Consider the following 142,806-nt stretch of genomic DNA (forward strand, 5'->3'; position numbering starts at 1 on the left):
AAATTGTGTTTTGTTATTTAATATCTGCAGCATGTCATGATAGACTTTATATCTAGTTTTTAGATCAATAGGGTAGGCAAGTGAAGCTTTGAAAGTGCTTATCAATAAGTGAGGATCCGAAATAGAAAGTGCTAGGCTAAAGGTTTCACTGCAAGTGAGTGAAAAGCTAAGTAGAGGAGAAGGGGCAAGCACCACACTACTACCATGAAAAGTCGAAAGAGCCATGCCCCACTCAAATACATGGCCTCGAAGATATCCCCCTCTGTATTTCCATAGACTGAGCCACGCCATTACTCTCAAATAAGGTGGCTGGGCTGCATTAGTTCTTATATTTTCATAGTGAAATTTATTGTAAAAGAGAGGTATTTTTTTGTGTCCTTCTGTTAAGACAGTTGTCCTCCAAGTCAGAAACTAGTCTTGTGTTTTGTTTTTAGGAATCTTTATACCCCTAATTACATCTAATTATAATGAAGGTTATTTCCTTGTTAAAAAAAAAAATTAATGCAACTTAACCAAAACTATTCAATCTAATTGTTACTTACAAAAGTAAAAGATAAAAAAAATTGTTGAGGTATTTTAATTGTTGAGGACCTTAGGGTTGTATTTAAACTCTAGCTCGATTGAAGTTTTATAATATTTTTATTTCAAAAAAATATATTAAAATTCAGTACAATCTTAACTTTGATTTATAATTCACATTCTAAATGAAACGTTTGTAGTATTACATATATTATGTTTACTATGTTAATATTTATACTGTAATTATAGAATCTTATATTTATAAAACTTATTTTTATAGAAATAAATATGAGTGGTGTATATATATACACACACGAGCGAGCTAACAATTCGAGCTGAATAAGTCGAGTCAAATTTATATAAACCGAGCTTATTAGCTTTGTTTGAGCCGAACCGAATTTCTACAAGTACATCCCATTTGATATACGAATAGATTATTGTGTCATAAATGGCTCATTTATTTTTTAAATCAACACCAAATCAAATTTAAACAAACTGAGTTGAACAGAGTTGATAAGCAGTCGGGCTCTTCTAACTCCCTCTAGTTGAGGTCAACAAAACTTGATCACGTGATCCCATCCTTGTCCATTAAAAAAGAAAAAAGAAAAAAAGAAAAAAGAAAAAAACAGAAAGAAAAGAAGAAGAAGAAGAAGAAAGTAATGACTAAGACTGCCACTATAGCGATTAGCGCCATTGAAGTGACGACCAGACGACCGACTTTTATGGTAAGAGATCTTTCTGTGCATTAGACAACGAGATATCCCTTATCTGCATGTATATACCACCCACAATGTAATTAAATCATCAAATTTTCTTAAAAGCTTGACTTTATAAAAAAAATAATAAATTTAATTAGTATTTTAATTTTATTTATTTATTTATGTGTGAGTTTCAAACTTTTTCTTAGCAAATGATGCCTAATACATTAAGTATTTAATTGAAATAAAATATGAATTATGAAGTCAAAATTTAAACTAAAAAATTATTAAAAAAAAATTAAACTTTTGTAGTAAATGGTAGTTGAACGATTATTTTGTAAGTTATACCTAATTCAAGAATAATTCTACCTTAAACCTCTCCTCGGACGTTAATCAATTTATAAGTTTTTTCAAAACCATAACCCAACTTATTAAAAAAGAAAAAGAAAAAGAAAAAAAAAAAAAAGAATAGAGAAATAAAATAAACATAGATCTTCGTTGTAGAATGTAGATGCAGCTACAAAAGGACAAAAAGAAAAGCCAACTTCGCTCAACGACAAAAGTTTGTTGGTTGGTCTTTTTAAACTTCAAAATGCCAGCAATGACCAAAGCTAAATGACCCAAATGGTCACCGGTAAAGTTTTACCATATCACACTAAAAAGACTTGGTCTTTCGTTTTATTTTTTATTTTTAAATATATATATTTTCTTACGATTAAAAAATTTAAAAGACTTGACTTTGAAGGATGTATAATAGGACTGATATTTTTGACAAGATTCGCGAACGCAATGCAAAATTAAAGGGTTGAGGTACGGTTGAGGAGTCTGATCTATTTATTTAAATGGGTCGGCTTAGAATTGACCTATATAATTTTATACTCATATTTCGACACGACCCGAACCCGACAAACTACATAATGGCATGTAATTTTTGACATGATCAGTGAACCTGACATAAACCCAATACAAAATTAGAGAGTTAGGCTTCGTCTGATTCATGGAATAAGTCATTGGAATTGAATGACTATTCTATTAGAATAACTATTCATTTATTTGGTAGAGACCTAATCCTTAGAATAACTATTCTATGTGAATAACTATTCATTTTTTTTTTAAAGGAATAACTATTATTTTTTTTGAAAAAAAGAAGTGATCATCATATACACTTTAAAAAAAAAAAAAATTAAAAACAAAAAATGAAATTCTTGAATTTTCCCAAAATAAACTTAAAAAAAAAAATTAAATTTTTTTTTTTAAAAAAAAAAACTAAAAAACAAAGAATTTATATCAGATTTGTCACACATAGATCTAAGGTCCAATAATTTTATTTTATTTTATTTATTTATTTTTAGATTGAGTTTTTATTTTTTGAAAATAAGAAATTATGTGGGTTTTTTAGTAATTTTGGGTCAATTCCAATTGTGGTATATGTATTGTCACCAAACTAAAGAATTGGAATAATTATTCCATTCCACTCTTCCTCATTCCCAGTAATAACTATTCATTTTTCTAATAGAATATCCATTCCGCTAACCAAATGATGCCTTAGAGTTGAAGAATTTGATCCATTTAATAAGATGAATTGAGTTACAGTTAATATAAATAATTTTATATACATGCTTCGATAAGAGTCGAATCTAACACACAAAAACGATTTGTCTCTCCTAACGTGGGATAGTGTCTTAAAGAAAATTTATTGACGGTGACCAAATATAATACATAAGTGTAATAGTGTATCATTTATACAATTATCTTTACACTAAATGAGCAAAATTTGCACTCGATACATCAAGCAAAACATAATTCCAGGGCCACATTAATTTCCGTGTAACGAAATACATCATTGTAATAAACCTTTTATAATTTCTTTCCAGTTTCATCTGAACTTTTTTATTTTCTTCCTTTCGTTCGTGTCTAGAGATATTAATGAATAGAACGGCATGCGAACATATTTGGATTTACTCGAATTAGTTTATTTTGGACTTGGTTTATTTATTAAATAATAGAGTTTGAACCAAAATTTATGCTTGTTTATTAAATGAGCTGAACTTGTATAAGTTCTGCTCAACTCATATAGATTCATATAACTTATTTTTATTTTTATTTTTTTATATAAAGTTATTTTTAACTTTGTAAAGAGAACATGTTAAATATTAGAAAAATATAAAAGTAAAATTTGTTTGTACTGTAATAGATTTAACTTAAATTATTAAAATTGTGAGTCTAAATATAAATATATGTGTACTTATATGTATTAGTGTATATAAGATGGTTTATGTGAATTTATATATGTGTGTAATGAATTTATTTATATTTTATACGATAAATATACAAGTTTGAGATTAGAACGTATAAGATTTGATTTAATTTATCTAATTACTCAAATAATAAATCTTAACTATAATTAAATAATTAATATGAATTTACAAAAAATTAAAAATTAAACAATTGCAATATTTACTTTATATATGTAATAAATAAGTTAATTGCGTATTTCGTAGGCAAGCACAAACTCATCCAAAAAATAAATAAATTAAACTTGAACAAATTATTTAATTCGGTAATAAGTTTGAATTTGACTTTTTTTTTTTTTTAAACGAATGGAACTTAATCATTCAATCCTCAGCTAAGTTCGCTTAGTACTACACGTCTCCCAGATATTTTAAAATTATTTGTCTAAATTTGAGCAGGTGATTTTGAGAGATTACATATGAAATCTACATGACCGGATAAGTGATTGGACAATCTAATTTTTATTTAATCATATAAATTTTATAAATAATTTCTCACGATTACCTGTTAAAATTATTTTAAATTTAAATATATAATTTGAAAAAAATCTTAATCCCGTCTCTCGTTCCACGTTCCACATGTGACATGTCTGTTGCACGGAAAGAGAGACGAATGATGACCATGAAAAATTGCATGTGATGCGTGCAGAGTTGAAGGTCTGCATTGATTATTGTTCGTCTCATGCTTTTCGGAGCATCAATTTGTCAAGTTGCTCTTTTTCCTCTTCAACTTGAACATCCATCTTCCACTCCATAGCTTCCTCACACTTGTCTAATTTATTTTGAACACACACTCCCCTTTTTATGTTTCCATTCTTACAATCTTCGTGGCTTTTATTTGATTTGATTTAATAGTAATATCTAAAATTACGATAAAAAGTGAAAGTGTAAAAATGTGGATAACATTAATAATTTATTTTAAACTATTAGGTCTCGTTTGGTTTGCAGAATGACTATTTCTTTAAGAAAATGAATAGTCATTTCTAAGAATAGAAGGTGGCGGAATGGAATGGCTATTCCTAATATTTAGTTTGGTAAGAATACATATATTTTAATTGGAATTTAATCAAAATTACTAAAAAAAACCACACATTTTTCTTTAAAAAAAATTTTGAAAAGACAATCAAATTATTAAAAAAACAAAACAAAAATAAAGAAGAAGAAGAAGAAGAAGAAGAAAACCCATGGGTGGCTTGGCCACCTCCAAAATACTCGTCGGGAGTGGACGGCCACCCCCAAAAGTGCTGGGGGCGGTCGCACTACCCCTGACTCCAATGGGTGGCCGACTAGCCATTTAAGGGTTTGGTTTTTTAGTTTTTTTTTTTAAAATAAAATATAAAATAAATGGTTTTTTTTAAAAAAATATTGCATTTATCCCAAAGAATAGCTATTCCTCTCATTTTTTAGAAGAATAGATATTCCAATGGAAATACCTATTCCAAGAAATAAACCCATACGAAATGAAAGAATGGCTATTCCTATGGAATAACCATTCCATTTAAGAGGTCCATTCCGTGAACCAAATAAGGCCTTAGTTTCACTTTCGAGTTGTTAAGTAACCATAGACACGATATTATTTTTTTAGCATATAACTTTGAACTTTAACGCGGATTGAATTTGGTTTACGAAGAATTAGTTGGTCATGCACCGTACCCTAAGTCAGCGAAACTTGCAATAAGAAAAAACAAACACAGATGATCGATCTCATCGGGTATGCTCATGGAAGAACAATTTGATGAGCAAGTGTTTTTGCTTTGGGAAGATAAGTGAAAAACTTTTAAAATTGTTGTGTAGTGATAGAATGAATGAAATCTTTCTTACCTCTCAATAACTTATTTTCTCCATATCATCATGAGTTCTCTTCCTCTCTTCTTTCCATGAGCCCACCACAGTCCCCCCTAGTATTGGTTAGGTTAGTACTCTAAGTGGTTGTAATGTTTGGTCACTAATGTTGACGAATCACATCATCTCATGCTGTGTCGCCTTAATTTCGTCGTGAAGGGATTAATCTAAACCGTTTGTTATAAATGAATGGTTCAAACTATGCCACATTAGTAAAAAAAATAATCCTAAGTATCTCTTTTTACTAACGCTGTCACTCTTATAACTTTTCAGCATTACCACTTAGTAGAGACTGGCTAACCTTTTGGCTGTTTGGGCGGTTGTTTAGCCGTTCCTTAATTGGAAATGATTGTTGTATAATTTTGAACACAATTGTTGTTTAACTTTGCATACGTGACAGTTTATTTATTTGTTTTTGTTTTTAAAGAAAATGGCCTAGTATTTTTCCTAGCATTGGTTTCATCAATTGTTTTAAAAAAAATATAAAAATCATATTTCTGATAGCCAAGTCAATCCTTATCGAAAACTTATTTCTATTACTTATAATTACATGAGTAACCAAAAAAAGAAGAAGGAATGTTATTGGCACTTATTGTTTAGCCTTATTTTATATTGATTGACGTTAAGTGTTGATTTTTTTTTTTTTTTTGGAAATAATTAACATGAAAAGTCAGTAAATCAAGCCAAACTTATTTCTTAAATCTTCAATTATAACTAAAAAGAAAATCTTCAATTCTCTATTTTAATATTTATCACAACACCAGTATCTATCCATTTTAACTATTTAATATTTGTTGATGACAGTACCTATAATATTCTAAGAGTAATAAACATTGGTATAAAAAAATCTTAATAATTTAATTTCAAGTCAATTATTGGGACAGAGAACGAACACTGTGTGCTAGATTTATTACAAAAAGAGCTTCTCTTGTGAGACCGACGACACTTATTCCCAGAAAAAGAAAAAACATTAAAGAAATTGACAGGAAAGTTCCCTGGTAAAACCAATATATATAGAGGGCTTCATTGAACTACGAGACTCACTCACTGTCTCTGTCTCCGTCTCTCACCCGGGCAGAGTCTCCCATTTGACCCAGTCGATAATGGAGGTTCATACTCAGACCGTCTCATCCTTCGAGCTCCAGTCTAACCCTCCTCCATTCCCTTCTTACTCTCTCGACGAAATGAACATCTCCTCTTCCTCCTCCGACCTCTCTTCCCACGACGGCTTCCGGAGCCCCGACACGCCCCAATCACCCTCCACGGGCACTCCGAAACCCGACGGGTCGGACTCTCAGAACGACCTCGTAGAACCTCCGCCGCCGGTAGACGGTGCCCAAAAATACGATGGCTACAAAACGACAAATTTGACTCTGGAAGCAAACAACGTAGAGTCGCTGAAGTCGTGTGAGACGAACGCCCCGGGCCCGGGGGGCGCTTGGTCGGATAGAGCGGCGGTGAGGTTGCAGAAGGTGTACCGGAGTTATCGAACCCGGCGCAGGTTAGCGGACTCCGCGGTTGTCGCCGAAGAGCTCTGGTGGGTGCATCATATGATATCTCTGTGATATTTTCTTTTTGTTTTTCTATTTATTTATTTCTCGAAATTAATTGTGTAGGTGGCAAGCTATAGACTATGCTAGACTGAACCACAGTACGATCTCTTTCTTCAATTTCTTGAAGCCCGAGAGTGTGGCTTCCAAGTGGAGTCGTATTTGCCTGAATGCTTCTAAGGTATTTGTGTATTTTTTTTTCCCTTTCAAGTTTTCTTTTTGAATCTCAGAAAAGAACAAGTTCTAGTAGACTAGTAGTTAGTACGTATGACCGTCGGTAATTGTCGTATGCTTGATTGTTGTCTGGAAAATGACGATTTGTGTCCGATTAAAGTGAGATAAAGTCGTATAAATTTGGTGTCTTTTTGGGCAGGTGGGAAAGGGTTTGTCCAAAGACGCCAAAGCGCAACAACTGGCTTTTCAGCATTGGATTGAAGCTGTAACTACCTTGTTACTTTTAACTTGATGAAATGAGCAATTTTTATTATTATTATTTTTTTTCTGATAAATTTGGATTTTTTACCTGTATTTTAATACTGATATTTATTTTTCTTTGCTTCTGTTTATGCTATTGAATCTGTTAGATTGATCCCCGGCATCGATATGGACATAGCTTGCATGTATACTACGAAGAGTGGTGCAAAGCGGATGCTGGTCAGCCATTTTTCTTCTGGTAAGCAAATATTTTGCTCCAAAAAAAATGGTTACCTGCAGGAAAAAGTTATTGTTCTGAGTTCATGGTATTGGCTCTATTTAAATTTCCTCAAGGTGAAATTGTTTGAGAAAAGAATGTTGGGGGAAACGAATAGAAGAGAAAGTGTATCAATGGGTAATTAATTCTTGCTTCTTTGACTTGTTAATACAGATTCTATATTGCAATTGTTATTACTTTCTGCAGGTTGGATGTAGGAGATGGCAAAGACCTCGATCTCAAACAATGCCCAAGACTGAAGCTGCGACAACAAAGCATCAAGTATCTTGGACCTGTATGTATTTGAACGAATCAGATTTTCAATTCAATCATCAACTGAAATTAAGTGTTGATTGCAATGCAATTTGCTGTACAATAGATGAAATTTTCAAGGATCTACGAGTTTTTGCCAACCTGACATTCTATTTTTCTCCTCCTCCCTCCCATTATAATTTTCCTGTAATTAGCAAGAGAGGAAACAATATGAATATGAAGTTATCGAAGGGAAAGTAATTCACAAACAAACCGGAGATCCCCTTGATACAATCAGAGGGTCAGAAGGGGTGAAGTGGATATTTGTTATGAGTACCTCCAAGAAACTCTATGCTGGTCGGGTAAGAGAAAAAAAAAAGCTGAAGAACAATTTCTTTTTTAAAAGTTCTTCATATTTCCAGTCTTTTGACATGACTAATATATTGTTAACTCCTTCCAGAAAAAGAAAGGAGTGTTCCATCATTCTAGCTTCTTGGCTGGAGGAGCCACAGTAGCTGCTGGAAGGCTAGTGGCAGAGGATGGGGTTCTTAAGGTACAGTTCATAGGGATTTTTACATGGAAAAGTTGGGAGGCACTGGCATGGGGACTGATTTTCACAACAAAAACTCTATTTAAATTAGTAATGTTGTCTATGGGATACCCATGGATGCATGACCTCTTCTGAGTCCATTTTTAGAGTTTATTCATGGCTCATTCTTCATTGAACCAATGCTATGATAATCAGAAATTTATGACCAAAGTACTCTTGTTTGTTGGTTATTCCTGAAGGGTTAAGTTATTAATGAATACTTGCATAGTCGGTGTCCATTTCTTCCATTCCCACACTTTCTTTGTTTTTTTATTCAAGTACTTTCCTACACACACATGCATGCGCGCGCACGCACACGAGCATGTTGGCGATGCCAAATCAAATTATGTATAATGTGCTTATATTGCATCTGCTCATTTTTTGGTCTAATTTTGCAGTCCATCTCTCCGTATAGTGGGCATTATCGGCCAACAGACGATAGGCTTGACAGCTTTTTATCCCTTCTCAAGGAAAATGGAGTGAACCTTAATGAAGTTCAGGTAATTTTTCTGTCTGACCACATCGTGTCTATATCGTGTTATTACAAAAAGCTTGATGGCTACTTGGCAAAGCAGAATTTGGATAGTGGAAAATAATTCAGGCTATCCCTAGAAAGGTGATTGGTTCAAACTCCATAGTGGAACACGTTGGGTTTTCAACTGGCCAGGAGTTGTTTTTTTGTCAAACACTCTGGTCAGATGTGTCCTCGAACCTCGGTTCCTTGTCTTTGCTAGCGTAATTCGAAGTTACAATGCCATCTCCTGCAATATCCTAACAATATGTTTTGCATCATTGTTTTCAGATATACAAAGCGAATGAAGATTCTGATTGCTATGATGAGAGCAAACTGAATGGAGGTGGGGGTTCAGCTGAACGTTTGACAAACTCAGAAACTAAGGAACTTGAAGAAATTCCAGATAAAGAGGAGAAAACTCCATCCTCAGAATCAACTGAAGCCCCTCAAACTGAAGCCAAAAACAATTACAAGAGGACTTTATCAGGTGGTCTTCAGAGCCCGAGAGCTGAGGTGCCAAAGAGTGCAATATTGCAACGAATCAATTCCAAGAAGGCATTAAAATCTTACCAATTAGGTAATCAGCTCTCACTCAAGTGGTCAACTGGAGCTGGACCAAGAATTGGTTGTGTTGCTGACTACCCTGTGGAGGTGAGAGTACAAGCCTTGGAGTTGACTAACCTGTCTCCAAGATTTCCACCCACACCATCATCCTTTAGACGAATGGCTGGTCTTGCATCACCAACAGCATCACCTACCACACACCCTGCACCGGATATCAGTAAGGGTGATGGGACTTCTGGTGTCTGAATTCATATATCACCAAGTTTATGCTTCCTTCCTAATGGAAATGCTTTGCTGAATGTACATATCTCATATGTTCTTTATGTCACCTCAAAACCCCTTTTGGAATGGTCAGACCATTAGCTTGTTTTCATAATCGGCTCATTCTCTGTTTTACCCACTACATTGAAAAGTCAAATTTCAACAATTGCCAATTTGAGGCAAATATTTCTACAATAGAAGTTGTCTGTGTTCTGTTATATTCAACTACTACCATATTGTAGAGTTTGCCGCCCATGTAAAAACCGTGCCCTTTGCAGGCAATTGAGAGAGGGTTTTGACTTTTGATTGGGGGGGGGCTTCAGTAGTGTGTGTGTGTGGCAACCATTTCATCTCCTCTTCCCTTTCTTTCTTTTTTTTTTTAATTAATTAATTATTATTTTTTTTTTAATTTTTTTTATCACATCAATTACTTCTTGTTACTATTCAAATAAAAATTTTACAACTCAACCATTTACCAAACAATGGTAGGATTGTTAGTATTCAAACAAAAGTTTCACAACTCAACCATTTACCAAACAATGGTAGGAATTCGTAGGGGCTTCAAGAAATCTACCATTTTTATTTATTTATTTTCTCTTTTGAGTGGTGGAAGACCACCCCATGAGCCCTAAGAGGGTGGTGTAATTGCCTACCAAGCAGAACCAACTCTACCCGTAGGTGACTTAGGTGGTCGCCTGAGCCCCCCAGGGAAGAAGGCCCCAATAATAAGATTTATATTAGTATAAATAAAAAATAAAAAAAGAACAAGGTAGTATTTGCAATGAGGAGAGGGAGAGGAAAAAGAAAAAAGGCCCAATTACAATACACAAACGATTTTGTAAAAAAAAAAAAAGAAAGTGCTTTATTTCTCCACGGAAAAACCAACGGTCAAGGCTCATAAACACGATTTTGCAAAAAAAAAAAAAAGTTATTTACCTTTGTGCAGACTCTATAACTCCCACATAGAAAAACCAATCATTACATGTTTGGGAACACAACGATTTTGTAAAAAAAATAAAATAAAATCATTGCCCATTTAGTGACTCTATAACTCCTACATAGAAACAAAATCAACTGTTACAATCCATGAACACAAATATATATATATATATATATATATATATATATATATATATATATATATATATTTAAAAAAGACAAACACACAAATCAACAGTCTCTCTTTAGCAAATTACCAAAATAACTCTCTAAAATGCATTGCAATTTTCCCCAACAGCTAGAAAGTAGGAGACTTATAACCACCGCTACGAGCTCACCCCCTTGACTACAGCCAGCTCTCGCGTCAGCCTCTCCACCTGGACCACCTCCCCTTTTGAAAATTTCTTGCACCGTAAGCTTTCATTTTTGTAAGAGGAAGAAAGTAGTCTAGCGTCGAGCGGTGTGTGAAGTGGATTGAAGTGATGGAAACAATAGAAAGCTGACAAGGAATAAGGATCTGGAGGCTTAAGGCAATACAATCATTTCAAAATGGTATTAGTTTTATTAAATTGTGCTCTCTTTTTTTTTTAGTAACTTTTCAATGTCATTCGTGGATGTGTTAATAGCCACACTTTATTTACTTATTTTTATTTTTTATAAAATAGTATTATATTATTTTTGTCGATAAAACTTAAATTAACAAATTAATATTAAAGATGTAATTACGTAAAAGGGATTATTGAAGTGCTATTATTCATAAACAAAAACAATACATTTTACATTTTTATATTTTTATAAAACAGTATTATGTTATATTTTTGTCAATAAAAAATTAAATTCCTAAATTAATATTAGGCAGTTAAAATGATTCTAGTTAATTATTAGTAAACGGATTACTAATTATTAGGCAGGTCAAAAGTGTTATATTATCTTGTTATGAAATTAAGCTGATAAATCAGGTTCAATTATTCTCTAGGGTAAAATTTTTATTTATAAATGTTAACTAAAAATATGCATTAGATATGAAAAACGTTAAAAATAAAATAATAAAAAAATTAATTGAATCTAAAAAAGAATTTCTAACAAATTTATTACAATCAATATGATAAAGTTGTATCTAAAAATTGAAAACAAATTAAATTTTATATATAAATATAATATAAAAATTAAAAAAAAAACTTATTAAATATAAAAATGTCTCATCTAAAATGGTCGCCTTAGGCTTCATAATATATCAAGCCGGCACTGCTACCAAGGGTTTAAGGGTGATATTCAAGGGCTCAAGGTGATTACGACACTTGTAGTAAGACTGACCATCTCAACTATACATTTAAGTAACCAACCACTCCATTGAAGTGAGAGAGGTGGTTTGGTTACTGTTAACTTATTTTGATTTATTATTATTATTATTATTATTAAGTTATTGCTGACGTGGCTCAATCAAGACTGTTTGTTTTGGACGAACGTTCTGGATACAAAGAATTGCAGAGGACCTCAATTCCTTCTTGGAGCTATATATCAAAGGGTTTCACATCTTGACTTCGTACAATGTGTAAAGATATCAAACATCTTGAGCAAATAATGCATAAAAATGATGATGATGAATCGATGATGATTTTCTTTAATATTCTTTGAAATCAAAATAAACGGGAATAAATTGCTCTTTATGTATCAAAATAAACGGGTTGAAATGATTTGTAATTGGTGGATCCTTGGCCCAAGGCCCAACCATCGGAGAGCCCATTGGGATATAGGAGCGTCTTGCTCCCACCACAGAAATCCTTCCCTCCCCCACCTCAGCAACAAGAATAGGTAAATCACTTAATTAATTAAAATTTATGTTAAATTGAAATCATAAGATTTTTATAGCTTATTGTCCTATATGCCATGTATCATGAATTAAAACATTAAATTATGTCCATCATTAGGGATTGTAGAAATAAATATTAAATAGAAAATTATATTATGCGAAAGAAAAAGAAAAAGAGAATGAAAGCAGAGAGAGATGTATAAGCTACATCTTGTCTATTCACTATATTAAACATTATTACATAAATCTCAAATTATAGAGAGATAATGATTAGTGAGCAATAAACCTAGACTTAATAAGGTAAATATTAATAAACTTAATTTAGAGAATATAAATATTCTAATATAATGAGAATAAACCCTACAAGTAAAGCAAACCTAAATAGAAAATATTATTATAAGAAAATACTCTAACATAATATGAAAAATATATTCTATCAAGAATGAGACTATGCCATGAATCATACCATTAATTATGAAATTAATTATCTCTTTTAGAGGCTTCGATCCAATTTTCACTAACCTCGTTAGGTCCAATGTCAATGGTTTACACATCTAAACCCAAGAATTTGGTCTAATTTTCGTACTATTTTGAAGGAGGAAGTCTTATGTTGTGTTTGGATACGAAATTTTGAAAACAAAATATGATTTTGATTTTACTTTTTTAAAAAAATAAATCATATTTTATTTAACTTTTTCTAAACAAATCATATTATATTCTAACTTTTTTTAAAAAATCAAACCTCAAAATTTACAAACAGAATAAAAATCCAATTCTAATTTAAAAAATTTAACAACCAAATGCACCATTAACATTTAAATTCTTACTTTTACATTTCGTCTCCAAATCAAATTAGATAAGCTTTTAGATACTACTCAATTTACACGCTATATATATATATATATATATATATATATATATATATATATATATCTCGCTGACATTACCATTATTTTAAAAATATAGTCTTCAAATATATTAAAATGCAGAAATTATAATTCTATTTCGTTTTTCCCCACTTGTGTAATCGTGTTCTTGACGCGTTAAGCCCCCAAACACTTCCTCTAGATTAACGCGAAAATTCGACGTGAGTTCCCCGGCGGCAAAACCCATATTTAGCACTCCAACTCCAAAACGCACACAGCCACACACTCTCATTTGGTCCTCCATTTGACTGAGTCCTGAAATGCTGGCTGAGACGACTCCGACCGTCTCAACCTTGGAGCTCCAGTCTGCGCCTCCATTCCCTTTCGATGAAATGGTCATGTCGTCCTTCTCGGACCTCGCTTCCCACGACGGACTCCTGAGCCCCGACACACCCGAACCCCAGCCCCCGCCTCGGCCTCCTGTAAACGGTGCTCAAGAATGCGACAGCTACGGACCAATTATCAGCGTGCCCGTAGAAGGAAACAGCAGGGAGACGGACGTGGAATTAAAGGTTCCAACGGGTCCCACCGGGAACTTGTGTGAGACCGACGCGCCTGGGGGTGCATTTCCGGAGATAGCGGCGGTGAATGTGCAGAAGGTGTACCGGAGTTATCGAACCCGGCGGAGGTTAGCGGACTCCGCGATTGACGCCGAAGAGCTCTGGTGCGTGCTGGGTGCACTACATCTCCGTGCTACTTGTTTCTATCTATTTATTTATCGAAATTAATTGTGTAGGTGGCAAGCTATACGCTATGCGAGACTGACCCGCAGCACGATCCCTTTCTTCAATTTCTTGGAGCCCGAAAGTTTGGCTTCCAAGTGGACTCGTGTCAGCTTCAATGCCTCGACGGTAGATCCTCCGTTGTTTATTATTATTTTTTTTTTTTGTTTTTATTATTTTTATTTTTATTTAAATTCTTTTTTTTTTTTTGGATCCTTGTCGTGTATTTGATCCTAGTTTGGGAAAACAAGATTATGGGCCTTATTCTAGTGAACAAAAGAATTAGGAAAAAATTCACTTGTCATTTTTGGTTTTTATCATTTTTACAATAATATTCATAAACTTTAAAAAATGCCAATTTAATGTATTAATTTTTTTAATTTTCTTCAAATTCACCATTTTGCTCAAATTTTTTATTAAAATTCTAAAATACCTATAATTTTTTTATATAAAAAAAAAAGAGAATAATTGCAAAGATTTAAGCGGTGGTTAGGATTTAATGGAATTTATAAAAAATACTCATACTTGAATCCTTGAAATTATTTTATATTTTGTTTATTTTATTTTATTTTTAAAAAATGAGTATTTCAAAAAAATCGACAGGTTTCAATGAAAAATCCTATCGAAGTAGTGAAATTGAAAGATAAATACACTAAATTGACAAATTTTAAATTATAAGAAAATGATTACAAAAATGATGAAAGATAAAATATAATAAGTGACGTTTTCTAAAAAAAAAATATATATATTTTGGCGTTGACCTTTTTTTTTTTAATTTTTAGAAAAATCGAGATAGATGCAAGTTGTAAACAGCTCCAAGATTTTGGGCATGATTAAACTGAGTTAAAGTTGAACAAATTTGTACTTTTATTTTGGGCAGGTGGGCAAGGGTTTGACCGAAGACGCCACAGCACAACAACTCGCTGTTGAGCATTGGATTGAAGCTGTAATTGCCTCTTGTTACTTTTTTGTTTTGTTTTTGTTTTTTTTGTTTTTTTGTTTTGTTTTTTTTTTCCCTCTATGACTGCATTTAACGTAAAAGAACAATTATACAAGGAGGGAAAAAGGCCCTAATTCAAGGCCCTATACAACCACCCCCATACAGTCAAAGCAATGTCTTAAAAAAAAAAAATACTAAATATTATATTTTTTTATCTTATAATTGTTTAACAACGATGATGAGGCACTCTAAATTAACAATTAGAATCCTTTTTTTTTATTATTTAACAAAAATTAATTCAAGAGTTAGTTAGAAGTCTTATTAGATGAATGTTGGATAGAATTATAATATCTAGCATTACTCAAAAAACATTAAAAAAAAAAGGTACGATCTAATACTTTCTTAACACGTAGGGCTAAAAAAGAGCGGCATAAAATGATTGTTTTTTAGGCATCTAAAATATGGGCTTCATGGAAAAGCACCTATTGTGGCAACAATAAAGCTTGGCAGCCTTATAGTAAGAAGAGAAATGTTATATACACTTTCATTCCCACACTAGCTTCTAAGTTAACATTCTCTGACGTGGTAGTGAAAATCATCATTGAATCTAAAATCAAATAATGATTCATGAAATAATTAATTGTAATTTTCACTGTTACATCAAGAAGTATGCATTTGAGAGTGTGTGTAGCATTTCTCTAGTATAAAAAAGGTTGCATTGATTGACTAGACCGAAGCGCTGCTAAAGAAGAGTTCCCCTAGGTCATAGGCCAAAAGGGGGCATCGACTATGGAGAGACAGAGGAAGCCTTGTCACTTATAAATTACAAATGACAAATTTGATATGATAAATTGATTTTTTTTCGTTAGGTTTTTCCTGTATTTATTTGTGTTAATATTATTAATTCTGTTAGATTGATCCACGGCATCGATATGGACATAACTTGCATATGTACTACGAAGAGTGGTGCAAAGCGGATACTGGTCAACTATTTTTCTTCTGGTAAGCAAATATGTTGCTCCAGAAAAAATTGATGGTATTGGCATGCACTCTAATAGTTTGGAATTTCTAAATGACTTATTATTCGAACTTAGCATAATAATTCTTCTGTGGGAAATGCTGTGTCAAAATGTATGAATGGGTAATTAGTTTTTGCTGCTTGTTGACTGATTGATACAGTTTTCATATTGCAAAAAGGCAATTGATTGTGCAAAGTTTTGTTCTTACCAATTTCTACAGGTTGGATGTAGGAGATGGCAAAGACCTTGATCTCAAACAATGCTCAAGATCAAAGCTGCAACAGCAATGCATCAAGTATCTTGGACCTGTATGTATTGAGTGCAGTGCCATTTGTTGCATAATCGATGAAATAGTTAAGGATCCATGAGCTTTCACCAGCCTGACATTCAATTCTATTCTACTTTTTCTGGAATTAGCAAGAGAGGGAGCATTATGAATACGAAATTGTCCGAGGGGAAATAATTCACAAACAAACCAGAGATCCCCTAGATACAATCGGATGGTCAGAAGGGACCATGGGGATATTTGTTTGGAGTACCTCCAAGAAAGTCTATATTGGTCAGGTAAGAGATCAAAAAAGCCTAAGTTTAATTGCTTTCTGACAAGTTCCTCATATTTCCAGTCTTTTGATATGACTAATATATTGTCAACTCCTTGCAGAAAAAGAAAGGAGTGTTCCATCATTCTAGCTTCTTGGCTGGGGGAGCCACATTGGCTGCTGGAAGGCTAGTGGTAGAGCATGGAATTCTTAAGGTACAGATCATAGGGATATTTATAAAAGTTGGAGGCATTGGCATGGGGACTGGATTTTCACAGCAAAAACTCTGAACAAATTTAAACTAGTGTTTTGTATCTTTTGAGCCACCGCAAATGATGTTCAGAAATTCTTGACCAAGTACTCTTATTTGTTGTTTATTCCTGAAGGGTTAAGTACTTTCCTATACAACACACACACACAGAGGCACACACGCACGCACAGAGGAGCAACGTCTTGGCAATTCCAAATCAAGTTATGGTATAATGTACATATATTGCATCTGCTGATCAGTTTTTGGTCTAATTTTTCAGTCCATCTCTCGGCATAGTGGACATTATAAGCCAACAGATAACAGGCTTGACAACTTTTTATCCTTTCTCAAGGAAAATGGGGTCAACATTGATGAAGTTGAGGTAATTGTTCTGTCTGACCACATTGTGTCTAAATTCTGTCCTCATAAAATGCTTGATGACTACTTGGTAAAGGGAATCTGGATTGTGAAAAAGAAAAAAAATAATTCGGGCTATTCCCTAATCCCTAGAATGGTGATTGGTTAAATCTCGCTGGCCAGGAGTTGTTTTTTATCAAACACTCAGGTTACATGGGCTGTGAAATGGATTTGTATCCTTTCTGCTGGCATGCTTGTCTTTGGTTGGGGTAGTTGGAAGTTAAAAATGTCATCTCCTGCAATTGCCTCACAATATGTTTTGCCATCTTTGTTTTTAGATAAAGCTGAATGAAGATTCTGATGGCTCTGATGACAACGAACTGAATGGAGGTGGCGCTTCAGTTGAAGTTTCGACAAATTCAGAAGCTAACGAAGTTGAAATTCCAGATAAAAAGAGAAAAACCCCATCCCCAGAATCAACTGAAATCCCTCAAACTGAAAGCAAAAACAAATGCCAAAGGACTTTATCAGGTGGCCTTCGGAGCCCGAGAGCTGAGGTGCCAAAGAGTGCAATATTGGAACGAATCAATTCCAAGAAGGCAGTAAAATCTTACCAATTAGGGCGTCAGCTCTCACTCAAGTGGTCAACTGGAGCTGGACCAAGAATTGGTTGTGTTGCTGACTACCCTGAAGAGGTGAGGGTAATGGCATTGGCTGGTATTGCATCACCAACCGCATCACCTACAACTCATCCTGCACCGGATATCGGTAATGGTGATGGGACCAATGGCGACTGAATTCATATATCACCAAGTTTATGCTTCCTCCTAATGGAATTTGCTTTACTGAATGTACATATCTCATATGTTCTTTAATCTTTATGTCACCTCAAACCCCTTTTGGATTGGTCATTGGTCAGAGCATTATCTGGTCTACATCTAATATTGTTTCCATAATTGGCTTTTTGTCGTTTCTCTGTTTTGCCTTTAATGCCACAATAATAGGTAAATTTAATTATTTAATGAGTACTTTAACGCTTTTTATCACGTGTTGGTTCAAACTCCATTTTAATTGGTGTGGCCCAATATGTAAAATATTTAATTGAAATGTGAGGTAAAAATGAAGGAGACAAGGTTCAAATTTAGAACTTATGCTTCGATTAAAAAAAAAAAAAAAAAAAAAAAAAAAAAAACCACTACTTATCCCAAAAACTTAAGCTGATAAGAAGAAGTAAATTTAACAATTTAATCAATACTTCAACCCTATACTCAACTACTGTCATATTTGGATATGCAAGAATAATAACAGAGAACTGTGAGAGATGGGTCTCTTACCCGAATAAGACTCTCCTGCCCAAGGGAAAAAACTTCACCTTTTCTAGGAGCCATATATCCGGGGGTTTCCCTCTGGTGCTTCTCCATCACGTGAATCATCTAGCTTGGTCTATTTTGTTTCACATCTTTGACTTCTTAGATGGTGTATTCGGACATGTATAGCAAATAAAGCATAAAAATGATTATGATGATTTTGTTTAGTATTCTCTAAAATCAAGGTGAAGAATTTGTGGCCGATAATATATATTTTTTTTCTTTTTCATTTGAAAAAAATATGAAATATGACCAGAAGAGTATTTTGAAAAAAAATTAGAGAAAGTGAAAAGACAAGATTTGAAGTGGTTTAGTTTTAGGGTTTTTGATTTGTTGTTCGTAATGTTCGGTCTGCATTTAGTTCATTGTGCCCAATCCATATCTTGGTTCTATAGGCAGGCTCGGCTCTACCTTTAGGTGACTTAGGCGGTCACCTAAGGCCCCCAAGGAAAGAAGGCCCCAATAATAAGATTTATATTAGTATAAATAAAAAAAAAAAAAAAAACAAGGCAGTAAAAAAAATTAAAAATGGCCCCTTTTTTTTTTAGCAATGAGGATTGGGAGAGGAAAAAGAAAAAGGCCCAATTACAATACACAAACGATTTTGTAAAAAAAAAAAAAGTGCTTTATTTCTCCACGGAAAAACCAACAGTTAAGGCTCATAAACACGATTTTGCAAAAAGAGAAAGAAAAAATGATTTATCTCTCTGCAGACTCTATAACTCCCACATAGAAAAACCAACTATTACATGTTTGGGAACATAACGATTTTGTGAAAAAAAAAAGAAATCATTGCCCATTTGGCGACTCTATAACTCACACATAGAAAAAATCAACCGTTAGAATCCAAGAACACAAATATATATATATTTTTTAAAAAAAGACAAACACACAAATCAACAGACTCTCTCTAGAAAATTACCAAAATAACTCTCTAAAATGCATTGCAATTTTCCCCGACAGTTAGAAAGTAGGAGACGTATGACCACCGCTATGAGCTCGCCCGCTTAACCACAGCTAGCTCTGGCGTCAGCCTCTTCGCCTCCCCTTTCGAAAATCTCTTGCACCGTAAGCTTTCATTTTTGTAAGAAAAAAAAGAAGACGAATAAAAAGAAAGATAAGATTATAAGAAGAAGAGAGTAGCAGGTGGACGTTAAAAATATGAAAAACGTTAAAAGTAAAATAATAATAAAAATTAATAGAATCTAAAAAATAATTTCTAACAAATTTATTACTATCAATATGATAAAGTTGTATCTAAAAATTGAAAACAAATTAAATTTTAGGGTTAAGTACATTTTAGCCTCCCAAGCTACCACACTTTCTCCGGATGGCCCCCCAAACTACCAATGCTTAGTTTCTGGCCACCCAAACTACCACTTTCTGATTTTTTAGCTTCATTCGTCTATTTATGTCGTCAATTCTAACAGAAATTAGGTCATGTGCACGGCACGTAACCCTTTTAGCCCAAAAAACTCGAAAATACCCCTCATACACTTTGAAATTCTCACGGTTAAGGGATGGGTATTTTCAGGTTTTTAGGTTTCTATTAGAATTGACGGCATAAATGGACGGATGATGCCAAAAAAAATAAAAAAATGGTAGTTTGGAGGGCCATTCGAAGAAAGGGTGGTAGTTTGGGGGGCTAAAATGTATTTAACCCTAAATTTTATATATAAATATCATATAAAAATTTAAAAAACTTATTAAATACAAAAAGGCATCATCTAAAATTGTTGCCTTAGACCTCATAATATATCGAGCCGGTGCTGCTACCAAGGGTTTAAGGGTGATATTCAAGGGCTCAAGGTGATGTACAACACTTGTAGTAGGGCTGACCATCTCAACCATACATTTGAGTAACCAACCACTCCCTTGAAGTGGGAAAGGTGGTTTGGTTTTTATTAACTAATTTTGATTTTTTTTTTATTATTAGTTTATTGCTGACGTGGCTCAATCAAGACAGCTTGTTTTGGACGAACGTTCTGGATTCAAAGAATTGCAGAGGACTTCAATTCCTTCTTGGAGCTATATATCCAAGGGTTTCACATCTTGACTTCGTACACTGTGTATAGATATCAAACATCTTGAGCAAATAATGCATAAAAATGATGATGATGATGATTTTCTTTAATATTCTTTGAAATCAAAATAAACGGGATTAAATTGCTCTTTATGTATCATAATAAACGGGTTGAAATGATTTGTAATTGGTGGATCCTTGGCCCAAGGCCCAACCATCGGAGAGCCCATTGGGATATATATAGGAGCGTCTTGCTCCCGCCACACAAATCCTTCCCTCCCCCACCTCAGCAACAAGAATAGGTAATTAAATCACTTAATTAATTAAAATTTATGTTAAATTGAAATCATGAGATTTTTATAGCTTCTTGTCCTATATGCCATGTATCAAATTATGTCTATGATTAGGGATGAGACCATGCCATAAATCATATCATTAATTATGAAATTAATTATCTCTTATGATCTCTTTTAGGGGCTTTGATCCAATTTTCACTAAGCTCATTAGGTCCAATGTCAATGGTGTCCATGTCTAAGCCAAAGAATTTGCGCTAATTTTCGTATATATATATATATCGGTGACATTACTCTTAAATGCAAAATATTGTCTTTAAATATATTAAAATGCAGAAATGTTAATTCTATTTCGTTTTTAATTTTTTTTTTCTTTATTTTTTAATGCTAACGTTCCGATAATCCTATTTGTGCAATCGTTTTCCCACCACTTGTATAATTGTGTTCCTGCCGCGTTAAGCCCCCAAACACTTCCAGATTACCGCGTAAATTCGATGCAAGTTCCCCGGAAAACCGATATTTAGCATTCCAGCTCCATCGAACTCCAAAACGCACACACTCTCATTTGGTCCTCCATTTGACTCAGTCCGAAATGGTGGCCGAGACTGTTTACAGTCTGAAGAAGCCTGTAGAAGACACCGCAAGTCGCGCACAACAGCAGCTACAATTGTTCCAGAAATCAAGTATGCAGCAGCCATTCAAATCAGCAGCTAGCCACCCAGTTTCTCATTTCAAGCTTACACTTTCTGGTCCTTGTCTCACAACAACCAACTGCTGAGCAGCCACGCTAGTTCCTGACAGCATGCAGTAGAACCTTGGAGCTCCAGCCTACGCCTCCACTCCCTTTCGACGAAATGGTCACGTCGTCCTTCTCGGACCTCGCTTCCAACGACGGACTCCTGAGCCCCGACACACCCGAAATTCCAGTGCGTCCCACCGGGAACTCGTGTGAGACCGACGCGCATGGGGGCACGTGTCCGGAGATGGCGGCGGTGAAGGTGCAGAAGGTGTACCGGAGTTATCGAACCCGGCGGAGGTTGGCGGACTCGGCGATTCACGCGGAAGAGCTCTGGTGCGTGCTGGGTGCACTACATCTCCGTGTTACTTGTTTCTATCTATCTATTTATTTATCGAAATTAATTGTGTAGGTGGCAAGCTATTCACTATGCGAGACTGACCCGCAGCACGATCTCTTTCTTCAATTTCTTGGAGCCCGAAAGTCTGGCTTCCAAGTGGACTCGTGTCAGCTTCAATGCCTCAACGGTAGATCTTGTTTGTTTTTCTTATTTTCGTTTATTATTATTTTTTTTCAAAAAAATTATTGCTGTTTTGTTTTGTTTTTTTTTTTTTTTTTATTATTATTTTTTAAAATTCTTCATTTTGGATTCTTGTCATGTGCTTGATCCTAGTTTGGAAAAACGAGATTTTGGGCTTGATTCAAGTGAAAAAAATTATGAAAAATTTTACTTACCATTTACGTTGTTTTATCACTTTCACAATTATACTCATAAATTTTTAAAAATGTCAATTTAATGTATTAGTCTTTTAATTTGTTTTAAATTCACATCTTCGTTTGAATTTTCTATTAAATCATAACGGATTGATGTTGAAATTTCTAAAATACTCACATATTTTTAGGAAAAAAAAAAAAGAGAAAAATTGTAAAGATTTAGGCGTTGATTAGGATTTAACAGAATTTGTATAAAATGCCTATCCCTAAATCTTTGAAATTTTTTTATAAAAATATTATATAAAAAAGATAGACAATCAAACCAAATTGCTGCTCTAAGAACAGAAGACGGTGTTGATTGTTTTTATATTTTGCTTTAAAAGAATTAGGTATTTTAAGAAATTTGATAGGACTTAACGAAAAAATTCAATAAATGGATGAAATTGAAAGATAATACACTAAATTGACAAATTTTAAAGTTTAAGAATATGATTTTAAAAATAATAAAAAATCAGAGATGGTAATTGAAGTTTTTTTTTTTTAAAATAAATAAATTAAATTGATATATTTTGAAGTTCACTTATTTAAAAAAAAATCTAGATTGAGGCAAGTGGTTAATCAAACTCGATTTTGGGCATGATTAAACTGAATTAAAGTTGTACAAATTTGTACTTTTATTTTGGGCAGGTGGGCAAGGGTTTGACCGAAGACGCCACAGCACAACAACTCGCTGTTGATCACTGGATTGAAGCTGTAATTGCCTCTTGTTACTATTTATTTATTTATTTTTATTTTTTTTATGATTGCATTTATCGTAAAAGAACAATTATACAAGGAGGGAAAAAGGCCCTAACAAAGTAACAATTAAAGCCTTTTTATTTTATTTTTTGTTTAACAAGAATTAATTCAAAGGATAGTTAGAAGTATCGTCGGATGAATATTGGATATAATTATAATATATAACATTACTCAAAAAACATTAAAAAAAAAAATTTGATACAATCTAATGTTTTCTTAACACGTGGAGCTAAAAAAGAGTGGAATAAAATGATTGTTTTTTAAGCATCTTAAATATGGGGATTTATGGAAAAACTCATATTGTGACAACAATAAAACTTGAAAGCCTTACAGTAAGAAAATAAATACTACACATACACACTCATTCCTACACTTTTGAGTTCACATTCTCTGATGTGGTAGTGAAAATCACTATTTAATTTAAAATCAAAATAATGATTCATCCAAGAACTAATGATAATTTTTACAATCACGTCATAAAGTATGCATTTGAGAGTGTGTAGCATTTCTTTAGTATAAAAAACCGAAGTGCCCTAAAGAAGAGTTTCCCTAAGCGATAGGCCAAGAGGGGGCATCAACTATGGAGAGACAGAGGAAGCCTTGTCACTTACAAATTACAAATGACAAATTTGATATGATAAATTGATTTTTTTTCGTTGGGTTTTACCTGTATTTATTTGTGTTCATATTATTAATTCTGTTAGATTGATCCACGGCATCGATACGGACATAACTTGCATATGTACTATGAAGAGTGGAGCAAAGCGGATACTGGTCAGCTATTTTTCTTATGGTAAGCAAATATGTTGCTCTAGAAAAAAGTTGATGGTATTGGCATGCACTCTGATAGTGTTAAATTTTTAAAGTTTTTTTTTTTTTTTTTTTTTTTCACAATTATTAATTTTCTTATTTTGAGTGATGTAGTGAAGAATTAATGTAATTTTCAATGTGGAGGGACTCACTTGCACATGATGGATGACACATGTCATTCTCTCATTCTTAGGCTTTCCACCCTACCATCTTTTACCTTGGTCATCTAACCATCACTACCCTTATTCAACCCACTTCATCTTTTAATATAACCTTATACCTTCCCAAGGAACATTATTATCATTTCTTGTACAAATTTGTTGTTCTTCCTTGGTCACATGAAAAATCATGCTTATCTTCTTTTTTTTGTTGTTGTAAATTTGCTTATCTTTTTAGTTAAGTGTGGGAATACTCTAGAACCCTTCCCTAACCCTTATGTATACCCTAGGCATGCTTCCAAGTTTCTCTTTCCATCATATCTCACAAAAACCTTCTTGTATCTTGTGCAAGTGTTGTCCAACCCAAGTTTTTTCTATTGTTGTATTATTTCATAAATAAGAAGTACATTTTCCCATATAGTTTTGATCTTTCTTCTACTTTTGGTTGTGATTCCTTGGGCTAGTGTAACTTTGTTGCACTACTTGAGAATCGGTTGTTCATAATATTTGAACACCGTATTTCTCTACAGATAGTTTGGAATTTCAATGACTTATTATTCGAACTTAGCATTATAATTCTTCTGTGGGAAATGCTGTGTCAAAATGTATAAATGGGTAATTAGTTTTTGCTGCTTGTTAACTGATTGATACAGTTTTCATATTGCAAAAAGGCAATTCATTACGCAAAGTTTTGTTATTACCACTTTCTACAGGTTAGATGTAGGAGATGGCAAAGACCTTGATCTCAAACAATGCTCAAGATCAAAGCTGCAACAGCAATGCATCAAGTATCTTGGACCTGTATGTATTGATTGCAATGCCATTTGTTGCATAATCGATGAAATAGTTAAGGATCCATGAGTTTTCACCAGTCTGACATTCTATTCTACTTTTCCTGGAATTAGCAAGAGAGGGAGCATTATGAATACGAAATTGTCCGAGGGGAAATAATTCACAAACAAACCAGAGATTCCCTTGATACAACCGGATGGTCAGAACGGACCATGTGGATATTTGTTTGGAGTACCTCAAAGAAAGTCTATGTTGGTCAGGTAAGAAATAAAAAAAAGCCTAAGATTAATTGCTTTCTGATAAGTTCCTCATATTTCCAGTCTTTTGATATGACTAATATATTGTCAACTCCTTGCAGAAAAAGAAAGGAGTGTTCCATCATTCTAGCTTCTTGGCTGGGGGAGCCACATTGGCTGCTGGAAGGCTAGTGGTAGAGCATGGAATTCTTAAGGTACAGATCATAGGGATATTTATAAAAGTTGGAGGCATTGGCATGGGGACTGGATTTTCACAGATCTTTTGAGCCACCGCAAATGATGTTCAGAAATTCTTGACCAAGTACTCTTATTTGTTGTTTATTCCTGAAGGGTTAAGTACTTTCCTATACAACACACACACACAGAGGCACACACGCACGCACAGAGGAGCAACGTCTTGGCAATTCCAAATCAAGTTATGGTATAATGTACATATATTGCATCTGCTGATCAGTTTTTGGTCTAATTTTTCAGTCCATCTCTCCGCATAGTGGACATTATAAGTCAACAGATGACAGGCTTGACAGCTTTTTATCCTTTCTCAAGGAAAATGGGGTGAACATTGATGAAGTTGAGGTAATTGTTCTGTCTGACCACATTGTGTCTAAATTCGGTCCTCATAAAATGCTTGATGGCTACTTGCTAAAGGGAATCTGGATTGTGAAAAAGAAAAAAACAATTCGGGGTATTCCCTAATCCCTAGAAAGGTGATTGGTTAAATCTCGCTGGCCAGGAGTTGTTTTTTTTCAAACACTCAGGTTACATGGGCTGTCAATTGGATTTGTATCCTTTCTGCTGACATGCTTTTAGTTGGAAGTTAAAAATGTCATCTCCTGCAATTGCCTCACAATATGTTTTGCCATCTTTGTTTCCAGATAAAGCTGAATGAAGATTCTGATGGCTCTGATGACAACGAACTGAATGGAGGTGGCGCTTCAGTAGAAGTTTCGACAAATTCAGAAGCTAACGAAGTTGAAATTCCAGATAAAAAGAGAAAAACCCCATCCTCAGAATCAACTGAAATCCCTCAAACTAAAAGCAAAAACAAATGCCAAAGGACTTTATCAGGTGGCCTTCGGAGCCCGACAGCTGAGGTGCCGAAGAGTGCAATATTGGAACGAATCAATTCCAAGAAGGCAGTAAAATCTTACCAATTAGGGCGTCAGCTCTCACTCAAGTGGTCAACTGGAGCTGGACCAAGAATTGGTTGTGTTGCTGACTACCCTGCAGAGGTGAGAGTAATGGCATTGGCTGGTATTGCATCACCAACCGCATCACCTACAACTCATCCTGCACCGGATATCGGTAATGGTGATGGGGCCAATGGCGACTGAATTCATATATCAGTATATCACCAAGTTTATGCTTCCTCCTAATGGTAATGGAATTTGCTTTACTAAATGTACATATCTGATATGTTCTTTATGTCACCTCAAACCCCTTTTGGATTGGTCATTGGTCAGAGCATTATCTGGTCTACATCTAATATTGTTTCCATAATCGGCCCATTCTCTTTTTTGCCCTGCCCCGTGGTGAATAGGTAAATTTAATCATCTAATCAATACTTTAACACTCTTTCTCACGTATTGGTTCAAACTTCGTTTTAATTGGTGTGGCCCAATACGTGGAATATTTAATTGAAATGAGAGGTAAAAATGTCAAATGAAGGAGACAAGGTTCAAACTCAGAACCTATTCTTTGATACTATGTTAAACCATCACTTATCCCAAAAACTTAAGCTGATAGGAAGAGGTAAATTTAACTATTTAATCAAGACTTAAACCCTATACTCAACTACTACCATATTTGGAGATGTAAGAATAATAACAGAGAACTGTGAGATGGGTCTCCTACCCGAATAAGACTATCCTGCCCAAGAGATTTCTCTGCCGAATGGGTTCTTTCTTGAATAGGAGAGCATCCTCTCGCATACTCTTATCAAAAAAGAAAAAAGAAAAAAGAAAAGAAGAGAAAAGAAAAAGGCATGGATAATAACAGGATCCCCAATTTGAGTGAATACTTTGCTGCCCATGTAAAAAACTTTCCCTTTTCTAGGAGCCATGTATCCAAGGGTTTCCCTCTGGCGCTTCTCATCACGTGAATCATCTAGCTTGGTCTATTTTGTTTCACATCTTTGACTTCTTAGATGGTGTATTCTGACATGTCTAGCAAATAAAGCATAAAAATGATTATGATGATTTTCTTTAGTATTCTCTAAAATCAAGGTAAAGAATTTGTGGCCGATAATTTTTTTCTTTTTTCATTTGAAAAAATATGAAATATGACCAGACGAGTATTTTGAAAAAAAAATAGAGAAAGTGAAAAGACAAGATATGAAGTGGTTTCGTTTTAGGGTTTTTGATCTGCTGTCCCTAATCTTGGTTCTAGATGTTTTATTTGTATCCATTGTGGTAATTAGAAAAGTATGGAAATTTCTTGAAATTGAAAATTATTCCATAAAGAACTAGGGGTAGCTAATCCAACCCAAAAAACTAACCAATCCATTATCTTGTTTAGTCAACCTTAACATGATCATGCATTATATTTGAGGATTGGTTAAGATTGAAAGTAGATGATCACGTTAATTTGATTCAATTAGTCTAACTTAAAAGGGATTTTTAATAATTAAAAATATTTTCTGAATAATGGATTAAACTAATTTGAAAAATGTATTTAAACTCATGAATAATCCTTCCTTACTCTGATCCTTGTTTCTCTCTCTCTCTCTCTGAGTGAGAAGCACGAGTTCCACGACGAAAGGGTAATGAATTGATCACTTCCACAAGGACTTGAACACAAAGACGACTTTGAAGGAGGAAGTCTATATGCTTTTTCAAAAGTCTCGTTTTACTCCCTTTTCTTGGAAGTTGCAGTCATCTCCAGTCAAATTGGATAAGCTTTTAAATATAAACGTGCCAATCCAAAAAAGTACTCTCACACTCAAAACATGAATTCTCCATATTAGATAAATAGATTATAAAAGTCTTCTAGGGTATTATTATGTCTTATAAATTTCTTACAAAGTGAGTGGTAAGAATTTTTCTAATTGAGATTCTAAAAGTGTGATATATTTTTTAAGCATGTGAGGAATATATTTATTTATTAATATTATTATAAAAATATATTATTTTACATGTTAACTGTTAAAGGACACATGACATTTTTAAAGACTCAATTTATAAAAAATTTGTCCTTATGTCCTAAATTAGTTCATTTTTAGGCAAATTTGGGCTTTTATAAATGATTTTAAAGAATTCTAATTATAACTTAATTAGTTTTTTAGGATAATAACCCAAATGTGATTGACATTTTCCCTGCTATTACCATTTATTATAATTATTATTATTTTTTTTAATTTTTATCTTATAAGTTTTACATCTATTACGTTTCTATTTTTTTTTTTCTTTAGCTATCTATTAATGATCCAAACAATGGTTTTTTTTAGTGCTAATAGCATTCACAAATGATTCAGATGTTCTTCATTTTTGTTTTTTCTTTCAAAATTTGAATAACAACCCCACTATTATGAAGAATAACTTTTTAAAAATGCTTTACATCTTATTCTTTATTCTTTATTTCGCTGAATATTTTATTACTGTGACGACCCCCTTTTTTTTTTTTTTTTTTTTTAAACAGCAGAGCGCCTCTGCTTTGGAAAGGCCATTTGGCCTTTCCATTAATTGAGACGTGCACCTCCCATCAATATATATATATATATATATATATATATTTTTTTTTTCCTTTTACTTTTACTTTTCTTTTATATTTTATTTTATTTAGACTTTAAAAATGTTCTCTTGCATTTTTAATAGCACTAAATTTCTTTAATCAATTAATTACTCAAATTTTATACTTTAATTATTAAATAATGTCCCGGACATTACAATAACAATCCCATTTTTTGAAGCTTTTGGAGAGAAGTGAGAGTTAGAAGAGATTTTTTTTTTTTTTTTTTTTTTTTTTTTTTTTTTTTTAAAAAAAAATATATAGATAAATAAAATAAAAGACCAAGGATCACTGCAATATTTTCTATTTTTTTTTGGATGAATTAATGCTTTTATAGCCCAAACTCAAGAATACAACTCTCCAGTAACCACCGGATCCAACAACCTAGTTAGGGACAAACCCCCCAAACAAGGCTCAACACAATTTCTATTAGAAAAACCAGCAACTGAACATACTAAACAAACAAAACCTTACAAACATAAAGACACAAAGCCTCCAAGAGAACAATCCGAGACTGCAACTTTGCAGAAAGCAGCCTCCCAAATCCAAACCATCAACACAAACAGACCAGAACCCCATCCCAACATCCAAACACAACCCCCGACCTCTCAGCAATTTTGAGGAAACTTGTAAAGAATCATCGATTTAACTTCCCATCTAATTTTAGAAAGAAGAGCTTCTTCCGTCTTGGGATTTCTACCATGAACAAGACAATTTCTTTGCATCCACAAATTATAAACCGTAGCAGTAAAGCAGAGTTTACGGGCTGTAGAGTGTAAATTCTTCCCTTTCATACCAGCCGAGCTCCATTTCACAATCAAATCCCAATCATCTGGAGGATCCAGCACCTTACAGTCAGCCATGATGGATCTCCATATCTTCCTACTAAAGTTACACTGAAAGAAAAGGTGAGTTAAACTTTCCTGTTTAAACCTACAGAAAAGGCAGAGAATATCACCCGTGTAACCCCATCTACACATCTTCTCTCTAGTAGTAATAGCATCTTGGAAAGCAAGCCAAAGGAAAAAAGCATGCTTAGGAATAGTCGCAGAGAACCAGACTACCCCATACCATTCCACTTCAGGCTTTTTTTCTCTTAACTCTTCCCAGGTTTCAGCACTAGAGAAAACCCCACTTCTAGTGCCCCAAACCGGCTGATCCACCTCACCAATACTGACCTCAAGCAGCCGGCTTTGAATCTCCACAAGGACCTCAGATCGTGCATTCGGCCAAAACCAAGAACCACCTCTAATGATTGAAGATAGTTTAGGGCCAACAAAATGTCCTGCATCATGCAAAAGCCTATAACCAAATTTGTCATACAAACAACCAAAGCATAACACACATTTCACATAGCACTACACGTCACTTCACTTTCACGTACACAGTGCCCATCCAAAGCATAACACACATTTCACATTATCATCTTCGATCTTACAACAACACTAGTCTCTCTCACTTCATTACAACTTTTTATTTATCCACAATCCCCAAATACAACAGAATAATAACACAACTAAAATTAACAAAACTCTATAAATTTTCTGGATGAACCAGATGTGGGAAGTTTGCTGAGGCGGGGAACTCCTCTAACCACTGTGCAAAAGGGGAATTTCAAGGTTTTACCCGGTGCTGAAGATGTGGAGGGGGGAAAACGATATGCCATCGGGTAGGTTGAGCTTCCCCACCACGCGTCATACATTGCCACTACCATCACCATATCTCTCTCTCTCTCTCTCTCTGGGTGGTGCACGACAACTATGGCTTGCCAACACTAAAGTTGGCAATGTCTTGCGCGCTAGGGGTGACAAATAATGCTTATGTATTAGGTTCAAGTCGTGTTAAGATATGAATATAAAATTATATAGGTTAAATATAACACATATCATTTAATTAAACGGATCATACCATAAACTTTAATTCGTTATTTTCGTGTTGGGTTCACAAATCATGTAAAAAATTATAAGCATTAAATGTCGCGTATCAGATTCGAGTCGTGCCTAAGCATGAGTATAAGGCTATATAAATCAACACCAATCTAATTCATTTAATTAAACCGATCAGACCCCTCAATTATAACCCGTTAAATTTATATTGAGTTCACGTTAAATTCGCGAGTTTCGTAAACAATTGCCGGACTTAGTGCGCACTACCCCCTCTCTCCGTTCAACTCTCTCACCCTCTTTCCCTCTTTGTCACCGTCTTTCTGTCCCGGCCTGTTCATTTTTCTGTCCCTCGAGCTCTTACTCATTCCCTCATATTCCCTCTCTCGACGAGGAAGAAAAAGACTTACAATGAAAACACGGACGGTTGGTGGCATGTACTTGTTTTGGAAGGCATCGTACTTGACCTACTGATCACACGTGGCTATTTTTTATTGGGTCTGTTCGATCCGTCACTTCCACATTTATTTTTCAAAGCAAAAGGTGACTAGATTTCTTGCAAAGCTTTTGCAAGAGTTTTTTATACGAGTAATGCTTGAAAATACAATTTTTATTTCATCATTATTTTACGTGTAATTACAATATTACTTATTTGATATTAAATCAACATTTAATTTGCACTAGAATATAATTTTCTTCAAATTTGAGTCTGATAAAACTAACATGACGAGTTAATAAACTGAATTAAAAAAAAAAAAAAAAAACTTTGTCATTCCAAGTATACGATAGTTAATATAATATACTCATGACATGCATACTTTTGGTTAACTGAAAAAAATAATGGATTGACGTAGAAAAATGAAGAGTTTAACTTCCATACTCAGTAAGATTGTTTTCCTAGACTAGAAAAGCCAAATCATATATATATATAAAACGGTTTTATATAGTAATCCTTGATCGTTGGAAGGGTCGGAATTGGTTTGGTAACACGTACCGGTACATCCGCATATGAGCCTATGAGGCAATATGTTTGACTCATGACTACGTATTTCTTCAATTTTCTATTCGATTTTCTTAATATTTCGAGTGCTAAATAAATCTTTGTAAGAATCGATAAAAAAAAAAAAAAAATGACTTACAATGAAAACACGGACAGTAACTGAAAATTATTTTTTGAAACATGTATAAGTCGTTGTTTCCAAATTTTAGTTTTAGTTTTTGTTTTGTTTTTGTTTTTGTTTTTTGTTTTGTTTTGTTTTTTTGTTTTTGTTTTTGTTTTTTTGTGTGTGTTTTCATTTTGTTGTTTTGGAAACAAAACATCATGTTTTCAAAACAGATACCAAATAAGCTAATTAATAATTTTGAGGCGTGGTTCTTTAAAATCTAAGAAAAAAGGGGTTTGAAAAACGGAATGTACGTGGATGCACTGACATTCTTCTTGTGTCTCATCATCAACCCACTTTGTGCTCTTTCCGCATTAAGCGGCCGGCAAAACTTCCACAAATACGTCGAAAGTGGAGTGAAAATTACGGAAGTAATAAAAAAAAATTAAATTTGCCTATAAATATTGACAGGTAGATTTCCCGCTAGCTAAAGCTCTTGTCCGAAACTCCAAAAAAACCACCAAGTAACTCCCTCATCACAGCTCTATCTAGCTCAACGACAAAATGGACCATATTCAGGCCGCTGTGAAGTTGCAGAAAATGTACAGGAGTTTTCGCCAGCGGCGCATGTTAGCGGACACCATTATAATGGAGCTCTGGTACTGTATTTCTTGAAATATATCTCTCTTTATACATGCAGTTTCTCTTTCTTTTTGTTTATTTGTTTCTGTGAATGGTTAACTGAAAGAAAAAAAAACTGGTGATTTTGAAGGGGGCACGCGATAGACTTTGCTCGACTGAATATCAGTACGACTTTCTTCTTCCAGTGCGTGAATGAGAAATGTTCGAATACTCGGTGGACTCGTATTGGCTTTAATGCTTCTCTGGTTTGACAACTACTCTTGTAACTTTTATTTGTTTATTTATGAATTATTTTCCTTTTGCCTTTTTGATTAGTGCCAGTAAAGTCAACGCATGCGGTTCCCTAAAGAGAATACGAGCATCTTCAATCCATTCTCTGCTTTAAATTTTTTTCCAAAATTTGATGAAAGTTGTCGGAACATCCCATCCATCAAACTCTTTAAATTTTCTTTAAAATGGTGAATGGATATATGACAAAAATTGTCTTTATATTTAACCTCCAAATCATTTCTCTATTCATTTTTTTAATTATTTTTTTTCAATTTTCTGTCAAATCCTTGCAAGGAAAATCAATCCCCTTCAATTTTTTTATGTTTAAATAGTTAAAGTAGTTGCTCCAAAACCAATAAAAAAATAATATTTAGCTAAAATAGAAAAATGGTTAGAGAGTTTGATGTAAAAAACTTTTTAAAAGTGATAGTTAAACACAAAAAGAGTGGATTCATTCACTAAAATTTAGTGAAATTTTAAAGAGTCCATTGTGGATGCTCTAAGAGGGGTTGGTAGGGGTTTGATTCGGCCAGTGAGACCACTCTGACGCTCAAGTCGGAATACAGAGAAAATTTGAACAGTCATGTTAAGGCAAAATAAGGAGTTGTTGGCGTTACATCTTGACAAGGGTGCGCTCAAATCCTTGTTGGTTGTTTGGGCTGTGGGCTCTTCAGTGAGTGGCCACAAGAAGACCGTTGGTGTTGCCCGGTGCAATTGGGTCCTGCACCCTGTCTTTGGGATTGTAATTGGACAAATCACACTAGTAAAATTATTAATATAGAGTAATGCAATATATATAAAGATTAATTTTGAATTTTAGACTAGTAGTTAGATAATTAAATTTATTTTTTCGAAAATTGATAGTTTTTGTCAGTCTCATAGCAGCTCTTTTTGGGCAGGTGGGCAGAGGCTTGTCTGAGAATGAGGAAGCACAAATGTTGGCTTTTGACCATTGGATTGAAGCTGTACTAGTTTCTTCTCTAAGCACTCTTTGCCTTCTTCATCTCGATAATTCGAATTTATGCTGATTTTAGATCCAGACCATCAATAATTTTTGTTGTATCCTATTTTCTGATACCATATGTCTTCAAATATACTCATCTCTGTGTTTTGAACTGCCTAGATTGATCCACGACATCGTTATGGGCATCACTTACGCCTGTACTACAACCAGTGGTGCAGTTCTAATGCTGGTCAACCTTTTTTTTATTGGTAAGCAAATTCTGCTGAAAGGAAAGATCGAGATCCCTATTATAATCTTGTGTTCAAAGTGCAGGGGATTGTAGTGCTCGGGCAGGGGGCCCATTGGGGCTTCTCAGTTCTCACAACCCCTGCTCGATTGCCGATCCTGAAAGGAATTGTTAGCACTAAACATGCAAGAAAAAGTTCTGAGTTTATAATATTGGGAGTAGTTTGAGAAAATGTTCAAGCTTTATATCTAATCCTTCTATTTCTCTCTTTCTATTTCTTTGAGATGAAATTAGAACTCTCTGTTTCTCAAACAGATGTTTATGAGACAATTCTTGTCTTATTCCTTAATCCTTTGTCTTAAATGGTTGAACTGTAAGTATGTCTATCTAATTAATGGGGATTGAACAGTGGTTCATCACTTTTAATAGTTGCACCCAATTGGTTGGCATAATTAGTGATGTTTCATTAGTTTTAGGTCAAAGTGGCAATAGATCAAATAACAAGAGATTCCCATGCTTGATAATATATATAACACTTAATGGGATAATAGATCAAATCAATCAACTATGTTGGGTAAAGCATTTTTAGGACAAGGGTTTTTGAGAGGGATTCTTCTATTTAAGTAGAGAAGCTTTACCCTAGCGGGAGCCAACCGTCTGCGTTGGGCTCCCCTATTTAGACAGGAGAGCTCTTCTACTTCTACTATTCTCCTCTATATTATTCTTTGTGCTCTCTCTTATTTGGCTAGAGAATAATAATAAGTGATCTAAATCTACGTTTTTAATAGTTGCACCCATCCTATTTATGAAAGTCATAAATTAACTTTCTTAGAACTGTTTAGTAAACAAAAGAGATCATGAATGGGGATTGTTTGGGCGGTCCGAGACCTGCTCAGGTAAGTGGGCTCTATCGAAGGAGTAATGCTACTCCTATCGAAGCCCTCTTTCAATTGACTGTCCAAATTACATGTAGCTATTTCGAGCAATTAGCAATTACAGGAATCCTATCTAAATAGGGGAGCCCAATGCAGAGTGTGCTACATATCACTCTTGTGTCCTCTCAAAATTGATATAGCTCTTAAAATCACCATTGAATTTATGATAGATTACTATTGAATTTTGATTCAATGGTGATTTTAAGACCCACATTAATTTTGGGGAGACAAAAAGATGACACAAGGGTGATACGTAGCATTACTCCGATTGAGTCTATTTGGTGTAATTAATTTTGCTACTAGTTGTTTAATTTACAGCCATAACACTACATATAACAGTGAGGATTGAGTCTGTTTTTGCTATTTTTCCTGTGCAGGTTGGATCTAGGTGCTGGCAAGGAGATAGATCTCGCAGAATGCCCAAGATCAATCCTTCAAGAACGTCGCGTTAAGTATCTTGGACCTGTATGTGCTTTCATAAATCAGATTTAATACTTTAATTAATTAATATATATATATATTGAGTATTGATCGATCGAGTTTCTATATATCCATTTTGTTCATATATTAAAAATGAAATTGCAATTAAATTGCTTATTTTGTGAAATTAGCTAGAGAGGAACCAATATGAATATATCGTTTCTGAAGGGAAATTTATTCACAAACGAAGTGGACATGACCTTCATACAATTCAAGGATCACAAGCAGCCAAGTGGATATTCGTGTTCAGCACCTCCAGGAGACTCTACGTCGGTAAGGTAATTAAGAGATTGAACAATTAACCAAATTAAAGAATTCTTCTTTTCTCCAAGTTTATCATATTTCTATGTTCATCCTAGGTAGTTTTTTTTTAATTACATATATATATAGTTCAATTTGAACAATCCTTTTCTCTAAATTGGATTGGATGTGAGAAAATCTATTAAATTAATATATGTTCTTAAAACATGTAATTCTTAGGTAAACATTAAATAGAGAAATTAATAAAACTTTGTCCATCCAGTTTTAACACATGCATATATAGTACTGTTTTTAACACGCGTGTCAAGGGTGCATGGATGTCTTTTAACAACTAAGACGTACACATTATTGTTCTTCGCAGAAAGAGAAAGGGAGGTTCCATCATTCTAGCTTCTTGGCCGGAGGAGCTACCCTAGCTGCCGGAAGCTTAGTGGCAGAACATGGAATTCTCAAGGTACGGTTCATAGAGATCCGTACATGGGAAAATAGTTGCCTTGTTGGGATCGAACAGTTACCAGATCGATATTGCTGCTTTTCTGTGGTTTCTGATAATTGCTTTGTCGTTTCAGTCCATCTCTCGATGTAGTGGACACTACCGGCCAAGAGACGACAGCCTGAAGCGCTTTTTATCCTTCCTCGCTGAATACGGAGTGAACCTTAATGGAGTTCAGGTAACTCTTCTCACTCATCACGAGTGAAGGAAAAATTACTTATAAAATTCAATTCCTATTAATATTTAGTTAATACGAGACTTAACACTTATGTCTATTTTTATAAATCATTCACTTTATGTGCGTGAATTACTTCTCATTTTTTCAATGTGGAGCAGATGTATAGAGCTGCCTTTTATAATGAATGACCCGAGTGGAGTTGAGATGTCCTCTTATTCGTATTGCCTGTCCTTTCTGAAGAAGAAGCTCATGTGAAAATACATTATAGTCTCACCTGGTCGAATAAGCAGGTGTCTTTTCACACTAACATGTCCATTACATATATAAAATACGGGCAGCTCATTATACCCGTTCCGGGTTTAGGATTTTGTACTCAGTAACTCGCCTTAAGTTGTTTCTCCTCAACTGCACTGGCTAGTTGTGTCCTTGATTTCCTGCTCACATAGACAGTCACATGAAATTTATTCATTTTTTATGTCTGTTCACGTGCATATAACTTGTTTGTGGTCTGGTTCTTGGTAGTTTAAATTCCATAACCTGTAATTGCTTGACGGTATGGTTTCCATCGCTTGTTTTCAGATAGAACCAACACAAAGTTGCGCCTGTAAGATTGCCTGATCGAGCAATGGCTTGCATCGTTTGAGAAGTATGGTCGATCAAGACGATAAAGGTTCAGATCGATGTACGTGAGAGTACTTTTGTGTGATGGTACTTTTGACTAATGACATTGAGTAGTTAATAAAATCATTTTTGGATCCAAATTAAACCACTTATAGTCTCTATTACGTTTATCTCTTGCCTTTCCTATTTTGTTCCACGTCCTACTTTGGCTGTGTATTGGGTATGGCTGCAAACCTACTAAGCAAGAATTAGGGATACGATAGAATGAGTACTCGGGTTCTATTGAGTTTTATCTAGCTGTTCGGATTGTTTGGACACCTATCTAAACAAGTGTAATTCATGTTTCCTCTTATATAAAATTACCGATTGCACGAGATTTTAATTTAGAATTAATTTTTTTTGCAATTGAAATGTCCTAATTGCAGTCCACGTAGAGGGAATTGCAGGCTGCTCATATGCCCCAAACAATATAAAATGTGGAGTACAGTCCGTACATAAATTGATATTCATCCACATAATTATTAAAGAAAATTCATGTTATGGGAAACCACTTGCAATTTGTTTGGGGGAATAGAAAAAGTTGGCGTTTGCCAACGGTCACATACAGGGCAGGCCAGTGGACACGTCTACAAGTCAAAGTAGTGAAAGTACAATCTAAATTCGTTTACAAAAAAATATATTATACCTTCGTCTTATTTCAATTTCTTTCGCACAATATGTGAGTACCCACAACTTTTGATTTCATAAATACTTATTCTCGATCTCTACTTCTGTGCTTATCTGATGTTTGAAGATATAAAAAAAGAAAAAAAGGTGAAGTACGTATTTTTTTTCTTCTTTTTTTTTCAAAGCAGATCCGCCTTCAATTCATTATAAAATTAGTAATTTAACCATAACGTTCTACATGAAAAATACCATTAAAACAGTAAGGAAATTCCTTAAAAAAAAACCTATTTTTCACTAAGAATGAGTGCTTCATTCGCTAGACTGTAGGCATCCCTATTGGTAATTCTTCAGATATGAGAAATCTTCCACTGACAGATCTAGACCATTTAATACTCCACGAGCCTCCTCAATAATATGACTATATTTACTCAAATTATAACATTCTTTTTGCAGGGCTTGTACCATATGGAGAGTATCTCCTTCCAGCTCCACCCATTGATATATACTCCAATTCCCTATAGAATAAAGCGGCTCGCCAAACTGCAGTGGCTTTTGCAATAATTGGGTCAGTAATATAATCTTTCGAAGCTGATAAGGTAGCCATGACCCCACCCTCATATCAAATAGACTTTTTAGTTTTAAAAACTATCACATATGACACTTGTATATATATATATATATATATATATATATATATATATATATATATATATATATATATATATATATATATATATATATATATATATATATATATATATATATATATATATATATATATATCCAATAAATGTAGATATTTTCGTATAATATTTTAATGGTGTGTCACATCAAACTAATCAGCAACTGCCACATATCGCATATATCTTATTAATATTATTTAAAAAATTTAAAATTTATAATAATAAAAAAAAAATCGGGCCAGGGGTGGTCGAACCACTCCCTAAGCCAAAAGAGGTATCTCAAATGGCCAGGAGGTAGCTTCGGTTACCCCTATTTGACCATTTTGGGATAGTCAAATCACCCCTATGTTGACCTGTGTTCTACCACCCACCCACAGGCCAATCATAGAGCCACTCCAAATGGCCAGAAAATAGCTTTGGTTACTCCTAATTTAGCCATTTTGGGATGATCAAACCATCATCTATGGCTAATTAGCATGCGGCCAACCACCCACTCACATGCCAGCCATAGGGGGTGGTTCGGCCATCACCTAGTTGGCCAAATATATTTCCCCCTTCCAACTCCCTCGATTGGGCTAAGCTAATTAATGAGATCCGGGCTCAGCCCATTTGTAGTAAACGCAGCTTAAACACTATCACTATTCCAAAATATTTATTTTTCAATAAAAATATATACTAGTTATTCCCACCCTCCCAACTCCCAATGAGGGGCACTTGATTGATCAGAAGAAACGTCCGCTTTTTCCCCCTTAATGCTATGGGGTCGTTAGCGCTACCAGTGCATTTGTTCCTCGATCAGCTTGTCTGCTGGCCTTAATAATGCCCTCCGTCATGATGAGTGAGCCTCTTTTCCAGCTCCCGGTCTTTCTAAACAATAATGGGTTCTAATAAATTCAGCCTTGTCATACCTTGTTGGGATTAGAATTCATAAAAGTGCGTGTATATATAGATGTATATTTGTATCATAATTTTCTTTTAGGAACTGCATATAGGTCAAAGATGCCATGACTTTTCTTAGTTTTTAATTTTTTTTTTATTAAGTTATATATATATATATATATATTTAAAAATTAGACTTAACACCTGTCAAAAATGGACGCATCTATCTACGTACAATCAAATTGCACGAGCATGGAAAATACGTATGAAAAATGCTATATGTATTTACTATTAGTTTAAATATCTCTTACAATTTTCTGACACGTGTCAATATGTGATTGGAAGTGTTAATATTTTTTTTAATGGCTGATATAACTCCAACACTCGTCAACAAATTATACACCAATTGTAGATTTAATGGATATTAATTTTTGATATCTGTATCTGTATGTGCGGATACTAGATAATTGCGAATAGCAGATGTGAACAGTTAGTATCGAATATTATAATCTAATTGATTTTGGTAAAATCTATCTATTGAATTAAAATAATAATAATAATAATAAAACTTGACTCTTGAAATTAAAGGAAACATAAAATTAACTAATAAAACTAAAATTAAACTATAGGACCCAATTAATTGTTAGGTCTTGTCCCGCATCATGTACGTTCCTCCCCGCCGGTCGTCTCTCGATCACCACCCTGCGTGTGTCTCGCCACGAAAAGGCACGTACGAGAATGCATGAACCTCGCAACTTCCACAAAGTCAAAAGTGGACGAGATGAAAAAGGAAAAGAATTTATGCATAACAAAAAAATGAGAATAAATTTGGTACGTAGATTAATTTCCCGCTAAAGCCAGGAGCTGAAACTCCAAAAAAACCAAGTACTCCCTTTTAGCTCTCTCTCTCAACAACAAAAATGGACGAGTCTCAAGCTGCTGTGAAGTTGCAGAGCACGTTCCGGAGCTTTAGCCACCGGCGCATGTTAGCGGACGCCATTATAATGAAGCTATATCTGCAGGTATATATTATATATATTTGCTCCAAGTCTCTATTATTTATTTTTATCTCTTGAATGTTTAACTGAAAAAATGATGATGATGATGATTATTATTATGAATTAGGCGGCACGTGATACACTTTGTATCACAGAACAGCAGTACGACTTTTTTTTTTTTTTTTGACATGCAGCAGTACGACTTTCTTGAATGAGAGTTCGAATACTCGGTGGACTCGGATCGGCTTTAATGCTTCTCTGGTTTGACTATTCTTGGAATTTTTATTTTTATTTTGCTTTTTATTTTTTATTTTTAAAATTAGGATCAGATAAAGAAGAAGGTGTGGTTACTGTTGGGGTTTGATGAATTTTCTTTAGTTTTTAGTTTTTCCTGGTACTGTTGAGATTTGATTTTCTTAGCTTATTATATATACATATAATCTTAGATTTTGTATATCAGTAAAAGAGTACCTCCTATCATATCAAATAGTTTGGGTTTGTCCCCGAGGGGTAGTTCAATCGGCTGGGGACCACGCCTCATGAAGCGAAGGTCACTAGTTCGAATCTCTCTCTCCCCTTCTTGTATAGACATGTCAAAAAAAAAAAAAAGTTTGGGTTTAGTTGTAGTGTAATTATAAGAAACATTTTTTTTATTACCGACAATCCATATAAGAACAGAACTAAAAAATAAGAATTTACAGGATTAGCAAAACAGGTTATTGTGTTGGGTTCGGGCTAATTCGGTTGACTCGCAAACTCGTTTAAGCCAATTAACCCAATGTCATCCCGTTTAGCTAATAGTGTCATAGTCAATCCGTTTATTACCCGAACCCGTTTAGCATAAGTTCAAACCCTATAACTTCGTGTCGTATTCGTATCAGATTCGCAGGTCGTGTCAAAAATTGTCAACCCTAAATTTACTTTTCGGAGATCAGATTTATTGAATATATATATATATATATATATATATATATATATATATATTATGTATTTTTTTTTTTTCAAAGGAGCCATCATTAATAGTCACCAAAAAAAAAAGAAAAAATCTTAATATTTTTTAAACAAATTTGGAGGCTTCTCGGTATGTCGACCCTGAATCCATAAATATAGAGTAATTTTAGAAGTCTCTCTTGTATTCTTTCAAAAATGAAGTAGCTTTTAAATTACAATTTGACCAAGATTCAATATTGATCAATCACAAGTTTAATGATGATTTTAAAACCCACATCATTATTGGAAGGATCCAAAAGAGACTTTTAACTTTACTCATAAATATATGAGCCTTTGTTGTTATCTTCACAATTAATAATTTGCCATCGTATCATATCAGGTAATATAACTTCTATTTGTATGAGCTATAATGTCTGTTTGTAAAAAAATGGTTGTAAAATATATTGGTTTTTCAGCATTGGATTGAAGCTATAATATTTTCTTCCATCTCTAACTCCAAGCCCTCTTTGCTTAATTTATTTTCTCAATTCAAGTTTATGTAAATTTTAATTTATCTGTAATATATACATATATTTTCTGAAGATTGATCCACGGCATCGTTATGGGCATTGCTTACATTTGTACTTCCACTACAAAAAAATCACCTTTTCTTGACGGTTTTTTTAAAAACCGTCTACAAATTTACAGACGGCTTTAATATAACCGTCTGAAAATTAAAATATACAGACGGTTTTATTAAAACCGTCTGTAAATTTATAGATGATTTTATAAAACCGTCTAGAAATTAATATTCAAACTAATTTCAAAACGGTTTTTTTAAAAGCCGTCTGCAAATTTAGAATATATTTTAATTTTCAGACTGTTTTATTAAAACAATCTGTAAATTTACAAACGGTTTTAATAAAACCGTCTAGAAATTAATATTCAAATTAATTTAGAGACGGTTTTTTTCTCAAACCGTCTGTAAGTCAACAGTTTACAGACGGTTTCAAAAGAAACCATCTGTAACATTTTTCTTTTTTCTTTTTCTGTTTTCTTTTTATTTCTTTTCTTTTCTTTTCCTGTTTTTTTTCTTTTTAAAACCCATCGTTCTTTATTTTCCCGTTGTTTCTTTCTTCCTCTTCATGTCCAAAACCCATCTCTCTCTCAGAGCCTCTTCGTTCTTCTTCCTCTCTCCGGCCTTCGATTGAAGATGGACGTCGACGGCATCTGGACGGTCGGCATGAACGGGACTCGCGACGGGATCTGGACGATCGGCTGGAACGAGATGCGCGACGGGTTCTCTCGACGGTTTTCGGCCGGATCCGGCCGAATCTGTTGAACGTACGCCGGTGTACGTGCGTGGGTTTGACAGATCCAGCCGAAACCCACGCTCGGCCTGATCTGTGGCCGGAATACAAAGAGAGATCCAACCCTTCCTCTCTCTTTCTATCCCCCCTCCAGCCCTCCTCGTCACCACTATCTTCCAAACCACCGGACGGATCTAACCGTGCTCATAACAATCTTTGGTTTTTTTTTGGGTTTGGATTGTGTTTGTTTATTTTGTATTTGTTTTTGGTTTGGAGTTAATGTTTGATGGGTAGTGTGAGAGGTGCGGTGGAGAAGAAGCTGATGGAGATGGAGAACGTGCGCATACGTGCGACTGTGACGACTTTTCGGTGGTTCCTTTAGCCGGCGAGATGGTGGAGATATTGAAATGGACAACCTTCCGGTGGTCCTTCAGCCGAATGGACAAAAATAATTATAATTATATTAGAAAATAATAATGATTATAATTTTTTTTTTTTTAAAAAAAAAAAACAAATTGTGAACGGTTTTGGACAAAACCGTCCATAACCCGGATTAGTGACCCAAATTCATGGACGGTTTGAAACCGTCTAGGAAAAACCGTCTGGACCTTTTTCCAGACGGTTTTTTGTAATTTCTAGACGGTTTCAAACCGTCCAGAATTGCCAAATTTTTTGTAGTATTCAACCATTGGTTGAGATCCAATCTTGCTGGTAAAGGTATTCTTGGACAGCTATTTTTTTTCGATACAATATTTTAGAATATTAATTAAATGATTAAATTTATTTATTTTTGATTACTCTAACGCATGGTTGGATCATGGAGCTGACAAAAAGATGGATATAAATGAATGTTCAAGATCAAAGCTCCGAGAACAATGCGTTAAGCACCTTTAATTGGACCTGTATGTGCTTCCATCATTCCATGTAACAAATTTAACGCTTCTATTTAATTGAAATTGGGTATATCTTTTGAAATGCATTTTGTTGCATGATAAAATGAATTTTCAAAGGCGCCATGATTGTTTTAGAGTTGATTTTTTATTTAATGGAAATAGGTAGAGAGGATCCAACATGAATATATACATCGTTGCTGAGGGGAGAATTATTCACAGCCAAAGTGGACATGACCTTCATACACTTAGCCACTTAGGGGAGAAGTGGATATTCGTTTTGTGCACCATGCCAGGGGGAGATCACTCAACGTAGGTAACTAGTAAGGTAAGTGATTGAAAAAGCACAAAAAATGTAATTTTTTTTTTTTTTTTTTGAAAACTTCACTTATAACCCCAAATGATTCATCACTTTTGCAATGAAGTAGTCAAATTTTAAAAAGTATCAATTTTTTTTCAACTTCAACCATCCGTTAGAATTTTCCGTAAAATCCTGTCAAAATTCTCAAAATATCCCTAATTGTTTTTAGGGAAAAAAAAATTGTAAGGATTTAGGTGTCGGTCAGAATTTAACGAAATTTGTTAAGATACCCATGCTTGAATATTTGAAAAAATTTATAAATTATTATTTTTTTTTTTTGAAAAAAAATGGGGTACGTACTTTTAGAATTTTGACAGGATTTAACGAAAAATTCTAACGGATGGTTGAAATAATTGAAAACATTAAAAGATGAATACCCTCAATTGACACTTTTTAAAGTTTGAGTACTTAATTGCAAAAGTGATGAACGATCAGGAGTTATAAGTGAAGTTTTTTTTTTTTTTTTTGACAAGTTTCTCATATTCCTATGCTCGGGTCTATCTTGGGTCCAGTTTTAGTTGAAATTAGAACTGCTAAAATTGAGATATGTGTCTCATAAGAGGATACATAAAAGTAATAAAAGACATGTCCCAATTATCTCATCAGGTCTAGCTAGTTTGGACTAAAAGTAAATCCAAGCCGAATCGGTTTTCTTGATAACTTATAGAAAGAGAAAGGAAGGTTCCATCATTCTAGCTTCTTGGCGGGAGGTGCTACGACAGCTGCCGGAAGCCTGGTGGCAGAGCATGGCATCTCCAGGTACAGTTGGTAGGGAATTCATGCATGAGAAAGTTGTTGGCACTGGCAATAACATGTTTGTTGCCCTTGCAAAATCAATGATCTGCTATGTAATCTATGGCATCTGATCCTCGATTGCTTTGACGTTTCAGTCCATCTCTGCTAATAGTGGTGGACATTACCGGCCTGGAGAAGAAACCCTCGACCGTTTCTTATCATTTCTAGTAGAAGATGGAGGAAACCTTCACGGAGTTCAGGTAACCGTTCCCTCTCATCACATTGTCTTGGAATTATATTTTCCTGAAAACAGTGTGAAATGCAGGATTTTGTACTGGCCATTAATTTATTTTTTCCCTAAAAAATACTGACCAGTTGTGTCCTCGATCTTCAGGTTATATTGTCAGTAAATTGATTTTTGGGTAGGTTTGGCACATTGGAACGATGGTTACCTAAAAACCAAAATGAACATTACCAACAGCAGAACCACAATGGATGTTCCCATATATTTTTTTTAAATAAAAATATGTATATAAATTCTTTTAAAATTAACTTTTTACCCTACTGCCTCATTTATTTTTTTTTATTTTTTTTTTTTTAGCTTTGTCCTCCCCGAACCTAAAATTATAGTTCCGCCCTGGAACATTATAGCGAATACAAGAAATAGAAATGAAATGATTGTTTGATGACAATACATGAATGACAAAATTTCCTAATTGAAATATAATTGGATTTCAACCATATTTCTTAAAATACCCTTATAAAAATACTATCCCAAAACTTTTTTTTTTTTTGAAAAATTATTCGTATTCGTCGTCTTTCACATGGGTCGCCGACCACCGCCTTGTGGGGGAGACAGACACCTGGAATGGTTTTTATAGAAGAATCACTATTCTTCTTCTTAGGAGATCGAATAGCTATTCTTAGCAATGGTGGCATAATCAAATGACAGAATAGCTATTCCATTTATGGATTTACTCTTCTATACCAAAACCTGCCCTTTATCTTTTCTATTCGCATTAATTGTTTGTGGTCTTGGTAGTTTAATTGTCATCACAGATGATTGTCTGACGGTATTGTTTGCGTTGCTTGTTTTCAGATAGATAGGGTTGAACCTGCAATTACTTGACGGTATGGTCTGCATTGCTCGAGGGGGAAAACGGTCGGTTGTTAATTTGTTGTAGAGATTCACAGATGAGGAGGAGATTGTCGGAGTTTCACCTGTGATGGATTTTCACGTTGAAATATATATATAACGTTGTTAGGCTCAAACCACTCTGAAGACTCACCAGATATTTATCTTCAATAATCACCTCCTGCTTTTCCTACTTGGAATGTTTGGGGGGAATAGAAAATCTGACCGTTTGTCAGTGAAAGTATAATCTGACTGCATCTGCATGATTAGCAAAATTGCCTCTAAAGACAATTTCTAATGTTGACATGTTGTCATGTCACGTCTGCATTGAACATGTTTTTATTAACAAATATTCTCTAGTTTTGTACTTCTGACGTTCAAAGATACTGTAAACAAAATGGAGAGGAGGGTTCATCTACTTCCTAGGCACTTGCTGTGAAAAGAAGTCAAGAATGTAAGAACCATACACTTCTTCACACATAAAAGATCGATGATGATAACCATTAATACTCAGAAACGTCATGCTGACCCATCAACATACTTGCTATCCAGTAATTGCCGGTTGGTCGCAATGGCAGAGATCGTCTTCTCCAGCTGCCCACCAAAAAAGCCAAAAAGGAAACAAATTTAAAACAAATTTGAAATGCCAAAAAGAAATCTGAAACTAAAAGTAAGAGGAAAATAAGGCTGGAACATGGAGTTGCTGGAATTGATTTGTGTTAGGTGCGTGTAGTCCTTTGTTAGGTATTAAGTCTGTTAGGAAAAATAATCTTTATTGCTTTATTAGTTGTTAAGTTCATTAGTTGTTTTTATTAGTTTACTATTGTTGTGTGAGTAGATGTCTCATGCATGTTTATCTTTTTAGGTTGTGATTTAGATATGATTAGGTTTTATCTCTTTTATCTTTTTAAGTTAGGTTGTTGAGTTATGAGTCAAATAGAAGTTCTATTTCACGTGGGACTCCATTTTCTATTGTATTCCATTCTTTTAAATACTGCATTGTTATTGAATAAAAGTAATCAATTAAGTAAATTATCAAACTTTGTGTTTGTGAATTTACAGCACCTCTAATTGCTCATAAGAAGTTTAGGATTCCTCAAAAATCCTATCATATCTATCGTTCTTATTAAGTTCTCACGTAAGAGTTTGTGCCTTAAACAGGAGTAAAAGGAAGAAATATTATGTGGCATCAATCTTCTTCATGATAAACAATCAGCAAAATGGGGCATGTATAAAGCTTAAGTGTTTTTTTTTTTTTTTTTTTTTTTTTTTTTTTTTTTTTTTTTTAAGATGAGATACAAATACAAGCGAAGGAAGCCAAAACCAAAACACAATTACAAGGGAGATCCTTTCCTACTATCGAGGGAAAGGTCTAATAGAGGAGAAGCAGAGGTGGCAGAATAGAAAGAGGTGTTCAGAAGTTTATTGGGGCTGAATTGCAAACGGGGCAGAGGATTTCTTGATGCGGAGGAAAAAATCTAGACAGATTCTTGCGGGAGGGAATGGCATTCCAATCAACTTCCACAAAAATAGTTTGTCTTTGGAGGATTTGGTAGAATGAGAATTTAACAAGAACGATAGATATGGTAAGATTTTTGAGGAATCTTAGACCTCTTATGAGCAATTAGAGGTGCTCTGATGTTCTGAACTTACAAAAACAAGGTTTGATAATTTACTTGATTGATTATTTTTATTCAATAACAAAGCAATATTTAAAAGAACGGAATACAATGGAAAATAGAGTTGAACTTTCATTTGACTCATAACTCAACAATCTAACCTGCTGTCAACAAGACTCCTAGATAAAAGAGATAGACCTAATCATATATATCTAAATAACAACATAAAAAGATAAACATGAGACGTCTACTCACACAACAATAATTAACTAATAAAACAACTAGTAAGACAATAAAACACTACTAAACTGAATAACCTAATAGATAATACTTTTTAACGGACCCAATACATAACAAGGACTACATACGTAACAATTTGAAGTTTCTATAAATTCTTCCTGTCCTAAACAGAGAGAGGATATTTGTCTGAGGGAGGACGCTGGAGAGACTTGCAGACTAAACAAGCTGAAAAATCCCCCATTTCTCAAGGTAAATTTCTATTCAAAATAATCTCAAATAATGATAATAACAACTATAAAGGAACATTAAAAAAATAAAAATACTTGTCTCAGGGGATGAATGGTCATTTTGAATGTTAGAGAAGTTGACATAGTTGTTCACCCATAGAGGCCTATGTCCATGATGGCTCAAACACCTACATCTTTCTTATACACATCAATTCATTATATATTTACAAGCTACCCACTGAAGGGTTTATATAGAAAATTATATGGTGATATAAAAGTACAAGCTAGTACAATACATAACTCTAACATTGAAAATAGGATGCAAATCTCTAATAGTTCCCTAAATCTCAAGGAGGATAAGTGTAATTTACCCAATTACAAAATTCCACATATTACATTTATTATTCTACCTACTTGGCAAGAAACAAAGCTACAAAGAGTTTTTATCCCACTAAATGAGAATCATATAAGTGACATATACAAGGTTAATTAAGGAATATACAAAAAAGAAGCTCTTTTCTTCATACCATTAAGTTAAATCATAATATATAAAAAAAATAATAATAATTACATCTTATGGATTACCTGTATTAGGGTTTGAAATTTGCTTCGCAGAAGACAATATTTGTGTGCGATTCTATTTAAGGCTTGTTGGCACCTGTATGGATAAAAATTATTGAAAAGTATAGCCAAAAATATATACTTTGTCATGAAGTACAAAAGAGCACTTGTGACATCACATATTCTGAAAGTATTGTGTTAAGTCTCACATTGGTTCGAAGGATTATAAAGGCGTTTTGCATGGATATATACTAATTAAATCTCACATTTCTAGAGACTTTCAATAGTGATTAGTCATTTTGGAGTATAATACAATCGTGAAAAATAGTATTAGAGTTAACCTTTCTTTGTTTTTGTCCTCAGAAGCTTGATGTAGATCATTACAAGCCAGTTTCAAGTGCTGCGCACCAATGCTGGGAGACGAAGTGCAGCAAAATGAGTAAGATTTATTAGATAATTAATCAAGTCATCATAATACTGAGGAAAGTTTATTCAAACTTTATATATTAATAGGTAAAATATAACTGATCAGCAAGATCGATATTCTTATGATATAATCAGGGGCGGAGCCACCTTGAGGCTTGGGGGGGCCTGGCCCCCCCCAAGCCCCAAGGTTCTCCCCAAAAAAAAAAAAAAAAATTTAAAAAAATTTAAAAAAAATTAAAATTTTACCCCACAATTTATTATTTCTTCTAATTTTGGCCCCCCCCAATTTTTTTTTTCAATTTGGCCCCCCCAACTTGGGAGGGCTGGCTCCGCCCCTGGATATAATCATTTCCTTTTGAAGAACAGTATGTGAATCTAAAAGAAGAGAACTTGGTGATTCTGATCTTCTTTCAAACTCCTTCACATGAATTTTCTCCTACTCATTTGCAGAATACGTTTACATATACAGATTGTGAAGCAAAAAAATAAAATAAAATGAATAATCTTGAATATTTAGCCAAATCTACATTAAAAGTGAAAAAAATTTAAAGGATGTCTAATCTAATTAACATTCATAGGGTGGACCTCATGAACAAGGTTGCTAGTAGCAATTATGTAAGCAGAGTACGAAGAATATAAATTAAATTATTAAATTAATAATTTCTCATCCGCTTAAGCTTTTAGGATAAGTAAATGATAATTCAACATGGTAGTAGATCAGTAAAAATCGTTCAAGCCTTGTCTCCGTGATTCACCTCACATTTCAATTAAATATTCCACGTGTTTAGTCTTACTAATTAAAGGAGAGTTTGAACCCACGTGTGAGAGTGAGAGTGAGAGTGTTAGAATATAAATTAAATGAATAAATTAACTATTTTTCGCTATCGAATTAAAGTTATAGTGATATATTGAAGCAGCATATTACCTTGAGCTACTTCCTTTTAGTTGATGCACAAAACTATTTAGCTTGCTAAAATCCACATCTTGCTGAGCCCTGCAAGTAGATCGATCATAATCTCAAAATACAAAAATTATACCCAAAATGCATGGATCAATTAATTAGTAGATATAAAATGGCAAAAGCGTCTCAAAGATTACAGATAATTGTTCATTTCCAATATGATCCTTTCCGCGTCTTTACAAAATATCATGATCACTTCTGCGACAAAATTGGGATTGCTTGCATCTTGCAGAACTTGAATTTGAGCAAACTGGCTGTCCAACATACCCTGCAAAATGCAAATCATATGTTTGAGACAGTTTCTCTAACAAAGCTCGGCAAAAACATGTTGAAAATGTCAATTTTTTTTTAATGTTTAAAATCCGGGAAGTTATTTGAAAAAGAAAATGTGAAAATTGGCCTAACAATTTACTAAGTTGACAATACTTGGTCAGTAGTCCAATACTTGCCGGTCAGTACGTGAAAATTAAGAATCAACCAAAACGAAAAATTTGATAAACTATAAGATAACCACAATTGACCAAAAATGAAAAACCCAAATAAGATATATGCTGTTGGAGGGAGGGAGAAGCATATATATGCAATTACCTCGTAAAACATGGATTGGATCAAGTTATTGTGCTGTGCTTTAAGCCCATGTAAGTCCATGTTGGCCGGTATAGTACTCAAGGAGTTTGAAGAGCAGTATGAAAATGAGAGAGAGAGAGAGAGAGAGAGAGAGAGAGGGCTGATCGGTGAGGGGCTGCGACGAGCAGGGAATTTTTTTTTTATATATTTTCTGACTATTTAGTTGCATGGCACATATGGCAAGTCTAGAAAAAGTCAAGTATTTTTGAAGATATTCCAGTTTTTGAATCCCTATAAAGATTTGGTGGTACTCCGTGCCCTAGTTTATGTCATAGACTCATAGTACGCCCTTTTTTTTAGTCTACATGGTCAATATCTTGTTCAAATAACGAGTAGCCACTCTAGTTTCTCCTTTTGCCTTTTCTTTCTTTTTTTTTTTAAAAAAAAGAAGTGATAATTTACGTGTCTTTCCCGGTTTCCCCTCTCCCCTTCCCTTGTTGTAGCTCAAAGAAAAAAAAAAAAAAACTAATTTACGTGGCCCAACCTCGAAAACTTTATATTATACATGGTAAAATCCTGGGCCTTGTGGGATCAGGTTCTCTACATAGAATGGACTTACACAAGAGGCCCAATACAAAAAGTAAGCCCAAACTTGAATCCTCAAACGGCCAAGCCCAAGGTTCAAGTCCTATACCAATATTGGATGATGACCTTGAAAAAGGTCGTCAGAGAAAGTGGCCCAATAGCGAGCCAGTTCGGAGCAAGTGGGCACAAGCTGTAACCGATAACCACGGTTGCACTTTTGGAAGTGTGTTCCAGTACGAGATAAGGAAATCCCAGCCTTTTCCCATAGGCCATAGTAGAGAGTCTAGAGTAGAGACAGTCAGACAGACACAGACCGAGATAAATGGATGAGGACCTGGTGCAATGGACAAGCTTGGTCTTTTCCACTACACGACAATAAATATAATTTCTCATTTTATTTTTATAAAATTTACTTGTCCAAACAGAATTTTTAATCATAAATATTAATATGAAAAAACTTGATCACTTAATTGAAAAATAATAATTAAGATATTTTTTTGATAAATAAAAGAATAATGTTACTTTTTACGCCTATTTCACATTGATTAAGGTAGTATATTTTAAATAGTTTTTCATGTCATTCATTTAAAATATGCTACATTAACCAATATAAAATTATTATAATAAATTGGTTTGATTTTTTTTTTTTTTTTTTTTTTTTAAGAATATCATTACTCTAAAGCTTGTTTGTTTCGACCTAAATTGTTTGATGTTAGAATTTTGGCCAACGACATCTCATGCGTCGAAGAATGACCTGCGACTCCGCGAGCGAGTGTGCGAGTGAGAATAAGAAATTTAAATGCAAAAAATAGTTTACAAAAATATAAAGAGAAATCATTTTACGCAGCGGTTTTAACCAAAACTTTCAATAGTACCAAATAAAACAATAATAATAATAATAAAAAAACGGAAAAATATTCTACAAAATGTAAGAAAAGGTCTTTCTGGTCCTCCCCCAACCACGTATCCACTCGCACCTAAAAAAAACCCGGCAAAAACGCTGTGGAACTGAAACGCACACAATCACTAAAACACACTTGGCTGTTAAATGAACAGCCCACGTGTCCTTCAACTCCACACCGACTGTTTACGTGCGAGGATTAGCACGTGCGAAATCGCCTACGTGGGCACGACTGAGACGTGGCGATTATGGATCCCTCAGCCCGAGTAGCAAAGATGTCTAGCCGTGAGCTGGCGTGACAAGTGGCGACCCGATACATTCTGTGGGCTTTAGCTAACTAGCCTAACTAGTTTCGGCACCCACAAAAACAGACTCTCTCTCTCTCTCTGTAGTCTGTACGATACCTTGCTGTTCTCTGAAGGAACACTAGTAGCTCTTTCTCTCTCTCTCTCCGTGTCTTAGCTATGGGTTCCGAGAGATGTTATGTGTGGAGCTCGTTGTCGTGCTCGTCTGTTTCCACGACGTCGTCTTCGGTGTCGGCGGCGGTTGACGTGGCGGATCGGATGGTGAGGATAGAGCTGGAGGCGGCGGAGGCTCTGGCGGACTTGGCTCATTTGGCGGTGCGAGTGAGTGGTGGAAGGGAATGGGGGAGCAAAGGGAAACGCGCCAGGAAGCGAGTCAAGAGCGAGTCGCCGCCGGGTGACTCGGCGTTGAAGCTGAACCGGGTGGTGGACTCGGTGCCTAGCTCTTCGGATCTCGCTGAGGTTAGTTCGTTTAGATTACTAGGAACTGTCACTTTCTCATTTTTATTTTTATTTTTATTTTTTTTATTTTTTATTTTTATTTTTTTTTATGTTTGCACTAAAAGTCTTGGGTTTTTGTATTAAAAGATTCTGCTTGTCCAAAAGTAGTAAATTTAATCTCTTTACTGACTAGAGGAATAAGAGAGAGAGAGAGTTCAGAGACTGAGGTAGCTTATTGGGTATGCTATATTTGTGTTTGTGATATGGGAGTCTGACTGTCTATTGTGGGTGAGGATCCTAACTTGGTTCTTGTCTCAATTAAACTCTGCAGCTTAAAATAGTACGCATATAAAATGGACCATGAATTAATACATATTCTTACCTGTCTCTTTGAGTTGATGAATGTTAAATTAACACCGATTCCAAAGTTTTATCTATCCTTTAATTTATATTCTAACACGTGTTAATTAAGTGAGTCGCTGGTAAAATGTAGAGTTCGGTTTGAAAACAGGACTTCTGCATTAATATCACGTTAAATTATCGGTTATTTCAAAAGCTTAAGCTGACATGATGTGAGAACACTTTATATAATACACCTTCAATGTGACAAAAAAGCTTTAGAGGAAGTGGAAATGAGAATGTGGTGATTCTGTGTGGAATTTTATTGTAATGAAGGTAGAGATACACCATACCTCGAACGAACTGATTTTTTTTTTTTTATAGAAGTATAAAGGGCTACAAGACCAAAGCCAATAGATATAAGAGATGGAATATTGAAATTGAGCTGATAAGACATACAAAGTTAGTGACTGTTGTTGAAATTTCTTCCGAATATTTTCAGAAATATTGTGCTTGACACGACAAATATAGAATGTGGAAGGAGTCCCATGAGTTGAGTGCATCACTCAAAACACTACTTTGAATTTCTCCTTCGCTTCTCCCTTTTGTTTTCATTTAGGTTCCTAGATTTATATATGTCTCTATTTGGTTAGACAACCAAATGACATTTGAATTTAAACATTTTTGGGTCACCAAGTCGCACTATTTTGTGCAGGACTTGAGAAATATTTTTGTTTATAGCAGGATCAAGCAGTAGTAAGTCAGCAGCAATGTGAAAAGAGGTGCACAACTGTATTGTTAGAATCCGAAAAGACTGAGCAGAACCCCAGAAAAACAGAATTGAAGGCTGAGCAGGATTCTGAATGGCCTTTTCCAACTCGTAACTGCACCACAAGTTACACGTCATTTGGTTTCCGCAAATCAAGACGAAATTTAACTGAGGTACTGAAGCTCTCAAATGTTGTTTCTCTGGAATGCCGTTCTATTACAGCTTTTCTAATTGAAACTTTCCTGTTTAGACTGAAAAGGAAGAACGGAGAATACGCAGGGTATTAGCAAACAGAGAGTCAGCTAGGCAGACAATTCGCCGCAGGCAGGTAAGCTACTAACCGTAAAGAATGATTATCTTGAAGGTTGCCAGCCTCATACTTAGTATAGGTGAAGAACAGTTGTTAAGTATTGCTGCAGGCAGGTGATCAAATTGAGCTTGGGGTGTTAAAAACATATGGGAGTGGGAAAATTCACTATAATTATACTCCAAGCAGCACCTCTTACTGGGAATTTACTTTACCTTGTTAAACAACTCTAGCAACAGTAGTGGATCTGCCACTGTCACTGTTTTCACTGTTCTCAGTATGCCTTAGTAGTAATCTAGATGCTGACTAATTTATTAAGTCTTATGTTTCAGTTATTTAACATGGACACTTCAAAGTACCTGAAGTGCCTGTGTTGGACATTTGATAACATGAGTAAGGGATTTTATGCTATTCGGAAAACATTTCTTAGCGTGTAGAAGTTCCTTGAGACTTTCTTCCTAATCTGTCCCTTGGTTTGCATGGATCTTTTGGTTTAGTAAAAAGATCTAAATTCAATAGAAGTCAACCAAGATAACTTTTTAGTTTTAATGATTTAGCTGTGTCTTTGCGTCCTAAAATCTGGGGATTACACAAATCTGATACCAAGATAAGCACCTGCATCCAGCACCCAATACGGTCACCCAAGTCAATGTAAAATGGGCTTTCTTAAGTTCTGCTCTTTAGCAACATATGTTTTAGTTTTTCATTTTGGGATAACTGCCCAAATGTAATTACTTGTTTATCTCAATGAAAAGTGGTTTATAGAAAATAGATGTCGTCATACAAATCAATGGGCTCTTCACGTTTAACAGCTACAGAGAAAGTAAGTTATTCTGATGTGTTTGAGTGCCTAAAATAGGTGAACCATAAATTGGTTTTTTTTGTTAGTCAAGTCAAAGTGTTGTAGCCATAAAGTAAAAGTATAACTATTGTTATTGTTAATTTGTAAAAAAATTATTAAACGATTAGAGAAAACATTTTATCTACATTTTACTTTTCAAAATAATTAACTAACCATTATAAATGAATTTAAAGAACTGTTCACTCCATGGCACGAAGAAATAATTTACTTGCCTTTACTTGACACAATTTTTGTAGTATATATATGTCAAAAATTAATTATCAAAAAAAATATATGTCAAAAAACTTCAATGTATCCATATTCTTTATTTTCCATGCAAGTAGCATTGTCTGCAGTGACAAGTTAAACGAATTACAAGTCTTGAATACAATGCAATTACAACATAGATGCATTCACGACATTCTAAAAAAATTGTTAGTTTACTTAAATTAGATTTTCTTCTTCCTTTTTCTTCTGGTGTCCAGGCTCTATGTGAGGATTTAACCAGAAAAGCTGCCGATCTGGCATGGGAGAATGAAAGTTTGAAAAGGGTAGGGAATAGTCCCCTATTATCAGTATCTTCTTATACAGCTTATTCTCTCTCTCTCTCTCTCTCTCTCTCTCTCTCTCTCTCTCTCTCTCTCTCTCTCTCCCTCTCTCTCTAATGGACAAGGGCATGTAGTATGGAAGTGGTATAAAAAAATGTTCTTGTAGTATTTATAGTAGTTGTAATCTTTTTTCCACCCCTTGAAATCATTTAAACATCATCTCATTAATTTGTTCCCATATCGTGACATTTCTAATGAGAAGGAAAAGGAGCTGGCTTTGAAAGAGTATCAGTCCTTGGAAACCACAAATAAACACTTGAAGGAACAGGTAAGTTGAAGTTCACATTTTGGAGATGTTTGATATTAAAAGAATTTTCACTTGTTTTGACATGCTCTACGATTTAAGCAGATGGCAAAGGCAATAAAGGCTGAGATCGAGGAAACTCCATGGGAGCAAAAGTCAGCTGATGTTGCAGAATTCTCTTCATCTACAAATTTCCCATTGCTCTGGTATAACCATCCTCTATTTACGCCTGATTTCTGGCCTTCTATCATTCAATCTTCAAATCATGTTCAATCACTGCATGGGAGACAAAGTGCTACTTGTAGGCCTGGTACTTCTCAAGAACAAGAAAACCGCATGGATGTCAATGGGCCAAGAACCCCATTATATGTACTCCCATATCCTTGGTTCTTCCCTCTTCCTGATCTTGGGAATGGAGTCCAACCTCAGCCCTACATTGGTGTGAAAAACAAAGAAGATGAAACTTCTGATAGTAACCAATATGATGCTAGTTCATCTTCAAAAATTGTTTCAGATGAAGAGAACCCCTATTGCTTTTTCCCCATTAAAGTAAAGACAGAAGCTTCTGGCTCAACAGAAGTCAGACCTCCTAATGATCTAAGTGAGACCCCAGTTGGATTCCCTCCGGATGGAGGCGGTCAGCATACAGGAGCTCACTCCAAGGAAATGCTCTTTACACCACCACTAAATTGTGCCCAACCTGAATCTACTGTCAAGCACGAGAGCAGGCCCCTATCAGATGACCCTCCCAATATTGCAACACCTTCAACTGCTTGTCATATTGTCAATGCTATGCCAGAAAAGAAGCAGGAATCAGTCGGTTACCCAAGTACGAAGCTAATTGATGTGGTTTCTGCAGCCGAAGCGAGAAAGAGGAGAAAGGAACTGACAAAGCTAAAGAATCTCCATGGCCGTCAATGTCGGATGCGCTGTTGAGTTGTATAGCCAAGAGTTGGGTGAAGAAATCAAAAGAACCGTTTGTCCCTAGTTTTTGCATGGGCTTAGTGCTTAGTTATAAAGAAATCGTTGAGAATTTGCCAGGTGTAGTACAATTGATCGTAACCATAAAAGGCCTTTGAAAGAACAGAGGCCATCTTTAAGACTGACCGAGTTTCAAGACTTTGTCTTCTAGGATTCTTCGATGTGATGCGAGTGAAAACACTTAAAGGAAGAGATGAGAGGGATTCTTCAAGAGTGTTATTTTCTGAGTGCTTTATTCTAGGAAGTTTTGTGAGTAAATGAGCACGTTCTTAATCATACAAAGCTGCCATTTGATGGGCTTTAAGTTGGAGAAGGGCAGCGAAGGAAAAGCAGAGTGCTGACCTCTTGTAACCACACGTAATGACTTATAGTCCTTTTTGCAGCGAGAACAGTTTATCAATAAGGTTGAGCTTACGTTATTGAGTCATACTGTTTTCAGGGTTATTGTCATATCTGCAGGATTCTGCATTGCATTTTTTAACAAGGCATTCTCTTTGAAATCTATCCTCTCACGTTACAGACACTCTGGGTTGTATTTGTTGCACCAACAGGTATGTGGATCAAGTTTTGTCCATTGCACTGCTTGGATAAAAACATAAGCCTCAATCCTTCTATATGTAGCTTTGAGCTTTCTGTCAAGCAACTTTGCTGACACCCCTTATAGATATCTGTTTGACAAAAAAAAGAAAAAAAGAAAAAAAAAAAAGGATCTTGGAGTTGAATGGAAAAGACAGGTTGAGTTGAAATAAGTGGTTCTTTTTCTTTATTTGATCCTGAACCGCACAACAAAGATTGAACCACTTGGAAAACTACCAAGCAACTGACAATAGAAGGTGAAGAAATTGGCTACAAGCCTACAAGAAGCATGAATAGAACCGAAGTAGACCTACTCTAATGGCCTATAAATAAGGATATGGCTCTTCACACTATGCTTGAAGTCTTTCCACTCTAGTAAAGCCGATATTATTTGAGTCTCATTCCGCTTTAAACCGCCCTTCACCACAACCTTGAAAGACATCTTTTGGTGCAAGCTGTTGAACTTCAAAGTTTCTGGGAAAACCCTGATAGAAAGACTTCTTGGTGATGTCACCTTCACCTTGTACACCGACTTATCGTGCCCTACGTTGGTCACAGTCCGGTGGAAGGTGGCGAGAATTCTGGAACTGTTTTTCTTGAGCTGGGTATGCAGATTAGGGTAATTGAGGCCATCAGTGCCTTGTGCAGGCTGAAACTTGGAGCAGTCATATTTCTTGTGGCCCCCAGCAATTAGCCCAATGGACGTGCCGTTGTAGCCTTGTTTGCATAGGAATCTGATATAGGAGCTGATGGAAATGTCATAGACTAGTCCAGGGTGTGCTGCCTTTATTGGGTTTATCTGTCCTGATCCAGAGCCCAGCTCGGCCTCCACTTCTTTGATTTTCATAGGTGTGGCTAAATCAAGGAGTTGACAAAAATATAGATTTAGAAACTGATTTTAGTCTAGGTATGAGCAAGAATTTCATCAATATTTTTAAATGGATTTAGAAACTTAATTCACTGTATGTAGCTTAGGAGGCCTCACCAGTAGTCATGATAGCAGACTTGATTGCAGCAGGTGACCAGTCAGGGTGGAAGGACTTGACATAGGCAGCAGCTGCTGCAGCATGAGGGCAAGCCATAGATGTTCCTGATATTATGTTGAATAAAGCATGCCGCTTATCAGTTGGATCCCCTGTTATTGTTGCCAGTCTTGAATAAGCAGCTAATATGTCTAGCCCTGGTGCAGCGATATCAGGCTGTCCATTGACAATTAGTACATGAGAGAGAGGGGGGGCTGCAGCAACCTTAGCCTGTCCGGGATTCCCTATAATTGACTACTTGAATTGCACGTAATTTGAGCAATTCCACAAAGAGAGGGGCTGCAAAACTCTAGGCTGCAGTACTCATCTTTGTGAGCCCGGGTTGCATGTAATTCAAGCAGCTCAATTGCTGGGATCCCTATTAGAGAGAGATTTTACCTTAAGGATGTTGAGGGCGATTGATGGAGGACCTCTGGACGAGAAAGAAGCCACAAAGGGAGCACTAATGTTATAAGTTTTGGTCTTTTCTATTACAGCCTGAGGGTTTCTGCAATTAATTCATCCCAAAACAGAGCTCAGTGGTAAATACATGCAGTGGAAACGCTTTTTTTGACATTTATAATCAAACCTACTTGGTAGAATTAATGTAGTGTTCAATCCTTATGCCATCGATGGGGAGGACAAAGGTCCCGGGGACAAGAGTGGTGAAAGCTATATCTGTCCGTTCATCAAGTGCCATGATTGCCCCAGCACCACCCAACTCTTTGATGGTGTAATCCTGGCCGCTGTTTCCCATGCAGAACACGATATTTCCCTTCACCTTATCCATGCTTATAGTCCCATAGTCACAAGCACTATCATCACCCCGAACACTCATGTTAATCGATCAGAATTCAAGAAAGTAGATAACTTTTAAACTTCAGTACCAAAAATCAAGCTTAAAATCATACCTGGCATTCCCAAAGGTATCTCCACTACTGTTAGCTGCAAGGGTTCCACTGGTTAAAGGGTACATCTTTCTCTTCGGTGAAAATGTGTTAATCGCAATTCCCTACCAACCAATGGAGAAAACAATACAATATTAGTGTGTTAAAGTTACTAGTTTTATTTATTAAGTGTAGAGTGTAGGTTCAAAATCATATATTTGCATTTATGATATTATATTAGATTATGAAAATTTTGATTAAAACTCCATGAGTTTTTGCTCGATTTGAATTTACTCCTTTGAATTTTTAATTTGACTTTTAACTCAAATTTTTTCATCGATCACGTCGTTCAAAAGTTCAGTAGTTTAAAGGTCGATTGAAAAATTGAGGGAGTATATTATTCGAATTGAATGAGTTCTCTAAGTTTTTTTTTTTAAATAAAAAAATTCTCAATTATCTAAAAAATTAAATGGAAAATAATGAATTAGACTTACAAAAAATCTCTTGCCGGAACCGAGAGTGGCCACCGTCCTGAACTGCCTATCAATGCCACTGGCAGCAACGGTCATGATCCACGGAGCAATATTTTGGACCGTTGAAGTGTAGGGCCCATCATTTCCAGCAGAGCATGAAGTCAGAATCCCCTTCTTCATGGCATGAAAAGCTCCAATGGCAATCGGGTCCTCAAAAAGGTTCCTGGAGGGGCCACCTATAGAGACCGATATCAAGTCGACCCCATCAGCAATGGCATCATCAAACCCTGCCAAGAGATCCATGTCGCTGCAACCCATGGTCCAGCATACTTTGTACATAGCAATGCGCGCCGATGGTACGCCACCACGTGCCGTGCCTTTAGCTATGCCGTAGAGGCTGGCTCCCCTAACATGTACTCCGGCTAAAGTGGAGGAAGTGTGAGTGCCATGGCCATCGTCATCGGCTGGACTAAGATTCACCGTACCAGGATCTTGGTTCTCTAGATTGGAGTACCTTGCACCTATCACCTTTCTGCCCATGTTTCATGATCAAAAGAATGAGAAAAATTCTAAATTCTACACCTACTGTATAGAAAAATTTCCAGTATTCACTAATTTTAAACTTGAATGACAACATATTTACATCCCTGCATGTACATATGCACAAGCTAGGAACGCATAATCATATATTAGATTTAATTTAGTTACAAAAACTAGGTTTAATTTAGAAATTAATTATTAACATGGCATTACTACAAGTAGTCTACAACCATAATATCCAATATTAAAATATTAATTAAATAGTTAAATTTTTTATTTTCTATGGCCTTTAAGCTTTTAAAATAACTAATTATTTAACACATGAGATCGCTGTAAATGCATATCTTGAATTTGAATATTATTTTCGGACTTTTGCTCCAACCCAGTTTATAAACCCAATATAAAAAAAAATTATATCATTTCAATTAAATAGTTCATGTGTTAAAATATTCATTCGAACATTTTTCCTATCATTTCCTCCTGGAAGTTTACCTGTTGCAGCCAGTGAAGTTGCCACCCGTAACACATTTTCCCTTCCATTTAGCTGGAACAGGCCCATAGCCTTTGTCGCTGAAACTGGGAGCACCTACCCAAATTCCTACATATATAATAATAAATATTGATTCATATTTCTCAATTCATTTGAGAAATTAAGAAACTTTTGTATATATATGTCAGGGATGGGTAGGGGAAAAAGAAGAAGTTTATCAACCTGTATCCAAGAGGCCAACAATGATATCGCTCTCTACTTTGCGGTTTCCTCCTCTAAATGTTTTTCGCATTCCTAAGAAATCCCATGATCTTGTCGTATGAAGCTTGAGCAATGTGTTTGGAAACACCGATACCACTCCCTCTTCATCTGGCAGTCAATGCAAGCGTATATATATAATATGAGAGGAAATTATAATATCACATCAATCTTGAGAGTCATAATCTCACCTGATATTCTCTTTACTTCGTGGGGCAATAGCCTGGCTGCGAACCCATTGAAGCTCTTTTTGTAGCTATATATTTTGGATTCTCTAGCTACTTTCTGACTGCAAACATTAAATATTAATGCTAGTACATGAGATGATGATCATTAATAATTGGTCACTGGAAAAAAAAAAAAAAACAATCTAACAGTATTGATATGACAGAAGATTAAGGTTTTGACTAGTACTCTCCAATTGCCGTCAAAAGCAGGTTGTGGTGGTCGTCCATGACAGAAGTTTCCGCCTCCGGCAGCTCTCCCATGTAGACAATGTATGCCTTTTTGTTCGTCACGAATTAGCATACACCCATGTTAGTTCATCAATCACTGGTGCCTCAACAGAATACAAACCCCCCAGAATGATTGGATGTACGTACATACCTTTCTTTCATGGGCATTTGATCCATGCACTGTCGTTGTTACGAGAAGGAGAATCAGCACAAGCATTTGTTGTAGAGTTTGGAACATCTTCGTTGTATTCATTAATCTCTTTCTCGATCTCTCTCTATCTCAAAACTGAAACTTGTGGGTGGCTTAATTGGTATTGATAGAGAGAAGAGAGCTTATATATATGTATATATATATAGGTATCTCTGCTTCTGTACGTGATGATGCTACGTATTTACCCCTCTCTCTCTCTCTCTGTGTGCGCGAAAGGTACGCTGAAGAATGAGATTTATTGACTGATCATGAGCAAAGGGGGAGAGGAGATAGTAATCTGTTTAAGATTTTGAGGATATGGTGGCTTAGATTTTGGATCTTTTAAGTCCGGTGATGACCAGCTAGATTCATTCCATGTGTGAAGGGAAATGTGAGAAATGAAGTAATTAATCAAGCAAGAGACTTGTTCATCAATGCTTACTACTCCCTAAACTAGTGCCACTCATCCAGATCGATCTGCTAGTCCTGTTCAACATGAATTAATTACACAGCGTTTGTCTGCCAACGTTAAAACAGTTTCATCGGAGGGTTTAAACTGTAAATATATGTTTGGTCTATATAAGGTTGCGAAGTGAGCCGGATAAATTTACATGCCCAAGTATTACGAACAAAAAGATGACGAAACACTCCCTAAAAAAAAAAAAAAAAAACAAAACAAAACAAAACAAAACAAAAACAAAAAAACAAAACAAAACCAAAACAAAACAAAACCAAAACAAAACAAAACAAAAACAAAAACAAAATTAAAAGAAAAATAAAAAATAAAAAACAAAAGAAGAAGATTAAAAAAAGAAAAAAAAGAGAGGACCTCCTCTGTTTTAATATATATATGTAATATGTATGTATATGTATATGTTTATATTTGTTTTTAACTATTTTTTATTTTTTATAATAAGTGACACTTATCACGATATGATGGGTGTTGATGTGGCACATAATGGATTTTATCAACTTTTTTTAATGGTAAAAACCATTTTATTTATTTATTTATTTACTTACCTCGTAGAGTGTTTTGTCACTTTTTGAACCTTATAGGGCTATTTGTAACAACTCCAAACAACATGGATCAATTTTTCATTTTTCCCTTAATTGTAAAACATTATTAACATTACTCGACACGCATATTGATATACACGTATATATGTTTGTATATATTCGTTTATATGTATATAAATTCCAATAAAGTCCTGTTAGCAAGGGTATTACAAGACTCTTACAGACTGATACGAGGTCGGTCTATAAAACATTTACTATTTTTACAAATTAAACTACCTTGTCATGGTTTATGTGGCACTTATCGCATTAGTCACTCAAAATGTAAATTGTCATGTAAAAATCTGTGTTAACACTACTTTTCAATTAATGTAAACTAGCACGTGAATATGTAAGAGTATTGCAGCAAAAGTTAAACTACCCCAAGAATTTTCCTTTACTTTTGGCCGTTCTTGATATTTCTTATCAGAGTTCATTTATTACAAAAAAAAAAAAAAAAAAAAAAAAAAAAAAAAAAAAAAAAAAAAAAAAAAAAAAAGGTAAAAGGTGGTATAGGAGCCAAGATGATGAATCTTGTTTATCGCCCAACTCGCCACAAAGGAGCCTGCGTTTTCTACATTTCATTATTTGACTACCTCCAGACGAACACTAAAGACACCATTAAACAATGGAAACCCGAAGTCAATAAAAGTGGAAAAACACACCTTTCTCGACTGCGCTTGTGATAATATTTTCTATCTACATTGATTTCCTTTCTCTAAAATTTTATACAAAGATGTGATCTTCTGATTTTCGAGATCATTAATTATGATTAGACAAGGAAGAACAAGAACCTCATCAATTTAACTGGTTGAAGTCATAATCAACTAATCTGGTAGAGCTTCAAATAATTCCAGCAAATAGATGATGCTGCCGACGACAACTTCTATATTAATAACACTAGCTCGTAACCTGTATTATGCGCGGTTTCTTCCTTATAGTTCAATTTCATAAAATAATAAAAAAAAAAAAGGAAGAAGAGAAGCATATAAAATATAGATAAAAAATGAAAACTGAAAAACACTAATATAATATAATAGGGACAAAAATTTCTTATAAATTGGTTTATAGGAAATTTTCTACAACTCACATTTAAAAAAGACATGTATCATTTAAACATGTGAGAAACATATGTTTTTTAATTAATGCTATTAAAAAAGCATTTACGAAGTACATGCTATTTAAATAACATATGCTTCTCACATTTCAAATGACACATGTCAATCTTATATGTGGATTATAAGAAATTTCCTACAAACCGGTTTATAGGAAATTTTTGTCCATATAATAGTGTTATCTTTTTTGTATTACACAAAGTAATAAAAAAACTACTCAATAAACATAATACGCTAAAAAATCATCATGCTCCGTACAAAAAACAACCATAGGAAACTCTCTCTCACCATCATTTTCTTGAATTTAGTGTAAAATTTACAAAAGATAAAATAAGTAATTTGAATGAAAAATAATATATTAATTACATAAAAAATAAAGAAAAAAAGAAGAAGAAAAATAATATATTATTCCATATACATTTCCGGTTCATATGAAATCAACTAATCAACTAATCTGGTTGAGCTTCAAATAATTCCAGCAAATAGATGATGATGCCGACTACGACTTCTATATTAATAACATACAAATTACAATTTAGATACTTCCTAAGCTGGATACGATTCTAATTACAAAAGCCCTCTTCATGCTTCCATTGCTGGTCCGGTCACCGCCGTTGCTGCAGAGCATGTAAGCAACAAATGAAGCCCATGCATGCATGCATACACATACACTGACGCAGAATAAATTTGGGCAATTACATTAGATAGCCAGTAAATAACATGATTATATATATACATACATTAGGGACCCGTCTCATCTCTTCATGGCCAATTTCTTATCGAAATCAGACAATACAATCTCCTGACAACGTACAAGTCCAGCGGCTCCACCATAGCACAACCATCTCTCACTACCCTTGTTCATGTTCCACCTCACCCTATGCATCGCTACAGCTTTTGTGGGGAAAACTTCAATAGTCCGCTCTTCATCTTTTCTATCTTCTTTCCCCTGTGTTTTTAGTGGCTCTTCATCTCTGCATACCAAGGCTAGGTCATCTCCTGAATTTTTCTTACCGCTACTTTTATTTGGTTTCTTTTCGCTCTTGGGATATGCTTCCTCAGGTCCCGATTCCGCACCTGGGTCATTGCCGTAACAAAGGGCTGTAACAAGATTGACAATTTGCTCAATCTTAGTGGATAAAGAAAAAGTTAGGGCTTACAAAATGCATGCGGTAATGTAATTGCCAAAACTTACCTACAGTTTGAGCATCTGTACTAGGACTTTTTGCCATCTTATCACTTGCTTTTTTAACCTGTCGTGACCCCAGTGAGAACTCCCGCAAGGATACAGAGGTGTCCACACTTTTGTTAAGTGACTTCTTTAATGGGAAAGGCGTATTTGGTACTGGAGTATTGATTGCGACAGTTGATTCCTCTTCTGTTAGTGACCCACAAAGAAAATGCGGGGTCCGATTTCGCAAATGATCTTTGTCCACTGCTTTCCTAGTAAGCTGATTATAGACACAACACAATCATATCTAAGAAAAGCATAGCAGCAGCTTGGAACAGCAAACAATTATTATATCATTCCTTCTAAAACTCTTTATGATAGAGGATATTAATTAGCAATTGGTCCCTTTTTGGCAACCACCAGACCAAAGCATGCGCTCTTCAGCAGAATAAACAGAATTGTGGATATTTACAGTACTACAAGACCCCCCCCAGTACATGAGCCTCACTCAAAAAAATCGTTGATTTGAATTATCATCACAGTCAGAAAATGTTGGACCTTCCAACTTGACAAGTTTTACTGATACATTCCACTAATTTCTCCACCCTCCACTATCAAGTATAACTAATCAGTTGGTTCAAGACATACATAAATGTAATATTTTAACATGTTAATCATTTAGGAAGGAAATTTTATTTTTGTTGCACATACCTACAATGTCCAATCCATGAATGTGCAAAAAGGTACCAAGCGAAACAAATACCAAAACTCATAAAGTGCAGAGTTCTCTCCAGAAATGGAAAATAATTAAGCATACATGACAACAAAGATGAGAAGAAAGATCTTAGCTAGTGAGACCTGTAAGGGAACAATAACTCACCTGGAAACGGAGAACTGTACCATCCGCACTGCAATATGCAGCCATGCCTAAGATTTAAAATAAAAAATTCAAAATTGGTGGATAATTGATAAAAGAAATTTGGATTATTAGGAAGGCTGACGGAGTTTTGCTTTGAGCATGAAAACTAGGTTTCCCAAGGTATCACCATATCTATTATTTACTGTGATACAGGAAAACCAAATGCACTTTTTACATAAGCTGAAATTCTATCACTTATTACGAAAGTCATATAAAGGCATAGGAGAGATACTTGTTAGATTGGGGTGAGGTTATGGAAAAATATTAGAAGGGGCTGGGGGAGTTCACTAGTCATACTAGATTTGAGGTGGGAGATGGCTCTAATATTACACTTTGGAATGACACGTCGTGTGGAGATCAGGCCCTCAAGGGAGCTTATCTAATTTTGTATAGTATAGCTCACATCAAGGATGCGTCTGTGGCGGATCATTTGAAGGTTTTTAGTGGCTCCCATCAGTAGAACATAAGCTTTATCAGAGCAGCTCATGATTGGGATGTCGAAGTCTTTGCTTCATTCTCAATTTGTTGTATTACTGTAGACCGGGCCAGGGAGGTGAAGATAAGCTTTGTTGGGTCCCTTCCAAGAGAGGATTGTTTGAGGTTAGATCGTTCAATAACATTCTTGTCCCTCGTGATGGTAATCATTTCCCTTGGAAGTGTATTCGGCGGAATAAGGTCTCTTTGAGAGTGGCATTATTTGCTTGGTCAACAGTCTTAGGAAAAATTCGCACCACGTATAACCTTAAGAAGTGACATGTCATTATGGTGGACTGGTGTTGAGAGGGTTGAGTGGCAATCCCCATACTGCACTAGTGTGGAGGATGATTTCATCCTGTCTTTTGTGGTATATTTGAAGGAAAATAAATAATATAAGTGTTGAAGACCGCGAGAGAACATTGACAGATTTAAAGTCCTTTTTCAATACTCTTTTCCACTGGGCAGCTACTTTAGACTATTCTTTTGTGTTTTATTTTTATGATTTTTTTACCCTTTCTTTCTTTCTAGTTAAGTGTTCATCATGTATACTTCTTGTGTACCTGAGTATTTAAAGATATTTCGATTACTTATAAAAAAAAATATTAATAATAATAATTAAAAAAAACAAAGATACCTGTTAGTCGTGACACTTGTACATTCCAAATAGCAAATGATGAACAGTAATAACTGTGCAGCCCTTGTTGTTTTGTCCCACCAAAGGGTTTTCCAGTGACAGGAGCATCATAGGCAGCCTTAACCAAGCTGAGGATTCTCATTGTTCCATCATCAAAGGATAGAATAACACATCTAAAAACATGAAGAATGAATGCTTCCAAAGTGAGGAGAAAAATCAATTTTGACATAAGGAGCCTAATATTTGTTGAATCAATCATACAATACCTTGGATCTGGCAGCCAATCCAGACTATATATGATCCTTGGCACAGGGTGGAGGTCCCACAAAGGACGGAATGGATCACTGCAAACAATTTAAGTTTATAGCTCTTGAATATGGGATGCAATTAAACCACTACCCATGAATCAAACATATCAAAAAAAATTTTAAAAAAAAAATATTAATCCCACCATACTTACCGTAGGTCCCAAAACTTTAGGCCTCCGTGTCCAGCAGTAAGTATAACATTTGCACTCTCTGGATCACTGATAATCATAAACAACAACAAGAAACAATATTCCATCAAGCCAAATAACAGTAACAACAATAACTTTGGTTACATCAGAAATTTAGCCCCTTCTACACAATGCAACCTGTCCCCATTAAGAGGAGGATTTTAATTGTATATAATCTTATCAGCAGGAATGGGATTCTAGTGAATTGGTGCTGAATAATCTACAAAATGACTAAAACGATAATTTAATGAACATCGGTCTTCTGGCATAACTTACCTTTCATGTGGAGCCCAGGCAAGTGCTCTAATAGGAACTGTATCTGCACTGAAGCAAAGCAATGGCCTCGTATCTGCAGAGCAACAAGTTTCATTTAACTTATATTGTGCCATAATTCAAAGCCTTTGAATTAACCATATTTAGATATTCCCCATTACCTTTCGAGGAACTGCTTGCTGAGAACTTCCATAAAGCAACCTGAATATAAGGCAAACTTCTTTAGTTCTGATACCACAAATGAATTCAAAGTCACAAAGTAGCAGGATCTTTCAAAGTCGACAATGAAAAAAATGAAGCTGAAAAAACTAGCATCGATTTAATCAACAGTTGTTAATTGCAACCATACTAAACTAAGAATGTCTAAAGCAAACTATTTCCTAAATCCCAATCATGCAAAAGCTTGATAGCTGATAACCATCCCCCATATTGACTAGGAGACAATTTGAAGAAAAGAAGAAAAGGCAGAGTAAATAAATAATAAAAAGAACAAAATAATGAAATATTACTGTTCCATCGTGGCATCCAGCAAGCAGGTAATCATGAGGGGGTGAAGCCGACCATTCCACTGTTAGAGGGATGCTACATAACAGATGATGAAGTGCAGATTAGCTTTTAATTAAGATAAAGAAAATCAAATAACAATGTCAACAAAGACAGCTGCCTATAGTGATAATTGGAAATCATTACATTCTACATTAGTTAGATATGTCCAGCTAAAATCCTAAGCCCTCCATAATGATGGAAGTGGAGACCATGACCCCCAGAAAATCTCCTTTAAGGAACGCTTGTTGAAAGTCAAGCAACTCAGCATGCATTCCACACCATTAGGAAGACCTTTTTTTGGTAAGTATAGTAAAAGGAGAACATTCAACACCGTATGGAAAACCTGAAATCTATACACTAAACAATACATAACATACAGACAAGATCCCCAAAGTAATCTAATCTAGGGGGCAGGTGTTTGTGTACATGTTAGACATGTCAGATTTCCAGATATAAAATAATGGGACAAGGATGTGCATGTTCTTCAACTCCTTTTATTCTTCCCTTTTCTGCTGCAGCAGGAACATTCCCTCAAGCTAAGATGCTGGCACGTATCTTGCACCAATACTTGTGCCATACCATGCCAAACAGAGCACTTTAAAGTTAATAGAAACTTCACTTAATCCCCTTGAATTTCCATCGGTTTTGCAATCAACCCCTAAAGCTAAAAAAACTTTCAATTAGTGTATCCAAATTAAAAAAAAATTGAAATGTCACCACTCCCATTAGGATTTTGGGGGTAAATCAGATGGAGTAGAGGTGAAATGTCCCCTATACCCATGTATTTAAAAATTATTTAATTTTTACATAATTAAAAACTCTCTTAAAAAAAAAAAAAAAAACCATAGAACCCATGGCTTGGCCATGGGTCAACCCAGCAACAATTATTTTATTTTATTTTTATTTTTTAAAATTTTTAAACATGGGTATTTTGGCATGCTCCTTTAGCATTTAACAGAATGGTGACATTGCAAATTTTTTAAAGTTTGATACACTAAATTGAGAGTTTTTTAACTTTAGGAGGGTGATTGCAAAATTGATGAAAGTTCTAAGGGGGTTAATTGAAGTTTTCCCTTAAAGTTAAGTGATCATATATACAGAGGCAGGGATACTGCAAACAGCTTTGCCTACTGTGCAACAAAGTGAACTTCAAGTAACCACGTGCTCATATATTTAAACAGTACATAGACATTGAATTCTAAGCAATATGTTTCTTAAATTTTTTTACCAACTCATATATCTATAGAAAGAATGGCTACCTCCCAATTCACCCAGGCTAGAATGGATAAACAAGTTTTCCAATCTTTCACTTAAAGAACATGATTTGCAGTGGAGACTACAGGAGCGAGTATGTTTTTATATTCTTTTGATCTGGAAATTCTAACCAATGAGTGCAACAAGCTAGGGACATTTGATTACAGCATTGCCAACAGAAAATGTGTCTACTTGTAAAGCCTGGTCCAAATGACAAAAGAGAACTTTTTGTTTCACTCCGGTAAACGTCCAAATTAATTATCAAAAAGGTATAACGGAACTACCTCTGTATGCCACCACATTTCAACATTGAGCATCTGAATACAGGTTCCAGTTTTGCAAAACGAGGATCAGTTCCCTCCTGAAGAGAAGAAGAATAGATAACTTTCATTGTACGAGGACGAGGAACCTCCCACCTGTTGATAAGTATGATGTTGGCATAAGAAGATACAAATTACAGTTTGTAATAAATAATATAGAACCATACAAGCAAGTAATTGGTGCAGAAAGAATGATGTAATATGTGATCAAGAATCACAAAAGGATACTGGTCAACACATAATTTATAAGTTTGATTTGTTGCAACACGCCAGTTGTACTATGTCAAAGAGTAGTTTAATATTCAAACTAGGATAACATTTTCATATTGAAACTATTTCCATACCAAGTACAGTATTTGTGATTGGAGAAATGGTACATGCCAAAATCTAATGGTGGTTTTCACTATCATGTCAGGGATTGTGCACTTGGGAGTGCATGTAGCATTTCTCTTGTGCTTGTGTGTGTGTGCAAAATTTTTTGAAACCTCGATATGACACACAATGTTAATATATGCACCCTTCATCCATAATGTATTATCCCAGTATAAAACATAGATCATTAATTAAAAGGTCATCATGAATGTTCCCTTAATAGAACCAAAAAGAAGAAATTGCAAAACCATCTACAAAGAGAATTGACAGATATAGACAAGAGAAGTGGAAACGTAATATTTACGAGAACATAGAAACAACTGAAGCAGATGTCTTACACTTCCAGAGATCCGTTTCCCAGCAAGACAGCAAGATAGCCCATTCGATGCTTGCATTTGGAATCACATGCATTAGAAGGCCGCCATTTCACATCCCATGCAACCTTTCCATTGTGAGCTAGGCATAATACAACTCTTGGCAGAGCAACATCCTTTGAAATCAAGCAACTAGCTGAGCTAATTCCCAGGGAACCATTGTGTGAGAAATTATCACTTGCTGCAGTTTCCTGTCCAGAGTTATGTTGTATTCGATGATCTGTAACAGAAGATCCCATGTCTTCGTTTTGTGCCAATAATTCTGGACTTATATTATCACCGCAACTCCTTGCCCTCTTTTTACTTTTCAATCTTCTGCCCTGCATAGGAGTCTCAACTGCTGGATTACATGCAGATGCCGCTTGCTCGTAACTTTTTTGTTTTTTACCATTCTCTTCTTGTACAGCGTGTTCTTGGGCATTCCCAGAAACCCAATCTATAGCAAGCAATTCTGATGAATCTTCTGGGATTTGAACAGCAAGATCTCGAGCATACGGGTCATTGCAATCCAAATCATCAACATATTTTTCTATCTGGATCTTTCTCGGTCTTCCTTTAGGCCTCTTTGATTGAGTTGTTATGGCCCTGTCATCTTCTTTTGGCTTCTTTCTAGGTCTTCCTCTAGGCCCCTTCACTAAAGTTGAATTTTCTTTCATGTCCCGATTGTTTTTAGGTCCCTGTTTTTGCTTTTTTGTTAGAGGTGGCACCTCTTCCTCATTCACACTGATGTTTAGAAGACACCATATCTGAACGACACCTCTACCAGTAAGTGAGGCACCTATCTTGTGATATGAAGATCCAGGAGGATGAGCAGCAACAGCAATAAACTGGAAATCAAGAAAAAAAAATAAGGCAGTCACAAAAAAATGATTTAATATGAATAATCTAAATAAATTGTCACAAATTTTCTACATAAAATCACACTAGACAACATCTAAAAGCTGTAATAAAGGAATATATCTACTTCTCCTTTCATGTAAACAAAACTGAGAAAGTGCACACAAACACAGGGGCACAACCCTGATGATTATCTATTCCAATATCAACCTTTTCAGAACGTACCATTACAAATGAAGATAAGCTACCTCGATGTAGAATCCCAAAGACCCTTTTGAAAAGTATCAATTACAACGCGCAACACGCAAAAAAACTGCAATAAATTAACTTTTACACGTACGCATAAAGGAAAATAAAGAAAAAGAATTACCTCACATTTGATATGATCCTCAGGCCTTTCATGAACTCTAGGGCACCAATCCAACGCCCAGACATGCCCTCCAACATACAGAACAAAGTCTTTGCTGCAGCAAGATCAATGTTTTTATTTATAATTGCAATATTACAATTGCACCAGCAAGTTTAAACTTGCATTTATTTATAAAAATTGCTAAATGTGAAAAAATGAGCAATAACATCATTAGCTAAAAAATAAGAAAAGCTAGAAGTCCCCATCCTTCTACTTGAGTTACATGTTGTGAAATAAAATATGTAATTGTATTACAGTATTCCATTGGAAGCAGCACTTAACATAGATAAAAGAACAAGTACTGAAACAAAAGAAACTCTTCAAACTTGCTACAAGAAGCCACAGCCCCAAAGAATTCTATTTACAAGAAAAGGAACCAACACAAAAATCTACAATTACGATAGAGCAAGCCCCCCCATAACTGTGTGCAATACAAATACATGATTAAGGAAAGAAATAAGTATCAAGCATGAGCAATATCATATGATTAGAAAAAATTATATCCAGTAAGTCAATAGAGCGCCAAAAGATATTTTTAATTCTTCAACATCATACAACCAAAAAGAACTATCATCCTAAATCTGTTGACATAAGCAGTGGGGTAGTTACTTTTTGTGCCTGCACATAATTTACAAGAGGGTGACATATGCAATGCATTTGCTGACATTTTATATTCCTTTTTTGTGCCTGAAAAAAAGACCGGCACCATTTGAATAATCTGTAAGTACCTTTTTACACATGAACACATAAATTTTTTTTTTTTTTGATAAGTTATACATGAACACATAAATCATGAAGGACGCTTAAGTAATTCAAAGAATCATCATACAAGATGGACACAACTTGACCACCATTCAACATGAATAGAGAGAGAAAATTTCAACATCACGATCATTATCAAACTAGATGTTCATCGACAATTGTCTAAAGCAACCATCATTCGTAAGATTTGTATAACACACTTTCCAGCCATTCTCACAATCTGTTCGACAATCAAACATGCAGAGAATTTTATGTTGCACACGAGTTTAAGGAGATACACAGGAATGTTAAGATAGTTTCCTCCGAGTGTCAGACATAAAAAAAATATCACAGGAATTTTATATTCCTTTTTTGTGCCTGAAAAAAAGACCGGCACCATTTGAATAATCTGTAAGTACCTTTTTACACATGAACACATAAATTTTTTTTTTTTTTGATAAGTTATACATGAACACATAAATCATGAAGGACGCTTAAGTAATTCAAAGAATCATCATACAAGATGGACACAACTTGACCACCATTCAACATGAATAGAGAGAGAAAATTTCAACATCACGATCATTATCAAACTAGATGTTCATCGACAATTGTCTAAAGCAACCATCATTCGTAAGATTTGTATAACACACTTTCCAGCCATTCTCACAATCTGTTCGACAATCAAACATGCAGAGAATTTTATGTTGCACACGAGTTTAAGGAGATACACAGGAATGTTAAGATAGTTTCCTCCGAGTGTCAGACATAAAAAAAATATCACCATCTAAAAAGAAAAGTTCATTAAAACAACTTAAAAGTTTCACAGTTTATCCCTAAATCAGTGTCAACCCCATATTGTCCCCAGAGCTAAGTCCAAAAATAGTACCTGGATTCCGCAGATGTAGCATCCCCAGATGGTCCCTCCTTCTACAACAGTTTGCGAGCCAAATGATCATAAGAAAGGCTAATGGTACACACATACACACATAAATGTACGTATAAAAACAACTACTATAATTCCTTTCCTGATTGAAGTCACAAGTATTTGTTTGTATAAAAAGAATCCCAAGGAAAAAAAGAACAGAAGATAACTTGTATAAAAAGAACAGAATCACCGCCCACCCCTTCCCCTATACCCCAAACTCCAAGGGGGAGAAAAAAAAATCTCATGTACCTTCGGAACAGTTGCAGAAGAGAATTGAGGTAATTTAATTCCACTAACAACATCTTTCCCTTCAAGGCTTCCCACTTCACAAGCAAACCTAACGGCTCTGGGTTCGTAATTAAAATACTTCCATTCTCTGCATAAATGCAATTCTAATTTACAAGTGAACATAACAAAACATTCATAATAATACTAAACATGACAGGTTAAACATTGAATAATAATAATAATAATAAATACCTAAAAAGGAAAAAAGAACAAGAAACTTCAAAAGAAGAAGAAGAAGAAGAAGAAGAAGAGACCAACCACGGAATAGGATTTTAGTGATGTAGACTGAATTGTATCGTCTTTTGCGAAAAAAAAAAAAAAAAAAAAAAAAAAAAAAAAAAAGAAAGAAGAAATTTATATCTCACCATAGAAAGTTCCCTATCACTTTTTCAACAAAAATTATTAACACAGATTTTCCCCACAAGCAACAACCGATAATCTGCTAACAGTCAATAACGTAATAACACCACAATCAAACCCCGAGCTAGTGTGGTATGGTGAATAATCAAACACTCCGAAAAGCACCGTTAGCGCGAACGGACACACTAGTGCTTCTTAACTAAATTCAAGCAAATAAAAGCTAGATAACTTTAACAAACAAAATCGCTGAGCTTGATAAACAAGCACAATCTAAGCTTTGGTTAAACTCATTAACACCCAACTTTGTTTAATTAACCGCGTGGATTTACTATTTACCATGTGTTAAACCAAGGAAATAGACAATAACAGCTAGAGAAAAACCATGACAAGCAATGCCAAGCTCCGCATAGGTTACCTTAAGAAAGTAACTGAGGAGGCCAATCGCTGAACTTCGCTCTCTTCAAGACCACCATCATCGGCCTCTCCACAGAGTTGAGAGATCGTGTCCACGGCTCTGAAGTGATTCTCCACCGAATAATCGAACGCCGAGACCGTGACCCTGGGGCCATTGCTGCAATCCTCAGCAGAGCCCGTTGGATTTTCCACTGCGACGTCGACACCCTCCTCCTTCTTCGCTGTCTTTCCGATCTTCTTCTTTGTCTTCTTCCCGCGCTTTTTGATACCCAATAGCTCGGCGATTGGAGGCTCCTCAAAGGCCTCGTTTGGTTTTTCCATTATGATTTTTTGGGTTTTGGGGGAGTTTGGGATTCGAACCCTACACCGATCGCACTGAAAGAGGCAAAATTCGTAAAGAAAGGGTATTGATTGGGACGCTACAGTTTAGTTGCTTCAGCGCACCGTTTTGAGATTATCCACCAAAACGCACCGCCTTACAGACGTAAATTATTAAAACGGTGACGCCGTCAGATCTAACGCACGCCTTTCGGGATGCGTGCCCGTTTCACAACCGTTCCTAAAACGAAGCGGTATCTTCCCTTTCCATTAAAACGCACCGTTCTTATAATTTTTGCAGTTTTTTTTCCTCTTTTTGTGTTTTTTGATAATATTACGGGTATAATTATAATTTTATCTGGTTCTTGTTAGGAAATTAATTCATGCTATAAACTAAATTTTTATTTGACAATTATCTTACAATGTGAAATAAGGCAGTCTCAACCAACCGTTATATGAATCCTTAGTTAAAAAATAAATAAATCTAACAATCAATTGAAACTGATACATTAAGGGTGCGTTTAGGATTGCGATTTCGTAGAAAATAAATGCAATTTTAAACTAAATCGCAGAACATTAATCGTTTAGAAACTGCGTTTTTAAAAATTACGATTTGAAAACGCTGAAAATCTGTTTTTTCAAATCGAAGGTAAGATGGTGCTTTTTTGAAAACGCAGAATTTTGAAGGCTAATTTGCAATTTTAAAGGCTAAACTGCGATTTTGCCAAACGCTTAACTGCGTTTTTAAAAATTACTTTTTCCAAATCGTACATTTTAAAATCGTGATTTTAAATCGCATTTTTTAAAATCGCAAACCCAAACGGACCCTAACATTATGTGATATTTATGAAATAAAACTGTAGTATATAGCATTAATTCGATGGAGGAAAATAATAATAATAAAAAAAGTGTTTTTGGGTCCTTATTATGGATCATTTTCCCCCTATTTTGAGAAAGTTTCATCCGGTTCTTTTCTAGTTCCTTAAGTTCTTCTCTTGTTTTATCTGTACTTAAAAAAATAAAAATAAAAAAATAAAAAAAAAATAAAAAAAAAAGTTTCTATGCTGGTGAGGTACGGTCCTGGTAGCATAGTGGTGAATTTCGTGCTTGTTGGCACGATGCGACCATTATCAAGTGTCGCGTAATGCTATGTGACCAAGGACCTATTGTCGAGAATAAAGGGATAGTTGGAATATGGTAACATAGAAATAATCCTATGCACCGTGCCTCCCATTGTTGTATGACCAATTGGCTAGTTGGTTCGTTTGGCCCATTCAAGGTTCATGGTTTGGACCCAACTACTCAATTCAGTTCGCATTTTCACCTTACGACCCTCTCCTGTGTTATACTCTCGGACTGGGCCTCAGCCCCAATCATTTCGAACATACGTCAACAGCTTCTTGTAATTATAACATGGGGACAACTTTGATCTTCAAGATGCATGTGCAACTTTTTGTGCACACTGATTAACCAATGAATTGCTTTACACTTAATTGTTTAGAAGGATTTTCACTTTTTCTTAATTCATCGTATTCAAAGCGGAAAGGACCCCACGTAATCTCGATCCCCTGGCCTTTTCCCCTTTTAATAGGGAAAAAAAAATACATTCATTATTTTGTTGCAGGAAGATAGAGTACGTTGTAGCTCAAGAAAAACAATAAGAAAACACGAACAAATGCTCTTTATGTTCAAGAAACACATGGATCCAGGTCGGTCAGAGACTCTTTACCCCCTTTTTTTTGTGCTTTTCAATCTATTTTATTATCATTATTTTATTTCTTTCTTTCTTTCTTTTATCATAGCAGATCTGTTTTTCCACCCAATATTTATTAAAAAAAAAAAAAAAAAATCCATGCGCCGAGCGGCTACTTTCATGAATAGAAAGAAGAATGTATGTCGCACGTACTATAGTAAGGTGGACACCAAACAGGCCCTTGTCCAACCCGTTTCAATGAAGCTTAAGACCACCTTACAACTCGAAAACGACATAATAGAACGAAGATAAATGATTTTATAGTTCAGATTTTATTTTGTTTTATTTAATTGTATATATAGTATTATGTTATTAAGTGAAATGAAGAAGATTCAAATCCAAAAAAGATCTGGAATATATAATGAAGTGAATGATGCATAGTTAATTCCTATTTAGGTGGGATTGGGTGGGGTTGTTAGATATCATGAGCAAACATGTCGACCCACAAAAAATTGAAGAATTCGGAGTAGTGTTGGTGACAACATCAACATGGTGCATATATGCTACCCACTCAGATAGTGATAAAACGTCTGCAACGCATGGAGTTCTCATGAACAGTTGAGATTTCGAGTCATCTCTCGAGGTGGGTGTCCGATTGGGTGTTATATATGCTCTATTTTTTTTTTTATTTAGATTGGGAGTTTGCGAGAGGGGCTCTTCGGTCCGATCGATCGAGCAAGGGGCTCATTAATTAGGGCAGGACCCCTCGCTTGGCCCCTACAATTTTCTTTGCCCCCTAGCTTCTCTTTGAACATAAAATTGTAGGGAGATTCAAATTCGGAGTCAAAAGCTTGCTTGTCCAAATAGAAAATGGGTTGTTCAAGACCTGTTTAAGCAGTACTATAGAGAGTAGATACTCTCTCATTTATGAATTATATTAGCCATCCAAACAGTAATTTATGGGACAAGCATATATAGTAGGTGCTGTTTCTCATTCTATGGTCCCCTAGAAATTGAATACCATTTATTAATGTAATAGATAATTCCGAAGCAACTCCCCCCACCCTAATGAGGGGAGAGTTGGGAGAGAGAGAGAGACTACTCGGCCACAAGGAATGAAGCCAAACAATGTAGGTAGAACATCAACGACGGCCGCGCGCAATCCACCCACAGGAGCTCATGGCTCAAGTTTGAACCTACCAAACATTTGTGTCGATTAGTATTAATAATCTAGACCACTTAAGAAAACCCTAGCCTTTCTTAGTCTCTCTCCTTGTTTTCGAGAGACATCAATGTGTTTGGTAACTGATGAGGAAAAACTAATTCTCTGTACAAAAAAACATGAAAATATGTTTGGTCTCATACTGATTTCTCCATAATTAAGTTGTGTTTTGAATTTCAGATATATTTTTGAAAACTGGTTCCCAAAAAGTTATTTTTCGGAATTTCAGTGTGTGGCACTGGCACCTAATTTTGAGCATCCTAGTAGTACATCATTACAAAACTATCACAAAGTATGTTAGATACGAATTATAAGTTAGTAAACTCATGGAATAACTAGTCTATATATGTATAGTTTGGTAAGATTTTTAATGCCTATTTTCTTCCTCTTAAAAAAGGAGAGGAATATATAAGTATTCCTTTAGGAATATGTCAACTCTATTTTTTATAGAAAAAATAATCACAATTGTTTTTTTTGGAATGTGTGCGGCCAACCATTAGAGTTCCACGTCCACCAGCCTTCTTAAACAAATGGATAATAAAATATAGGTATTTTAGTAATTTTAATTTAATTCCAGTGAAAACATACTTGTTGTCACAAAATTGAGAAATATGAATAAATATTCATTTTCTTAGTAAAATTGTCATTCCGCATGCCAAACGATTCATAAATCATGTTTTGTTTCTGGATATATTTAAAAAAGCCGAACGAAATCCAAAGACTAGAAAATTAACCTAATTTTCTCAGTAAATCTGGAAGACGTACTCAAGGGATAGCTAGGGTTAGATATTATTTGGAATAACTACGTGCGGCTAATAGCTTTGAATGGCAGCATGCATGAGTTGCCATAAACTAATTGCAGCGTATCTAACAGAATAGATAATCTCCATTTCAAATGAAATGGATATTAACTATTTTATTATCAATATTTAATGTTATTGCATTTAACGGTATACATAATACCATGTAATAGATATGTTGGCACGTCATTTAATTGTATTTGTCAGCTTAGTTTATAAGTGAGGCATAAATCATTAATTCAAAACATATATGACACTCTCAAATCCTAATTCTAAATATCATTTTCATCATATAACTGCAAATACTTATTCTTTGGTAACGGAAATGATTTGTAGGAGACGGGAGCACACTCTCTGTATTAAAAAAAATTGATCTTAATTAAAAAATTATCTCTGATGTATTTTTTAATTAAAATCAATTTTTTAATTGAAAAAAGACTGTTAGGGGAGGGTCCCGTGTATCAGGTCCCCTCTGGTAATTTCATTACATTTGTCATCCTGTTTTATAAATAATACCACACGCAAATTAATACCAAAGCATGAGAGCCACTTTACAGTAGTGCATATCATGGAAACTGTAGTCCTTGCCATAACAGTACACACGTGAACACATCCTGACAAGAGATTTTTACCTCCTTACCTTCCAATTTAGGCATCCCAACCACCTTTCTAAGTACAGCCCAATTTTTTATTTTTTGTTCTTTTGTGTTGAAGAAATGAAACGCCAATTAAATTCAGGAAGACGTTGGTTCTATGGTTATAAATATGTGTGTTTATATATATATATATATATATATATTGGATATGACATAAATGTAAAAGTAATTTTTAAATACTGTGTTTTGAATTGTTTGTTTAATATTTTTGTTTTGAAAAAAAAAATATTATCAAAACAAATTAAGCCAATTACATACATTAGATTGATCAAGGCTTCTGAGATCGATCTACCGCAGTTAATTTAAATTAGGTTGTAAACCCACGTGTTCTCTTGGTGAGAGGCAGAAGCTTTTATATAAAAGAAAACGTTTAAGGTACTGAACTTTTATATTGGAAGCTGTTTACAAATTGATACGGTAATTCATGATTAAGAATATATACATAATTGTAATGAATTAAAACCATTTCAAGCCCACCTTTGTTAGGGGTTTTAGTAAGTCTTGGTGTACGTTGTGAATATATATAACCCAAGAATTAATAAAGCTCAAAACAACAGAGTCATTGGTCAATACTAGAATCATAGAAGTACTATATATATATATATATTTACAATAGCTTTAATACACGACCATCATGCTCATCTTCCTCAAAACCTTGTATAAGTCAAATTTTGTAGCTTATAATGGAGTAGTAAACAAAACTGGCGGAAGGTCTAAATTAACATTAAAATTCCACGAAGGAATGTCTATCCGCACAGTCAAAAACACCAGCTACATAATCAAGATAAAAAAGAAAGCTACCGACACCAACCAGACATACTGGTATTTGCAAGTGCCCTATGTAGACATCACAGCGAACGTCACATTCCTCTGCATCAGTACAACCTGCAATCTCATTTGTGCACGTACGGCTAGGCATGATGATGAAACTAAATATGCATCATAATAGTTGCAATGTTGAAGAATCATTCAAACTTTATCCAGATATATATATATATATATATATATATATATATGTGATGATGATTATATGAATTATAAAGCAGTTTCTGATCTTTCTCGTACCAAAACCGGCAGTCCGCCGCTGAAAGAGGCGGTGAGCCCGGGGGAGAACCGCGGCGAGCGGCTCGGTGTCGCCAAGTCGATGTGGAATCGACGAAGCAATGAAAGAGCGACAGTCTTGAGCTCCACTAGAGCCATTTCTTTGCCCAAACAGACCCTAAGCCCAGCTTGGAAAACAGGGTACTTGAAGGGGTTTTCCGGGAAGAACACACCATCCTTCAACCACCTTTCTGGCTTGAATTCCAAGCAATCCGAACCCCATATTTCTTCGACCCGACCCATTGCGTAGGGATGGTAAGTAACCCTAGTGCCTTTCCTCACAAAAGTCCCGTCGGGAAGGACATCGTCTTCTTGACAAAACTTTGAATCGAATTGTATTGGTGGATACAGTCTCATGCTCTCGTACACTGCAGCTTGAAAATAATGAAGCTCCCGGAGTTGTTCGAAGCTTGTGAGCTCCCGGTTTTCTCCGATGACTCGATCGGCCTCTTGCCGGAGTGCTGACCCGACGTCCGGGTGGTTAGCCAACAGCCAGAAGAAGCTAGTCAAGGCTGAAGCAACCGTGTCGCGGCCAGCTAAGAGGAAGCTTATGATGATGTCTCTCAAATATATTTCGTCGTTTACAAAGCTCATGAACCGGGATAAGAGATCTTTGTGAGTGGAAAATCCCACTTTACGCTTCTGCCTAATGACTTCTTGTGCCAAAACGTTGATCACGCTAATAGCTTTTTTTAATTTCTTCTCGCTACCTAGATTGAGCATCCGCTTGATTTTCCAAACAAGCGGAGAGACGGTCATGGCTCTCTCGGCCGACAATTTCGAAGCTAGGTCAAAGGAAACAGCGAATTCCGACATGGGTAGTGACAACTCCAGGCACCTGGAGTCCAGACCGAACGAGAATCGGCATATGCAATCGAAGGAAAATCTTCGAAACACGTCCTGTAAATCCAAAACCCCATCTTTTTTGGATAAAAGCGGGAGAAGCCGGCTCTTAATCTCGTCATTGACAATCTCCAACGCGTACGATCTTAGGGAGTACCTGTTGAGCTCTAGACTCGCCATCTTTTTCTGGAATCTCCATAACTCCCCGTCCACGTTGAATATACCCCGACCCAGAAAATCACCCAAGATGACAGAGAAGGATTTGCCTTTAGGGTAATTCTCAAATCTTGTTTTGAGCATGTACTCCACGTTATCCGGGTTGGCGGTGATCGTGTTTCCAAGAACATGTATGTGGATGGTTCTACCCGGAGATTTTTTCAGAAGATGAGCATACCAATCACAAAGATTGTCAAACTTTTTCGACCAGCTCGACGTGAGATAAGCGTTGCAAATTTCACAGTTGCACCAAGGCTTCTTCAGTCTTAGTAAGCAGAGCAGCAGCAGAGAAAAGACGAGGAAAGAGAATAAAAGAAAGCAAAAGCAGGGGTCTTGAAGAAAATGCAAGAACCAGGAAGCTTGGAGCTCCATTGATGGATAAAGATAAAAAAGAGGAAAGAGTGATGAGAAACCAATGAAAGATTGACAAAAGAGGGACTGGATGCTCGAGTTTTATATTTCTATGTAGACTGCTGATTGAGTTCAGTGGTATTCTCTGATCCCACTGACAAAGAAAATTATAGAAAAATAAATAAATATATATAAAAAGCAAACAAAAATAAGAGCACGTAAAACTCGTGCGCTAAAACAACCCCCCCAATAAAATTACAAGAGGCATCTTCTGTGTCCACCCACGTGCTTTGGTTCCTATCCGTACCAACTGCTCTCTTCTTTATCAACACTTCACATCGATTTTTACGCATATGTCATTCCAATTGACATTATTTGTTTTAACTTTTTTTTAAAAAAAATAATAATTACCACGACATTTAAAATTAGATATTTTTATATTTATCTTTCCAAATTATTTTTAAATTTATTAAAAAATATTATTTTAAAAAAGTATATTGCCAAAAGGGTGGCCCTCTCATATCATCTTTTTTTTTTTTTTTTTTCTTTTTCAAATAGTTATTTTTTAGTTTTTTATTTTATTTTTAATAACTTGAATGTCACTTTCAAAGACAGAGTCAAAAGTTTTTATGGCCGAGATCGGTGACCAAAAATATTTCTTTTAGTAGAAGCTAATAGACTAAATTTTTAGTTTTTTACTTTACATATATATATATAAATTTTATTTTCAACCTTCTATTTTTTTTTTTTTTTTTAAGAAATTGGAGGGCGGGGAACCGTGGCCCCAGCCAGCCCCCCTCTCTCTATCTCTGGTCACTTTGACGCAATGGCAGTATGTGAGGACCTGATGACACGTTTTAAAGCTCGGAAGCATAAATGAAAATATGATATAATTCAAATGGTTAAAGTATATTTTTTTTTTCCTTTTTAAGTGATTAATATTGTAAGTTACTTAAAGTAAGTCATGACAATCCGTATGACAAGAGTGCAATAAATGAATATGAAAAATATCATTATTATCTAAAAATATAAAAATGTAACTAGCACCTACTCGTATTATCTATAATTTTTTTATTCATTAATGATTAAATTTTAATTAATTGTTTGTTTTTAAAGTGTGATTCTTTATCCAATACGTAATGATGAGGGAAATTACACTTACCCTTGTAACTACTATTTTATTTGTTCTAAAACTTCAAAATGTTGCAATTTGGAGTACTGCTATTCTACCAATCTCAGCCTTTCAGTTATATACCCTCTACCATTATTTATTTTTATTTTTTTGTTAACTTAGAAGACTAATGCTTGACATGATGTAAAATATCCCATTACACCCTATAAAAATGTTTGAAAATACAACTATACCCTTAAGTATTTTTTTTCTTTTAAAAAAATAAAAGAAAGAAACAAAGAAGAAAGAAAAGAAACAAAGAAAATTGGCTTGACCATGGCTCTTGAGTTCAAGGAAACAAGGGTGCGTTTAGGATTGTGATTTTAAGCTAAATTGCAGAACATAAATAGTTTGAAAACTGTGTTTTTAAAAATTGTGATTCGAAAATATAGAAAATTCGTTTTTTCAAATCGTATGTAAGATAGTGCTTTTTTAAAAAAGTAAAATTTTAAAGGTTAATTTGTAATTTTAAATACTAAACTGCGAATTTGCCTAAACGCTTAACTCCATTTTTAAAAATCACCTTTTCAAATCACACAATTTAAAATAGTTATTTTAAATCAAATTTTTTAAAATGGCAAAGTCAAACAGATTCTAAGTGCATGCAGTTTCTCCTTAACAATATCTTGTAAGTAATCGGTATTGAAAATAAAATATTACTTGAAGTATTTTAAAGAGACTATAAGTTTCGTACATTTGAATGGCCCACTTTTGACACACTATCAGATAATTTTCATACTTGCAATTATAATAACCACTCCTTATATATATATCATTAAAACTTCAATACTTATCTATTCGATTCTTTTTTTTTTTTTTTTTTTTTATTTTTTTAAGAACAAATAAATAACCTTTATTATAATCTGAGACTCAAATGGCCAAAAGCTGTAATTAAGAATAGAAATATTCCTAAAAACAAAGCACATGACTAATTCATAACTTGGAGTGTAGTTGTCTTAACAGAATAACACAGAAAACAACTATCTTTTACGATAAATTTCATTATAAGAAAATAAGATAGCAAAATCTAATCTAAAAACTAGATTTAAAGTCTGCCATAATAGGCTGCAGAGATTAATCAACAGAACACAATCTAGAGAAGTCAAAAACATTAAACTAAATAACATAGGTCGGCATAGAGCATAGGAAGTCACTGGTGAATCTGTATAATGCTTAATTTAAAAGAAAAAAACATATTCTGGAATAAGCTTATCAGCGTACTAAAATAAAACCCCACTAAAACCTGCTTAAAAATAAGCCTATTCCCTTGCTGGAATAGAAGTAACCCAATTTGTGCACCCAAACATTAGTTTTCTTCTTCATCAAAATGCTGTCAACATCCTAAAAAATAAATACCACGGGTTGTGCAATCCATCATAATTCATTCCTCCTAAAACGTTGCCAACAACTCCTGAAACAGCACAGAAAGTGCAAATCCAAGAGAGAAAACCCTTATTTATCCTCCACGCTCCCTACACCAGTCCAAGCCTCACCAGAAACAGAAAACCGATATTTGCTCCTAACTTTGAACATCTCAACCATAGAGCACAACCCACCAACTCTAAATCCTCAAAAGAATTAAAGGAAAACACCTTCATCTCTTGTTTTTTTAAAGAGCCACATAAAGAGAAGAAAAACCAACAGCCTATGGCTCAGTGTCGGGCCGAAAACAAAACCATAACAAAAAACAAGTAATCAAGACGGAAAAAGCAAAGAATAGAGGATCATGAGCAACGCCCTTTCCCCTGTCAACCAAGATCGGTCTGAAGAGAAACTCGACGGCTAGGGTTTGAAATTGCCTTAGCACTTTATTCGATTCAAATCAGCAATGCTAAACATAATTGATCTTTTAAATGGCAATTATCTCTATTATATAGATTCATTAATTTCCATCAAAAAATATCTAGCTCTAATATTTAGAACTACAAAACAATACCATCATCAAAATAAAAACACCACATTACTAAAGAATCTCTCATTTCGATTTTAAGCCTTAAAAATATCACTTAATTTATTTACCTTATTGCCATATATTCCATGGTATACTTAATATAATGGGATCGGATTTTATCATCCAAATTATATTTCACATAGAATAAAAAATTTCTACAAACCGATTTTCAGAAAATTGTCTACAACCCACATATAAAGTGACATGTGTTCATTAGGCATGTGAATAAACAGGCCAAGGAACACATATCAATTTTAAGTATGGTTTGTATGAAATTTTCTACAAACCAATTTGTAATAAATTTATGTCCTTTCACGTGTCTAAATGGTGTAAACAAAGAGGCCACTAAGACCCACCAAACAGAAAAGCAAAGCTAGCTACAACACAAGACCAAAAAGAGAAGACCAACAAACTCAGCAATCGGAATTACTCATGAACACAACAACACTCAGCCAAGAAGCAGCAGCCAATTAACTCGAAGCCAATCAACACAAGATTTGTTGATGAATACCCCAAATAAAAGAGCTACAACCTAAACTTCCAAATGTTGTACACCTAGGCTCCCCAAGCAAGCCAAAACTTCAACCCCGGACTAACAATGGAATTCCGATAAGTAGGAATATCTTTTTATAAGCACTCAGGTGAAGTTTGGTATGTAAAATGGTTATTTCATTAGAAAAATAAATAGTTTTTTATTAAAAATTAAAGAATGTTAAATGAAATAGCATTTAAATAACCATTCTCATAATAAATGAAAAATGATTATTTCGAGTGTTAGATCATTATCATATACTTTAACACAAATGCTGTTTTATTTCACATTCATCAATTTCTAATAAAAAATTAATATTTTTTCTAATGGAATAACCATTTTACCTACCAAATATAACCTTAGTATAACCGGTTATCCACACGTCAAAGCCTCTTACTAGGACCACGCTCAAAATATAGGTGGCCTCTAGTTTCAATGAAATTCCCCAAAAACAGACATTTAAACTCACCATAAACGCCCCCATTTAATTTCATCATTTTATCACCAGTAGTATAACCAGTTATCCACACGTCAAAATTTTTACTAGGACCACGCTCAAAATATAGGTGGCCTCTAGTTTCAATGAAATTCCTCAAAAACAGACATTTAAACTCACCGTAAACGCCCCCATTTAATTTCATCATTTTATCACCAGTAGTCAGACTATCTTTTATTCTTCCCGAGGCTGCTTCCTACAAATGGTTTGAATTATCAATGCAACTAATTTGAGCATTCAATGTGGAAGCTATAAGATAAATTCTTTTTTTATTTTTTTTTAACAAGGTAAATCTTTATTTGTAGGAGACCCTAAGGTCAAAAATTAAGGACGTATGGGCTCTCAAAAACAACGATAGATACATGAGGTGGAATTTCTTCTAATCATATTGAATTCATGACCTGAGCTACAGCGACTTTAACTATAACATGGGCAGCTAATTTGCTTTAGCTGAATTTGAACAAGATAAAATATTGATTATATGGTATAAAAAATAAAATAAATAAATAAATAAAGGTTGCTTGATACCCAAAGAAAAAAAAAAAAAAATTCTGTTGAATGAGAGAGCCCTATGAATTCTTGGAACAAAAGCCAAGAAAACTCATCGACAATTAAAAGGCGCTTAAAGGTTGCACAAGGTGTGACTCCGAAAGGGTACCACTGCAGCATTGCACCGCGATGAGAAACACAATTGTTCTTAGGGCACCAAGGGGTGATAAAAACAAAACGACCTCGGTCCTCCACCAATTGGATAAACCAAACACGTACAGAAAGACAAACAACCACAAAAGATAACAGTAATATAAAAGTCAGAGGAATACATAAAACAAAAAACCGACAAAACAACAGTGTCAACAGATGGCGGGCTCTGACTAGCGCGTGGACGTCAAAAGGAAGAGCGGTTGGTGGCAATGGGAAGTTGGGGCTAAACTTATATTTGTAAATAAAAAATATTTAATTGATATAAATAAAAATAAAAATAAAAAATTATTATGAAGTGCATTTAGAGAAGAAAACAAAAAGTAATTTTATTCTATAAATTAAAAAAAGAAAAGAAAAGAAAAAACTGTTGTGAATTGAAAGCTCTAAGAGAGAGGGAGTTGTTTTTGTCTTCCAACTTGAGTGAAGGGTACTTAATCCTTAAAAATAAGTTATTTACTTCTTCTTTTATTTATTTACTTTTATTTTTATAAATACCAATTTTCAGAAAGTGCATGCAAATTTAATACTATCTTTTAAATCACTTTCGTGAATAAAGTAAGTTTCAAGTCTTTGTTTAACGAGAAATGCTAGACACTTAAATATATATTTTTTTAAATTTGATTTTAATATAATGTGTCATAATTTTATAAAATTTATCATTTTAAAAAGTGTATCACATCAAATTGAAATTAAATTCTAAAAATAAAATGGTGAAATATTTAGCATCTCTTCTTCTTGTTTAACATATATATATATATATATATATATACACGTGCTGCAAAAGGATCATCAAAATTATTTGTGGCAGTGGCAGGGGCAGGGGCAGGGGCAGTGACAGCACTTGTGAGGTCGATGGCCATACGTACATGCAAGATACTGAAGATACGCAGGCCTGGCCTCTTTGGAGAAATGATGGGTCATGATTTAACAAAACTACAAAAGAAAAAAGATGTCAAGTAGTCGTCCCCTGGCCTGCTCTTCATTGCGACGGCTATATAATTGTAAAGTTGGTCCTTAGAGTTTGAAGATGCCACAAATAACCACCCAAAGGTTTTATAAATTACAAATAACTTCTTTCTTGTGGTATATCTTCGTAATAAATCACTTTTTTTAAAAAAAAAATTTGGTAATTTTTCTTTATCAGAATCATTATGAAATTGTATATTTGGTTCAACCATCCTTTTCGGCCGACAGCTCAGCGCCTCTTCTTTTTTTTTTTTTTTTTCTTGAGAAATGATCCCTACACTCATTTCTCACAACAGCCTCACAACAAGCTGATGTGGCTGGTAATATTTTATTACTTTTTTTGTTTTGTTTTGTTTTGTTTTCTTTTTGTAAAAAAATAATAAAATACTACCAGCCACGTCAACTTGTTGCGGGGCTGTTGTGAAAAATGAGTGTAGGGATCATTTCTCTTTTTTCTTTTATAATTTTTTATAATAAATGTGTGATTCCAACCAAAAAAAAAAAAAAAGGGTCGAAATTTATACAGTAAATTATTTATTATACAGGCATATAACATTTAGATTATTTATCACTTTTAAAAAATCCTAAAAGACTTGTTTGTTAATAACTCAAATTTGAGAGACCAATTTTAGAATATTACGTGGTTTTAAAGTTTGACGCGTACGTTAATGACAGGCCATTGGTGTAATCTGGCCAATCAGCAATCCATGGGGCATGTCCCCCGGTCTCTTCGAATAGTGACGGAGACAATTAAAAATGGACGTTGATGCTGTTTTGACCATATATATATATATATATATACACACACACACACGTGGGTGTATCAAGTATTCAAGTTGAGCATTCCTAGAACTAGAAGGGAGCCGGGCCAATTGATTTTGAGATTTAAGCCAACAAATTTAGGTTGAACTTTTTTATCTATATAAATATTTAATTTTTTATGAACGACTTGCAAAATTTATTTTTGGTAAAATATATATATTTTTTACATGTCCACATAAAAAAGAGATAAGATTTGAACTAGTGACATCTATTTTATGAGGTGTGATCTCCAGTTAATTGAGCTACTCTTTGAAGACTTGTTCAAAGATATTTAATTTCAAATGTCATATTTTGTATTGAGCTACATGTAATTTTTTTTTTTATGTATAATTTAATTTACTTCATTTTAAAAATTATTTTAATGGACAACTTAGTCTTAGTTTTAAGTTAATGTAAAATTATGAGTTTAGTAACTATTGTAGGGGTACAATTATGCAACATTCCATTTTTCTTTACTTTCCTCCTTAATATCTTGGAATCTAATTATTTGTATTTATTTTTTATAGTAATTGAGGGCTTAATTAAAGAGCATTAACTAACTTTTTTGTTATAATAATATTTTGTGCCATAATTAGGGCCTTAATTAAAGAGCATTGACTAACTTGTTTAATTGGGGGCTTTAGGTGATTGCCTAGCCATTCAGCCAGCCCTGCCTAACAGTCTCATCAAAATAACTTTTTAGCTACTTTAGTGATGTAATTTGGTGAAAACACACAACACCAGTTCCAGCAGCCTCATTACGATAGCAAAAATAAAATAAAATTAGAGAGTGAACAGACTCACCAACAATAATGGGTATTGTTCACTCCCCAACTCATTAAAAAACTACAAATATTTGGCCAGTTCTCTCGTCTATATATATATATATATTTCACACATAGATTTGTTTTGTTCTGCAATGTTTTAGGCTAAAAGTGTATTTTTATTCTCTCTTAAACTATAATATTTCCACACTTTAGAGTTTAGACATCCAATGCCATACAAATTTATTGTTCACATATTCCAACAGGTTTTGTGGACTTGAAGGGGCATGTTTGGGTAGAATTTTATTTTTGATTATTTTTTAAAAACATGTTTGTGTAGGTTTTTTAAATTCAAATTCTACTCAAGTTTTATTAAACTTTTTTCAATTTTGTCTCGGGTTCTTTAAACCATCCAAACATAATTTTAAAAAACAATTTTTCTTATTTCCAATTTTAAATATAGTAAAGAATAATATAATATAATACAATTTTTTAAAAAATATGACCATTATAATAAAATAAGACAAATATTCAAAAAAGATTAAATAGAGAACGAATAAAGAAATATGAAGAATAAAAAAATGATTTAAATAGAATAGTGATAGTAAATAGTTAAAATGGTAAGGTTGTTGTGGTGCATTAAAAAAGTGGCTGGCTCACCAAAATAGAGAAAAATAATTTTTAATTATTTTGGTTAGTAAAATTTGGTGAAACTACTATGAATATTCTAAAATTGAATATAATGAACAAATTAAACCATTAAAGAACGCTGAATTGACAACAAAATTTTTTGAAATGTTTTTTTTTTTTTAACGAAAATAATGTGCTTTTCTTTCCTGAACGGAAAAGGATTGTTTTTACCACCACATAATAATTGAGCTAATTTTCAAATCCCTACTTTTGAAAAAAATAAAGCTAGGTTTGTTAACGTGTTTTGACGAATATTTAATTAATATTTTACACTTCTCTAGGGACCTAATTAATTAGGATTTCTTATTGGAAAGAGGCTAAGTCTAATTTTGATAGGGCCAACTTAATTTGTTGGTTGAAAGACACACACATATATAAATATTTAGCCATGTTTTCAAGAGGTAGCTCAATTGGTTGGGGACCACGCCTTATTCGAATTCTCCCTTCCCCTCTTGTGTGGACATGTAAAAAAAAAAAAAAAAAAAAATTTAGCCACAAATATTTAAATATTTTAATTATATACAAATTTGTAACTATTAGGGGGGAGGGGGGCCATGGTCCTTACCGGACCTCCTATAGTTACGTCCCCACTTCCTTACGACTTTACGTGTAGGCTCAACACCTAAAATATTTAATTGAAATAGAAATAAATTATAGAGTCAAGTTTTGAACTCATGATCTTTATTCTAATATCATATTAAATCATCACTTATCTAAAAAAATTATAACAATAAAACAAAAAAAAAAAAAAAATCAATATTTCGACGCAAAAACTTATATATAAAAGATTGAATAGGAAGCACCGACTGTACCATAGAAAAAATTTAGGACAACGCCTAAGGTCCCCCAATTAATGAACGTTATAAGATTTTTTTTATAAAAAAATATTTGAAGGCTTGATTATAGTTAATATTCTTTAATTAAGGCCTGTAATTATAGTAACAAGTAATTAAAAATGCATTAATATCATTTTATTCTCCAACATTTAATTCTTCAAATAAGTCATAAATTCTTTTTAATATTAAATAAGAGAGTCAAATAATATTAAAGACATTCCAAATAAAACTTATTTTTCAACTTTAAACATTCTATTCTCGAAAATAATAGAAAGAATGAAAATAATAATAATATTCAGTTACGTTATGGAGAGAAATATTTTTTGGGACTTGTGATGAGCATTGAACAACCAAAATTCTAATCAAAATTTAAAGGGACAATAATAAATTTTGATCTCAAGCGCTAATTAGATCATTTGTAATTTTGCATCATAAAAATGAGAAAAATAATTTTTAAATAAAAATAAAAATATAATATTAATATTAAAATAAATATTATTTCTGCATGTTGGTGGTCCTTTGTCGAAAATTTTACTGTACTTTACTATCTCTAATTCCTCTTGCAACCTCTTGCTAGGTAGCTCCTAGTTCCTAGTGCAATTAGGTGGCTATATGCTTGAATCTTGATATAGGTGTTAGCTAAGGGAAATGTTTTATACTTCAACATTTTTACACAACAATTATGCTGTCTTTCACATGAACCCATGTGATACTAGGCCATATCCTATATGAAAGGAGTTTTGTAAAAATATTATATTTGTATCATTACTCGTTAGCTAATTAGGTATTATTTGCTTTAAATGAGAGAATGAGGAAAGGAATCGGACACTTTAGAGCATCTCTAGCAAAATAGACAAACTAATCATTTTTGTTCTTTTAGTATGAACGGTATGTAAGCAATGTTTATTTACTGTTCATACTACATCTTTTATTTTAATTTAATTTAATTATTATTATTATTTTTGTCATTCTCTGTCACTCACACGCATTCTAGCTTCTTTCTCAAGTTCAGAACCCATCCTTCTCTCTCCCGCCATCTCTCTCTCTCTCTCTCTCTCCGATACCAACCCGGCTCTTTTGCAAGGATTGAGTGTAAGCCCAGATTCTAGGTAAGCCCAGAACTCGCCAATTTCTGCCTCAAATGCCAGTGCTCCACCCTTTGTATGCATATATCCTGGGAGCAAGGTGGGTGATGGCCAAATAGGTACTGTTCTTGAAAAGATTTTGTGGCTTGATGTTGATTTATAGTTGATTGTGGTGTTTGATGATCAAGTTTTTTTGTTGAAATTTTGGATTTGGGTTTCGTAGGTTGTGTTTGAGTGTGGGTTTCGGACTCCAGGTTTAGGTGCAGACAGTTGGCTAGAGTTAGAGAGAGGTTGAAAAAAATAAAATAAATGAATAATAATATTTTTAAAAAAATAAAAATAAAAATAATAATAATCTATTAGAGTTTGTATTAAAAATATAGTAGTTAATATAGAAACACGTTATTTCTAAATAGCTATGGTGCGTTTGGGTATCGAATATTTCGAATATGAATAATATTCAGAATCTGATCACGGATTTCAAAGCAATGAAAATGTGTTTGGATGTTGAATATAATTTAGATTCTTTTGAATATGTGTTTGGGTGTTGAATTTGGAAGATTGAAAAAAAGTGTTTTATAATAGTATAAAGTGATTGGAAATGATTGGATTGTATGAAAAGTTGTGTATAATGATTGGTATGATAAAAAATAATAATAAAAAATATATGATGGGTTTTAAAAAAGTGTTTTATAATAGTATAAAATGATTGGAAATGATTGGATTGTATGAAAAGTTGTGTATAATGATTGGTATGATAAAAAATAATTAAAAAAAATATATAATGGGTTTATTCAAACTATTCAAGTGACCCATGGGTTTTATTCAACTTGGATACGAGTATAGGTTTTTGAATAAAAATCTGGTTCGAATATTGAATATCACTACGAACCAAACGCACCAATATATACTTATCGGAACTGCTCTAAAGTCTAAACACCTTAATGAGCTACCTAAGCGGCACCCTTAAAATAAAGTGGACCGGCTAAACAGGCAATTCTAGGCTTGAACATCAAAGATGCCTATTAACTTATCGGTAAGGGTGCCGCTTAGGTAGCTCATTAAGCCAATAAAAGTTGTATACAATTAGTACGTTCTTTTTGTTCTTAATTGGGAAACATTTAAGTCCTACATAGGGAGGGCGGCACCTAATGGCTAATGCTGACGATGGATTTCAATATTAGGCTAATGCTAAGAGGGAAAAAGAAAGTACTAGATCGATTAGATAGATTTGGCTTAGACCATTACGAACAGTCTTTTTTTTTTTAAAAAGGAAAAATTCAAGAAACTAAATTACTTTTCTTTCGTATTTAAATAAATTTCACAATAAATTCATTTATAACTTTTTATATTAATAAATATTAAGAAAAATAAAAAGACTGTTTATATTAAAATAATTTAAAAGAAACAAAAATGATGCCTTTGATTCAAGGAACAAAAAGAGAGCATGTTGTAATAATTTTTTTAAAAAAATTTCGTACATTTAAAAAATAAAATAAGATTTAGATAAGTTGTTACTAGTGCTTTTAGCTACTATGTAAAATGGGTGCATGAATATGGTTAGGGTGACGGCCGACCCTCCCTTAACCATTTCGGAGTTGAGTATCAGGATTTTCTCATATTATTTATTGAAATTTGAAAGAATTCAGACAAGTAATTATGAAAGATTACTTCTGAGACTCATATGATCAAATAATTGCCTAAACAACCTAATTTTTATTTGATTAAAAGTAAATCTCAAAAATCGCCTCTCAAAACTACCAATTCATTTTTAAAAAAAAATTAAATAAATGATTTGATAATATCCTACTACGTCGAGCAATCACGCAAGCACCATGATACGCCTGTTTGTGACGAATAGGCAAACGGCACTGCAGCTTGAAAACCTATCGACTATGCAGTTTTCATTTCAATGTCTCGAAGTATTCGCAGCCATCTCTTTCGTGGATCACCACAAGTACTTTCAATTTTGGTAAGGTGCAATAATTAAATAGCTCCGGAATATAAGTTGCAGAGCCGACCCTAGCTATAAAATGATCAGAAGAATGAGGAACTCAAAGAGGGATGGTAAGAAAAGTAGGAGCAAGGTCATAATTAGCTGTTCACTAATATTATCCATCAAATTTTTGTTTTCATTCTTATTTTCACTTTCACTCTTCTAGCACGTACAGCATTCACATCCAGCTGATCAGTCTTTTAATTTTACTTAAAAAATATATATATTTTTTTAGAAAAAACTTCACTTATTATTTTATTTTTTTTTATCACTTTTATAATCATATTCGTATTTTTTTTAAAAAAAAAAATTATAAAGATTTTCAAAGATTCAGGCACGGACATTTTTGTAAATTGCGTTAAATCATTAAAAAAATTTCTTTCTTTTTTTTCCCCTAAAATAGAGAAAGTGTATTTTAGGAAATTTTGACACTACTATGTTTCGATTTAACATAAACTTCTAACATACGGTTAAAATTGAAAAAAATTAAAAAATTGATACATTAAATTGATACTTTTTAAAGTTTAAGAGTATGATCGATTGTAATAAAAAATCAAGGGTAGTATATATATAAGTGAAGTTTATTTTTTATTTTTTATTTTTTTTAATCTATTCACTTTTTAAAAGTACCTACATCATATTTTCTATTTTAACTACCCACTTTTTCTATTTTATTTAAATATTATTTCTCAAAATTTTTATTATTTTTTATTGAGTGTGACTGTGCGAGGGACCTGCCGAACAAACGGGTGATGACAAGCCCGCCAGCTGAACTACCACGCTTCCAAAAACTTTGAATATGTGGTAGGGGTGCGTTTGTGTCTTTTGATGAACTCCTGCTGTATTTTCCTTTTGTGTTCCGCTTAAACCCATAACTCCTGTCTCCTGACAATGGCATGACGTTTGTTTGATTGGTTGGCACTTAGCAGATAAGAAGCATGTTCTGAGACAAAGGAGATCGATATCTGCTCAGGAAAATTTTTTTAAAAAAAAAAAAAAAAAAGAAAAAAAAAAGGAGAAAAAAGACATTAGATATCTCTTTTCGGATAAGATCAAATATTCAAAGCTTGTACGTAGTGTGTGTGTCCGTGCATGCATGCCTGCTCGAAAGAAAGGAGATAGACATGGCTCATGAAAGTTGAAACACACATTATTTAGCGGCCGGCCTTTGGCGCGCACTTGCATATGAGTTTGAAATTCAGGAAAAACCTACAAAAAAAGCTCTTTCCCAAAATAATTAGAGTCCAAAAATTCTGAATCACAAAGGGGTTGGGGAGGTGGGATGCATGGACAAAACTGAAGTGACATGCATGACTGTGTGTTCTATATAGCTACAAAGGAACATGTGGGAAACTAAGAGCTAGCAAAAAGACACAAGACAAGAAAACAAATATCAACACGGCTGTGCGGGTGCCTGGGTTTTCTACATGTACTACTGTTTGTGACATTTGTCCCTTCCAAGTTATCTCCACGAAGAAGCCACTCCCTCGTCCGTTGAAGGTAATCAACTTGGCCTTGGTGGGGAATATGGTTGCCACAACAGTCAAAAAGGGGGCCCAACTGCCTTTGCATCAAATATATATATATATATATTATGTTGTCGTTTCATATATGACAAAGTCTAGGGATGATATATAGTAGAAGCCGCCAATATATGTTATGTGGTCAGGATTTGGATCCGGTAAAATACAAGTTACAATCCATTTTTTTTAAGTCATTCATTTTTATAAACAGTCTAGATCGGGACAACAATGCAAATGAAAAGAAAAGAAAAGAAAAAAGATGAGAGATGGCTTTTAGATATCTCTTAGGGTTGCGGAGCCACCAAAAAGGATGGTTTGACTACTTTTTTCTTAACCACCTGGCTTTTACGGATGGCTAAGCATCTTCTTAATTAAAAAAGGTGATTCAAATCCCTCCAAACCAGTAGAAGAGTAGTGACCGGACCAACACAAACCAAAAGGGTAGTTCAGCCACCCAATAATACCCAAAAGCCACATTTAAAAACAATCTTTTTTGGTATTGTTGTCTTGATCATTTAAACCGTAAAAAGAAAGAAAAAAAAATGTATTGCACAGTTTTCCTACGTACCATAAGGGCCATTACTGAACTAAAGAAAAAGAGAGCCAAAAGTGGAGTGCGAGTGATCCGCGCGTGAGATCACGCACTGAAGCGTAGATGTCAAACGAAGGAGCGGTGGGTACGTAGCAATGGAAAGTTGGAACGAAATTCTACATCATTAGGAGTCAACTTATTGCATCTATTTAATGATCAGTTGAGACTATTTGTGAAAATTATGGTATTCTCCCATTCTGAATAGAGTATATATCGTGGTCTCTCTTACACGAAATGAGTTTTAAAGCACATAGTCTGGTTAAATATATTGGTCACTTCCCACCTTATGTTTGAAAGTATTTTCAACGAATTACTTATTCTCTCTTCCATCTGGATCAAGAGTATGAATGATCCTCCATTGTAACTATTTTTCCCATTCATTTAAAAAAATAAAATAAAAATCACATCACAAATCATTACCCAACCTTCAATATCCATCGAGGATCGCCTTTCAAACTTATGTAGATTTGGATTAAGATTTGCATTCAAGATCGAAAGTGCAGGCTTGGTGCTTTGGATGTTGTGAGTGCACTTACGAAATTTATGTTCTACATTGCTAAGATGCAAGAAGAATGAATGGTTTATATAGTATAGTCGGATCTAAACTCATAAGCTAGTTTAAGCTTTTTGGGTTAAGTGGTGTCTCAACATGCTATATTATAAACCTACTAAAAGACTTTCGTTGGTGTTTCTTTTCTCATCAATTAGTATCAAAGCCATGTTTAGCTTCTGTTTCTCTACATTTTGTAAGTACTTACACACGAGTGGAAGTTTGGGTCAACGTGGATGAGATTCACAATAAGGGAGAGATTGTTTAGAGTGCAATATAAATTGTGAGGTTTATGTCCTCCCACATTACCAATTAAGATGTAAGAATAGTGAGTGATTTATAACTTTATATAGTATAGTTGAGCCTAAACCCATAGAATTTAAGTTTTTGAATTAAGGGATGTCTCAACAAGCTATATTATGGGCTCATTAAAAGACTTTTCTAGGCGTCTTTTTCCTCAATGTGAAAAGTAACTCAAAATGGATAAGATCTCCATTCTCATATGAAGATGGATAAAGTTTTCTCCCAAAGACGAAGAAGACAGACAGATAAAGTGATGCAAAATATGATGGGCAACAATCATACAAGACAGAAATACGTGGTACACAAGAATTCCTTCTATAAGAAAAGTCCAATTAATCTGCACCAAACTCTATTTACAAGGGAGTTTGCTTCGTATTTCAATTTACGAAGTTGTCTTCGCATTTAGATACATATCAATTTAATAGATTAAATAATAATAAAAAAAATCTAACTCAATTTAAAAAGAAAACATCATCCATAGATAATGGATTGGATGGCCTATAATTGAATGCGTTGAAATTAAAATGTCTACAAACACAAAGTTTCAATGATTAAATCATCTTCATATGCCGTGTTTAAGTTCTTCTCTACCTCAGTTTCTAGAAGTAACTCCATCATTCACCATATATATTGGGACAAAATTTCCAATCACTATATATATATATATATATATATACATGCTTGTAGAAAGCGTTAATTAACTTTTTTTTTCCTCAGGACAATGAAATGAAAGTTGTATTACCTTTATTCTCATTATTTGATTTGTCAGTATGAAATGAACATGACTATTTTTCTTTTGGGCTCGCCTATTTTTCTTCAAATATGTTAGATTATTACAGAAAGTTAGGTATAAGAATATACCGTGCTTAAAATAAGTTTTTATTTTATTGTCTCTCTACTTTCATTGTTATGATCAAACAATAAAAAATAATAGAGGAAAGACTTCATTTATCAACCCTAATTTTTTAATATTTTTACAATCATAACCCATAAACTTTAAAAAATATCAATTTAGTGTATCAATCTTTCAAAATTTTTTTTTTTCAATTTCACCCCTCCGTTAAAACTTTCTGTTAAATTCTAACGGAGAAGTGTCAAAATTCATAAAATACCCATCTTTTTTTTTTTATAGGAAAAAAAGAAAAAAATTGTAATGATTTAGGCGTCGGTAAGAATTTAACGAAATTTGCAAAAAAAAAAAAAACTCATGCCTGATATATATATATAATGGTTTTATCTCAGTTGATCTCAATGGAATCTTCCCTGTTGTGGTATTTAAGTTCTCTTGTTGCTGGTGCAGGCGTCACGCCAAGCAAGCTCACTTGTAGACTGATTCAAAAATTGCCATTCCTGGCGACCCTAGCTCTTCTTGGCGCTCCGACCAAGAAACATTGGATTTTGCCAATTTTTTTGCGCCATTTATAGTTTATTGTATTATTATTTTTTGACAATTAACTATTACGAGGTTTTTGATGTTGGGGCTCCTACTTCTTACCGGCCTTATTAAAGAACTAGTGTGCGGAGAGTGGAGATGAGCAAATATGAGAAAGTAGTTTAATAAAGATATTGACATAATTAGTAGTTCAGTAAAGACAATATTGATGTTGATAGAAAGATAATAGTTTGAAGAGGGTATTGGTACTTTTCCCTAAATATAAATTATGATACTCACTGTACGTAGTTTAGATGGAGCTGCATGCCGAACAAAAAGGTGATCGATGACAAGCCCGCCAGAAGTTCATGACCCCTTCCAAATATGTGTTTGTGGCTTTTGATGAACTCTTGTGTATTGTTCTTTTGTGTTCCTCAAACCCATAAATCCTGACAATGGCATATATGGCTAGGGTTTGATTGGTTGGCACTTGGCAGATGTTCTGAGGCGGAGAAGATATCTGGTCACGAAAAAAATTGGCTTTCTTATATTTTCTTATTCTTCTTCAATTTTTTTTTTTTTTTAATTTTATAATTTTGAAAATAAAATATTAAAAGTGTGGGTAGATTATGGGTGAGATGAATCCGACAATTCAACAGTTAATTTTCAAAATAAAACCTCAAATGTACTAAATAGCATGTTTCTTTAAAAAAGAAAAAGAAAAAAGGCAGGAGATATCGGGTTGGGATCGATAAGATCAAAGTTTTGTGTGTCTGTGCATGCCTGCTCGAAAGAAAGCTAGCTATAGACATCTAAGACATGGCTCCTGAAAAACAAGTTTGCAGTTAGCACTGTACATGAAAGTTTGAAATTCAGGAAAAACCTACGAGAAAAACTCTTTCCCAAAATAATTAGTCCAAAAATTCTGAAATGATATTGTACATTGCCAAAGGGGTTGGGGAGCTGGGGTGCATGGACCAAACTGAAGTGACATGACTGCGGACCACACGGCTGCAAGGAGCATGTGGGAAAGCTAAGAGCACACAAACACAAGACAAGAAAAGAGCTGCGGATTACATAAATTAATATATATGACTGGACAACACACACATGCAGCAAAGTAGCACAGGAAACAAATATCAACACGGCTGGGCCTGGTTTTCTACTACCGTTTATCCCCTTCTTAGTTACATCCAACGAAGAAGCCACCCCCGATCATCCATTGCACTTGGCCTTCGTGGGGAAAAGGGTTGCCACAACAGTCAAAAAGGTGGCCCAACTGCCCTGCATCAAATTTATATATGATGTTATCGTTTCATATATATATGACAAGTACTTTAATGATGATGTGTTTGCTTGGTTGTTTGTTTTGATGTTTGGTGCTAGTTCCCTCGGAGGTCACTATGTATTAAGGGGATTTGAGTAGCATAATGGATTAATCCAGGAAAAAAAAAGAAAAGTCTATGGATGATCGAAGAAGCTGCGCCCATTCAGACACAGTCAGGGCCATGACTGCACTAAAGATCAAACAAGACTAAAAAAAGCTATATATAGTAAGGAGACAACATGTACAACACGGATCTTAGAGCATTTCTAACATACACTTTAAAACAAAAATTTTGCTAAAATTTAGCTAGTATAAGCTTTTTTGAGCTTCTGCAGACACTTCAAAATAAAAGTTTTCTTAAAATTTGCTGTAGGATTTTTTTTTAATTTTTTAATTTTTCTCTCCATTCTCTATCTCTCTCTCTCCTCTGGTTTCACTCTCGATCTCCTTCATTAGTTGCAGAACTCAGTGGAAAGAGGATGGGTTTCTCTTAGCTAGCCTCACTTGTTCTCTCTCTCTCTCTCTCTCTCTCTCTCTCTCTCTCTCTCTGTCCTTTTGCTCTCTTTGTCCTCTCTCGTTGCTGTGCTGAAAGGAAGGGGGGTGGGGTGTGGTGTGTGGAAGAAAAAAGAAAAGGGGGGGGAGAGGACCGGATCGGATGAAGGGGCATGAAAGAAAAAAGTACATCGGATATATAGAAGAAGAAAAAAAGAAAAAAGGAAACAGAGAATTGAAGGGGGAAGAAAACAATAATAATAATATTTCAAGAAATTAAATAATATAATAGATAATTTGCTGAAATTTATATTAAAAAACTAATAGTTAAAAAGAAAATATAATATGTATTTTGAACGACTAAATAGCAACACTTGCTGGAAATGCCATCTATATTTTGGGGAAGTTCAGATTAGCTAGGGACGAAACTAGAACTTTAGGTGGTGCAATACTAAAAAGAAGAAAGAGATATATAACGGGCAGATCACGGAAGGAAATAAAATTTTTTAGAGGTAGAAAAACTAAGAAAAAAAAAAGGAGAGAAATGTTATATGAATTTTCAAGTGTTTGAAAATTATCATTCGAGTTTAGATAGATTAATTCATGTGTATATGATATATTAATATGGTGATTTTCACTAACATATCAATAAGTAAACATATGAGAATAAGCTATGTAGAATTTATTAAACTAAAAAAATAAAAACTATATTTTTATCTTATAAATATCATTCCATAAATATGGCACCTCATATAACACATACCACCAAATTGTGAATTTTTTTATTGAGTAATGCTAGAAACTACATTTTTATTTCATAATTATTTCACAATCTTGATGTGACTGTCCCAACTAACCTTTTAATGGATCAATTATTTTTTTAAAAAGAAAAGAAAAAGCAATGATTGGTTGAGACTGACAAGTAAGCATTGTAAGATAGTGTAGGATAAAATGTGGTTTCTAGCATTTCTCTTCTCAATTATTAAGTTTGTTTTCAAGAGTAATGCTAGAAACCACATTTTTGTGAAATCCCACAACTATTTCACAATATTGATGTGCCAGTCTCAACCAATCATTGAATTTTTATTTTTATTTTTAAATAAGGATTGATTCAAAGGTTAGTTGAGTCTGCCACACGTCAACATTACTTGTCGGATATTTATGGGATAAAAATGTGTAGTTTCTAACATTACTCTTGTTTCCAATTGGGTCTTTAGACAGGGTGACGCCGGACAGAATAACGATTATTCTGTAGGCTAATCAACAAGTAGTTTGCAAGGAAGAAAATAAGAAAATCACCCCAAAAATAGAGAGAAACTTTGAATTTGATAAAATTATCAATAATCAACAACTCTACGAAAAACGCCCACAAGCTGGGCTAATATAGCTGAAAATTTGGTTTTTAGCAGAATTTTACCAAAAATAGCAAAATCCTGAAAACCCTAATAAAACGAAATAAGGAATAAAATAAACAGTCTGGAAAAAATCTGGCCCAAATCGGACTCAAAATCACCTCCGAAACAATAAACGAAAAATTACCATAAATGGTAAAAAATATCTAAAATTAAGGTTTTGGAAACGAAAACAGCAGATTTTGGGCTCGAAACAAGGCGCACTAAGAGTAGCTGGGTGGCTACGACGTGCGCGCCGAAGAGAGCTTTCCGAATTGGGGTCATATGCGCGAATCAGATACTCGTAGCCAAAGTTATGGCCAAAAAATTGCAGCACTCCCGAAAACTACCCCAATTAGGTCAGATTACGATTTCTTGCCAATTTTGCGCTGATCTGCCTACTCTAGATAATTTAGCGCCATCAATGTGCAATCTAACAACTCAGCATCGTGATCCCCCTGCATCACAGGGTTTTCTAAAACCAAATTTGTCACCAATAAGGTTTTTTTTGTTTTTTTTTGTTTAATCCAATCTATTAAATTGAGGACAAAGATTTCTTTTAAACTGAGTCGGAAAAACTTCCTCTAACTCAGTCTATAAAAATGCCATATATGTGTTAATTTGTATGCGAGATGCACATGCATGCACAATTTTAATAACAAAGACAAAGTTGAAAGAAAATTTATTAAAAATACATGTGCTTCTTGTTGAAGTATTAATTAAGTGATTAAATTTACTTCTTCCTATTAATTTAAGCTTTTCGGACAAGTGGTGATTTAACACTTCTCACTTGTTATTTGAAAATGCATGTACATCTCACATGGCAATGGATACATGATTTTTTTTATAGGCTAGATTGAAGAAAGTTCCTCCAATCTAATTTGAAAGAAAACTCGACCCTTAAATCAATATGTATCCTTCTCACATACTCTATTAAAAATGTTAGTAATTTTTAAAAATATATGTGAGAATAACATGCATTTTGAACCCATGTCAATTTAATAAATTAAATTTTAAAAAATTTCTCCAATTTTTTTTTTCTTTAATTGTCCCATGAAAATAACCTATTGTATGGGCCTATATTTGAATCTACCCCGCGTTGAAAAGGTCCACAAACATGAAGTTTCAATGATTAAAATCATCTAATTGATATGCGTAGAAAAAAAAAATCATTTAATTAATATATATATATACATAATACATGCATGTAAAAAAGATAGATATATATATATATATATATATACACACACGTGCATGTAAAAAAGCTTTATTTTGGTTGCTGACTGTGCCGTGTGGGAAGCCATACATGTCGGCCACTTTTGATGGTAGCTATTAATTGAGCCATATAAAATTTCAGTTTGATGATAGCTATTGAACCATATTATGTAAAATATCAGACAAGATCCCCAAAAAAATTCCTTTGTCTTAAATTTTATATTCGGTTCTCTTTTATTTTAATAAAAAAGAGAATATTACATCCTCTCTTTATATATTTCTATTCACTTTCATTAATATATTTAAATATTATTTTTAAATTTTTTTTTATTCTTTCAAAGAAAAAAATAATATTATGAGAAAGAAGAGAATTATAGAATAAAAACATGTCTTTTTTTTTTTTTAGTACCAGCTCACCAAATTTGTCGTTGACGAAGTTCGCGAGATGTGGGTGATTTTTTATCCAAATTAATTACATCCCGAGCAGTCAAAATAACTCTTGATTAATTGGGTGTGAATGCTCTTATTCTACTTGCTTTTTTAAAAATATATATATATATATATATATATATATATATATGTGAGAGGGTCGGGAGGGACTCTCCATATCAAACAGAAAAAGCTATCGTAATCTCCTGTTAAAGAAAATAATTAGAGGGATCTAAATCCTAAAATATCTCACACTGACTAGCATGATTGCATCTTTGTACTGTAATATAAATTAGATTAGAGGACTCCATAATCCAATTGTGAATTGTCATGTCAAAAAACTTTGCCCTTTGATGTGTTAAAGCCTGTAATCATTCCTAGCTGACATGACTAAAAGCACCATGTGTGACGCTAGAAATTAAAGTATGATTAATGGAGCACTATCTCTTGCAAAAATGGCACCACTAAAGAATGTTCTAAATTGTGAAGAGAACAAATAAGTGGATAGTGAAGAAGACTCTTCCAGGAGTTTGATTGATTTCCTATTTTTGGAACACCCATATATATATATATATATATATACCTCATCCTTTAACAGCCGCCGTAACAAGTCATGCACGTGCTTCAATTCAAAATTCAAAGTAATTGCAACTTGCATCACCCGCAACTATGAGAGAGAAGTTCATTGGCGGCCTCTATATATATATATTAAACAAATTCAGTTTTGGTACGTTAGTAATTTTGTTAAAATATTAATTAAATAATTAAATTAATTATTTTATTAATTTAAAATTTTGAAATTATTAGTGGTTTAACATAGTATTAGCTAGAATAAATAGTTTGAGTTAAAAAATAAATCCATTGTTTCGCGTGTGAGCTATTAGAATATTATATTATGAGATTTGGATTCAAAGATTTGACTGTTATATCCAATAATCAGATTTGAGTATTCAAATCTAATTTGATTTCACCTCCTACCTTTTATGTAAACAATCAAGTCTAGCTGAGACATACAATGTTTGGATTATTCTCACATACCCCAATTTTCTTGTAACAATGTAGCATTTAAGGCTTTAATTTGTAAATATAAGTTATAGACCAAACTACGTGGTTTGGATTTGAATATTCAAATCTGATTATAGGATATTACAATCAAATCTTTGAATCTAAATCTCATCATATATTCTAACAGCTTATATGCCAAAAAATGGATTTAAGTGCACGTAAATCTTTGTATCTCTCTCAATTTTATTTTATTTATTTTGTTATGAATTTTTCATGCGCTAGTTAGAATGTTAATCAAATGATTAAATAAGTTATTTATTACTAATTTCAACTTTTAAAATAATTGGTGATTTATCTCATCTCGTTTCATGCTGACAGGTGAATATGAGCCCTAGGAGACGATAAAAATTCATTGGTTATGTAGTCATGGAAAAGGAAAAGTGATAAGGAACATGTTAAGTCAATGGAAAATTCCTACATATTCTGGTGAAAATATTAGAGATATGTAGTAGTCACCAGCTGCAGGGGCGGAGCCAGCCTCCCCAACTTGGAGGGCCAAATTGATAAAAAAAAAGTTTTGGGAGGGTCAAAATTAAAAAAAATAACAAAATTTGGAGTAAAATTTTAATATTTTTTAATATATATATATATTTTTTTGGGAGAACCTTGGGGCTTGGGGGGGGGGGGAGGGGGCAGGCCCCCCAAGCCCCTTAGTGGCTCCGCCCCTGACCAACTGCCCTAATAGCTAGCTAGCATTCTAAAACCATAGGAGAAGAGAAATTATACTCCGAACGAGACATATATATATATATATATATATAAAAGGAAAAAAGAAAAGAAAAAGAAAGGAAAACAACTTTTATTATTTCAATGTTATTACTTATGACCCTAAACCCAACCCAAGGTTAGATTGAGAATAGAGATCACTAGAATTTTGCTGCCCCAATGGCTAGTTGACAGAAAATAAGAAATAGTTCTCCTATGTGCCTAAATAGGAGGATAAACTGATTGAAATACACAGCAAATTGAGGGGATCCGAATCCCGAACCCCAAACGTGCTTGTTAATTACAACAGAAACAGAAATACTTAAACAAAAGAATGAAACAAGCAACTAAGTCTTAGTCCACCCCATTTTATTTTTGGTAACCCTAGTAAAGTTGTTTCAGAGTGGGCTTCAGAGCTGAATACACAGCACGCCATCCCTCCTGCGTAGGGTGCACATTGTCCCAGAAGAATGCAGATTCGGGGTCCTCACAAAGTGTATATTTTTTGGCCCCACTCTCATCTACACTCCCACAGCTATAATTGCTGCTTATGCCAAAACAACAAGGCTTCAATGGGTTCTCAAACTTTCTACTTCCTGCACAAAATGAAGATACTAGCTACTCTATTAGCAAAGACTAAAAGAGTGATTAATATATTTACAGTTTGTTTGGTTCCTGAAACCGAACCAAAGCAACTGAAACACACAATACTCATGGGGGTACTGTTGTTAAACCTAGGACAAGGCCCAAGCTAAAAACATGAAAGCCTACAAACTATTTTCATCAAGCCCATACTCAAAAATCTTTTCTTTTTCATCATATTTTTATCGTATTTTGCTGGTATGACACTATCAATTAGTTGATGGTATTTTTTTTTTTTTTTTTAAGAAAAAAAAAAAAAAAAAACTAATTGTTGATCGAGTATCATGCCAACAACATGAGATAAAAATGTGATGTATAACATTACTCCTCATAAAAAGATTATGCTCTCAAGTGATGACGACCCATGGAAAAAATGACAAATTAATCTTGCAACATATAAATTGGAGTAGGAAACTACACTTATATCTTTCAAACTTATATTTAAATTGTAATGCATGTTCTTTCTAGCTTTAAAAAGTTGTAATTAACTCATATACTATTGTAGTATTGCTCAGGAAAATTGGTGTATATATACTAACCCCTGCCGTAGGGGAATTTTTGTTAACTAGCTTGGACGGCAAAAACATCACATGACCCACACGCAATGTGAAATGTTCATTATATCCTTCATTAATTAGATTTTTCTTTTTTTTCTTTCTTTCTTTTAACTCTAATGTAAGGGATTATTGTCATTCTGGGTTACAAGTGTTGCACGTTACCCATTTTTCGTATGACTTAAAAAAAATGAAAAAAAAAAATAAAATTAATGGAAGGGGTTAAGTAAAATGGGCTAATAGCCTAATATACAGTTCGGAGGCTAGGGTCATGAATTGTAACTTTTAAAATTTGGGGAATATTATTATAATTTGGGTGCGCACAGTTTCTTCTAAAAATGGATGTAATCTAATTGATACAAAAATCTTGATGTTCCAAAAACGAAGGCAAAATATCTTAAATTAACAAGAATGTATAAAAATTAAAGGAAATGTAGAATCACATACCTTTGTTGTCGATTACGGACATGAAGGGAGCATAGAGATCAAGAATGACGAAAGTAGAGTCCTTGGTTTCGTTATTCAACTGAGCCACGGCTTGTTTCAACAAGAGGTTGTGGAAATTCACAAGCGAGTTTACGGTTCCATTGCATTGTCGGAATGAAGACGTGGCCGTGTTCCCAGGGAGACATCCTAAAGGCTGTAAGCCTGCCACTGCTACCTTTTTCACTCCCAACCCATGAATGCGTTTCAAGTTTACACTAAGTTGTTCCACAACTTTGGAAATGAAAGATGGCAACCCCTACAATTAAATATTAAATCAAAATATTTAGGTTAATAATATTTTCTTATTTAGTGACCCACGTGATAAATATTATATATAAACTTATAAACTGACGTGATAATCTACGTGATATTGTTACATTAATCTCAATCAAATTTAATTATTTAGTAGTAGACGTAGTAAGTGGAACATGAATTACCATATTAGTTTGTAATAAAAATTATAATACTACTAACAATATTCTAGAAAAAACTATATAAATCGGTTTTCAAGAAAGTTCTGTCATGGGTTGGGGTTTGTATCTGTCGCGCGTTGTCACGTTTAAGTCATTCGTTTGCGGGGGTATATGCTTTGCAAAGTTAGTTAGCAGTGACATGATTCAGTTCAAGAAGAAGACAGGCGTATATAGTGGGAGTTTCTGGATGGGAGAGAGCCACCGAACCCACCGATCGACAGGGCCCGTGCTTATGGCATTCACACGTCGAGCTGATGAGAGACAAGAGGAGCACAAACACAACTTGGAAAACAAAAAAACAAAAAACAATCATCCCTAGCTTGGGGGTTGAAAGTTGAAACGTCAAAAGTTTGTACTTCAAACTGTGGATGGATAATTTTTATTTTTTATTTTTAAAAAATAATTTATTAAGTAAATTTCTTTATATCTCATTAATTATTATTTTAAAATTAAATAATTTTAAATTTTATCAGATCAATCTTTATTACATTTAAAGTATAGTAAATATTAATGTGATGGAATATAAATTTTTAATTTAAAACCTATGCTTGATAATTCTAGTGGCAAAATTTCTATTATTAAAAAGACACCGGAGCAGTTTATTGGCCTAGCATTAATTAGGTAGTTTTTATTGGATCGATCAGCCCAAAACCTCATATTGATAAAAGGTCTTTACAAAATTATGAAAAAAAAAAAAAAAAAAAAAAAGCCGTTTGCAAAATTATGAATAGTAACCTTATTTTTTTTATTTTTAAATGATTTTATAAAATTTTAAATAATTTTTGTTAAAAAGGTATTAAGCAACAAAAAATTAATAAATAAATTTAATTGTTTAGCAGCTAATTGATATAATCGATAAATGATACGTACCTAGAATACTTATAATAAAAGCTATAATATATTCTCACCTGAGCTGACACACGACTGACAATATAAGTATAGTCATTGCCGGAGAGGGTGACGAGGGCCACAGAGGAGTGGAGGTCTCTGATGGTAAACACGTTGTCTGTGATGAGACGGTAGAAGAAATCGATCTGGGTGGTCATGTTTGGGCCCCAGTATAAGGTCTGAAAAACACCCGTACCTCCATAGGCAAAGTTCATTCCGTATCTCAACAATGGGATCCCAAATTTTCTCAATCTGTATGGAATTGGAGACCTAAGCCCCACGAACTTAGCTGCATGCATGCATGTAGTTAAACACACAATCAGAGATGTTTAATATTTTCTTTTTCTTCTTCTTAATACGGAAAAACTAAACCTTTTTTTTTTGGTTCTAAGGAGTTCTTATGGAAACAAAGGTTTAAGTTAAAATTTGTTGAAAACTGCAAATTAAGTTTGTGGGGTACGTTAATCAATATTGTCATTATGATAGAAGAAGAATCTAGCTAGAGAATTAATTCACAGACTTGATAATAAAATTATGAATTATTACATGCACGCGGATGGCTATTATAGTAAGAGAAAAAGTGACAATTAAACTAGCAGAAAAGAACGTTAATTCACCATTTGATATATAAAAATTACACAAACTAAATGGAGTAATGCTGTATATTCAACTTCCGCTCAGTACTCTTATTTCATGGGTCATATTAGCTATCGCATCAACCTTTATTAAAAATAAATAAAAAATTAAAGCTGATGAACATTGCTAGATCAACAATAAAATGAAGATGCGGAATGAGAGATAAACTAATTAGAATTATATTACTCAAATAAATCATGCCCATTACTTGTGCCTAAAGACACATTAATTAATATAAGAGGAAAAGTGGCAGTTAAGCTAGCACAGAATAACGTTAACTCACCATTTGATATATAAAAATTACACAAACTAAATGGAGTAATGTTGCATATTCAACTTTCGCTTATCACTCTTATTTCATGGGTCATATTAGCTATTGCATCAACCTTTTATTAAAAATAAATAAAAAATTAAAGTTGATGAACATTGTTAGATCAACAATAAAATGAAAATGCCGAATGAGAGATAAACTAATTAGAATTACTCAAATAAATCATGCCCATTACTTGTGCCTAAAGACACGTTAATTAATATAAGAGGAAAAGTGACAGTTAAGCTAGCACAGAAGAACATTAACTCACCATTTGATATATAAAAATTACACAAACTAAATGGAGTAATGCTGCATATTCAACTTCCACTCATTACTCTTATTTAATGGGTCATATTAGCTATTGCATCAACCTTTATTAAAAATAAATAAAAAATTAAAGTTGATGAACAATGCTAGATCCACAATAAAATGAAAATGCAGAATGAGAGATAAACTAATTAGAATTACTCAAATAAATCATGCCCATTACTTGTGCCTAAAGACACGTTAATTAATGTAAGAGGAAAAATGGCAGTTAAGCTAGCACAGAAGAACGTGAACTCACCATTTGATATACAAAAATTACACAAATTAAATGGAGAAATGCTACATTCAACTTCCGCTCATCACTCTTATTTCATCAGTCATATTAGCTATTGCATCAACCTTTATTAAAAATAAATAAAAAATTAAAGCCGATGAACATTGCTAGATCAACAATATGAAAATGCGGAATGAGAGATAAACTAATTAGAATTACTCAAATAAATCATGCCCATTACTTGTGCCTAAAGACACGTTAATTAATATAAGAGGAAAAGTGGCAATTAAGCTAGTACAGAAGAACGTTAACTTACCATTTGATATATAAAATTTACACAAAATAAATGGAGTAATGCTATATATTCAACTTTCGGTCATCATTTTTATTTCATCGGTCATATTAGCTATTGCATCAACCTTTGTTAAAAATAAATAAAAAATTAAAGTTGATGAACATTACTAGATCAACAATAAAATGAAAATGCCGAATGAGAGATAAACTAATTAGAATTACTCAAATAAATCATGCCCTTTACTTTTGCCTAAAGACACGGTAATTAATCTAAGAAAAGTGGCAATTAATTAAACTAGCAGAGAAGAAGAACCGGTCTACCATTGATATATAAAAATTACACAAACTAAAATCATGCCCATTACTTGCGCCAAAAGACACATTACTCTAGAGAGAGAGAGAGGGTCACACCGACGTAATCGGTCAGGACACGGCCATCGGAGAAACGACCTGCTGGTTTCCCGGGAAAGGTGATACCGTAGGGATATTTCCAAGAGGGCCAAGATTTCCCGGTGTTTCCTGTGTCAGCGTATGAATCCCCAAAGACAAAGAGCTTTGATGGGCGGCTGTGGTGGTGGTGGTGAGGAGCTTCATTTCCTTGTACCACTTGTTGCCCTGTAATGAGTCGCACAAACGCATTGCTAAAAATTATCGACAAGTATTCAGTTTCGAAGGCAAATGTGATAGAAGCAGATTTTTTGTGTTAGAAACTAACCTGAGAGAAGGGACAAGAGGAAGTAACAGAGAACAGAATAGAGGAGCTTTTGTGTGTCCATTATAGCCAAGAAGAGAAGCCTATCGTGAAGCGTTGCACAAAGCGACATAGATTAACGTCTATATATATAGAGAGATTAACGTCTATATACATCCCAACTTTTCTAAAGTGCGAAAGGCCTTGACCCCACTTATGGCCCGACTTGCATATAAAAGGGGCATAATATAAGCCAGTACATATATATATATATATATAAAATTGAACAGTCATTGTCAACTGAATATGCTGAAAGAGTAGTCCTTAAGGGGTAGCTCAATCGACCGGAGGTCACACCTCGTGAAGCGGAGATCACTAGTTTGAATTCCCTCTCCCCTCTTGTGTAGACATGTCAAAAAAAAAAATGCTGAAAGAATACAAAATAGAATTTCTTTAATTTATATTTATGTTCGGTTTATGTCATGTGGGTCATTGGTGGTAAAGGGATAAAGATTGTTTTTAGACCGTTTGACCAAAATCTTTGGTTGGTGTTTCATATTTTTAGTGTTATTGTATATACCAGACTGTTATGTTAGTTACATATATACTAGCTGGCAGGTGAGTTTATTTAGTTAGCAAGTTAATTTTAGTTTACCATAGTTTACTAAAGATAAAAAGTTAAAGAGTTTGTTGATTCAGTTCTGTAATTAACTCTTTATGTACATAAGCTTGGTCTTGTAAACTGTATTCATTCATTCAATACAAGAGAAACTATTTTTCTCCTCAACTCTTATTTCTCTGCTCTTCTTCATCCTCCATATTTGGTACATATGAAAGATAGCTTGCGAGCCCTTGTAGGTTTGTGCCATAAGGGTCATTGGCGGTAAAGGGAGCTGCAAGGTTCACACGTCCCGGGTAGATGGGTCATGCACCTCAGATTGTTATGGGAAAGTAAGCCCTACAACTCCCTATCTTTGACCTGCCCAAATTGCACTGCACTGGCCCACTTGCACGAAACAGGTGGATCTCACAATTCCGAATTGTAAACTCGAGCAAGTTCCAACAATTACAATCTAGACTTAGCCCAGCTTGTTAGTTTACTATTTGGCAAGAGGCCCATGAATGGTCTCTCAGGAGACTTTGGCAACAACTAAAACTATAAGCCCAACTCAATATCTTTTGGGTCCTTTTAGCCCAAAAACAAACCAATCAGCCCAAGTCTCCGCCCACGGGCTTCATCCAAGAAAAGCAAATGGCGTCGAGCTTCAGCTACTCTTTTTTAAAAGTCTTAAACCCCACGCCAAGCTCCCCCGCGGCCAGACATAGGAAGATGAACGAGTCGTGGTATTAAAAACAAAACAAAACAACTTATATTATTTCATTGTTGCGATTAGAATATATTCGAAAATATTATCATATTTTCCTTATTTTCATGATATTGAAGATACAGAAATAGTCGCAACAAAAGCAGAATTGCTTAACAAACGAATTGAAACAAACAACCCTAGAAAAGTTGTTGAAGAGTGGCCTGCAGAGCTGGATACACAGCACTCCATCCCGCCTGCGTAGGGTGCAGAATGTCCCAGAAGAATGCTGATTCAGGGTCCTCACAAAGTGTATATTTTTTGGCCCCACTCTCATCTACACTCCCACAGCTATACTTGCTGCTTACGCCAAAACAACAAGGCTTCAATGGGTTCTCAAACTTTCTACTTCCTGCACAAAATGAAGACACTACTCTATTAGCAAAGGAAACTCGGCAATTTCTAATTCCCGCTTATATAATAAGTTTTGTAAAGAAAACTCAGCAATTTTGTTATCCGGATATAATATTGCCCAAATTATATCATTCAAATTGCAAATTCTAAACATTATTTTAAATAAGAAATATGTAACTTTACAGCAGACATCGACCGCTTCCTATTATATCGTGCAAATTGCAAATTCTAAACATTATTTTAAATAAGAAATATGTAACTTTACGGCAGACATCGACCGCTTCCTATTATATCGTGCAAATTGCAAATTCTTAACATTATCTTAAACAAGAAATATGTAACTTTACTGTAGACGATGAGAAGAAAATCATTTTTAAAAATTTTGAAATCATCCTCTTATAGAATTAGAAAAGGAGTTTTATGACCGTTGAAACAACTTATGACTGTTAAAATGAATGTCGAAACAAAAGTTTTTTACAAAAATGCATTAGATTTCACGTGAAAAATAATAAGCCCATGACTCTGCAATGCGAGGTACACTACTAGTATGTGTCTATCCAAAATCCTATTTAAACTAATTACTGAAAGACAATCCCTTATTTTAGCACAAAAAGTTCTTCTAATGAAAATTTCAAATAGGAGAGAAAACTTATTTTAATGAAATAATTTAACAAAAATTATATTTGAGAAACACATGTTTAAGGACAGATGTCAGCTTAATAGACCAGAGGAAAACTTTATTTTGAAAAGATTAAGCTCTTGATCAATCAAAAGCCTTGAAAAAACATGAAAGATTAACCTTGCAACCTGAACATGAATGGATGTAATCTAATTAACGCAAAATCTCGATGTTCCAAAAAAGAAAAGCAATATATCTTAAATTAACAAGATCGAATGCATAAAAATTAAAGGAAATGTACGTAGAATGTATCACCATTGTTGTCGATTACGGACGTGAAGGAGGCGTAGAGATCAAGAATGATGAAAGTCGAGTCTTTGGTTTCATTATTCAACTGAGCCACGGCTTGTTTCAACAAGTGGTTGTGGGAAATCACGAGCAAGTTCATGGTTGCATTGCATTGTCGGAATGAAGATGTGGCCGTGAACGCAGGGAGACATCCTACAGGCGGTAAGCCTGCCACTGCTACCTTTTTCACTCCCAACCCATGAATACGTTTCAAGTTTACACTTAGTTGTTTCACCACTTTTGGAATGAAAGATTGAATTCCCTACATTTTAATAGATCGATGGTCAATCCCCGATTACGTTTAGTGCCTGCATAATTGTCTTAATCATGCCTTTTAATAAAGAAATAAAATACTTCGGGTGTTATAATTTCCTTACAAATTGACGTAACAATCTACGTGGCACTACCACATTATTCACAATGGAATCGAATTGTTTAATAACTGGCGTAATAAATGTTATATAAACTTACAAATTGGTGTAACAATTTACATGATACTGCTACATCAACCATGCACAATTAAATTTAAATGCTTAGTGGCAGATATAGTGCTAAGTGTCACAGGAGTCGTGAACTACCACATTAGTTTGTAAGAGACTTATAATAAAAGTTATAGTACCTCTAACAGTATCCACCCTAAAATAAGCTACAACTAGGAAGAAAAATGAAATGATGAGATAATACTCTGATCTATAAGATCGAGCATCAATCTCCAGGCTCCAACAGATGTTCTAAAACCTCTATACTTTGTATATTCAGCTAATATGAATCAAAAATCATGTCCATCTGCTTGTCTTCTCTTTATCTAAAATATATATTTGCTATTTGATTAGGTACTTTTAGACGAGAAATGATGCATACAGTACTCTCAAATGCACATTTTTTGACATTGTAGCACTAAAAATCATAATTGAATAATGAAGCATTCAAAATTCAATAGTAACTTTTAGTGCCGCGTCATAGAGTTAGTATTTGGAATGTGAGAGTGGGAGTGTGCATATCATTATTTCTGTATAGACAAACATTTGTAGCTTATGTATTCTTTTTTTAATCATTTCTCTATTTTCTCTATCTTTTTGCTACAATCATTTCTGTCTCTTCTCTCTCAATGGTTTAACAAAATAATAACAAAAATAATATTTAAGTAAAAATAAAAAATGTAATAGGAGAATCAATTGGAGTTTATATATATTGAAAAAGTAGTAGATAAAAAAAAAAAAAAAAAAAATTATTGGAGATGCTCTACGATCGAGATTAATGATGTTTCTAATCGTATATATATACACCGAATGGATCATATGTAAGAAAACAATAGTCATAACTCATATATATGTAAACTCCTAATTCTTTTATCTTTCTCTGTTTTTCTTTTCACTTTTTTCTTTTATGGGATGAGGTGAGGGCTAGTGATCACAAGGAGTAATATTGCTATAAGTCTTTTTTGTGATTCTTTCGTGTTCTTTAAAAATGATGTATTTTTTAAAATTACAATTTAATTTATAATAAATATTTTGATTAAATAATAATTTTAAAAACTACATTAATGTTTTTTAAGGACACAAAAAAGCAAAAACGAGACATCTATCGTTACTCGGGCGATCAACAAGTTACAAAGACTGTGGTCCCATGCATAAATGATTATAAATCATTAGGTCACGTTTTCCAGCTCGCTCGTCTGCGGGCTGGGGGTATTTGCTTTTGCAGTGACATGCACACATCGAGCCGAAGAGAGACAAGATTCGCACAAACAGAACTTTAATAGAAACCAAACAATCGTCCCTACTTGTTGAAACGCCAAAATTTCGTACCTCAGACTTTTGTCGTTTGATCTGGTCAAGCGCTTGTGGATGGAACATAAAGATGTTTTTTTAATATAATTTCTAAATATTTTATTGAGTAAATTTCTTTAAATCTCAAATTAAATAATTTTGAAACTTTCTCAGATCAGACCAATGTTTATTACATTTGAAGTATAATTTCTTTCCATTCAAGAGAAAACCAACTGCTAGCTTGACAAGTCTAGTAGCAAACTTTGCAGCAGAGACGTACAAATACGAGCAGTTTTTTTGGCCCAGAATGTGTGGTACAAAGATTTGAAAAATGACTGCAACCTTTTACAATCTTGCCTAATACTATCTTAATGTATAGTAAAAATAATTAATGTAGGGCAATTCTCACGCCAGCAGTGGCAGAATCAGAAATTTATCTTAATGGGAGCAGAATTAAAATAATAAAATATAATGATAAATATTTCTTTTTTGTTCTTTCTATATTCTATATTTTGATTATAATACATAAAAGTATGGTAATTACAATTCAAAATATAAATTATAACATAATATATGTATCACAAAAAATGTAGCTATCAAACTTCATAAATATATGCCAAATTGATATATCAGTTAACAGAACAAGACTGATAAATATTTAAAAAAAAAAAACACTATCAACAACTATAGATCATCTTATTTTAATCCAAACAAATACAACTATACATCTTCAAATTGCAAATTGCAATGATAGCAAGCGATAAAGAAAAGCAAAACAAAAAAAATTAAGTTAATAAAAAAAAAAATGATTCACATTGCAACTATTAAAAAACAAATTTTGAAAAGTCAAATAAGTCAACAAAACAAGAAAACAAAAAAAAAGAAAAAAGAAATCTAAAAAAGCAATCTACCAACATTGAAAAGTCGGGATAAGTTAGGAAGAAATTATGGACAACATGTAAACCACAAATTTCATCTTTATCTTGAAAAAAAAGCAAATGAAGAAAGAGAATTCATCCACTCACAGCTCATCCACTAACAGCTCGATACAAGAAAAAAAGAAAAAAGAAAGAAAGAAAAAAAAGAAGCAGAAGTAGAAGGCTTGCTGCTTACGGTGCGATTGTGCAAGAGATTGCTGAGGAGGTGGCGGAGATGCTGGAGGACCGGAGGCCAAAGAAGAACATTTGTGTTTTTTTAAAAGATTCGTGTTATTAGCTTCTTATAGTTGGTTTTTCTATATAGGAGTTCTAAAGTTTATCTAAGATAGAGAGATAAATGTATTTTTTTTTTTATTTTTTTTTTTTGTTTCACAAAATTGTTCTATTAGACCGTTCCTTTTCTTGAGCAAGTGAACATTTAATGATTGTTGTTGGTTTTTTTTTTTATTTATTTGGATAAAATTTTCTTTCACGGCTAGTTTTTTCATGTAAATATAATTTTTTTCCTTCCATTATCAGTAGGGGCAAACATCACCATCAGCATATTTTTTTTTTTTCTTTTTAATGTAATTTTTTTATTTTTAAATATCTGTTAAAAAAAAATTTCTCAGACATTTAAAAGTTACATTGTAAATTGCGAGATCAATTTATTAAAACTTGTAGCAAAAGGTGTAATAAAATAGAGTCTAACCTCGGTGCCATGATTACGAATGTAAGCAAGGTAATCATTGCCAGAGAGGGTGACGAGGGTCACAGAGGACTGGATGTCACTTATGTTAAACACGTTGTCTGTGATGACATTCTGGAAGGAATCGATCTGGGTCGTCATGGTTGGGCCCTGGGTCGAGGTCTCATAAACACCCGTGCCTCCAAGAGCAAAGTTCATTCCGTATTTCAGCAATGGGATCTCAAATTTCCACCTTCTGTATGGAATTGGAGATCCAATTCCCATGGATTTAGCTGCGTGCATGTATAATATAGTTAAACACAATATCAGAGATACCTAGAGACTAGAGTAAGAACGTATACTGGAAATAGATGCTGACCATTGCTATATATATAAGATCAGGAAAAGTGGCAAGCTAGCAGAGAAGAACACAATTGATATACAAAAATTACACAAACTAAATCATGCCCATTACTAGAGAGAGAGAGAGAGGGGTTCAGACCAAAGTAATCGGTCAGGACACGGCCATTGGAGAATCGACCTGTTGGTTTACCGGGAAAGGTGATACCGTAAGGATCTTTCCAAGAGGGCGAATCAGATTTCGCGGTGTTGCCTGTGTCAGCGTATGAATCGCCAAAGACAAAGAGCTTTGATGTGTTAGAAACCTGACGATGGAAGCTGTGGTGGTGATGATGAGCTAAGTGTCCTTGCACCACTTGTTGCCCTGTATGGAGTCGCACAAACACATATATAAATAAAGATTATCGACAAGTGTTCAGTTTTTACTTCAAATGTGATAGAAGTACACTTATTGTGTTAGAAACCTGAGAGAAGGGACAAAAGGAAGTAGCAGAGAATAGAGTAAAGAAGCTTTTGTGTGTCCATTATAGCCAAGAGGAGAAACCTTGTGTCAAGCGTTGCACAAAGCGAGCAAGTTAACGTCTATATATAACGTCGGGCATTCAGTGGGGTCAGTCATTTTGCCCTTAGCAAATGATTGAGATATATATGATATATTCACCAGAAGCCAATCACATATATATCTGAATTAATTTTAATATATTTTACGAATATATATATATATATATATATATATATATATATATATATATATATATATATATGTTTTCGAATATATATATATAAATTTTTTTTTAAAAAAACAAACAAACAGTGATCATTCACGCAGAGTGAACAGTAACTGCGCAGGAAGCCACAGTCTGGGAAAAGTGCTGCTGTACCAATTACTGGTCATTGAACAGTAACCATGTGTACTGTTCATTGGACAGTAATTTAATAAAAAATTTAATTATAAAATTTATGTTTCAGTCACAATAGTAATTTTAGAAATGCCCAATGAAGCAAAAAATAGCAGAATATAAAATAAATTAATCATACAAGACATCAAGATTTAAGTGGTTCGGTTAACTTGACAAGCCTACACCCATTAACAGAGACGACCCAAAGAAAATTCACTATCAAAAGGGACTTGTGAATTCAAGTCAAATACTCATAGAAACATTATGTCAATTCAATTTCTAAAAGTATCATGTATCCTTTAGCATGCGTGAAATACATATTTTTTTATTACTTTAAAAATATGTGCTTTACACATGCTCAATGGATAAATGGCACATGTAGAGAGCGTATTGGCGGAATTCATACTACTCAGTTTGTAAGAAAATTATATCTAAACGAATAAGCTTCTCAAACATATTTTTGGAAGTTGCTAGTGGAGATACTCCTCGGGACATTGATAATAGGGGTAGCAATTTGTGTTCGAGTGTTAAGTTTGAATCATATCGAAACATAAATATAATACTATATATATATATATATGTACAAATTCACTAATTTTGTATTCATTTCATATCAAACACAATCCTCACGTTCAATTTCCTTTGATTTCTTCCATTGCAATTTGCAAATAAGAGACAAAATGGGTAGGGCCGTGAAAGTGTATATTGTCTATATTGTCATGATTTAAAATTATTAAATGATAACTTACAAAAAAAAAAAATCATTAAATAATATGACATGACATACACTTTAATTGCTATAAAATTTAATCCCAATCAAATAACTTTTCTTTATCATGTGTCCGTTGTACACTTCTAGATTGTCATCTCTCTTTCCCTCATTCACATTTGGCTTTTTCCTTCTTGTTTTTTTGAATTCACTGGTCCACCCCCTCATTCACATTTGCCTTTTTCCTTCTTGTTTTTTTGAATTCACCGGTCCACCCACACGATATATTGTCTCTCATTACAATATCAAAGAAATGTCTCAATCGTATAGATAGTCCAAAATTCTTTGGTGAAAAAAGTAAAGTGAAAGTCTAAACGTTTTCCATCAAACTTTTTTAGAAATCAGTGTTTAGATTTGTAAGACTTACCTACTATTTTATCTGTACTCTTTCTTTGGCTGTTACTCCTAATTATAAAATTTATGTTTCAGTCACATGAAACATAATTTAATATAAAACAGTAATCAGTCACTGTCCTGCACAGAATGAACAGTAACTGCGCAGGAAGCCATCAGTCTGAAAAAGTGCTGTACTAATTACTGTTCAGTGAACAGTAACTGTATGATCTGTTCACTAAACAGTAATTTATTCAACAAATAAATTTCATTCCCTATGTAAAGATTAAAGATGATGGAAGATATCCATTATTTATTCATATAGATTAAATTTTTACGTGTCGGTTATATAAGGTCAGTTTGGGATTACGATTTCAATAAATAAGATTTAAAAAAAGTGCAATTTTAAAACGCAGATTATAAAAAAAGTAATTTTTAAAATTGCACTTAGCGTTTGGTAATATTGATTAAAAAGTAATTTTTTTTGTCATTTAAGTGTTTGGATAACATTAATAAAAAAGTGCAATTTCATAAGCAAATTACCAACAAAGACATTTATTTATAACAATAAAATAACTAACATTGTTTAAGTCTTCATTTCAATGCCTATTGCAAACCAAAGTATAAATTTTCTTGACATAATAATCTATGATCGATGAAAACAAAATTTAATCTGTGTTCACTGTTTAGAAAAAAATTAATGCATAATGGATTAAATCAAAATTTAAACTGTGTTCACCGAACAATATTCTACCTTAATAAAATCAAGCATCGACTAATCACTCTAATCTATTAACATCGGACAATTTAATCAACAACAATTCATGCTCACCGAACAGTTTACACAATCAAAATCAATATTAAACAATATTTTATCTAAAAAACAATAATCAATAATTCATTAAAAATAATTGCTGCTCACCGATCACTGTTTAGTGAACAGTAACCGTGTTAACTGTATACTGAACAGTGATTTAATAAAAAATTTATGTCAAAGGATATATAAATTTTTTTTTAAAAAAAAAACAGTATTCATTCACTGTCCTGCGCAGAACAGTAATAAATTAACATCGGACAATTTAATCAACAATAATTCATGCTCACCGAACAGTTTACACAATGAAAATCAATATTAAACAATATTTTATCTAAAAAACAATAATCAATAATTCATTAAAAATAATTGCTGCTCATCGATCACTGTTCAGTAACATTAACCGTGTACTGGTCATTGAACAGTAACCGTGTGTACTGTTCATTGAACAGTAATTTAATAAAAAATTTAATTATAAAATTTATGTTTCAGTCACAATAGTAATTTTAGAAATGCCCAATGAAGCAAAAAATAGCAGAATATAAAATAAATTAATCACACAAGACATCAAGATTTAAGTGGTTCGGTTAACTTGACAAGCCTACACCCATTAACAGAGACGACCCAGAGAAAATTCACTATCAAAAGGGACTTGTGAATTCAAGTCAAATACTCATAGAAACATTATGTCAATTCAATTTCTAAAAGTATCATGTATCCTTTAACATGCGTGAAATACATATCTTTTTATTACCTTAAAAATATGTGCTTTACACATGCTCAATGGATAAATGGCACATGTAGAGAGCATATTGGCGGAATTCATACTACTCAGTTTGTAAGAAAATTATATCTAAACGAATAAGCTTCTCAAACATATTTTTGGAAGTTGCTAGTGGAGATACTCCTCGGGACATTGATAATAGGGGTAGCAATTTGTGTTCGAGTGTTAAGTTTGAATCATATCGAAACATAAATATAATACTATATATGTACAAATTCACTAATTTTGTATTCATTTCATATCAAACACAATCCTCACCTTCAATTTCCTTTGATTTCTTCCATTGCAATTTGCAAATAAGAGACAAAATGGGTAGGGCCGTGAAAGTGTATATTGTCTATATTGTCATGATTTAAAATTATTAAATGATAACTTACAAAAAAAAAAAATCATTAAATAATATGACATGACATACACTTTAATTGCTATAAAATTTAATCCCAATCAAATAACTTTTCTTTATCACGTAAAAAGAATAATTATTAACCTATATTATGCATGTGTCCGTTGTACACTTCTAGATTGTCATCTCTCTTTCCCTCATTCACATTTGGCTTTTTCCTTCTTGTTTTTTTGAATTCACTGGTCCACCCACACGATATATTGTCTCTCATTACAATATCAAAGAAATGTCTCAATCGTATAGATAGTCCAAAATTCTTTGGTGAAAAAAGTAAAGTGAAAGTCTAAAAGTTTTCCATCAAACTTTTTTAGAAATCAGTGTTTAGATTTGTAAGACTTACCTACTATTTTATCAGTACTCTTTCTTTGGCTGTTACTCCTAATTATAAAATTTATGTTTCAGTCACATGAAACATAATTTAATATAAAACAGTAATCAGTCACTGTCCTGCGCAGAATGAACAGTAACTGCGCAGGAAGCCATCAGTCTGAAAAAGTGCTGTACTAATTACTGTTCAGTGAACAGTAACCGTATGATCTGTTCACTAAACAGTAATTTATTCAACAAATAAATTTCATTCCCTATGTAAAGACTAAAGATGATGGAAGATATCCATTATTTATTCATATAGATTAAATTTTTACGTGTCGGTTATATAAGGTCAGTTTGGGATTACGATTTCAATAAATAAGATTTAAAAAAAGTGCAATTTTAAAACGCAGATTATAAAAAAAGTAATTTTTAAAATTGCACTTAGCGTTTGGTAATATTGATTAAAAAGTACTTTTTTTTGTCATTTAAGTGTTTGGATAACATTAATAGAAAAGTGCAATTTCATAAGCAAATTACCAACAAAGACATTTATTTATAACAATAAAATAACTAACATTGTTTAAGTCTTCATTTCAATGCCTATTGCAAACCAAAGTATAAATTTTCTTGACATAATAATCTATGATCGATGAAAACAAAATTTAATCCGTGTTCACTGTTTATAAAAAAATTAATGCATAATGGATTAAATCAAAATTTAAATTGTGTTCACCGAACAATATTCTATCTTAATAAAATCAAGCATCGACTAATCATTCTAATCTATTAACATCGGACAATTTAATCTACAACAATTCATGCTCACCGAAAAGTTTACGCAATGAAAATCAATATTAAACAATATTTTATCTAAAAAAAATAATCAAAAATTCATTAAAAATAATTGCTGCTCACCGATCACTGTTCAGTGAACAGTAACCGCGTTAACTGTTTGCTGAACAGTGATTTAATAAAAAATTTATGTCAAAGAATATATATAATTTTTTTTTTAAAAAAAAAACAATATTCATTCACTGTCTTGCGCAGAACAGTAATAAATTAACATCGGACAAATTAATCAACAACAATTCATGCTCACCGAACAGTTTACGCAATGAAAATCAATATTAAACAATATTTTATCTAAAAAACAATAATCAATAATTCATTAAAAATAATTGCTGCTCACCGATCACTGTTCAGTAACAGTAACCGTGTTAACTGTTTATTGAACAGTGACTTAATAAAAAATTTATGTCAAGAATATATATAAATTTTTTTTTTTAAAAAAAAAACAGTGTTCATTCATAACAAATCAAACAAAGTAAGTATTTGATATAGACAAAAATCATAATGAATCAAAATAAACTTGTCTCATTAAATTACTTTCAAATAAAAATCATCTCCAACATTTAATCATTAATCTATGAAGAACAAATAAAATAGTCTCAAGAGCACATAATAAAAATACTAAGTTTCACCCCTAACCTTAGCTAGAGATTTAAGTACTAAAAATCATAAATAGAAAATAAATAGAAAGAAAGGCTGTCGAAAATTCTTCTCTTGTGTCGTGCGTCATTTTTTCTATAATTTTTCGGCTTTTTTGTTTGTTGTCGTGTTGCTTCTCTTATAGAGATAAGAGTCATTCTTCTTTTGGAATTTGTACAAGTATAAGAATCCAAGTCTTCTATTTGTTCCATGTCTCTCTCTTACACTTGAAATAAAACTCTGCTTCTTTTTATAAGAGTCGAAGACATCTTTTTCTTTTTGGTTTTGTCATGTAGTAGTATTAGAATGTTTCTCCAATTCGTGAGTCCAGCAGTTTGGTTTCACCTCTTCTTATATTACACATTGGACTCTATCTTGGGCATAGGATAGACTTCTTCTTTTGACCTACCTCTTGGCTTTTACTCTTTGATTTCTTTTGTAATTCCTACATAACACAATTTATTGCATTAATATATTATTTAATGTTAATATTAATATTTGATCAATATTCCACAATTAAATATAAAATGCAAGAATTAAATTATAATAAAGTATGATAATACTTATTTTAATAGGAAAAATAAGCACTTTTAAGCTATTATCACACCCCCCAACTAGCCTATTGCTGGTCCCTAGCAATTCAAGCGACTTAAAACACAAACTAAAACAGACTCAAGAAAAGAATAATTTTTTTCTTCTTTTGTTTTTTTAAATGTAGAGAAAAAAAAAATTAAAATAAAAGTTCTAACTACACCACTTTCGCTGGCATTCTCGATTGCATTTAGGGAATGCAACAAGCCTTTAAACCCCTAGGTGTTCCTAGTGGACGAGTTATAGTCTCGTGAGGGCTTACCAGAAGCGATACCCACAAACGCTATATTATTTCCAACCACCTGCTCAGTCTTGACTTCAAATTAAATAAATGCCAAACTATGTTATCTGTGGGAGTGGAGTAGCACAAAATATAGTTCTTATTCATTAACAAGCTTAGAAGCACAAATTTCATTTTCACAAGTTTAGGACATCCAAAATAGGTCACATCACCTATAATTGGCTACTGAAACGTCACAAGTCCTCTTTTGATGTAGAGTGAACTATCACACAATCATGGGGCTTCAAAGTAATTCCGATATACATGATTCAATACCCCAAAATTCATTGGAATCTCCATTAGATGAAACAACCAAGGCAGAAATTAAGCTACTTTTTCTATTTCTCTTTTTTTTTTTTTTTTTTTTTTTTCTCTCTCTCTTTTTTTTTTTTTTCTCTTTTTTTTTTTTTGTTTTTTTTTTTTGTTTTTTTGTTTTTGTTTTTTATACCATGTGTGGACTGTGCAATGCTTAGCTCCCTTAAGTTTTCTAATTGACCCATGTATCGAGCTTTAGACCAATGATTCCCAAGCCTGAGGGCATTAGGGCATTAGGTGTAGAAACACCCCTACGGGTTTACTAACTCAAGTCAAAAAGACTACGAAGCTAAACTAGCCACAACATGACATCAACCACTCCAAACTTCTCACGTTTTGACGCGAACACTCTCTGCTTACTGAGGCAAGAGGCCTGGTTACTCAGCAAAAAACTCAAAGTGGTCAATAACTCTTTTTTTTTTTTTTTTTTTTTTTTTTTTTTTCTAATATATATATATATATATATATATATATATATATATATATAATATTAATTTCATGCCAAGGTTGTCTCTCATCCAATGAATCAAACAAATAAACTTAAGATATAAAAAAAAAATGCATATTTGGTTTCACATTTCATACCCCACGACTATATGCTAGTGTGCTTGTGCTAAGTTCAAAAAGTGAAACGAGTGAAATATTTAGTAGCTAAAAATAAGCAGTAAAATTCAGATTTCCTAGTCTTGTAATCATGTATTTGTGAATTTAAGCTTGCCATTGAACTTCGAATCAAAATTAAGGCTCCACAACACTCTCAAAAATGACTTATTCAAGTATTTGAGTTCAACATAACCATTGAAAAAGTCAAGACATCATTGCAAATTTTTTTAATTTTTAATTTTTTGATTTTTTTTTTAAACAAAATATCAACTCCTCCCCAACCTAAAACTTACATTGTCCTCAGTGTAATAAAATGAAGCAAATAAGTATGGGTTAAGAAAAGTACCTTGATGTGATGAAAACTAAATGAAACTTATTACCTGCAAAAATTAGAAGAAAAAAAAAAAAAAAAAAAAAACAACCCTAACTATGACGCGAACACTAACATGAATTCAACAATCATGATTCTTTACTTCATTTTTTTCTTATCAGCAATGTTCCAACCCATCATGCTTTTATAATCATTCAAAAGTTCAAGTGATTTACCTCTTTGTAAAGCATCTAGTTTAGATGGGCTTCCCACAAAAAAGTCATCTTTGGATCTTAAATGTGCGTACCTGCGTGCTACTGGCAATGATTTTAACTTCACCTTTGGCACGTTCTCATTTAGTGGCAACATTTTGGGCTCTTGAGGTAGTAACTCGAATATAGGGTTCCATGCATTCACCTTCGATCCAAATGTAGAATCCTCACAAAAAATAAAATTACAAAAGTTAGTCAAGCCATATTCTACAGGATTATCAAAACAAGACATATTAAAGTGATCCTGCTCAAGTGTCTCAACCACATTTAGTTCATGTACATCTCTATCTTCCTCAACATCATCATTGTCCATTTGAGGGTCTTTGATTTCATTGTCCCCATATTGAGTGATTGGATCAAAAAACTTTTCATTCTCACTCTCATTCTTCAAATGGGACACAATTCTATCGAGTGAGTTTTTCAACTCTTGAAGATTTTGCAAGGTGTTTTGGTTGATTTGGGCTTGCCTTCTCATGACGGCTTCCAATGTGTCCTCCAAAGTATTATGGCGTGGTGACACAAAAGAAACATTGGAATAAAATTGTTGAGGCTCATTGACATATGGATGATTGTTCCATCTAAAGTTGGAATAATTATAGGCTTCAGAGTACGACGAACAAAATGGTTTTTGATACACATCTGACAGAGGATTGCTCCACAAATCTTGCATTTCATAAGAAAATTAGTAATAAAATAAAGAAAATAAAATAAAAAAATAATAGAAATTAAAATAAAAAGAAAAACGACATATTTTTTTTTTTAAAAAAATTATAATAACAATTAAACTTAGTATCTTAGACACAATCCCCGGCAACGGCGCCAAAAACTTGTTGACAACTTAAATGTGTAAACCCAAGTGCAGGTTGTCGCGAAGTAATAAATTTTAGATAAGTACGAGGTCGATCCACAGGGAATGGTAGATACTTAGTAAAATTCCTATTATTGTACAGAAAAGTAAATTGAGTCGTTTTTCCACTAAAAAGTGGAGCAAAGACGAGAGTATAAACTAAAATTAAATCAACTAAACTAAATTAATAAAAAGTAAATAGGAGAAAATTAATGAAAACACTAAGGTTCAGAGATCCACCTAGTATTATATTACGTATTCCTGAGACATATATTTTTAATTCAACTTGATAAAAAATCAAGTTTCCTAATTGAAAAATAAAATAATTAAGCACAAAGTAAATATAAAATAAATTAAACATGGATTGATTGAGAATTTGATTTCAAAAACATCTTACAATAAATTAAGCATTCAATATATTTTTGAATCATAACAAATCAAACAAAGTAAGTATTTGATATAAACAAAAATCATAATGAATCAAAATAAACTTGTCTCATTAAATTACTTTCAAATAAAAATCATCCCCAACATGTAATCATTAATCTATGAAGAACAAATAAAATAGTCCCAAGAACACATAATAAAAATACTAAGTTTCACCCCTAACCTTAGCTAGAGATTTAAGTACTAAAAATCATAAATAGAAAATAAATAGAAAGAAAGGCTGTCGAAAATTCTTCTCTTGTGTCGTGCGTCGTTTTTTCTATAATTTTTCAGCTTTTTTGTTTGTTGTCGTGGTGCTTCTCTTATAGAGATAAGAGTCATTCTTCTTTTGGAATTTGTACAAGTATAAGAATCCAAGTCTTCTATTTGTTCCATGTCTCTCTCTTACACTTGAAATAAAACTCTGCTTCTTTTTATAAGAGCCGAAAACATCTTTTTCTTCTTGGTTTTGTCATGTAGTAGTATTAGAATGTTTCTCCAATTCGTGAGTCCAGCAGTTTGGTTTCACCTCTTCTTATATTACACATTGGACTCTATCTTGGGCATAGGATAGACTTCTTCTTTTGACCTACCTCTTGGCTTTTACTCTTTGATTTCTTTTGTAATTCCTACATAACACAATTTATTGCATTAATATATTATTTAATGTTAATATTAATATTTGATCAATATTCCACAATTAAATATAAAATGCAAGAATTAAATTATAATAAAGTATGATAATACTTATTTTAATATGAAAAATAAGCACTTTTAAGCTATTATCAGCAACAAAATATCGATTTGAGTTAAATTTGAATATTTGTGCATCCATGTATCTCTCCATCGTAGCCTCCAAAAAAAGCGAAAAGAAGCAAACCAAAATGGTATTGGAAGCATTAAAAACCAACAGTTTCTTCCCAAAATGCATTCAAAGCAACAAACCAAATTTTATTATGAGCTAGAAAAATAAGCTTTCTACAAAGGTCTACAAAGCACTTAAGTTTAAAACAACTTGAGTGCCACAAGTTGCAGAAAGCATCATACACCAAACAAACAATCACCATAATTTTTAAAAATAAATTATCTTGATGTTTGCAATTTTCAAAAAATGGGACCAGACATATCAATATAGCAGCTAGCAGGAAAGCCTTTATTCATCTAAAATTCCATAGACTGATTCCAATGAAGTACAATTCCATCTTCTTCACATCATCCTGTTCTTCCACATTCAAAAGAAAAAAGAAAAATGGTCGATCCTAACCAAGTTGGAAAGACACAAGCCATTGAAGCCAACCAGATGATTGGTAATTCACCTACAACTATCAATCTGTAAGAATATTGAGACCCAAAAGCAATGAGCACTCACTCCATCTGAACATAGATGTATCATCTCAATCTTGCTCTAAAACAAAAATCTCACATAGAAAATGACAATATACTCTAAAAGCAACTATCTAGTTTCATATGAAGAGGGCAATTCCAATTAAGAACCCTCCATCAACATAATTTTTCACCTCATTTCCCATCAAAGAACCATATATATGCATGTAACAATCAAAGGCCATCTGCACCTCATTTCCCATCAAATAAAATTCTCAATGTTCAAAACTGTTGTGAAAAAGTCTGAAACTATTCACAACACTTGTCACTAAATTACATATTACTAGAACATATTACAAACAACACTAGGTTATGTCCACAAATTCCTTCATCCCTAGCCATTCCATAACTGCAAAAAAAAAAAAAAAAAAGCATTAAAATAGACAACAAGCTTTTCCTCATCACTTACAATTAAATAAGTGTTCTATATATATGCTCCCCATACAAAATATCAATATGCATAAAAGTTTTGAAAGTACAAGCATATGATATTCTCCTAGATCCTAACTCCTCAACTTTACAATCTAATATCCAATAGCTTGTTCTTCATTTACCGCTTGCTCCATTGCTTCCACCAAAAGATTAAGACCCTCGGCTGGATTATTTTTCCTGGCCCAAACATAGACCAACACGACTTAGAAACTAAGTTAATTACACAAAAAATACTACTCAAGTCAGTTAAAATTTTACATTTTCCTATTGTTCCTCTTTTTTTGCATCTACCTCTCTTTCAATTGAACATATTGACTGTGAATTCATGAAGCTCTGAAACAAATATTACTCAATATTAAATACTTTTAAAGGAGATGTCATTTAAAAGGTAATATTAAATATTACTCAGATTGAGTTCCATCAATACCTGTGTAACTATACTATTTTGAGTTCCAATTACTTGGTCATGTTGTACATCAGTTACACAAGCTAACAGATCTTCACATGTGTCCAGTTCATCTATTAACGATCTTTGACATATCTTCAACTCATAAAATATTCAAACATGTTAGATAAAATATTGAATACTACTCAAATATGTGCAAATAATGGATACTATGCATAGACATAAAACCTAAAATAGCTCAAGTACAATGAATACCTTTTTTTTTTTTTTTTTTTTTTTTCACCTGTTGATTGGGATTTGTGTCACTCTGTTTCTTCTTGTTTCCTCCTGCCTTTTTGACAACCGCTTTTTCAACTGTAGACATCGTCCTATTTGATACTCGCTTCCCTTTAGTTCGAGCCACATGAGGACTACGAATCTCCACCGCCGTACAATCAATGGCCAAACTACCGGTTGTAGATGCACTTGGGAGTAATTGGAAAGGTGGACTTGGTACACAACTTAGATCACTAAATTTCTTAGTTAGCACATCAATATCATTCTTCAATTCCGTGTAATGGTCCACGTTTGGTGCTGCAATTGCAGCTAACGCACACATATATTTGCACAATTCAGCATATCGATCTGCACTAGGGTTGCCACTCAAATGATCATAACTACTTTTGATTAACTTATATGGCTGCTTCAAATCCTTCCTCCATCGTTTTAAAAAATATTTTTCTGGCAATAACAAAACATCATCAAGTTTGCTTAGTACAGATATGACATGTCTGCACAAAATTCCTCTTGATTCAAACAAACAACAACTGTAATTCACTTCACATGAAGGTTCACTATAGTAAACGGTAAAGCATAATTTCTTCATGTAGGAGCTATTAATTTGTACCCGTTCAATCACTTGATATGCACAAATTCCACTTTCACTTTTTAGAAGAGAGCAATTACAATACATCAACTCCCTTATCTCCTCCTGAACTTCTTTAAACTTGTTATGCGTGTAAAGTTCTTGAAATTGCTTCTCAAAGGAAAATCTGCTCACACACTGAACCGTGGAATTAAAAGAATTGAAATCAGCAACATTCTCACTCTCAACCCTCTTTCGCAAAGCGTTATCGTATTGATCCACAAATTCCTTCAAAGAGGTTGACGAGTGCACATAACCATCAAAAAATAAATTTATACTTTCACTCCTTTGTGTGGTAGTCATGCCGGCCCAAAATACACTTTTCAAATATGCCGGTGCCCAGAAAGTTCGTTCCTTGTATAAATCAAGCAGCCATGCATTATCCTCCAAATTATAACTCTTAAGTAAATTCTGCCAGCTTGCATCAAACTCATCACATGTCTGAGAATTATACACACAACTTCGTATGACACTCTTAATGGCATTGTACTGTGAATGTGATCCAAATTTCTCTGGAAGTTTTTCCAATATGTGCCATAAATAAATTCTATGTCGGGCATTCGGGAAGACCTTATTAATTGCATTTTTCATAGCCCTATATTGATCTGTAATAATTGCCATTGGCGCTCGGCCCTTCATGCATTTCAACCATGCCTCAAACAACCATACAAATGTCGTTGTGTCCTCACTTGAGATTAATGCCGCCCCAAAAAGTATTGATTGACCATGATGATTTACTCCAACAAAAGGAGCAAATGGCATTTCGTACTTATTCGTCAAGTATGTTGTATCAAATGTAACTACATCCCCGAAAACTTCATACGATGCCCTACTTCGTGCATCAGCCCAAAACACATTTTTCATCCTACATTCATCATCCATGTCAATATCAAAGTAGAAATCATCATTAGCTTTCCGCATTCTACAAAAGTAGTCATACAATGCTGTAGCACCTCCTGTGCCAAGGCGTAGATGTCTTGCCTTTGCAATATAATTGCGACAATCTTTCTCTCCAAAAGTAAGATTCTCATACCTCCCGCTTCAACGGCTAGCGAGTTATAGATCTTGTTCATGCGTATCCCAGCTCTATCATTAATCTCAAGCTTTCGCTTCGTACAAGGATCCAAAATCTTGTGGCTTCTAAAATATCTTGCTTTTCCAGGGCTTAAAGCATGATTATAGGCAATAGTTACACAAGTCACATACCACTTTGTGTCAACTAACTTTGCATTCAAAGTAGCCTTACACCTTGTTCTAATTGTTTGAGAAGGCTTGCAAAAGCTATTACTTGAGCTGGATTGTCTTTTGCCTTGACGAGCACATCCTAGACTTATGTAATGTACATTTTTATCTTTATTCTTTTTCTTCTTCTTCTGTACCACACCAAAACCCTCTTGCTTTACATAACTCCTATAATACTCATGAAGTTCCTCTATGGAGCCAAATAGCATCCTTTCCTTAGGTTGCTCAACATTTTTAACTTTATCTATGAGCTTCAACTTGGAACTGCAATTTTCCACACCATCTTTCAACTGTTCATCAGCTAATGTTTCTATTCCATCTTCATCTATGAGCTTCAATTTGGAACTGCAATTGTCCACACCATCTTTCAACTGTTCATCAGCTACAGTTTCTATTCCATCTATATTAACATAAATAAAACATTATGTGAAGAACCCAACCATGTTTTCTAATATTCACTCTACTACGATATGTTACAAAAATTAAAAGTAAGAATTAAAGGCCCAATATTCCATTTTCAAGGTCCATTTGGATGGGCACAACATCATCAAATTGTTCATGTATCAACGAACAATCTTCTTGGCATTGTGACTTCAAGGCTGATTGCTCAAAGTACATCTAAGAGTTATTTTGCATAAAAAATTTAATCAATCAACTATATCTAATCACTTGAGTGAATATAAAGCATATGGTAGAAACAAAAAATATATACATATACATAATATAGATCTTATCATAAGGAAGAACTAAGATGTTATGTGCATATAGCCCGATCAAACAAAGCAACACAATCTTAATTTATACCATCATCTTTAATTTATTTTTACACTACCTGAACAAAATTTAGGAAAAATTTCACAAAAAACACTAACCACAAGATTACACAAACCCAAAAAAAATCTCACGTACCCATGTACCAAAACACAGACTAAGAACAAAAATCCAATTAAAAAGTATTGCTATGGAGAACACAAAAATCTAATGATTGTTCTGTCCAAAGGTCAAAAAAATGTAAAATCGTTTTGCAATGAAATGAGAGATCAATTTTTTTTTTTCAACCACCGATTTATTCCTAGTAATCACAAAAGACAAAAAAAAAAAAAAAAAAAAAAAAGCAAAAAAAGTGATATTCCCTCCACCACAAACCAAACAAGGCCAGGAACAAAAAACATAGAGAACAGCAAGAAGCAAGCATTGCACAAAAGAGAAAGAAAATATTTGAAAGTATACGAATACAAAAACCAAAGCCAGATTTAGACCCATCAAACCAGATTTCAGAAAAATCAAACTCTAAAGAAAGAGATGAGAGATTGAGAAAACCTGAGATTTTGTTCACACTGGGAGAGAAGGAGGCGTCGCACAGGGAGGGGATCGAATGATCTACTATCCAGAAAAAGCCTGGCTCTGGCGCTCCTCGTCAGAGATCTGCGGAGAGAGGGAGACTAACCGGAGATCGGCGGTGCTCGTCGTCGGCTCTGGCGCAGCTTCTCGTTGGACCTGGACGAAGATCCGCAGTGCTCGTGAGCCGTCGGTCTGCTGGGTCCGAGAGAGAGACAGAGAGAGCTGGGAGAGGGATGGTGTCGGTCGGTGGGCCGGTCGTCTAGGTGGGAGGCGCTCGGTCGGTGGGCGGCGATCGGTCCGTTCTGCTGGGTCCGAGAGAGAGAGAGAGAGAGAGAGAGAGAGAGAGAGAGAGAGAGAGAGAGCTGGGAGAGGGATGGTGGTCGTCTAGGTGGGAGGCGCTCGGCTGGTGGTCGGAGAGGGTGAGAAATGGGGGGAAATTTTGGACCCCATCTTTGTTTGTAAGTCTCTTGTCCCGCGTTTTCATTGTGTTTTTTTTTTTTTTTTTAATCAAAGAATAAAAATATATATATCATGCCACGTAGGACGAGGGTCGGACGAGGGTCTGACCCTCGTCCTCCGTATAGACGAACTCATACATACTAGCCAATAGTGCTGGTTGCATGTCACCCCTAGAGGTGGCTAGGATAGTTGCATTTAGGGTTTATATTTTTTGTTTGTTGTTTTCGTTTGTTGTGTTTTTATTTATATTTTTTTATTATGATCGAATATGTGTCATTAACTTATTGGTGCTGACATGGCGCTTAAAATTTTTTAACGGAATTTGACTGCAGAGAGTAATTTGTAAATTAAGTCAATTATATAGATCTCTAAATTAATTTTGACATCATAATAAGTGAATTGTAATTTGAACCAACTACAAAGACCAGTAATACAATTTTTTTAAAAAAAATTAATAGCGTGAACAACTTGCCTCGTAAATCTTCCTCTCTTCATTTGAACATTAATTCTGTTGGCTTATTGGTATTGTAGCCAGTGGATTGGCTTCGAAAATGGGCCCTTTAGCGACTGGGGGAGGCCTACCTCGGAAAGGTCTACTATGTGCACTCTCATAGTCTCATTGTCGACAAAGCCACAAAGGCATTCCAATATTCCATCATAAACATATCGAGGAAAGCAATGAGGCGCATAGTCCCATGGTTTCGTCCTAACGCCATTCCCTGTTTTTCATTTCCATAATATCTCGGGTTTTAGCACAATTTCATTTTATTTCTTGATTTTTTTTTTTGGGGATAGAAATTTTTTTAAAATTAATTTTTAAGAAATTTTTTACGATCTACAAATAAGACTGACCTGTGTCTTTTGATATATGAGAAACACATGTTATTTAAATAATATGTACTTCTTACATATTTTTTTTAATAATATTAATAAAAAAAAAATGTACTTCTTCCATGTTTGAAAGACACGTGTCCTTTTATATGTAGATTGTAAAAAAAAAAAATTACCAACTAGTTTGTAAAAAATTTCTGTCTTTTTTTTTTTAAAAAAAATTGCATTTTAATTTTTTAGGTTACTTGCATTTTTTTTAATTTGCTACTGGCCAAAGGCCCATGGTCTCTCAGGCGACTTTGGTAACAACTAAAACCATAAGCCCAACTCAATATCTTTTGGGTCTTTTTAGCCCAAAAGCAAGCCAATCAGCCCAAGTCTCCGCCCACGGGCTTCATCCAAGAAAAGCAAATTGCGTTGAGCTACTCTTAAAACTCTTAAACCCCACGCAAAGCTCCCCCGCGGCCAAACATAGGAAGATGAACGAGTCGTGCATGGTATTAAAAACAAAACAAAACAAAACAAAACAATTTAAGATCCGTTTGGATTTGCGATTTCAAAAAGTGCGATTTAAAATAACGATTTTAAAATGTGCGATTTGAAAAAAGTGATTTTTAATAACGTTGTTAAGCGTTTGCAAAATCGCAGTTTAGCTTTTAAAATTCTGCGTTTTCAAAAAAGCAACATCTTATCTGCGATTTGAAAAAGCAGATTTTTTTTTTTTTCATTTTCAAATCGCAATTTTTAAAAACGCAGTTTTCAAACAATTTATGTTCTGCGATTTGATTTAAAATCGCACTTATTGTCTACGAAATCGCAATCCCAAACGCACCCTTATATTATTTCATTGTTGTGATTAGAATATATTGGTTTTCCTTATTTTCATGATATTGAAGATACAGAAATATTCTCTAGATTATATTCTCTAGATTATCTTTAGAGTCGCAACAAAAGCAGAATTGCTTAAAAAACGAATGAAACAAACAACCCTAGAAAAGTTGAAGAGCGGCCTGCAGAGCTGAATACACAGCACGCCATCCCTCCTGCGTAGGGTGCACATCGTCCCAGAAGAATGCCGATTCGGGGTCCTCACAAAGTGTGTATATTTTGGCCCCACTCTCATCTACACTCCCACAGCTATACTTGCTGCTTATGCCAAAACAACAAGGCTTCAATGGGTTCTCAAACTTTCTACTTCCTACACAAAATGAAGCCACAACTCTATTAGCAGAGGAAACTCAGGAATTTCTAATTCCCGCTTATATAATAAGTTCTGGAAAGAAAATTCGGCAATTTTGTTATCAGGACATAATATTGCCCAAATTATACCGTGCAAATTACAAATTCTAAACATTATCTTAAACAAGAAATGTGTAACTTTACAGCAGAAGATGTAAAGAAAATCATTTTTCGAAATTTTGAAATCATCATTTTTATAGAATTAGAAAAGGAGTTTTATGACTTTTGAAACAACTTATGACTATTAAAATGAATGTTGAAACAAGAGTTTTTTTTACAAAAAATGCATTAGATTTCACGTGAAAAATAATAAGCCCATGACTCTAGCATTGCAAGACACAACTGGTATGTGTCTACCCAAAATCCTATTTAAACATAGTGAAAGACAATCCCTTATTTTAGCACAAAAAGTTCTTATAATGAAAATTTCAAATAGGAGAGAAAACTTATTTTAATGAAATAATTTAACAAAAATTATACGTGAGAAACACATGTTTAAGGATAGATGTTAGCTTAATAGACCAGAGGAAAACTTTATTTTGAAGAGATTAAGCTCGAGATCAATCAAAACCCTTGAAAAAACATGAAAGATTAAGCTTGCAATCTAAACATGCATGGATGTAATCTAATTAACACAATCTCGATGTTCCAAAAAAGAAAGCAATATATCTAAAATTAACATGATCGAATGCATAAAAATAAAAGGAAATGTACGTAGAATCACCTTTGTTGTCGATTACGGACGTGAAGGAGGCGTTGAGATCAAGAATGACGAAAGTCGAGTCCTTGGTTTCGTTATTCAACTGAGCCACAACTTGTTTCAACAAGAGGTTGTGGGAATTCGAGAGCAAGTTTTTGGTTCCATTGCATTGTCGGAATGAGGATGTGGCCGTGCTCTGAGGGAGACATCCTGAAAGCAGTAAGCCTGACACTGCTACCTTTTTCACTCCCAACTCATGAATGCGTTTCAAGTTTACACCAAGTTGTTTCACCACTTTTGGAATGAAAGATTGAATTTCCTACATTTTAATAGATCGATGATCAATCCCCGATTACGTTTAGTGCCTGCATAATTGTCTTAATCATGCCTTTTAATAAAGAAAAAAAATACTTCGGGTGTTGTAATTTCCTTACAAATTGACGTAACAATCCACGTGACTCTACCGCATTATTCACAATAGAATCGAATTGTTTAGTAACTGGCATAATAAATGTCACATAAACTTACAAACTGGTGTAACAATTTACATGACACTGCTACATCAACCATGCACAATTAAATTTAATTGCTTAGTGGCAGATGTAGTGCTAAGTGTCACGTGGAGTCGTGAACTACCACATTAGTTTGTAAGAGATTTATAATAAAAGTTATACCTCTAACAATATCCACCCTAAAATAAGCTATAACGTACTAGGAAGAAAAATGAAATGATGAGATAATACTCTGATCTATAAGATCGAGCATCAATCTCTAGGCTCCAACAGATGTTCTAAAACCTCTATACTTTGTATATTCAGCTAATATGAATCAAAAATCATGTCCATCTGCTTGTCTTCTCTTTATCTAAAATACATATTTGCTATTTGATTAGGTACTTTTAGACAAGAGAAATGATGCATACAGTACTCTCAAATGCACATTTTTTGACATTGTAGCACTAAAAAATCATAATTGGACCCAAAATTTAATAGTGAAACTTTCAAAATCCAATAGTAATTTTTAGTGCCATGTCATAGAGTTAGTATTTGGGAATGTGAGAGTGGGAGTGTGCATATCCTTCTTTCTCTATAGACAAACATTTGAAGCTTATGTATTTTTTTCTAATAATTTCTCTATTTTCTCTATCTTTTTGCTACAATCATTTCTGTCTCTTCTCTCTCAATGGTTTAACAAAATAATAACAAAAATAATATTTAAGTAAAAATAAAAAATGTAATAGGAGAATCAATTGGAGTTTATATATATTGAAAAAGTAGTAGATAAAATAAAAAAAAATTATTAGAGATGCTCTACGATCGAGATTAATGATGTTTCTAATCGTATATACACCAAATGGATCATATGTAAGAAAACAATCACTACAAAAATCAGTTGAATTTGCCACGTGCAGTTTGACACGTGTACAGTGTCGTACACGTGTCAAACAGTTTGACACGTTCATTTTGACACGCGTGAGACGCGTGTCAAATGTGCAAGTCATTAACTGCACATTTTGACACGTGTATATCAATACACGTGTCAAATCGATTTTTTTTATAAAAAAAAATCCTAATCGAATTTTTAATTTAAATAAAATTTTAATTTAATTATTTAATTGTATTTTTAAATTAAATTCGATTAGGATTTTTTTTTTCAATTTCATTTTGTTATTGTTTTTTAAAATTTATTTGATTTAAAAATAAAATTAAATAATTAAATTAAAATTTTATTTAAATTAAAAATTCGATTAGGATTTTTTTTCAATTTCATTTTGTTATTGTTTTTTAAAATTTATTTGGGTTACTTAATTTTTGTTTTATATTTTTTCAAGTTTTATTATTTCCGACCACAAATAATGCAATATTTATTTTACCCAAAAACAGCACAAAATCATATTACACAAACCAATAGTTAATAACATATTCGTTAACTACGCAAATATTTACGAACAAAAAATAATTACACAAAATATCTATAAATCTGAACGGCGTCCTTGCGAATCACGAGGTACCGTCCCAGACGTGTTCTCGCCAACCGGCGATTGCTGCGCAAGGAATGGTGTAGCGGGTGAAGGTGTAGCGACAGTGGAGTGATGGCTCAGCTGTCGTCCAACAGGCGACAACGTACTAACCGTTGTCGAATTACCTGCAAATAATATAGACAATTAAAGTATATAATATTACTTGCAAAATCAAAGGGGTAATGAAAACAAGTTGAAATTAATTTTGTCCTATACACAACATAAATCATACCTGCAGATGCACTACTAACAGACGACGTACTACCTACGTGTGCAGGTGAAGACTGAGTACCAAGACATGGTGCTAATACTCCCATGGAGGACATTAAGACATCAAACTGTCGCATGCGCTGCTCCATGGCGTCGAACTGTTGCACGCGCTGCTCCAACCGGTCATTCCTCACTCGCTTAGCCTGTAGCTCCGCTTGGATCTCTTCCATCTTCCGAGCGTGTTCGGCCCAATCCCGAGACGTGCCCTGAGATGGTCCCCCCTGTGACCGAGGCCTATATGAGAAACATGTCCCCCGAACAGGTGTGACGTTCGGCCCAACCTGCCGAACCCTCCCTGCATACTCAGGCCTCCCAACCGCCTGTTCGTAAGCGTCGTTCGGTGCCCAACGCATTGTGTCTGCGGAGACGCTTTGCGTGGCGGCTGGATCACTGGATAAACTCTGCGTCATCCTCTCCTGTACGTCGTCAACATGAAAAACTCATATATTGAATAATGACATATCACACATAATTTAAAAATATTAGTAAATTAAATCAGTAGCATACGCATAGGACCCGTGTACGTTCGTTCACGTAAGTGCCGTCCTTCCTTGTGTGGGTCTTCACGAACGACGCGGCGCGAGTGGGGGGAGTGCCAGATGTACATGTCTGTCGTCATGCAGTTGACATATATAACAAACATAAACATATATTTTTTCATACCTCCTCATGATTAAATCTGGCGTAACTTTTAGATCCCGTACAATGGGGAAGGTCATTCTGCTCCCGCAGCCTCTTCATCCGCTCAGAGGTTGCCTACGCATTGAACATAAAAATAAAAATGTAAGCATTGACACACTTAAATTAAAATTAAAATTAAATGAACTGTTATTAAAAAACCTTAACATTTTTTTGGCCTACATACCCTTTTATGCTCAGTGCACCAATCGCTCAGCAGGAACTCTACATCTGCGTCATACTTCGCAAAAAAATTGTCCGGCATTCTCGCACGGATACTCTCAGGCGTGTCACCGTCTCCAATACATAGTTTGGTTTTGAACCTCGACTTCCACGAGCGGTGCTTACGGCCAATATCATTCCACGCCTCCTATTGTGCCCTGCGCGCGTCTACTGATACAGGGAGATAGAACTCCTCCTGCACATTCAATCAAAGCATTATAGGTTCAAAAACTTCAAGAAAAACATATTTTTCTCAAGTTTAATTAAAATAAATAATTAAATTATATTCATAAACATACCATCAGTGCGTCCCACATTGCCTGTTTAATCTGCTTATTTACCCTCGCCCATTCGTCCCGCATGTGTATGTAGGACCCACTCTTGATCAGCTTGCCCTCAGCCCGCCGAAAACGATTACAGGCTCGTCCTACAGGTTGTATAGCAGCATTGTACTGCAATACAACCTTCTTCCCCCTCGGGAGCACCCAGTTTCTCTCTGGGTCCTTAATCACCTCATAATATATGGTTCCGTCTGGGTTGTACCCTAATGAAAAAAATATTCAACATTTAATTGGTTAACACTGAAAAACATATATATATATATATATATATATAAATTGTAATCAAATAGTTATTTTTTTTCCAAACAAAAAAAAAAATTTTGGTAACATAATATGAGTTTTAAGGATGTCTAAATATGTACTTACCCATCAACCGAATCTGCTCAATCCCTATGTGTTGGGTCGCTGGGTCGCCTGCAACCTCCTCGCCAACCCCTCCGGCTGGTGGAGGCTGCTGATCATCATCTGAATCCATATCTTGGGGGCTACCGGGGGCCAACTGATCGGTACCCAACATCGCAACGTCCTCCTCATGGGTACTCTGACTCCCCCCCACATCTGGCATCTGACTCTCACCGGAAAGTGGCACCTGGCTCTCACCAGATAAAGGTATCTGGCTCTTTACATGCCCCGGGCCCTGACTCGCCCCCGATGCTGGCATCTGTCTCGCCCCCAAAATCTGGCCCTGCATCGCCGCTTGTGCCGGTATCTGTCCCAACCCCACAGCCGACATCTGCATCTCCCCGGTCTGTGACAGTGGAAATCTACCATCTTGCGTCTCACTATCAGGATTACACGTCGATGGTACACTATACGTATACGGAAAGTACGGCGCATAACCCTGTGACCCCATCCCCTCTTGCACCCACCATCGATAGGCGTTACCCGGTTGGGTGAACCCTATCTGAGATAATGTCGGCAGCTCCGACAATGGAGAGCTGCAAGGTCCAGTTGTGCTGGTATGCCCGTGATCTGACGTGGGCACGACCACCGTACCCGGCAACAATGGTCTATAAGCCCCGTCTGGGTGGTGTGGCCACGCCGCAGTATATAATGCCGTCGAATCAGTGGGCGTGGTCATGGGGGGCATGGGTGGGCGAGGTGCCCGATATGCATAAGGAAGGGGTCTCTGATCCATCAATACCTGCAAACAAATGTAGACAAATTAATTAGAATTTATTTTTTATATATTTTTAATGAATATGCAAATTATACAACGAAATTTATGCAAATAATAAAAATTTGTATTGAGTTCAAGCTAATTATACTCACAACAAATACATCAATCATTGTATCACGGGAGCTTCAATCGGATCAATGTCAGGCCTGTCGTACTCGAATTCATCATTCGTATCGAGTAGGTCATCAGTGGCTAGTACGAGCGGTACGCACTCATGGTAGGTTGTACCATCCTCATTACTCCCATCCCCCTGGCCAACGTCGTACATGTTGCGCGGTTTGGTCCTAACCGCACAAACCCAATTTGGGTTCCTTCCATCTTCGACGTAGAATACTTGATCTACCTAAGATGTAAGCACGTATGGCTCGTCCTGAATCAGTTCTCCCCTGTGGACGAGGTGATTGAAGTTGACAAACACTAGGCCATACTCGTCTATTGTGAATCCTCTGTCCATCGTGGGGTTTGCCCAATTGCACTTAAATAGGACGTACGTAGTCCTGTCATAGTACTCGACCTCAACTATATCGGTTAACTGCCCGTAGTACGTTTCGCCTTCAACGGTAGGAACACATACGCCACTGTTCTGAGTCCTCCTTCCCACATCATGGGCAAGCGTGCGAAACAATTTCCCATTTACCACGTACCTGTTGTACTTGACCGCTGTCTCCTTTAGCCCTCTACAACGCATAACCAAGTTGTGGCCCAATTCCTCCCTACGTTGATCGTCCAGGCCATCGACCTATGTTATAATTACAAATATTAAACATCACATTGGGTAATTATATTGAACCTGCATAAATTTATCCAATTTCAAAATTACAACTATTTCCTTACATATGCACGGTACCATTCACAGAACTGCTCATGATGTTGTGCTTCAATAAGAGCCTCCGTGATGCGACCTCTAGTGCATGATCGCCTAAGCGCGTCTTTGTGCATCTTACATTCAAAGACGTGTAATATCCTACATTCATAACCCTAAGTATATGTACTATATATTATTTTGAATTTTAAAATGGTGGCGCGCGGGAGACGTGTAATTAAAATACACGTCCCCCATTGTAGCAAATTGTATTTAATTAAAAATAATAATAATTATATATATATTTATATAATTTAACAACGGAAAAAAAAAATACAAACCCATGCAACTCTAAATGTATGTACCGTACATATAACTAAACCCTAAGCGCTAAAACTAAACCGTAAACTATAAATTAAAACTAAACCCTAACCCTAAAATTAAACTCTAATACTGAGTATATATACTATATTAAACCCTAAATAAAAACTAAAACATAACCAAAAAATTAAACTCTAACCCTAAGTGCATATACTATATATAGCTATAAACTATAACCTTAAGGGTACGTACTATATATAGTCATAAACCCTAACCCTAACCCTAAAAGTATATACTACTTTTATATATATATATATATATATATATACTTATATAAGTATATATATATAGTATATATATATGTACATAAACCTTATACCTAAGTGTATGTACTATATATAGCTATAAACTCTAACCGTAAGTGTATGTACTATATATGTACATAAACCTTAACCATACATATATTTAATATATATGTATGTACATAAACCCTAAGCTTAAGTGTATGTATTATATATAACTATAAACCCTAACCCTAACCCTAACCCTAAGTGTATGTACTAAATATAGTTATAAACTCTAACCCAAAATGTATGTACTATATATATCCTAAGTATATGTACTATATATATCGGAACAATCTAATTTTGAACTGCTCATGATTTAATATATATATTTAAAAGTGTACAATAATGACACGTGAAAAATATATTGACAGTATTATGTAAAATCAATTAAATTATAACCCATAGCTTTAAGTGTATATATTATATATACCTATAAACCCTAAAACCCTAACCCTAAGTGTATATACTATATATATCGGAACAATCTAATTTTGAACTGCTCATGATTTAATATATATATATATTTAAAAGTGTACAATAATGACACATGAAAAATATATTGACATTATTATTCATGAAATGTAAAATCAATTAAATTATAACCCATAGCCCTAAGTGTATATATTATATATACCTATAAACCCTAACCCTAAGTGTATATACTATATATATCGATAAACCATAATCTTAAGTATATATACTATATATAGGTATAAACCCTAGCCCTAAGTGTATATACTATATATAGCTATAAACCCTAAATGTATGTACTATATAAGGGACTAAACTATAAGTATTTAATTCCAATTATAGAATTTACATATAGCATATAGCTTTTAAACATAATTTTATGTGTGTAAGCTATGTGCACTGTATTTTCACAGATTTGTATGGTTAATAAGATAAGGAGTTTTTTTTTTTTTTTTTTTTTTTTTTTTTTTTTTCAAAAAATTAACACAACACAATTTTTTTTTTTAATATATATTTGACAAAAAATAACAGTTTGACACGTGTAATAATACACGTGTCAAATTGGACACGCGTATTTAATACAGGTGTCCAATTGGACACGCGTATTACATACTCGTGTCCAATTGGACACACGTATTACATACTCGTGTCCAAATAGACACGTGTATTAAATACGCGTGTCCAATTTGACACATGTATTAAATACATGTGTCAAATTGTGACTACAGTACAATTAGACACGTGTCTCATAAGACACGTGTCTAATTGGACGCGTGTCTACAGTAATCGTTTGTAGTGAATAGTCATAACTCATATATATGTAAATTGTAAACTCCTAGTTCTTTTATCTTTTTATCTTTTTCTTTTTTCTTTTATGGGATGGTGAGGGCCAGTGACAAGGAGTAATATTGCCATAAGCTTTTTTTGTGATTCTCTTGTGTTTTTTAAAAGTGATGTAACTTTTAAAATTATAATTTAATTTATAATAAATATTTTGATTTTTCTAAAAACTACATTAATTTTTTTTAAGGACACAAAAAAGCAAAAGCGAGACATCTATCGTTACTCGGGCGATCGACAAGTTACAAAGACTGTGGTCCCATGCATAAATGATTATAAATCATTAGGTCACGTTTTCCAGCTCGCTCGTCTGCGGGCTGGGGGTATTTGCTTTTGCAGTGACATGCACACATCGAGCCGAAGAGAGACAAGATTCGCACAAACAGAACTTTAATAGAAACCAAACAATCGTCCCTACTTGTTGAAACGCCAAAATTTCGTACCTCAGACTTTTGTCGT

General features: G+C 34.0%; 13 protein-coding genes and 1 pseudogene across 19 annotated transcripts; 5 read left to right on the top strand and 9 right to left on the bottom strand.

Annotated features, from left to right (window-relative positions):
- The first annotated feature begins 6,308 nt into the window (after positions 1 to 6,308).
- LOC133872944 (IQ domain-containing protein IQM3-like) lies at positions 6,309 to 9,886 on the top strand. The gene is made up of 9 exons (XM_062310619.1): positions 6,309 to 6,887; positions 6,967 to 7,081; positions 7,274 to 7,339; positions 7,485 to 7,573; positions 7,799 to 7,886; positions 8,059 to 8,205; positions 8,304 to 8,396; positions 8,831 to 8,932; positions 9,235 to 9,886. Exons 1-9 carry the CDS (start codon positions 6,454 to 6,456, stop codon positions 9,754 to 9,756), a joined length of 1,656 nt encoding a protein of 551 aa, XP_062166603.1. The 5' UTR covers positions 6,309 to 6,453; the 3' UTR covers positions 9,757 to 9,886.
- A 3,683-nt stretch (positions 9,887 to 13,569) lies between these two features.
- On the top strand, positions 13,570 to 18,229 carry LOC133874184 (IQ domain-containing protein IQM3-like). Of its 2 annotated transcripts, XM_062312034.1 has the most exons (9): positions 13,570 to 14,110; positions 14,183 to 14,297; positions 15,049 to 15,114; positions 16,022 to 16,110; positions 16,348 to 16,435; positions 16,545 to 16,691; positions 16,789 to 16,881; positions 17,197 to 17,298; positions 17,612 to 18,229. In XM_062312034.1, the coding sequence occupies exons 1-9, from the start codon at positions 13,707 to 13,709 to the stop codon at positions 18,068 to 18,070; spliced, it is 1,563 nt and encodes a 520-aa protein (XP_062168018.1). In that variant the 5' UTR covers positions 13,570 to 13,706; the 3' UTR covers positions 18,071 to 18,229. The 2 variants fall into 2 exon arrangements, with proteins under 2 accessions (XP_062168018.1, XP_062168019.1); XM_062312035.1 differs by lacking the exon at positions 15,049 to 15,114.
- A 3,289-nt stretch (positions 18,230 to 21,518) lies between these two features.
- LOC133874185 (IQ domain-containing protein IQM3-like) lies at positions 21,519 to 26,622 on the top strand. Its single transcript, XM_062312036.1, has 9 exons — positions 21,519 to 22,028; positions 22,105 to 22,219; positions 23,094 to 23,159; positions 23,909 to 23,997; positions 24,886 to 24,973; positions 25,078 to 25,224; positions 25,323 to 25,415; positions 25,696 to 25,797; positions 26,097 to 26,622. Exons 1-9 carry the CDS (start codon positions 21,811 to 21,813, stop codon positions 26,553 to 26,555), a joined length of 1,377 nt encoding a protein of 458 aa, XP_062168020.1. The 5' UTR covers positions 21,519 to 21,810; the 3' UTR covers positions 26,556 to 26,622.
- A 2,684-nt stretch (positions 26,623 to 29,306) lies between these two features.
- On the top strand, positions 29,307 to 37,377 carry LOC133873853 (IQ domain-containing protein IQM3-like). 4 transcript variants are annotated; one of them, XR_009901170.1, is made up of 12 exons: positions 29,307 to 29,855; positions 30,505 to 30,616; positions 32,405 to 32,592; positions 32,706 to 32,820; positions 33,745 to 33,810; positions 33,969 to 34,057; positions 35,348 to 35,435; positions 35,582 to 35,728; positions 36,073 to 36,165; positions 36,281 to 36,382; positions 36,541 to 36,672; positions 36,962 to 37,377. XR_009901170.1 is itself a non-coding variant. In XM_062311635.1 (11 exons), the coding sequence occupies exons 3-11, from the start codon at positions 32,498 to 32,500 to the stop codon at positions 36,998 to 37,000; spliced, it is 834 nt and encodes a 277-aa protein (XP_062167619.1). In that variant the 5' UTR covers positions 29,307 to 29,855; positions 30,505 to 30,616; positions 32,405 to 32,497; the 3' UTR covers positions 37,001 to 37,377. The 4 variants fall into 4 exon arrangements, 3 of the variants coding, with proteins under 3 accessions (XP_062167619.1, XP_062167621.1, XP_062167620.1); XM_062311635.1 differs by lacking the exon at positions 36,541 to 36,672; XM_062311637.1 differs by lacking the exon at positions 36,541 to 36,672 and having other exon boundaries at positions 35,348 to 35,417.
- Positions 29,556 to 30,661, bottom strand: LOC133872630 (uncharacterized). Its single transcript, XM_062310207.1, has 2 exons — positions 30,574 to 30,661; positions 29,556 to 30,232 (listed from the first exon to the last, which is right to left on the bottom strand). The coding sequence occupies exons 1-2, from the start codon at positions 30,659 to 30,661 to the stop codon at positions 29,556 to 29,558; spliced, it is 765 nt and encodes a 254-aa protein (XP_062166191.1).
- Positions 37,378 to 45,913: 8,536 nt separating the features above from the next.
- LOC133874315 (histidine-containing phosphotransfer protein 1-like) lies at positions 45,914 to 50,385 on the bottom strand. Its single transcript, XM_062312209.1, has 6 exons — positions 50,213 to 50,385; positions 49,762 to 49,892; positions 49,589 to 49,657; positions 48,579 to 48,650; positions 48,262 to 48,334; positions 45,914 to 46,184 (listed from the first exon to the last, which is right to left on the bottom strand). Exons 1-6 carry the CDS (start codon positions 50,270 to 50,272, stop codon positions 46,110 to 46,112), a joined length of 480 nt encoding a protein of 159 aa, XP_062168193.1. The 5' UTR covers positions 50,273 to 50,385; the 3' UTR covers positions 45,914 to 46,109.
- Positions 50,386 to 52,038: 1,653 nt separating this feature from the next.
- Positions 52,039 to 57,011, top strand: LOC133873793 (uncharacterized). 2 transcript variants are annotated; one of them, XM_062311559.1, is made up of 6 exons: positions 52,039 to 52,441; positions 53,501 to 53,701; positions 53,779 to 53,856; positions 55,162 to 55,227; positions 55,487 to 55,552; positions 55,634 to 57,011. In XM_062311559.1, exons 1-6 carry the CDS (start codon positions 52,142 to 52,144, stop codon positions 56,462 to 56,464), a joined length of 1,542 nt encoding a protein of 513 aa, XP_062167543.1. In that variant the 5' UTR covers positions 52,039 to 52,141; the 3' UTR covers positions 56,465 to 57,011. The 2 variants fall into 2 exon arrangements, with proteins under 2 accessions (XP_062167543.1, XP_062167544.1); XM_062311560.1 differs by having other exon boundaries at positions 53,504 to 53,701.
- Positions 57,012 to 57,285: 274 nt separating this feature from the next.
- Positions 57,286 to 61,448, bottom strand: LOC133872631 (subtilisin-like protease SBT4.15). Its single transcript, XM_062310208.1, has 11 exons — positions 61,362 to 61,448; positions 61,170 to 61,258; positions 60,947 to 61,044; positions 60,720 to 60,866; positions 60,500 to 60,605; positions 59,489 to 59,999; positions 59,019 to 59,119; positions 58,701 to 58,922; positions 58,507 to 58,615; positions 58,071 to 58,284; positions 57,286 to 57,940 (listed from the first exon to the last, which is right to left on the bottom strand). Exons 1-11 carry the CDS (start codon positions 61,446 to 61,448, stop codon positions 57,396 to 57,398), a joined length of 2,229 nt encoding a protein of 742 aa, XP_062166192.1. The 3' UTR covers positions 57,286 to 57,395.
- A 2,510-nt stretch (positions 61,449 to 63,958) lies between these two features.
- Positions 63,959 to 74,741, bottom strand: LOC133872844 (uncharacterized). 2 transcript variants are annotated; one of them, XM_062310463.1, is made up of 16 exons: positions 74,383 to 74,741; positions 73,569 to 73,695; positions 73,281 to 73,321; positions 71,612 to 71,705; positions 70,369 to 71,231; positions 69,623 to 69,754; positions 68,048 to 68,120; positions 67,700 to 67,739; positions 67,542 to 67,614; positions 67,230 to 67,295; positions 67,036 to 67,113; positions 66,770 to 66,942; positions 65,620 to 65,666; positions 64,764 to 65,019; positions 64,309 to 64,669; positions 63,959 to 64,185 (listed from the first exon to the last, which is right to left on the bottom strand). In XM_062310463.1, exons 1-15 carry the CDS (start codon positions 74,700 to 74,702, stop codon positions 64,323 to 64,325), a joined length of 2,730 nt encoding a protein of 909 aa, XP_062166447.1. In that variant the 5' UTR covers positions 74,703 to 74,741; the 3' UTR covers positions 63,959 to 64,185; positions 64,309 to 64,322. The 2 variants fall into 2 exon arrangements, with proteins under 2 accessions (XP_062166447.1, XP_062166448.1); XM_062310464.1 differs by lacking the exon at positions 63,959 to 64,185 and having other exon boundaries at positions 64,241 to 64,669.
- A 4,964-nt stretch (positions 74,742 to 79,705) lies between these two features.
- LOC133872845 (cytochrome P450 94C1-like) lies at positions 79,706 to 81,713 on the bottom strand. Its single transcript, XM_062310465.1, has one exon. It carries the CDS (start codon positions 81,600 to 81,602, stop codon positions 80,106 to 80,108), a length of 1,497 nt encoding a protein of 498 aa, XP_062166449.1. The 5' UTR covers positions 81,603 to 81,713; the 3' UTR covers positions 79,706 to 80,105.
- A 22,894-nt stretch (positions 81,714 to 104,607) lies between these two features.
- LOC133872208 (GDSL esterase/lipase At5g03610-like) lies at positions 104,608 to 110,231 on the bottom strand. Its single transcript, XM_062309654.1, has 5 exons — positions 110,078 to 110,231; positions 109,774 to 109,977; positions 107,599 to 107,867; positions 106,179 to 106,473; positions 104,608 to 105,131 (listed from the first exon to the last, which is right to left on the bottom strand). Exons 1-5 carry the CDS (start codon positions 110,184 to 110,186, stop codon positions 104,920 to 104,922), a joined length of 1,089 nt encoding a protein of 362 aa, XP_062165638.1. The 5' UTR covers positions 110,187 to 110,231; the 3' UTR covers positions 104,608 to 104,919.
- A 1,169-nt stretch (positions 110,232 to 111,400) lies between these two features.
- Positions 111,401 to 117,071, bottom strand: LOC133872913 (GDSL esterase/lipase At5g03610-like). The gene is made up of 5 exons (XM_062310569.1): positions 116,937 to 117,071; positions 116,615 to 116,836; positions 116,137 to 116,405; positions 112,706 to 113,000; positions 111,401 to 111,769 (listed from the first exon to the last, which is right to left on the bottom strand). The coding sequence occupies exons 1-5, from the start codon at positions 116,995 to 116,997 to the stop codon at positions 111,558 to 111,560; spliced, it is 1,059 nt and encodes a 352-aa protein (XP_062166553.1). The 5' UTR covers positions 116,998 to 117,071; the 3' UTR covers positions 111,401 to 111,557.
- Positions 117,072 to 128,324: 11,253 nt separating this feature from the next.
- LOC133872633 (protein FAR-RED IMPAIRED RESPONSE 1-like) lies at positions 128,325 to 131,198 on the bottom strand. Its single transcript, XM_062310210.1, has 5 exons — positions 131,195 to 131,198; positions 130,423 to 130,685; positions 130,077 to 130,266; positions 128,423 to 129,999; positions 128,325 to 128,348 (listed from the first exon to the last, which is right to left on the bottom strand). The coding sequence occupies exons 1-5, from the start codon at positions 131,196 to 131,198 to the stop codon at positions 128,325 to 128,327; spliced, it is 2,058 nt and encodes a 685-aa protein (XP_062166194.1).
- A 2,545-nt stretch (positions 131,199 to 133,743) lies between these two features.
- Positions 133,744 to 142,806, bottom strand: part of LOC133873970 (GDSL esterase/lipase At5g03610-like) — an 11,295-nt pseudogene continuing 2,232 nt past the window's right edge.

Source organism: Alnus glutinosa, chromosome 7 (assembly GCF_958979055.1).
Source record: "Alnus glutinosa chromosome 7, dhAlnGlut1.1, whole genome shotgun sequence".
In the NCBI taxonomy this organism is placed as follows: Eukaryota; Viridiplantae; Streptophyta; class Magnoliopsida; order Fagales; family Betulaceae; genus Alnus; species Alnus glutinosa.

Excerpts from the sequence above, each read along its gene's own strand:
- LOC133872844 (XM_062310463.1), bottom strand. The coding sequence starts at position 74,702 with ATGGAAAAACCAAACGAGGCCTTTGAGGAGCCTCCAATCGCCGAGCTA. Across the intron at positions 73,696-74,382 it reads TCCTCAGTTACTTTCTTAAG|AGAATGGAAGTATTTTAATT; the intron begins GTAACCTATGCG and ends GCATTTATGCAG. Across the intron at positions 67,740-68,047 it reads CTGGATGCCACGATGGAACA|GTTGCTTTATGGAAGTTCTC; the intron begins GTAATATTTCAT and ends CCTTATATTCAG.
- LOC133873793 (XM_062311559.1), top strand. The coding sequence starts at position 52,142 with ATGGGTTCCGAGAGATGTTATGTGTGGAGCTCGTTGTCGTGCTCGTCT. Across the intron at positions 53,702-53,778 it reads CAAGACGAAATTTAACTGAG|ACTGAAAAGGAAGAACGGAG; the intron begins GTACTGAAGCTC and ends TTTCCTGTTTAG. Across the intron at positions 55,228-55,486 it reads AGAATGAAAGTTTGAAAAGG|GAAAAGGAGCTGGCTTTGAA; the intron begins GTAGGGAATAGT and ends TCTAATGAGAAG.
- LOC133874184 (XM_062312034.1), top strand. The coding sequence starts at position 13,707 with ATGCTGGCTGAGACGACTCCGACCGTCTCAACCTTGGAGCTCCAGTCT. Across the intron at positions 15,115-16,021 it reads TTGAGCATTGGATTGAAGCT|ATTGATCCACGGCATCGATA; the intron begins GTAATTGCCTCT and ends TAATTCTGTTAG. Across the intron at positions 16,111-16,347 it reads GGTCAACTATTTTTCTTCTG|GTTGGATGTAGGAGATGGCA; the intron begins GTAAGCAAATAT and ends CAATTTCTACAG.
- LOC133872631 (XM_062310208.1), bottom strand. The coding sequence starts at position 61,448 with ATGTTCCAAACTCTACAACAAATGCTTGTGCTGATTCTCCTTCTCGTA. Across the intron at positions 60,606-60,719 it reads TGTTGGCCTCTTGGATACAG|GAATTTGGGTAGGTGCTCCC; the intron begins GTTGATAAACTT and ends TTATATATGTAG. Across the intron at positions 58,923-59,018 it reads GATACCTTTGGGAATGCCAG|TGCTTGTGACTATGGGACTA; the intron begins GTATGATTTTAA and ends GGGTGATGATAG.
- LOC133874185 (XM_062312036.1), top strand. The coding sequence starts at position 21,811 with ATGGTCACGTCGTCCTTCTCGGACCTCGCTTCCAACGACGGACTCCTG. Across the intron at positions 22,029-22,104 it reads ATTCACGCGGAAGAGCTCTG|GTGGCAAGCTATTCACTATG; the intron begins GTGCGTGCTGGG and ends TTAATTGTGTAG. Across the intron at positions 25,798-26,096 it reads TGAACATTGATGAAGTTGAG|ATAAAGCTGAATGAAGATTC; the intron begins GTAATTGTTCTG and ends CTTTGTTTCCAG.
- LOC133872944 (XM_062310619.1), top strand. The coding sequence starts at position 6,454 with ATGGAGGTTCATACTCAGACCGTCTCATCCTTCGAGCTCCAGTCTAAC. Across the intron at positions 8,397-8,830 it reads CAGAGGATGGGGTTCTTAAG|TCCATCTCTCCGTATAGTGG; the intron begins GTACAGTTCATA and ends CTAATTTTGCAG. Across the intron at positions 8,933-9,234 it reads TGAACCTTAATGAAGTTCAG|ATATACAAAGCGAATGAAGA; the intron begins GTAATTTTTCTG and ends CATTGTTTTCAG.
- LOC133874315 (XM_062312209.1), bottom strand. The coding sequence starts at position 50,272 with ATGGACTTACATGGGCTTAAAGCACAGCACAATAACTTGATCCAATCC. Across the intron at positions 49,893-50,212 it reads TCCAATCCATGTTTTACGAG|GGTATGTTGGACAGCCAGTT; the intron begins GTAATTGCATAT and ends TGCATTTTGCAG. Across the intron at positions 48,335-48,578 it reads GAGGACAAAAACAAAGAAAG|GTGCCAACAAGCCTTAAATA; the intron begins GTTAACTCTAAT and ends TTATCCATACAG.
- LOC133872208 (XM_062309654.1), bottom strand. The coding sequence starts at position 110,186 with ATGTCGCTTTGTGCAACGCTTCACGATAGGCTTCTCTTCTTGGCTATA. Across the intron at positions 109,978-110,077 it reads CCTCTTGTCCCTTCTCTCAG|GGCAACAAGTGGTACAAGGA; the intron begins GTTAGTTTCTAA and ends GACTCATTACAG. Across the intron at positions 106,474-107,598 it reads TCAGTCGTGTGTCAGCTCAG|GGGTTGCCATCTTTCATTTC; the intron begins GTGAGAATATAT and ends ATTTAATTGTAG.
- LOC133872633 (XM_062310210.1), bottom strand. Across the intron at positions 130,267-130,422 it reads AGCAAGAGGGTTTTGGTGTG|TTAGTTGACACAAAGTGGTA; the intron begins GTACAGAAGAAG and ends TTGAATGCAAAG. Across the intron at positions 130,000-130,076 it reads GCTAGCCGTTGAAGCGGGAG|GAGGTGCTACAGCATTGTAT; the intron begins GTATGAGAATCT and ends GCCTTGGCACAG.
- LOC133872913 (XM_062310569.1), bottom strand. The coding sequence starts at position 116,997 with ATGGACACACAAAAGCTTCTTTACTCTATTCTCTGCTACTTCCTTTTG. Across the intron at positions 116,406-116,614 it reads TGTCCTGACCGATTACTTTG|CTAAATCCATGGGAATTGGA; the intron begins GTCTGAACCCCT and ends ACATGCACGCAG. Across the intron at positions 111,770-112,705 it reads GTCCGTAATCGACAACAATG|GAAGTAGAAAGTTTGAGAAC; the intron begins GTGATACATTCT and ends CATTTTGTGCAG.
- LOC133872845 (XM_062310465.1), bottom strand. The coding sequence starts at position 81,602 with ATGGAGCTCCAAGCTTCCTGGTTCTTGCATTTTCTTCAAGACCCCTGC.
- LOC133872630 (XM_062310207.1), bottom strand. The coding sequence starts at position 30,661 with ATGGTAGTGGCAATGTATGACGCGTGGTGGGGAAGCTCAACCTACCCG. Across the intron at positions 30,233-30,573 it reads CTCCACATCTTCAGCACCGG|GACATTTTGTTGGCCCTAAA; the intron begins GTAAAACCTTGA and ends TGCATGATGCAG.
- LOC133873853 (XM_062311635.1), top strand. The coding sequence starts at position 32,498 with ATGGACCATATTCAGGCCGCTGTGAAGTTGCAGAAAATGTACAGGAGT. Across the intron at positions 32,821-33,744 it reads TTGGCTTTAATGCTTCTCTG|GTGGGCAGAGGCTTGTCTGA; the intron begins GTTTGACAACTA and ends CTTTTTGGGCAG. Across the intron at positions 36,383-36,961 it reads TGAACCTTAATGGAGTTCAG|ATAGAACCAACACAAAGTTG; the intron begins GTAACTCTTCTC and ends GCTTGTTTTCAG.